The sequence below is a fragment of the Nannobrachium achirus genome (assembly GCF_963921795.1).
Source record: "Nannobrachium achirus genome assembly, chromosome: 21".
Lineage (NCBI taxonomy): Eukaryota > Metazoa > Chordata > Actinopteri > Myctophiformes > Myctophidae > Nannobrachium > Nannobrachium achirus.
Genome location: NC_137828.1, coordinates 57,347,131 through 57,475,216, shown reverse-complemented (window position 1 = coordinate 57,475,216; position 128,086 = coordinate 57,347,131). Strand labels below are relative to the sequence as shown.

Genomic DNA, 128,086 nt, shown 5'->3' with positions numbered 1-128,086 from the left:
TGTTGGTAAAGGTGTCTAGTAACATATCTAACAAAGATTGAAATTCAACATCCCTAGCAAAATGTTTGACAGCTAGGGTAATTCTGGGTCTCATTCACTTACTATACACTGTACTATAAGGGAAAAAAATCACTCCCAAAAATCTGCTTTAAGTGGGATGTGAGAGGTCTAACTAGGTGTTTCATTCTGAATCCATTTGCAAGCATTTGTTTTGCACGAAAATCATTCCTTGGGCGAATTGGGACCCCCATACCACTGTGAAAAGTGATGACTCATCACTAAAGCATAGTTTTTTTGGGTCTGTTTTTAACCCAAAGAATGTTTTTCGTGCAAAACAAATGCTTGCAATGGATTCAGAATAATTAAAATCACCTAGACCCCTCACACCCCACTTAAAGCAGATTTTTGGGAGTGATGTTTTCCCTTTTAGTACAGTGTAGGCTAGTAAGTGAATGAGACCCAGGAATTACCCTAGCTGTCAAACATTTTGCTAGGGATGTTGAATTTCAATCTGTGTTTGATATGTTACTAGACACCTTTACAAACACATTGGTGAAGAAATTGTTTGGTAAGGAATTTATTCCCAGATTTGACAGTTATTCTGCTAATTTTCCCTGACTATATGCCTGATTGTCTATACCTGATTGCCTGGCCCATGAGCTAAATGTAATTTTCTGTAAGAGGACAATTTACTCAACAGGTGTCTTGCCTCCACTGCTCGCTAAGTGCTTCTAGCCATTGTATGGCTTTGAGTGACCAATTTGACCTGCATGTTGCTTTATCTAAAATGGTGCATGGAACAGCAGGATACAATTGATTATTCATCTTTTAGCTGTCTAGGTGTGTGTGTGTGTGTGTGTGTGTGTGTGTGTGTGTGTGTGTGTGTGTGTGTGTGTGTGTGTGTGTGTGTGTGTGCGTGCGTGTGCGTGCGTGTGTGCACTTGTGTGTGTGTGAGAGAGAACCTAAGGGATGTAACTTTCTCAGAGACAAAATAAAAACAACAAAAAAATTATTTTATATATTATTTGAATGAAAAATATGAAAAAAATGAAAAGTCTATAAATAACTTGTGAGGTGTCTAACTAGGGGTTTTCAGGGGTGCTGAATCTATTCCAACCATTAGTTTTTAGTTAAAACTGTCAGCGTGTACTACTGACAGTCTCCCTCACAGTTGCAGCTGATGAATTTCAGTCTGTGGCAAGGCATTCTCACTCAATAGTGTCATGATGCTTTAACTCTCAAATAATGGTTCATGAAACACATCATGAGAGCTTGTTCTCTCTCTCTCTCTCTCTCTCTCTCTCTCTATCTCTCTCTCTCTCTCTCTCTCTCTCTCCTAACTGTCCACATCCCTCCTTCTAAGACGAAACTAGACAGAAATGGTCCAATCTTATAATGAGCATAGTGATTAGTGAGGACCAATTATATGAAGAGAGGTTGAACATCTGTGAAGAGGTCCTTTAGTTTAAGTTAAAGGACCTCTTCACAGATGTTCAGTGTGTGTTAAAGGCTTTAACACACCATCTCCATCGATCTGTAGCCATTTTCTGAGTTGTGGGGGGATTTTGACCATAATAACCCTAACCCATACTGTATATGGAGATCTCTGTATCTGTCTGTCCTTGTCCCGTTCATGCCCATATATATGGAGATCCCTGATGTTATCATTATATGCATGCTGATACTATATGCCCATATATGGAGATCTCTGTATCTGTAATTGTCGGTCCTTTTCCCTTTTATTTTGGTATCTAGTGCAGCAGTTAGTGACACACTTTGCAACACAAACATAAAATTTGGCATAAATAATGCCTAGGACCTACTATTTTGACATGATAACTTCAATGGTGCCAGCAAGATTCAACAAGGCGTTTTCAACCAGATGTAGGTCCAAGGTATAAGCAGTCTTTTGATCTACATTACAATGATCTTCTACAGACTGTAGTTACAGTATGTCCCAAATGCTATCTATAAGCCCTACCAGCTCAGGGCCGGCCACTGGCATAAGCAGACATACAGAAATGATTTTTGTCATACTAATTGAGCAACCTGTGAACATTCCCACCTCAGAAAGTCACACTTCTTGAGAAAAAGGTCTCATCTCTGGTGATGGCAGATCAGTGTTAAGCATGTCCAATGCAGATATCTGCTCTTGCACCGTCCTGGCACTGAGAGAGCGGGAAATAAATAAGTCCAAGCTTCCTTGGCAGAGGTGAGGAGATGACTCATAGGTAAGTAAATTGATGGGAGAGTGCAAAAGGGGGATGGCTTGTCAGTGGTGTAAAAAGTACTCACATTTTTTAAAAGTATCAATACTGCAATGTAGAAATACTCTGTTACAAGTAAAAGTCCAGAATTCTAAATGTACTTGAGTAAAAGTACAAAAGTATTGGCATCAAAATCTACTTAAAGTACCAAAAGTAAAAGTACAACCTTTTTTGAAAATAGCAGATCTACAAGCTCACAACAACGCATCGCATCACGATCGCGTGGAGTAGAAGTAGAAGTATAGGAAATTGGAAATACTCAAAGTTGTACTTACCAAATACAAATACCTCCAAATTGTACTTAAAGGGGCACTCCACCACTTTTCAACCTATCTTCATATAATAGGTCCTCACTAATGTTCATGATAAAATATCACAATTGTTTTCTACTCAGTTTGGGTCTCATAGGAGAGCTGTGGGTGGGTCAAATCCTTCCTACCGGTGACATCATCAATGGGAAATGCAAGCTAATAGAAACTGCAGGCTTTCTATTCCTGAAAAAGTTGCAATGTTAAAGTGGAAGCCATTGTTCTCGTGATAATAAAAATCTAAAAAAAAAAATCTTCAAAAATATTATTTAATTTTTTTTGTCAAACGATGATGTCACCGGTAGGAAGGATTTGACAGCTCTCCTATGAGACCCAGACTGAATAGAAAAAAAATTGTGCTATTTTATTATGAACATTAGTGAGGACCTATTATAATATAATAGGTCCTCACTCACCACTTTTCAACCTGTCTTCATATTATGAAGACAGGTTGAAAAGTGGTGAACTACTCCTTTAAGTACAGTACTGTACAGTAAATGTACTTTACACCACTGTAGCACTCCTGGTTGATGTGCCACAGAAAAAGTAGGGATGTACTGTAACAGTAGCTTTCACTAATTGTCTGCCTATCTCCATGTAATTGGTCCTCATTATGTTCATTATAAGATAGGACCATTTCTGTCGAGAGAGAGAGAGTGTGTGTATCATGATGCTATTGGTGATTGAAGTCCACTCGAATATAGATGTAGTGGGTTGAGCATTTTATTATGTCATGTGACTCCCTAATTAACCAATATTCAGGACAGCTGAGACACCTGGCTGGCTGGCTTGTTGTGTTCGCCTGGTGGCGTGTTGGGTTGTAGGTGCAAGATGTCTTTGACGACATCCGACAGTGGGAATCCCTTCCTGGGTTGGCTGCTTTCCCCCCATCTGTCTCTTCACAGCTTCACATCATTGTATGTGGATCTGCTGGTTTCTTAATAGCTCCAAGCTCCTGTTCCAGTTGTATGCGGCCTGTGGACCAGTTGGGAGCGCTGATTGCGTGGCCTCCCACGCCATAGCCTCATATGTTCGCATGTGGTGCTTTTCAGTTCCAGTTGGTTCAGTGCAGTGCGGCTTCATGGGATAGAGTGCTGGGCTTTTCTCAATCTGAGGAGGAACTCTGTTTTGCCTCTGCTGTTTTTGTCTTCCTTATTTCACGGGGCAAGATCATTAAGGTTGAATGGACTTTATTGACAAGAATGGAAGCATACAATATAGCAAGCAGCAGAGACATATGAGCAATATATACAAGCAATACGGTAAGCATCCTATAGCCTAAGCAGCAGCATGAATATATAGCATAAACTAGACTACATGCGGAACATTAAGATGGCCATGGATTCGGCTAACGGATCATGTGCCGCGTCCACGATAAATGATTAAGCTATAATCATCTATACGTGACTGAAGCTCTCCGCGGTCACATGATCCGAGACCCCCAGCAAGGGGATAGCCTAATCCCTGAGGTGGAGTTGGGGAAGGAGGTGGGGCGCTGAGTTTAGCAACTGAAACACTGTAGGTTTGTACCCTAGATATACTCTGAGTGGGGGGGGGCGGAATATAGTACTCCGCCCACCTGGGGGCGCGCCGCCAACCTCTTGAGATCTCACCCCCCGAACTAGCTACGTCATTCTTCCTGCGCCTAATTTGTTTTGTTTTCAAGTTTCTTTGTTAGCCTTTGTGTAAACCAGCTGTTTAGTTCATATACTGTACTGTAGCTTAAGTATTTGGGAGATATTTGGCTCCGGCCATGCTGGTGGGACAGGCAGGCCACAGTTAGTCCACAGGTGGTAGGCTACATTTGGGGTTTTAGTGCTGTAGTGCATGATATCTGTTTGCTGCATGCTTATGCCTGTTTTATTGTGAGTGTTGATAGTATTTTCTTGTCTTTGCAGAGTGACTGAAGTGTGTGCTTTGCCATGTGTGCGCTTCTTGGTGGCGGTTAGACCTTTCCCCTCTCCCCATCACTCCTTGCCAACCTCCTGTGTGTAGGACACCTCGGCACACCTGCCTACCAGTATAATATTGTGAGCTATCTTAACCCTTGGTGATATTGAAAGTCTTTAGGTAATAAAGTTTTAATTAGTCTTTTGTAATTGATGATAACTAAATATATTTCTACTCCATCTTTGCAGTTTGACATTATACTTTGAGTATGTGAATTACAAATAAAACAAATGTTCTCTTTTTAAACTGGAACCACACGTCTCTGCTCCCATTTCATTATTATCAAACCTGTTGCTGGGTATTCAATGTACATGGTCTATGGTATTCTTTGGGTGAAATTCCCAGAGTGGCGTTGTCAGGCTTCCTGTGTTTCTGGGCCTAAGTGCCCTGGTCACATTTGGCGTTTGTCTGCAGGATAATTGTAAAGCAGAGACGTGTAATTCTGGTTTGTTTTCTCAGCTGGTTTGCACTTTGTTTTGGTTTTGTTGTAAATGTACAAGTTCTTGAATTAAGTAACCATTTTTATTGTGTTGAGGACAAAAACAGCAGTTGGCCCTGGATTCCACTCAAGGCACCGTGGACATCTGCCTGTGCATCTCGTGTATGGGCAGGACCTGCAGGACTGACAGCTCCAGGTGGAAAAGGGAACACTGGTGCAAGAGCCTGTTGCATCTGAACAGAACCCTCTACCTCAGACTTTACTGACCTGGCTCTGAATCAACGGACTTGGTTTTATCGTCGGGACATTGATAGAAAGTAGGGGGTAGATTGTAGTGGGTTGAGCATTTTATTATGTCATGTGACTCCCTAATTAACCAATATTCAGGACAGCTGAGACACCTGGCTGCTGGCTGTATAAAGGGGAGCCACACCCGGCTATCAGTGCACCTGTTTTGAATGATCAGTGTGGCTGGCTGGCTTGTTGTGTTCGCCTGGTGGCGTGTTGGGTTGTAGGTGCAAGATGTCTTTGACGGCATCCGACAGTGGGAATCCCTTCCTGGGTTGGCTGCTTTCCCCCCATCTGTCTCTTCACAGCTTCACATCATTGTATGTGGATCTGCTGGTTTCTTAATAGCTCCAAGCTCCTGTTCCAGTTGTATGCGGCCCGTGGACCAGTTGGGAGCGCTGATTGCGTGGCCTCCCACGCCATAGCCTCATATGTTCGCATGTGGTGCTTTTCAGTTCCAGTTGGTTCAGTGCAGTGCGGCTTCATGGGATAGAGTGCTGGGCTTTTCTCAATCTGAGGAGGAACTCTGTTTTGCCTCTGCTGTTTTTGTCCTCCTTATTTGTTTTGTTTTCAAGTTTCTTTGTTAGCCTTTGTGTAAACCAGCTGTTTAGTTCATATACTGTACTGTAGCTTAAGTATTTGGGAGATATTTGGCTCCGGCCATGCTGGTGGGACAGGCAGGCCACAGTTAGTCCACAGGTGGTTGGTCACAGGTGGTAGGCTACATTTGGGGTTTTAGTGCTGTAGTGCATGATATCTGTTTGCTGCATGCTTATGCCTCCCGTTTTCTCTACAGAGCGTTGCCGTATGTACAGGCTATAAATGTACATTCACTTTTACTTGTGGTACTTTAAGTATAGTGTTGTAAAAAGTACTCACATTTTATACTTAAAGGGATATTCCACTTTCAACAGGTAGCAGTGGAAGGGCCTCTCCACATACAAACCCATTCTAACTTCAAACTCCATTTTAACCATGATAGATTCATTAAAAACACCCATTATTTTTTTTCTGGCAACTCATAATACTCTCCTAATACGTGAGCAGGCTGTGTTTTTTCGATAACTTTTTTCATTTATTTTTAAGAATTATTTGGGAAAATGGAAAAAATGTAATACAAAAAAAAATATTATTTTAAAAATAAATGAAAAAAGTTATCGAAAAAAACACAGCCTGCTCACATATTAGGAGGGTAGTATGAGTCACCAGAAAAAATAATGGGTGTTTTTAAAGAATTTATCATGGTTAAAGGACAACTTTGTTTTTTTACAACAAGGGTTCATATTTTAGATTGTAATTAGAGAAAATAAAAAGTGAGTGTTAAAATGTTTTCATTTGCTTTGTTCTATTGTTTTATCGCGTTTACCGTGCTAAAATGTGGGGCATGCGTACGCATGGGGGCATGCGTACAAGTGGCTAAATATGTCTTTTTAGACACAATAAGCCAGCAGTTTCTTTTTTGCTATTTACAGTAACACTTCTAGCCCCCATAAGTCACATCCAACCATGAAAGGTTGCGTTGTATCTTGGGAATGGGCTTATTCTGTGTAAAGTTATATATTTAGCCACTTGTACGCATGCCCCCAACCACTGAAATAAGAATCTCTAAAACAATAGAAAGAAAGAAATGAAATCAATTTAACACTCATCTTTTATATTCTTTAATTACAATCTAAAATATGAACCCTTGTTGTAAAAAAATGAAGTTTGAAGTTACAATGGGTGTGTGTGGGGAGAGGCCCTGTGCCTGGAGGGCCTGGTAACATTTACATCAAATATCTAAATATTCAATCAAGCTATATCCCTTTAAGTAAAAGTATCAATACAGCAATATAGAAATACTTCGTTACAAAATGTACTTGAGTAAAAGTATGAAAGTATTGGCATCAAAATGTACTTAAAGTTTTTTTTTTTTTTTTAAATAGCAGATCCACAAGCTTACAATGTGTCGCATCGCGACGCGTTGTGAGCTTGTAGATCGGCTATTTTCAAATAGCCAAGGGATAAAATAAATCTCAATTTAAGCAAGCCAATTTTATTTACATTAAAACAAATAATTACAATTTGAGAGCAAAAATAACTCACAGAAAATAAATACAAAAAATAACTAATTACAGACCCTATTAACATTGCTCTTACTCAACTGCTCCACCTGGTGGTTGATTTTGGAACTAAATCCCAGTCGTCCTTCGGCAGAGGAACATGACTTTAGGAAAAAGGACAAACTGAAACGCAACCTACTGTAGCCGTGTGTATGGTCACCATTTGACAGGTAACACCACTGTCACAGTCACTATAGAATAATAATTAAATGACAAAGGGATAATATGCAAACATGGACAGTCTGACAGCAGATTTGAGAAATGGCTCTCGGTGGTGAATAGACTCTCCTCCTCTGTGAAAATGCCAGGCGAAAGGACCAAATGTGTTAAGGCGAATATGTTTTAGGCGAATGTGCCTGACACCAGGGCATCTATGTCACTCCACAAATAACAATGGCCGTCGGTTCGAATCCCGTCTGTCTGTCGCACATCCAAAACACCAAAGGTGACAAAATCGTACAGACATCGATGGCTACAGACAGAATAGCCGTATGTTTCTTCTCTTTCTCTCTCTTTCACTGCGGGCCCCCCATGAATGTTAACTATTGAAAAATAGCAGATATACAATCTGCCGCGCTGTGAGCTTGTATATCTGCTATTTTTGAGAAATCGTGATAATGTGTGCAAGAAACCTATGTTTTCATGTCAGTGGTGCTCAAACTTTTTCATGTGAAGGACCCCCAAAATGATATGTATTTGGCCACGGACCCCCATCTCGAAATATTTAGTTCCATCCAGGGACCTCCCAGAAGCAACATTTGCATTACAAATGTTCGCTTAAAAAATACATATATTCAAAGATTTTCACACATTTTCATGACTTTTCCAAAATAGCAGATCTACAAGCTCGCAGCGCGGCACGTGAGCTTGTATATCTGCTACTTTTCAATAGCTAAAGTTACTAGCTAGGGCCCCTCCACCTGAGCCTTACCTCATTGCAGGCCGCGGCACGGGGCGGAGTGACCGCGGCAAGGGGCGGAGTGAACGCGGCGGTTATCGTGGGCTTCGGTGACGTGTGCAGTGGGGCGACGGTGAGATTCGAACTAGTGATCTCTGGCACTCAAGTCGGCGACGCTATCCATTCAGCCATCAATGCTGATGTTTATCGTGGGCTTGCCCAGGCCTTACGGCCTGGGCATAAATATAACGATTGCATTCACCACGGCTTCGTAACTCGCGCGGCCGGCCCTGGCCCGCTCTTCGCGGCCACTCGCGCCTGCGGCGCTCGGGGGCGAAGAGCAGGACCAAGGTCCGCTGGCCTTCGCGCCGCTTGCAATGTCGTGGACAATAATCAAACGCCTCCGCCCACCGCCGCGTTCACTTACGGTAGCGTTCACTCCGCCCCTTGCCGCGTTCACTCCGCCCCTTGCCGCGTTCACTCCCCTTGCCGTGTTCACTCCCCTTGCCGCGTTCACTCCGCCCCGTGCTCCGGTCTGCAATCAGGTATACTTGGGCCTTCGCGCCGCTTGCAATGTCGTGGACAATAATCAAACGCCTCCGCCCCTTGCCGCGTTCACTCCGCCCCTTGCCGCGTTCACTCCCCTTGCCGTGTTCACTCCCCTTGCCGCGTCCACTCCGCCCCGTGCTCCGGTCTGCAATCAGGTATACTTGCTCCACCTTGGGCCCTGAATGCCATCTCAACGTTTCAATAAAGCTTCATGCTTTTGAAGCTCAGCGCATGCGCACATCATCCCAGCAGACTGAGTGAGCAAAGGACCATCGGCCAGTTCACGTCGTCACGCCGAAAAAACACCGTCGATTATTTCCCTCTGTCACTGTAAACACTTACTAAACCCTATTCAGACAACCCACTAGTTTTATCAGCACGGGAAACAGTGAGCTAGAGGCCGAAAGAATATGCCCAAGAATAAAGGTAAGACATTAAAGAACCGCCATGGTCTCAATTCGGTGTGTTTTTTGACTACAGTTGGCGGAGCGCCCGAACGCCTCTCACTCGACTCACACACGCATTGAAAACGTGACACAAACCTAAGCTAATGTTAGTTAGCTTAACATATGGATCAATAATGTTAACTGTAACGTTTAACACCCGGCCGGCTAGCTGTCGTTTGAGGACATTTGTTGTTAAAAACACGTAATAATAGTAATATGTGTTTTGAAATGACCGCCTCATGGATGAGGATGAATTAAATGGAGGCTAACTGGGAGTAGCATCCATCTATTCACAGCCATTGTAATGCTGCTAGTTAGCCTGGCTGGCTAAGCTAAGTGAACTCAACCCCACCCGGGGCCGGCCTGTGTATGCCGGCTGTCGTCCGCTTCTAACATCACTTAACAACTAGTTTAATGTTACCGTAGTTAAATATTCCAAACTAGCTTCTTAACTAAGCCAGTCTACGACGACACCTCCGTTTTAGTTTAGACTCTAGATGAGTTGTATAGTTTAACCAGGCCGTTGCCACCTGCTAGGTATTCTAACATTGGGTTCTCGTTGAAGCTAACTGACATGACCTCCTCGCCACTATGAAACAAGCATAACTTTGTATTAACTGTTATATTTAACGTAATGGCTGGCTGTTGTTTACATATAAGACACAATTAATTGAGTACAAAGGAGTCAAGGACCCAATGTAAACAAGCCATAGTGCTTTCTTGGGTTTAAATCCTATTAGTAGATCTCAGGGCTTGACATTAACTGGCTTGTCCTGTTGTCCTATTAGAATATTCAATCAATCAAAAAATACCTATAGTTGTAGCAAGTAGCCTTGGATCAAGACAGTCTGATAAATTCTTATAAAATAAATATGGGACAGTTATGATCGGAAGGCTACTGCAGCATCAACTCTTAATCGCTGGTGGTAGTATCATAACATTAGATGACTTAATTTACTGATAACAACAATACCTGTGTGTGTATATAACACTCACACTTTTCTTTCTCTTGTGTGTCCCATTAGGAAAAGGAGGAAAGAACCGGCGACGTGGAAAGAACGAGAATGAGTCTGAGAAGAGGGAGCTGGTGTTCAAAGAGGACGGACAGGGTAGGTGTTAATTATCAATATTGTTTTTTGTTTTTTTTTAAGCCCTTGGATTGCTGGCATTTTTGGCCTTGGGTCAGAATGGTGCGCTAGTGGCTGGAAGGTGGCCAAGCTGATTCCCAGATTTCAGTTTGGTCAGAGGAAACCAAACGTGAGCGTCAATGTACTTTATTGCAACCATAGGTCGCAGTTAACTATGGAAACCGGCACATCTTGTCTGTGATTGTCAGTCACGCCTGTCACTGTGATTCCCCTTACACATCACTGTGACATCAAGGCTCAGAGCAGGGATAACGCCTGATACTGTGGTTCCCCTGATACATCAATGTGACATTAAAGGTGACATCACAGTCATGTCAGATACTGAGAGCAGGGATCTCCATATATGGATATAAACAGGTGACATCACAGTGGTGTGGCTGGTTCAGACGGGGATCTCCATGTGTGGGCATGGCATGGGCATAAAAGGGATTGTATGTTGTGATGTCATGGGAACTCATCAATATTAAGCCCATATCTAACAGAACTTCATATATTGGGAATGCCCATATATGTAGCAGGGGTTGACACTAAGGTCTCAGAGGCACTTGCCCATTGGGCAAGTACAGGTCATCTTCTACTTGCCCAAAGGTTATGCCCACTTGCCCAAAAAGTAAATCGTCATTATAAAATGATACCGTTCAATTTAACATTTTCTTTACTTTCTGGGCTGTGCGAAAATGTCATACCTCAATAACTTCAAATCCAAATACCTACATAGCTATGATTGAATATGTCTATGCTTTCACACTTGTTATGTTATATGTTTACGTGTAGCAACTGTAAAAACAGTACATCATAGCTAAACAGTGCTCTTATTTTACATTTCACAGACCAGAAAACAGAGCGCTCTGGCCACGTTCAGGTGTTTAGACAGATATCTGGTGTTGTGTTTATAGACGGTTGCGTCCCCTTTCAAATTAGCAACCGGTTGCTTTCAGGTCGGGCAACCTGAAAGCAAACTTCACCTGCCCGAAAGTTTGGGTGGGCAGGTGGGCAAGCCTTAGTGTCAATGCCTGTGGAGCAGGGGTGGGCAACTTTGATGATGGCGAGGGCCACTATATTTCCACCTTCACTCCAGAGGGCCACATGCATGTTGCTACGTCCTACTTTGTCATTCTAGCATCTCATACAAAAGAAGCAAAAATAGCAGATCTACAAGCTCAACTGCGATGCGTTTTGAGCTTGTAGATCGGCTATTTTAGCTTCTTTTGAATTTGAATTAGATTTTTTTTTTGTTATATTCTCATGTTAACTTTATGAACCTAAATACAAATACATTGGACATAGAACATGCATTTTAATACTACTATACTAGTCATTAAGCTAATAATATTATAGACTGATGGAATTAAAGCAGGTCATGTTTGGAATTGTAACAGCTGAAATCAATAATATATCAGTATTCCGGTATTAACCTGCGGGCCGCATTAAGTGAAGGTGGGGGCCGCATGTGGCCCCCGGGCCGCCAGTTGCCCATGTGTGCTGTGGAGGAAGCCAGCCCATATCTGTGTGGCTGGTTCAGACAGGGATCACCATGTATGTTGTCAGATGTCATAGACAGCATATATTCCATATACAGTACATGGATCTCCATATATGGGTAATTGGTCCGATATACATCACTGGACAGAAACTTTTGTCGCCCTGAGGCATCTTACTAGAGGTAGTCCACTGGTCGTTTATCTGAGACGTCGGCCTAGTGCCATGTTGTTGTTGTTGTTGTGCACAATCCACCATATCGTGAAGAAGTTCGACACCATAAGTCATAATGTTGAAATAGACAATAACACAAGTGTGAAGTGAGCAGTGCCTTTTAATGAGTTCATTTCATTAAGCTATATAAACTAGGAACAATTGTTAAACCTGGGTCAACAGCATGACATTGCTGTCCTTGGTCGTGATTGGTGTACGCACGCACATGCCAAAACGTAGCTTGGCAAGTGCAAAGCTTTGCGGAACATAGGAACAAACATATGGACATACACTCAAAGTCAGATGTTAGCACAGCTCAAAAAAATGAAGGGACAATACTTTCATAATTAATGTCATGCTCCCTGTTTTTTCTTTTTTTTTTCTCTTTCTGCCTAATCATGTGCGTCCCACAATTGAGCATATATAGGAGTATATTTTTACATAAAGTGTTTAACCCTATGTTTTAACAGCGGGCAACAGCCAGTGACTGGGCGATGTTGTCCAAAAGAGATACTATTTTCATGTTTTTGGGCGACGTCGCCTCATCGCCTGCCATCGCCAGTATTGCCGGGTCCCATTGACAAGTAACGCGCTTCCGGAAAATACTGCTGCCTGCTGTTAAATTGCACTGTAAGCCTTGAACTCAAATACTATTAGTTATGTTGATTATTTAACCAATTAAGCTTTCGCTGCAGCAGCTCTGATAAAAAATATCACATGCAGTGTTCATTTTGTTGACTAGGACAATTTCAGAAGACTGACTGAATGGTGTGTTATTCAAAAGACTAAGACTAAATCAGAATTTGCTGTCAAAATGTGGTCTAATTAATGTTTTTTCCCGGCTCCCAGAATATGCTCAGGTGATCAAAATGTTGGGGAACGGGCGTCTGGAGGCCATGTGCTTTGACGGAGTCAAGAGGCTTTGCCACATCAGAGGAAAACTCCGGAAAAAGGTAGGAATTTCCCCCATCCTATCCTATCCTATCTTTCTCCACTAACGCACAGAGAAGCCCCCTCCAACCCCTGACACATTGCTGACGTGACGCTTTCTCAGGGGTCAGTCAGCAGCCATGGCTGTGGCACCGTGGCCTCAATGGCTCTGTGACAGAGGGGTCAGAAAGTGCGTTTTAGTTTGTTTTCAGATTGAGGTACGGTATGACACATAGGGCTGTCACGATTATGACATTTTACATGACGATTAATTGTCACTCAAATAATTGCGATAAACAATTTAATTGTGTTTTTGCGATTACAGCCTGTTTGGCTTGTAGGCTTTGAAGTTGCACATGGTGGCAGATATGACACATATATGATACAAAGAAATTACTGACATATTTATACTTAAAAAATAACATTGATAGTGGAAATAGCTGATCTACAAGCTCACAGCGCGTCGCGATGTGAGCTTGAACATGTTTGAAAATATATGACAATTTTTCAACGTGGAAACGATTATGGTTTGTATGGACATGGATTATGTCATATTGTAATATTTGTGACTGGCCTAATGACACAGCCTCTTTGTGATTTAACTGACTACTGTTTGTTTGTATGTTTGTTTTTCCTCCTAGGTGTGGATTAACACGTCAGATATCATTCTGGTCGGGTTGAGAGATTACCAGGTGGGTTGGTCATTCACATAGATCACAGGTCTTATTTTTTCATACACATTGTGAGCCGGACAACGTAGCTTTGTTTCTCTGCTCACTGAGGCTGCGTATCCGTGCGCTGTGTTGAACGCTGTGTTGAATCAGTGATTCTCAACCTTTTTAACTCATTTACTGGCAAGAAAGAAAGCGACTTTCGACATAACTTTTAACGTGGGCGCATGCATCTCCATTGTGCATGATCCGTGCGCACGCCATGGTTTGTTCGGTTCATTGGGGCAGTAAATGAGTAGATTTCAAGGACCCCCAGTTTGATATGGATTAGGCCAGACTTATTCATGTTAAGGAAGGACCCCCATCTGAAAATGTTTTGTGACGGATCCCCTGAAGAGAAGATTTGTGTTTAAACATTTCAAAATGATTCAACATTTTCCTATGCCATTTTTGAGAGGTGCTCCTGGAAGGAGCTAAGCGCCAACATCTTGCTTTGTCCAGGCTCTGAAGCGTGGCCTACATCTGGCTTCCGTCTTGGCACAAAGCCTCCAAAGTTTGTTCAGGGTTACATTGGCCATGCTTTGCAGGACGCTTAATGAAATTAACTTAACAATAGCAGAGCTTGCTTTAATAGGCAATTTATAAATGTCAAAAACACATTTTGCTTCCCTTGGACCCCCCCATAACGCCACTTTGAGAACCACTGAATTAGTCCACAGACCCCTATTTGATACCATTTATTTTAAAGTTTTATCTTTTGGACCCAAATCTACGCTGTAAAGTCCCCAGTGCTTATTTAATTGTGAGTGTATACAGATTGAATCAAATTGCCCCACAAGTGTCTCCATTTGTTTATGTTTGTACACTCATTGAGTTACTCACTCTTGTGGATCCATTTACATTGTTTTTAAGAGGTGTTCTCATTTCAAACCACTAACCGATTGGACTCTTCCACAGGACAACAAAGCTGACGTCATCCTGAAATACAATGCAGATGAAGCTCGCAGTTTGAAAGCTTACGGAGAGCTGCCAGAGCATGGTTAGTTTACAGGGAACATTATTCATTGGCAACAGTAGTACAGTACCATAATTCAGACAACAAGTGCTGCAGGAGTCGTTCATTTATATTTTTATATTATATATTTATAATGGTAAAATATTTGGTGTCTGTGTACCAAACGTTTCAAAAGTGTGGGTAAGGTTGTAAGGATAAAATACGTTCCTGTTTCATAGCAGTAGCAAGGACCAATGACTATCACTGCTTCTTCAATTAACTTCTTATTTAAGTATGTTCATGTGATAAAATGTGCCAGTTTAATTATGCTATGTCTGGTTTTCTTTCTCATAACTTCTTTCCACCACTCCTGCCCCATACAGCCAAAATCAACGAGACAGACACCTTCGGTCCTGGGGACGATGACGAGATCCAGTTTGATGACATTGGCGATGACGATGAGGACATTGATGACGTAAGTGCTTGACCTGTCATTGGGCAATTTAAGCTGCCCGTTTCTACAACTGCAACACGAGGCAGAACTACGGCTGCTATGACATAATCGGCGTAGCAATCAAAATCGTTAAGCAAACAGCCATCGGCGACGGGGTCCCACCCCTTTTACCGAACTATTTGGTTCCCATTGCGACGCGTCTATGCAGCAGACGTTGTAGACGCTATGTAGAAAGGGAGCTTCTGGCGTTGTAGAGATGGCTGCAACGGCGGCAGGTTTATCTATCGAGCGCTGATCATTTCCGGTTACCGTTGTCATCTGCCATAGCCGTCCAAAGCTTAAATTGCCTTTTGTTTCCACAGTGAGTTTTGTGTCAAAACTCAAAAGCCAACAGTTTGTAATTGTTCTTTCATGTGGTGTGATTTAAATGCTAGATAGAGGGGTTGCAAATCCTTGGATACATGTTAAGCTTTAATATTATTTTTAAAGGTGAAAAATACATGATGGAGGGTTAAATATTTGTAATTGTTATTAAGAAATTTGTGGACATTAACACAAGGCTAGGGTGCCATGTAAAAATATTCCAACCGGCCATCATCAGCCCAAATATCGGCGATATTCGCAACGAGAAAAGCAATTCACGTGAGAACAGCTGGGTGCCATGTAAAAAATATTCCAACCGGCCATCGTCAGCCCAAATATATGCGATATTCGCAACGAGAAAAGCAATTCACGTGAGAACAGCTTCCCAGTCAGATGGAGATGACGCGACTGTCTTTCTCCTCTCGCACTCTCTCGCCCCCTTCTTGTTGACAGAAACAACAGAGAATTGTAAAACACATCACTTCCATTAGGATTATGTTCAGGAGCAGGCTAAGATCACAGCCATGAGAGGGAGATGAAGTGATGTCAGAGAGAGGGAACACTGTGGAAGACACTACCTGTGTAAAAACTTGGATGCTGTGTGTTTTGCAACAAGGTTGGCTTGCAGTCAGTGGTGCAAACTGCAACATTTGCTGCATCAAGCAGTATGAAGTGACTATATAGATTCTAGAGTAGGGTACACCTATGTACCATTTTGTGCAATTTTGCAACTAATGTTACAAAACACACAGCATCCAAGTTTCTGTTTTCCACAGTTCTCTCTCTCTGTCTGTCTCGGTCTGTCTGTGTGTGAAACCCAATATTTGTATTTCAAATTGTACCCTTTGCTAGACCTGTGATAAACATAACTGACGCAACTTGGAATTGTTAACCAAGAATTGAACCAAATTGATTTGCATTTCAAACACACGCACGTACGCACACACACACACACACACACACACACACACACACATACACCTTTGAGAATGTATAGAAAATTCAGTATTAAGTATTTATACATGAATATTTATATTGTGTTTTTCTTTATCTTTTCCCAGATCTAAAGACCTGCTACGGGAGGGGAAAGGTGGGATTTTACTAGCGATGCTCCCATTTGGATTTTTTTGAGGTCATTTATAATATTGTTTTTTTTTTATCAGCCTATGCCAGTCCACAATATCAGTTTAAGATACAGTATGTTCCACCATTAAGTTTGTTTACCCTGAATACTTTTTTGTGTGCAAACCTTTTAAAGTGCAGTTCAGTTAAAACAACATTGATACGTAAATTGAATTCACAGTTTGTGTGAATGGTTAATCGAGCACTTGGAATGATGGTGGATATAGAACGTCACATTTTTGCTTGCTGTCCCAACGGGGAGTTAATGTAGTTTAGGCTGTAGGGGCGACTGACCGACCGATGTGTGCGTGTCGCCCATCACACAATTGGATTGGAGACAGAAAAACAGGCTCTTTAGTGTTACCCTGTTGAGAACAAATTTCTGCTGAATGATGATGTCAGGGTGGGGGGCCTGATCAATTGGAGCATCACTAGACTTTTGACTCTTTTATTTGTTTCTAGTGTCAACGGAATGAGAAATTACCAGCCCCATCTCTCCGGCATCTTTCTTTATTGCTTGTCTGGATAAAAAAGAAAAACTCATTTTATCGAGGTTCGAGCCTTCCTCTCTTCTCCTTCCTCTTACTGATACGACTGCAAGCAACTCATGAGAAACAGTACCTAATGTGTTATCTTTTTAAGTGTATTTATATTGATTTCACACTGTTGTGGAATTTACACAAGTACAGAAGAATCTCTGGATTCGCAAATAAAAAGATAAACCATTTTGTGTTTTTGTCTGGCGATCTTTATAATTATAGATAGTCCTAACAATTTATATTCAGTAGTATAGATAGGATAAAAGATGTTTATTGAAGATTGGGGGGAGATCATTTTGAAGATGTATGTTGTGTTTTTGCATTTCTTGTTTCACGATCTTGGACTGTATTGCATTGACATAATTATTTGCTTGTTTGGTTTGATTCATGGCCAAATGAAGGCAACCCTTCCACCCCTAAAACGGGGAAGAATCTAAATGTATTTCTTTTTGTATTTCCCTAATTTGTCTGTTTGTCTGTTCTGCTTTTGTTTCCTTGTTTTTTCCTTGTTTTGTTTTTGTTAATGGCATCTGTCTTTGTGAGACAAATACAAAGTGCCCTCAGATTTGTCTGCTTCTGCTCTCTAGACCTCACAGAGAGAGCCTGTTGTGTTTATCAGAGCTATTACATGAAACATATGTTCAAATGATGTCTGAAGGTTGAGTGTAGGGGGCGGGGTGTCCAATAAAGATCTTAACTCCATTTGGAATTATACATTTTTGAACATGCCATTTTATTGTTCTGGTACTTCAGATCAATAGTAGCACCATCTTAAGATGGTCATAAGATGGTGCTATTGAGCTCCAATTCTATTGGATGGTCACTGTCACAGACCATATAGGCTACTGTACGTTTTCTGACTCTGAGACTACTTAATTAAGCCTACAGTCACCTGGTGTCTGTGTCTCAAACATTAGAAATTGTCAAATGATAAGGCAGATGCTCACCTTGAACAATAGCATGCTGATTGCTGACTAATGCCTGGGGTTCAAGCCCGGGTCTCCCGCACGAAAGTTCACGACAGATCAAGACCAGGGGAGATGTAGAGCTTGGCTGCTACACATAGGTTCCAGTTGGTCCCCAGCTAAATGATGGAGAGTTTGTAACCAAATGGACCCATATACATCTTTAACTCTTGAGAGCGTAAAATGAAACCAAATGGACCCTTATTGGTTTCATTTTACACACTCAAGACTTAAATTATTGTTAAACTGTACAGTACACAATTGGGGCATGTAGCCTATATTTATTTTGATCAACGCCTGTCATTTGCCAAATGCCGAATAAATAATGGACCTTGACATGAAAAAGGTTGAACACCGCTGGTTCCAACTAACGCTATGGACCAGAGCTATGCATCAGCAAATTAACAGAGATAGATGCGGTAACGTTAACGGTTACTTCGATAACACTGGCTTTTTGATTCTTAGACATAACATGCATATTAAACTATATTGTCAACATCATTACAGATTCCCACCGAATATTGCTTTTCTTTATAGCATTCCAACGGGAAGATTATTTTTAGAATCGCTCTCGGGAGATGAGTAATCCAGTCAGTGTGTGTGTGGTGGGGAGGGGAGAGCATCTATGCGTGTGTGGTGGTCTATGCTAAACAATGACGTAATCCTGCCTCTTGCACGTGTGCTCTTCCATGACTATGCTTTCTCCTGCACATACAAGCATGCATATATATTTATAGGTCTATAAATATAGGCTATAGCCTATGAAACGAAGCTAATTCTATTTTCATGTTACTAGGTAGCCTAGAGATAGAGAGAAGCCTGTTTGGTAGCCTGCGTACAAGTCTATGGTAGGCTATAAATCCTACTGTAAAAAGAAGGTAGCGTACAGGACTAGAGCTACAGTAAACCTAGGTGATGCTGCCTGGCTGGATCCCTAATCCGTTTTTAGGGCACTTGAAAATGTTTTGTGTGGCGCGCGCGCACACACACACACACACACCATTACGCGCATGGCGCACGCACTATTACGCACGCACCCCCACTCCCCTTCCTCTTCCTAGCCCCCCCCCCCCCCCCCCCCCCCCCTCCCTCTCTCTCTCTCTTTCTCTCTCTGCCATAAGCTCTCTACTCTTAGTGATCGCTTGCCGCAGTGGTTGTATTGAACTGTCAGAGAGAGTCTGCAGCAGTGGGGTTTCTTTTTAATCCCATCGTCAACAAGACAGGTCAATCGGGGTCCAGTCTGAGACATATCGGCTAACGACAGTAAATCGACAACCCACCGAGATGACAGCAGGTGAGGTTGCATCTGATCCATCTCGTGGTTCAGCTTGGTCGGAGGAAGACCGTGTATTTGTATTTCCATTCAATAGCCTATATGAAATAATAGTAGGTATTATTAGGCAACATCAAGAGGATATACAAGCTATGACCCGTAGGCTATACACAAATTGGTCGCGTTAGACAGATTAATTGATTGTGAATAAGATATGATTTAAAATATTTCCAATAGTGCGCATGCAAACCACTGCTGCAAATCAGCTGGTTTCTTGTAGACTGTATGCATCGCAGAATGAAGTGATGAAGGAAACAATGAAACCATATATTAGCCTATACCTGACATAAGGTGAGTTTGCATATTGTCACAGGCTACTTATAGCCTATAATGAAGTTTTGTGTCTGACTGATAATGCGGGTGCCCAACATTCAACTGTAGTTGTCTCAGATGTAGGCCTACATCAATGTTTAGAGATGACCAAAGAACAAAACTACAGAACAGGCTGCGGTGCCCTGTGTCTGGTCACCATCATCATCATCCACCCATAATGATGTCCTACTGACTTGTGACCCCAGCAGTTGGACTGACAGAACGTGCAAACACTTTAAACCCCCATATGGGTAAAACCGAGTCCCTCAGGGCTCAACACTAGTGTCTTTTCTGTTTTGGGTAATTGGGTTATTGTGTGGGGAAAAGCTTTCTGCTGAAAATAGCACATCCTCAAGCTCACAACGCTGCGATTTTCTGCGAAAGCTTTTCGACCACAATAAGGATGATGGGGTTTAAATGGTGAAAGATGGAGAAACAGTCTTTGGGGTGGGGTGATAAGTCTGCCTGTGTGTGTATGTAATGTGTCTGTGTGTGTGGTGTGCGCGTGCCTGTGTGCGTGCATGCGTGCCTGCTTCTCCAGCCAATGTTAACATGAATAATTTGTGAATTTCCCGTCCAGCCCTGACCACTCCTCCTGTGAGGGCTCTGACCAGCGGGCACAGGTCTCCTTCTGGCCACAGGTCGCCCTCTCGTTCACCCACCACTCCCAGCAGCCCAGCAGGTAAACACATTGCACTGCAGCGTATACCAGAATATGACAAGATAACAGACACCACCGTCTAATAATAGAACCCTGCATTGGGCAAATAATGTCTGTTTGTGTGCACACATTTTGCCTTATGTGCCTTGCTTGTCTCAAGTGTTAGTGAGTGTGTACACTACAGTTTGTGTCACTGAAATGTTGTTGGTGTGTGTGTGTGTGTGTGTGTGTGTGTGTGTGTGTGTGTGTGTGTGTGTGTGTGTGTGTGTGTGTGTGTGTGTGTGTGTGTGTGTGTGTGTGAGTCAGTCACTGAATGGTTGTTGTTGTTGTTGTGTGCGCATTGTGTGTATTTCAGTGCAGGGCTATGAATAAATTAAATTCTACGTTCAGCAATGCTGACAGCACGTAATGCTCCTTTCAAAATGATTCCCTACTGGTAATATTTCATACATCAAGAAAGCGTGTGTGTGTGTGTGTGTGTGTGTGTGTGTGTGTGTGTGTGTGTGTGTGTGTGTGTGTGTGTGTGTGTGTGTGTGTGTGTGTGTGTGTGTGTGTGCGTGCGTGCGTGCGTGCGTGCGTGCGTGCGTGCGTGCGCGTGCGTGCGTTAAAACAAAGGGTATTTATAAAATATGTTTTTACATAGGATCAAAGATTTTATGATCATGATTCACTGAGATCCTGGATGGCTTGGTTCTAGGCTTAACATAATTGTTATAAATATAACAATAATATAACACGGAAGAGATGCAGATTCCCTTGGGCTTCCTACAAACAGTAAAGTCGTATATCCTCTCTGTGTCCTTTGACGATGAGGGGGGAGGGTGTCGTACAATTCATTCTCTATGGAAGTCACATGGTTTCATGCCTCGCCTCTTGGCCAAGAGACAAGTTCAAGTCTCGCCTCTTGGCCAAGAGACAAGTTCAAGTCGCCTCTTGGCCAAGAGACAAGTTCATGTCTCGCCTCTTGGCCAAGAGACAAGAAGATTCAAGCCAAGAGGCTTGGAAGAGACATGAAACCATGTGACTTCCATAGAGAAGGAATTGGACAACACCCTCCCCCCTCATTCTCAAAGGACACAAGAGAGGATCACTCTTTAGTGTGAATGCGGCCTTGGTCCCCCCGATGCATATGTCCCAGAGCCGGTGGAGGCCTTTCTGTGTCCATGTCATGGCTTCTTATCATCAGCTGCCATGTAGGTTTTCTTTGGCAGTCTGTTAGATATCATTTATGATACATAAATGTATGATTCATTTATGAGGCTCATATGACCATAAAGGTTCAATTCTGTGAACTACTGTCTGAACTTACAGTATAGGTCATTGTTACCCTGAGACCATGTTTTGGTTGTACTGTAAGTTCTGGCTAGTGGAAAGTTACCAGGACTCTACGTGTCTCTGTCTTCTTGTTATGATATGGGAACCAATCAGTGAGTCCCACGATCTAACTGTCATATACTGTATTCTTTATATACTGTATGTCTTACCACCATCTTTAGAAGAGAGAATAGAACGCTGCCCCTAGGATCGTATGCTCACTGTTTTGTCTTCTTTGTCTGACTCTCTTCAAATACAACAATTAAGATATAGTCCTTTGGCTGTCTCTGAGTCTTATTTTGGTTATGGATTTATCCGGTTACACCCCGCCACTCCGACATGTCTCCTTTCCGACATGTCTCCATTCCGACACTAACCCTATCTCTAACCCTAACCCTAAACTTAACCTCTATGGAAGTGTCGGCACTCCGACATGTCGGAATGGAGAGCGACACCCGATTTATCCATATCCATATTTATTTAATAATTATTTAATCTAACACAGTCATAGACTGACACCGCTTTCCGCTGACTGAAAACATTTGTGTTTAGTTTAAAACGAGTTCCGCCAGATAGTAGTGACCACCGATGCTCCTTGCGAGCGCAAGGACTTGTGTTTGAATCTAACCCTTGTCTCTCGCCTTGCTTGTCTCTTCTCCTTCTCTCTCTGCCCTTGGTTTCCTGACTCTCTATGCCAGTGGTTCTCAAAGTGGGGTCCGGGGACCCCCAGGGGTCCTTGGAGGGGTTCCAGCAAACTGTCGCAGCGCGGCACTTGTACATCTGCTATTTTTGAACTTTCTTTTTTACACAAATGTTCTCTTCTGGAGATCCCTGGCACAATAAATACATATCCAATATGTGCATACAATCCCATGCAGTGAACTGATATATGGCACTAAACATTTTCAGATGGTGGTCCACGGCCAAATAGATATCAATTTGGGGATCCTTGGCACAAAGAAGTTTGAGAACCAATAACTGCCCTTTGCTAATCTATTGGAATAACACATACAAATGCAGAAAATATATTAAAACAAAACAAACAAAAAAAACTATAATAATCCAAATCTACAAAGTAACTTGTAAATACATTTTGTTAATAAGTGTAGTGGAGTAAAAGTACAATATTTGCCTCTAAGATGTAGTGGAGTAGGAGTAAAAGTACAATATTTGCCTCTGAGATGTAGTGGAGTAGAAGTACAAGTACTTACTTTACTCCAGTAAAGTAAAATTACGTCAAAATTGTACTTAAGTACAGTACTTCCACCACTGCTTACCCTACCTTTAAAAGACCTCCTGTTCAGTCAGGTCAGTGATTCTTACATAACATGTTCTATTGTACTTTTCTACCATGGAGGTCAGTCAGCCAGAGAGAAGATACACACACACACACACACACACACACACACACACACACACACACACACACACACACACACACACACACACACACACACACACACACACACACACACACACACACACACACACACAGGGCATGACTAATACTGACCAGCTGGAGGCGCTGTGTACTGTCCGTCTCTCAGCTGTCACACACACACTCAGGCAGGCAGTGTGCGTGTGCGTGTGAGAGAGAGAGAGCATAATATTACATACGTGTTATTAAGAGTGTGCACTTTGTCATAATATGACGATCATAGACTGTAAAACAAATATGGACAAAGGCAGCTGTGACATCAACGGTCACCCATTGGTTTATACAGGCTCGTTTCGAAGCCACGATTTCAGCTGATTCAAATCCACCAGCTTGGTACTTCCTGACTGGAAGGGTAGGGTCTTCACTCAGTAGAACCAGTAGAAGCCCTAGAAACATACCCTACTTTATCATCCATTCACTTTAAATTTGCAACTGAAAACATAAACATAAATTCATGAATGTGTGTGGGAATGGATGAATGTAATGCACAATCTATGTTGAGCGCCTTGGATAAAAGCACTATATAAACGCACCAATTACCAGTGGTGTAAAGTAACATTTACTCAAGTACTGTACTTAAGTACAATTTTGAGGTATTTGTACTTTACTTGAGTATTTCCAATTTCCAATACTTTTACTTCTACTCCGCTACATCTCGGATCTTTGCTTGTAACGGAGTAGTTCCACATTGCAGTATTGACACTTTTACTTAAATCCCATTTAGAACGGGTACACATTATTGAGTATCATTAAACCCATTTAGGCCTAACCTATAGAATAGGGCTAAATCAGAAATTAGCCTACAAAACAAATATGTTGCTACATACTGTACATGTACTGTAAGCCCCTCCCAAACAGCAAAATGTGTTCCCGGCCTGAATGGGTTAACTAATGGTGCCGCGCTGTGAGCTTGTATAACTGCTATTTTTGAAAAATCGTGAAAATTTGAATTTGGACCCGATTCTATAAGTGTCTTTTGAATCCTTCTAAGACTTTTTGAAAAAAACTGTTTCTATGTCAGCAATCTGGCTATAGCCATCGTCAAAGAAAAGGTCCATTTCACTTAAATGGAGCTCAGTTAGCCTGTTCTTGAGAGATTACTATGTCAGTGGTTCTCAAACCTTTTCATGTGAGGGACCCCCAAAATGATATGTATTTGGCCACAGACCCCCATCTCAAAATATTTAGTTCCGGGGACCAACAGAAGCTAAATTTGAGTTACAAACGTTCGCTTAAAAATGTATATTATATTCAAAGATTTGCACACATTTTCACGACTTTTTCAAAAATAGCAGATCTACAAGCTCGCAGCGCGGCACTCGGTGCTACGCTGTGAGCTTGTATATCTGCTATTTTTCAATAGTTAAAGCATTCAATAATCCTAGGCCTAAATGGCTTTAAAGGGATATTACACTTTCAAAGTCATTTTATCGTCTAATCAGGCTTTTATGAACACCCTGAACAGTTTTTAATTTGCTTGATTCAATATTTAGATATTCGATGTAAATGTTACCAGGCCTGACACGCAGGGCCGGACTTACCATTGGGCTAGGGTGGGCACGCGCCCAGGGGCCTCAGGGGAGGGGGGCCTCAAAAAAAAAAAAAAAAAAAAAAAAAAACTTTTTTTTTTCAAAAAAAAAAAAAAAATGTTTTTGGACCCCAAAAAATGTAGTAGGCATGATCGCAATCGCGAAATTCCATGTTCAACCCCCATACCAACCCCATCTTTCAAGCATGGCAGCCATGTTTGTTTACATTTCAAGAAAACATAATGGCTGCTAGCTCATGAATGCCTGAACGGATTTCCATTCGGATTTTTTTGTTTGAAAGCTGTGAACAGTGTGCACACACGTGGTGCATGATCTAGGCATGGGCGTGCATGATCCGTGCACTATGAATTAAATGGAAGTCTATGGAGAGGGAGGCGGTGTGGAACTTGGAAGCCATTTTTGTGCGGCCAGCCTCTACTGCATGTAGCTGCTCTGAAAGCTTAGTGCAGTCTAAAGCCCGCCCACTCTATGTATCCGGTACTTTCCACACACATAGGCTACACACATGCACGCAAACTCCAATTCTGTATCCGCGTGTGTGTGTGTGTGTGTGTGTGTGTTTCGCTGCATGCTAAATAAATAGTAACGCTATCTGCAGCTCCTTGTTAGACTGTTGTGTGGGGAATAAACACCCGAAATTGATATAAAAAGCACCCAAAAACGGGTAAAACCCCCCAAAAATCGCACCCGCCCTACGGGCGAGTATTTCCCCTTGCCCAGGGGCCTCATGTCATATAAATCCGGGCCTGCTGACACGCCCAGGCCCTCTCCACATACACACCCATTGTAACTTCAAACTCCATTTTAACCGTGATAAATTCATTAAAAACAACCATTATTTTTTCTGGTGACTCAAACTACCCTCCTAATACGTGAGCAGGCCGTGTTTTTTCGATAACTTTTTTTCATTTATTTTTAATAATCCATTTTTGTATTAAATATTTTTCATTTTCCCAAATAATTATTAAAAATTAATGAAAAAAGTTATCGAAAAAACACGGCCTGCTCACGTATTAGGAGGGTAGTATGAGTCAACAGAAAAAACAACGGGTGTTTTTAATGAATCTATCATGGTTAAAATGGAGTTTGAAGTTACAATGGGTGTGTATGTGGAGAGGGCCTGGGCGTGTCGGGCCTGGTAACATTGACATCAAATATCTAAATATTGAATCAAGCAAATTAAAAACTGTTCAGGGTGTTCATAAAAGCCTGATTAGACGATAAAATGACTTTGAAAGTGTAATATCCCTTTAAGTAACAAATGTGAGTACATTTTCCACCACTGTATAAATGAACCAATGACCGTTTACCTTTCACCATGCAGAGCTGCTGCGTGACAAGGAGCGCCGTGCGCAGCAGCAGCTGGAGCGTGCAACCGAGGAGCGCGGGAGGAAGATGTCAGAGCAGAGGAAGAAGGAGGCGCTCCGCCAGCAGAGAGCCGAGGAGAAGAGGAGGCTCGCGCAGGAGGAGGAGAAGGTCAGGGGTCAACGCTGCTAGCTGCTCCCACTCCCACTCCCATCCTCTGTCTGCGTGATATCTAAATGTAACGGCAATGTGGCAAGTCCCGGAAAAGACGCGCTGTGATTGGCCAGGCGTCATTTGAGTGGCAGCCTTGCGAGGCCCCTCCCCTATGGTCGTGCCACTTTTTCTGGCTACACCCCACGGAGGTTAGGTTTAGGGTTAGGGGTAGAGTTGGGCCGTCTAAAAGATAACATGTAGACATAGCGACAATGCGACTCAAAGGGACTGTAGTGCCTTGGACTGCAGCAGGCCAATCACACGCTGCCAGGGTGGGGCTTGCCAGATAGCCGTTACGAAAAAAAATCATGCCCTCTGTCTCACTGCCGTTTCTGTCACTTCCTGTTAAAGTCAGTATTATCATTTCACCCCCCCCCCCCCTCTCTCTCTCTCTCTCTCTCTCTCTCTCTCTCTGTACTTTTACTTACTACTCCACTACATCTCAGAGGCAAATATTGTACTTTTTACTCCACTACTTGTTTGAAAACCTCCGTTGCTAGTTACTTTTTAGATTTAGATTTGTATTACTAAACATACATTAACCACTTAAACAGGGCATGACACGCAAAAGGCTCATTGGTGAGATCACCACCTATTCTGGCACAATGCCATCGTAACGTCACAGCATGACGTCGCAGCTCCATTTATATACTGACCTGACATACCATAGAAGGCAGAGAGATAGAAGCAGATAGAGCTACAACTATAGAAATAGTGAAAGTTGCTAAGATTATTCTCATATAGGCCTAGTCGTATAAAGAACCTTAGTAGCAAAGAGATCCTAGAAGCATATATCTGTAGCTAGAAGACAACTTTCTCTTATCATCATTATTCTGCATGTTCTGCATGCTATTTTTGAGCAGTGCTAACCGCTCCTACATCTGGCTTTGTCTGTATGTACGTATGTCCCGCTCCATCCCACATTGGCCAAGCTTTGCGGGACACTTAGGCATAATGAAACTAAAGATACAGTTCCTAGAGAAACTGTGTGGGCTCGCTGAAAATCCACACACAGTATATTATGGGCAGTACAAAAAGTACACATGAAAATTATGTGGCAACATGCACAGGTGTAGAATATACAGTATAGCATTATACCATTTATATTACAAATGTAAGACAGAATTCATTGATCCATACATCATCGACATAATGTGTAGCTCATGTGGACTAGTTTTAAGTGCCAAACAATGTGGATGGCAGTAATATGAATGGTAAGACAAAATTAATTTCCCATAGTAGGAATTCACTGGGAGACTTTTTCTTTTTTCAAAAATCTCAAAAAGTATAAACATTTGTAACAAAGGAAAACAAAGGAAAGAAAAACAATCAATGATAATGTGTAAAGCTGAACAAGATGAAGTTTGAAAGAAATGTGTAGTTCAAAAACAAAAGACTAGTTTTAGGTGCCAAAAGTGTAATTTGTTTCATGTTAACCATCTGAAATTGAGGATTAAGTGACTATTCACCCCCAGCACCCAAGGCAAGCTTCAGCTTATTCATTATGATGAGCGAGATCACGGCCGAGATCGCGGCCGTACCGGGCGATCGCCGTGTCGCGCACTGCGGACAGTTTTGAAAGCCACATTTAACATTCTCCACTGCACAAACTCCACCCCCGATAGCAAAAAGTGAATGTTTTTTTCTGGTTGGCCAGTCAGGGAGTCTCAGGGACCAATCAGAAGGCTGACAAACGGTCTATTCCCTAATGCTTGCAGTTGTACATGTTGTGTTGTATCTTGTCTGCATTGGATACAGACTTGGTTCAGTTCTGTTCCCGGTTCTGGTTGGTTTCTGTCAGTGGTGGAAAAAAGTACTCAAATGTTTTACTTAAGTAAATGTATCAATACTGCATTGTAGAAATACTCTGTTATAGAAGTCTGGAATTGAAAATGTACTTTAGTAAAAGTACAAAAGTAGTGGCATCAAAATACACTTAAAGTACCATTTCACAAGTTCAAAATGTATAAAAAATGTTTTGAACTTGTTGTATATTTTGAGACGAATTAGACTGAAGATGAGTGCGCGGAGCCATGTATATTTCTAAGTCTTTTCTGGAGAAGAAGTGGTCGAGAAAGACAGGCAAATGGAGGTTCTTCCGTAGATTTATTGAAGAATATGAGTTCCCAGTGTGGAGCCCTCTGGCTCAAGCAGCCTTTCGGCTCGCAAGAGTCGCTCATAATGACAACATTTTAAGACAGCTTTTATACATGTAAAACAGGGTGGTCAGTCTGGTCACCATTTGCTCACTGGAGGTGGGAAACCTCCCAGAGTCAACCTGAATAGATCAAACGTCTTCTTCATCAACATACTACATTGTCTTCAAGCAAGCCTAGTAAGTAAGTTTACCAAACAGTAGGCACTGTTAAACAAAAGAGGTGTATCTCACTGTCTCCATACATTCATTAGCCTACAGTGACATAAGAAATATGAGGTTATTAACAGAGACAGATTCACATCAAAATGCAAGCGTGTAGATCGGCTAGATCTTCAAATGGCCGAATTGTATATAGGGTTGAAGTGGGTAATGTATGTTTTGTAATAATAGGCCTAATCAAAATCCACAAAGTAACTAAAGTTCTCAAATCATTGTAGCGGAGTAAAAGTACAATATTTGCCTCTGATATGTAGTGCAGTAGAAGTAAAAGTATTGCATTTTGGAAATACTCCAGCAAAGTAAAAATACCACAACACTGGACTTAAGTACAGTACTTGAGTAAATGTACTCGGTTACTTTACACCACCGCCGTCTCTGGTCGTTTTCTGTACGGCGCGGCTCATGTGAGGTTTCCTCACCTCAGATGACTCTGCCCACTGCTACCCTCCTCCATCAATCTCTCTCTCTCTCTCTCTCTCTCTCTCTCTCTCTCTCTCTCTCTCTCTCTCTCTCTCTCTCACTCAGAAGATTAGTACATCTCCAGTACATCACATCCCACAAGGCATATATATATATACTATTCTGTTTTCCCTGATGGAACAAAATGATATCTTGAATTAAGATGGCTATGGTTATGCTGCAGTGCAGCAGTAGGCAGGTGTTGAAATTATAAAACTAAAACAGGGTTAGACCTTTAATGTTTGCTCCCCCACATGGTGACGCTGTGGTGTCCCTTTTAATTGTGAATTACTGTGTTGCATATCATTCAGTCTAGGGTTCATATGGGACAATATGAAAATTGCATGTCACGATTATTGTGGCAAAAATAATGGCGATTAGCGATATTATCACGATAATCTAAAATAATGAGTTCACACTCAGGATGCCAGAGGTTTCCATCAATAATGTCGGTTAAATGCCATAATCAAATCCTATGTTATTTACCAGATTTTGGATCTCTCCGTGCACGCTGTTCGCGCCCATCAATCCCGTTCACGTCTTAGACACTCCATGTGTTAATTATTCTTAGAACTTCAAATGCCACTTTTGTTAACACCCAGTATCCCTATTCTGGGGGAGAATGTTCAAGCTCCCCCAGCGCCCCCCAGGCTCACAACGTGTTGCTATTCTGCTATTTATGGCGAAATGATTTGTGTAGATTGAAATAAGAGCGTTACCAAATGTGCTCTTTACCGGTCAGTTTTATCAAGAGGGTTTAAAGGAGTAGTTCACCCCAAAAATGTTTGTTTCCCTATTGATTACTCACGCCAAGGAGACTTGAGTTAATGGATATTTTTAGTTTTTTGTCGCATTCCTAAGACAAAAATGTGATTATAGTCATTTATTTACCCCCATTGATTCCGGATGGGGACCCAAATGCATTCGGGTCCCCATCCGGAAGCAATGCGGGTGCATTTATTGTAATACATTTTTTGTATGTGACAAAAAACTATTGTCTAACTGAAGTCTCCATGGCGTGGGTAATCAATAGACAAAAAGTCATTTTGGGGGTGAACTGCTCCTTTAAGTGGGACTGAATTTGCAACTAAACAAACGCTAATTCATCCTAGTAGTGTCTGATGGAGGAACATTTTACCATAAATTAAAAATCTCTGCGATACGATTATCGTGAGCGTTTCTTTATTATATATTTTTTATCCCATCCCTAACATTCAGCCCCTGTTTGTAATGCTACGTGTTACGCAGTAGATCGAGGGTTAACAAGCCCTCCTTGTAGGGTGACAGGTTGGTGGTCCACTGAGACCCATCTTCGCTCCTGGCTCGCCCATGTGTGTGTTTATTGATGTCCCCCCCCCCCCCTCATACACACACATGCTAATATGCATATCCTGATGACATAATGATTGGTTGGTCTCAAGGGGGCTGTTAGCTGTGCCGGGATGACATCACAGCAAGTGAATCATGTGCCGTTTACTGGAACGGATGCTGCATGAGCGCTGGGTTGGTTTGGAACTCATCTGGTTGTTCTGTTCCGCTGTTTCCCAAACAGTGGGTCGGAACCCATTTGCGGGTCGCAGACGCATTTTTATGAGTCCCTTTTGTTTTTGGCAAAAAAAGGTGAAAAGAAGCAACTTGGACTCCTCATGCATAGAAGGAAGCATGAGGTCAGTCCGTTGTCTCCCCAGGCGCGGCAGAGGGAGAGCAGAGCCCAGGATTACATAGGCAATTGGCACTGGGTGAAAAAATGGGTTACAAAATTGTGGAATAAAAATTATAAAAAAAAAAAAAAAAACTACTTTCATGGTATGGAGAGGGCACTTTTTATAGACGGATAAAAGGGCAGAGGCTCAAGCCCCCTTTGATGTCTACTGTATGTGTGCACGTACCTGCAACGGAAGACAAAGCAAGCCAATACTCTGTGATCAGCCTTCCCTGTTCTGAATCTGGTCCATTGACAATCAATAGATGACTGACTCTGTTGACCACCACTGTAATCAAGCTGTTTTTTTCTTCTTCTGGAGAAATGTATTCCGCATTCTGGCTCATAAATATACCCTTAAAAAGAGAATTGAATGTAAAAGCTAAAATAACGATTTTATGAAGTCCATGAAGTTGCCCAACATTATTATCTCAATGGAATTCAGTGAGGTTTGGGCGAACGTTACACTGGTTTTATTACCTTAGTAATCCTTCTCATAAACCCTTTATGTTTTCAATCACTAGTTTAAAGTCTTTATTAAATCATCATGATATGCGTTCAGTAAATGATGGTCCCATTCATTTTAAAATTAACGATAAAGTAGGGTATGTTTCCAGGCGTTGTACTGGTTCTACTAAGTGAAATAGGCAGGATATTGAAATCGCTGCAAAACTAGGCTTGATTTGCGGTGTGTAGGAACCAATGGCGTCACGCTGTCCATATTTTTAGGGTCTGGTTCTGTTTTTGGCTCCTGGCTGTTGTTAGGGTTCTGTTCTGTGTGCCTCGCGCTGCTGATGTAGGTCTGGCTCACCTTAAGTGACTCTGCTAGTGCTGTTTCAGACTATATCCCTTCTCTCTCTCCCTCTCTCTCTCTCTCTCTCGCCATCGTTTTCCTATTCTCCTCCTCCCCTCCCTGTCTCTCTCATCCTTATTAATTCCACCCCCCCCTCCCATATTGATTCTTCTCAGCCTTCGCCCCTCATCCATCCGTCGGTCCTGCAGTTTCTTTTTTTGCTTCTGCATAGTGCACACCCTCAGTCTCCCCCTACGGCAGTGGTTCTCAAAGTGGGGGACCCCCAGGGATCCTTGTGTGTGTGTGTGTGTGTGTGTGTGTGTGTGTGTGTGTGTGGGGGGGGGGGGGTCCCCAGCTAAAGAAGTAAATATCGCATCGCAATCATTTTAACCACTTTATTCATTCATATGTTTGTTCTGCTATATGCTATTCAAAAATAGCAGCTCTACAAGCTCACATCTTTTTTATTTTTATTTTTTGAACACTCTTACACATGGTCTATCACTGCAAGCTTCTACATCTGCTAAACCTTTTCAGATGGGGGTCCGCGGCCAAATACATATCAATTTGGGGGTCCCTGACATGAAAAAGAACCACTGCTGTACTGTACCTCTCCTCCCCCTTCCCATCGTCAGGGGTATGAGGGGATGGTAATTTGCAACACTTCTCATTTAATCATAAATGTTGTTATTTTATGTCTATTGTTATTGTCTCCAAATCTGAATTATTTTACTGTAGCTGATTAGTCTGATTTCATTATCATCTACATGTGATATGTGTCATAATTTAGACAAGGCTTTTATTGTTATTCAACCATTTATTAACCACTTTCAATGTGGCATCCCTATTTTGGGAACGTCATTATAGACAAACATTTTCAAACATCTTCTCTTTTTGCCACCAAACAAATAGTGAAAATAGTGGATCTACAAGCTCTCAACGCGTCACGCGCTTAAGTGGTAACTTGTATTTTTTTGCCACCCGCTATTTCTTCCTGGGTCAGTGGTGGTCAGTGCAGCCATGCAGGGACAGGAAGTTACAGGAAGGTTAACGCCATCATCACAGGAATACTGTTACACAGAGGAGACAGACAGACAGACAGAAAGACAGACAGACAGACAGACAGACAGACAGACAGACAGACAGACAGACAGACAGACAGACAGACAGGGAGACAGACAGACAGTCAGACAGACAGACAGACAGACAGACAGACAGACAGACAGACAGACAGACAGACAGACAGACAGACAGACAGACAGACAGACAGGGAGACAGGGAGACAGGGAGACAGGTAGAGAACAGATGACAGAACAGAAGGGGGGGGGGGATAGAGAGAGGGACAGGAGATAAACGGGAAGAGAAAATGGCATTTGAGATGAAATCCAATGAAACCCCAGTATCCATGATGCCCCAGCCAGTCAGTCCACCCACCCACACACACACACACACACACACACACACACACACACACACACACACACACACACACACACACACACACACACAGCAAGGATGACGTGTGTGTGTGTGTGTGTGTGTGTGTGTGTGTGTGTGTGTGTGTGTGTGTGTGTGTGTGTGTTACATGTGTGCACCCCCGCACCCCTGCCCCACCTCCCCCCACCTTTCCCCCCATGGTCTGGCTGAGGGCCATTTCAAATAGACTCGGTCATCATCAGAGAGGGAGAGAGAGAGAGAGAGAGAGAGAGAGAGAGAGAGAGAGAGAGAGGAAGAGAGAGAGGGCATGAGGCAGGCAGGGAGATAGACAGCCAGAGGGCGGGGGGAACAATTCAGAGGTAGAAGGAGAGTGAACGAGAAAGAGAGAGAGAGAGAGAGAGACACAGCGAATCAGTGCTATCTAGAGGGAGTGGCAGAGAGAGAGAGCAGAAACCCCTTGTTTTATTCATCATCAGTGAACGAGAGAGAGACAGCAGCGGAGCTCCTGTTAAGCTAAAGGAGAGAGAGAGAGAGAGAGAGAGAGAGAGAGAGAGAGAGAGAGAGAGAGAGAGAGAGAGTATACCAGGCAGACAGAGAGCCAGGGGAGTGGAGCAGAGAGAGAGGAGTGGAGCAGACACCAAGAGAAAGGAAGGAGCAGGGGAGTGGAGCAGACACCAAGAGAAAGGAAGGAGCAGGGGAGTGGTGGAGCAGACACCAAGAGAAAGGAAGGAGCAGGGGAGTGGTGGAGCAGACACCAAGAGAAAGGAAGGGCAAGGACGAGAGAGAGCTGGGCGAGGCAGCATTAGCATTACTGCGGTAGGTCGGTCGGTACGGTCGGTCGGTCGTCACGGTAACCATGCTGCAGCATCAGCAGCAGCATCCGTCGCCGGGTGCGTCGCCGGGCACCCGGCGCCGCAGCGACGGCTCGGTGAGAGAGTGCCTCTTCTTCCCGGTGCTGGAACGCAACGAGCAGGAGAGACTGGAGGCCATGGTGCGCCGGAGAACGGGTGCAACCGGAGGAGGAGCACAGGAGAACATGAGGCGCACCGCGGGAGGAGGAGGAGTGGGGGCAGGGGGGGACCCCCAGGACCCACTGGAGAACAGGCCCAAGCGCTGGACGTGGGGAGGACCCCCCGACGGGATGGAGGGTGAGTACCGCACCGTATATCGGAACCGCTACGCTGTGGATGCGGAGGATGGATTCTTTCTTGTTCTTTTTTGGGCATGTTGTTGTTTGGGTGTTGATGATGATGATGATGATGATGTATGATGATGACGACGATCTGGCTCGTTGATGGTTGAATACGCAACACACCTCTGGTGGGAGATGTGTGTACGTGTGTGTGCGTGTGTGTGTGTGTGTGTGTGTGTGTGTGTGTGTGTGAGCGTGCGTGTGCTGGGGGTTAAGTGTGTTTCTTTCAGGGGCAGGTGGGGGTTGTTGAATGATCACACGGATTGGAGGAGGCGAGGGAGAGAGCAGAGGACATGGGAATTGAAGTGTGTGCGTGTGTGTGTGTGTGTGTGTGCGTGCGTGTGTGTAGGGGGGGAGAGGTGGTAGAGTGGGTAGGTGGGTGTATTATTGGGGCAGCTATAGGGCTGTCACGATTATGACATTTTACATGACGATTAATTGTCACTCAAATAATCGCGATTAACGATTTAATTGTGTTTTTGTCGTTGATAATTACATTTCTGTTTGGCTTTTAGGCTTTGGAGTTACACATGGCAGATATGACACATAACCTAAATATACAAAGAAATTACTGACATATTTGACAACTTTATACTTAAAAAATAACTTTGATAGTGGAAATAGCCGATCTACAAGCTCACAACGCGTCGCATCGGTGACGATTATGAAAAAGAATCGTGATTATGTCAAATAATTGTGACAGCCCTAGGCAGCTAGGAGGGCAGGTGGGCTGGTGGATACATACATACAGCACAGAGGAGATGATCCGTTTTGGGTGGGTGTTGATAGGGGAGATACAGTATTAGAACACGGCTGTGTGTGTGTGTGTGTGTGTGTGTGTGTGTGTGTGTGTGTGTGTGTGTGTGTGTGTGTGTGTGTGTGTGCGTGTGCGTGGGTGTGTGTGCGTCCGTGCGTCCGTCCGTGCGTGCGCGAGAGAGAGGATGACATCGGAGGGATAAGGGTGTGGAGGCTGCATTGCGGGGGGAGAGGGGGGGGGGGGTGACTGGTGTTTTTGTCTTGAAACCCCAACAGACTGGGAGTGGCTGTGTGTCTCCATTAGGCCTATGTATAAATAAATATATGTGTGGACAGTATGTGTGTTTGTGTGTGTGTATATCTTCATGTTTACGTGCAGACGTGCCTCTCTCTAATATACGACATGACACTGCTACTAAGCTAACAACGGCACATACCGTACTGCCATGTACACCGTCGTGTCATGTCATTATATTGTCCTGGTTGAGACTAGAATGAGATAATATACACCGTGTGAGAGTTATATAACGCGACGTGTATTATAAATGTATGTACTGTATATGCCGAAGGCAGCGGCGTTAGCAAAACAGCGTAGCTAGCTCGTCGACGCGCCACAGGTGTGTGCTTGTTGTGTTTGTGTACCGTCTTGTCTGTTCTGGAGGAGGTTGGGGCCGAGGTGATTTGCGTGTGTGTGTGTGTGTTTGTGTGTGTGTGTGTGTGTGTGTGCGTGCGTGCGTGCGTGCGTGCGTGTGTGTGCACTTAGTGAGCAGACGCACGCCTGTTGTTTATTTCAGACAGGGTCCTTTGGGGGTGTTTCCCTTCGGAGCGTGACATAAATAAAGTGTTAACCTTGAAACCAACAGAGAGGCCATGATGCATGTAGGGGATGTTTACTGCGCAGAGAGACACCTACTGGCACTGTGTTTTTTATTTATTATCCATCTTTGCAAAATAGCATAATAAAAACACTACAGGCCTATGTATGGTGTATAGGGGAAAAAAGTGGGGGTGGGGGTAAGGTAAGGTGGGGTGCTCACTTCTCGCCTGTCTATGGGAGAAGTGATAACTACATCCGCCTCTGGCCTCCTGAAAGGTGAATTTTCAGGGCAGTTTTCTCTGTGGTCTGTCTCTGTCTCTCTCTCTCTCTTTCCTCTCATCTCATTCAATTCAATTATGCTTTATTGGCATGACAGGCATTCTTATATTGCCAACACGTTAAAGGACGACTTCACCCATTTTTTCCAACCTATCTTCATATAACTGGTCCTTACTAATGTTCTTGTTTTTTATTCGATTTTTATTAACGTGAGAACAATGGCTTCTATTATAGCAGGCTAACTGTCCAGGAATAGAAAGTCTGCAGTTTCTATTAGCTTGGATTCCCCTTCGGTGGATGATGTCACTGGTGGTGGGTGGGTTTCTGAACTGTCCACAGCCCTCCTCATGAGACACAGACCCATTAGACAGAAATGGAACCATATTATAATGAGCATTAGTGAGGAGCAGTTAGATTAAGATAGGTTGAAAATGGCTGAAAGTGTTAACATTTGTTGTATTATTTTGTTAACACACAGGTGACTAACAGGTCATTTTGACCGATTTTGAGATCGCAAAGTGCAATAACTCTCCCTGTGAAGGTCTCAGAAATTTCCCCTTCCATGACTTTTCCTATAAATGCTCAAGACATATGTTCTCGTTTTTTCCCCCTTCTGAAACGTTTCCTAAGTATGAAATAATATACCATTATACCACTCTGACTGTTAGTTGCGACCGTAGGTCGCATTTACTATCAAAACCTACACCGGCTGTCCGTCCGTCTGTCTGTCACACGTCACACTTTTGCCCTGCTCATATCTCCACAACCATTGCCCCCATCCATGCCAAATTTTGCACACACACTCCTTACCTGCCAAACTACAACCTCCAAGGACCCCCGGAGTTCCAGGGACCCCCAGGTCCCTGGGGGACCCCCAGGTGTAAAAAATGACCAAATGTGCAAAAATGACCACCCCAACGGGGCTGCTCACGGGGAATTCCTGGGGACCACCCACTCCTGGTGCTCCAGAACGGATGCAAAAGTGGTGGCGCCCCCAGTGGAGGACCCCCTCCACTGCAGCTCACATAAAATGCCGTAACTCGGGCTAGGAGCGTCCGGGAGAGCCGGGGCCGGTACCTATTCGTCCACCAAGGCAACGCAGAGACCCCACCCCTCATTTCTCACATGGCCTTCTTCTAGCGCCACCTTCAGGCCGATTTTTAAAACACATTTTTGGACACTGCTCCTACAGTTTTTGCCCTAAAATCACGCAAATCGTTACACAGTATGTCTACACTCATCCCATCAACATGAATCTGTCCCATATAGCGCCACCTTCAGGCCGATTTTGAAAAACACATTTTTGGACACTGCTCCTACAGATTTTGCCCTAAAATCACGAAAATCACCACACAGTATGTCTACACTCATGTCATCAACATGGATCAGGAAGATTTTGGAAAAACACATTTTTGCCCTATTTGTACGGTCGCTTATCTCCCGATTAGGGAGTCTTACTGGTTATTGGTCATAAAGACAGGTCTCACCCATTCCTCCCCCTCCCAGAAGCAAGGAGAGAATTTCACACCTTTTGCGCTCCCCATTTGAGAGGTCAATTGAAATGCTAATTCGCATTTGGAAGATAATAGAACCCCCGCTGGCAGCAGGGGAGGAGGTGTTGCTCTCCTGGGCCAAAAGGGAGAGAATTTACCTGTCAATTTGACTGATAAATGCAGTCAGAGTGGAAGTGATTTCCAGTCACCCGTGTGTTAACAAGAATGCTTGTTACATTCAAAAAATGACTTTGCAGATAAACATGACTTAGGTAAAATTACTGTTTTTCCTTTTTGGCTACAGTAAGTCAAATTTATTATAAGTACATTTACAAAAATCTATGTACAAACCCGCACCTTGACATGAACACAGAGAATACACACATTTATCGATAAACCAAATAATGACCCCCTCTTCTTTCTTCTTAAAATTGGTAAATACAACACACAAGTACTTAGTATTGATACAATTGATTATTTGCATTGCAAAAGGATTCGATACGATTATTTGCAAAATGATACAGAGTCAAACGATACGATATTTTGCTGTTTGCATAACGATATTGTAGATCGTTGCGAATTCAAATCGATTCTTCAATGCAGTTAATGTATCGTTCCACCTCATCGTCAGCCAGCAGGGCCTGCCATGGAACACTGGCTGAACGCCGTGGCTGTGTAGCTCCGTGGAGCATTCATAACGCCATCAATTATTCACAGCGCCACACACACCTCGAAGCCATAGATGTAATTTCTAGCCTGGGTACCAGCTATGCTCAGTGGACTGGTTTTGTCACTTTGCTTCTCAGTCTAGCAAGCCTCCATTTGACTTGTATTTCCGAAACGTCACCTGTTATGTAGGCCAGGTCAGGGCACCCCATAAATATGTTTTTAATCCGAGGCACCCCTACATTATAATTTTCACTCCCAGCACCGTCGTTGTCGTTGTCGGGTGGAAACCTTGTATGTCCAAAACCGTTTGTTTTGTATTTATCATCTATAAAATGTACTAAACTAGTGAAAACAGCAGATCTACAAGCACACAAATGCGAGGCGTTGTGTGCTTGTAGATCGGCTGTTTTCACTAGTTTTGTGCGACGGTCTCGTATGATGAAGCAGGGCTTTGCTTTACCAAAAGACGTACACATTTGAAACTAGGAGATACAAGGTTTCTGCCCGACAGTGACGATATTTTAGTGATTATGTTGCGAGGAAAATGTTGAGATAATAGCCATTTTGGTTAGAACTGACTGAAAATAACTTTGTACTTCAAGTTTAAAATGATACTAAATATTTTCCAAATAAATTCCAAATAAATTCCAAATATTATCAATTTATCTCGCAGCACTCCTGGACTGCCGTCTCGGCGCCCCGTCACCCACTTTGAAAACCCCTGATGTAGGCGACGTTGTTGCTGATTGGTTCCAACAGGAGCCTTGTATTAGAGAGTTCTGACAATGCGGGGTCAGAAACAGCGCCGGTCACGTGGTTCATGTAACTCGAAATGTCACTTTTCGCTCATAGACTCCGATGCATTCTGTAAACTTCCGGTTCGTGCTTTGTCACAATTCGCCAATTAGATGTGTGTGTAGAAGACCTGGCCCCATGAAGTGGACGGAGTTGGCGCGACTCTCCAGTAGAGGGCTCTGGTTCCAACGAATCAGAGTAGTGTTAATGTAGCTGCGTCATCAGCCAGCCAAAACACACTGGTGTGTTGGTCCCGCCCCGCACCACAGACCAATCAGAAGCCGCGAGTGGTTTCCACTCGTTTTATGAGACAGGAGCCTGGCCAGACTGAGAATCGAAGTGACAAAACCAATTCACTGAACGTAGCAGGCTGGTACCCAGGCTATAGAATTTCAGAAAGAAATAGGGGGTCACCATATAGCCCCATTTCTAAAACAGCTAAAATAGTCGATTTACAAGCTCTCAACGCGTGGCCGGGTGAAGCGTTGAGAGCTTGTAGATCAACTATTTTCACCTTGTGTTTTGGGGCGAAAAGAGAGACACATTGAGAAGAGAAAATGTTTGAAAATGTTCGCCCTATATTGACATTCCCAAAATTGGAATGCCACGTTGGTCAGTAAATGAATGGTTGCATTACAATAAAAGGCTTGTCTAAATTATAACTGATGAAATCAGATGAATCTGCTAAAACAATTCAGAGTTGTTGGGGACAATATGCATAAAATAACTGAATTTAAGGTTGAATGGGTTGCAATTCCGGGGGAAAAAAATACTTTCATATATTCTAGATACACCAGAGACCAGACAGAAAATACATAAAAAGTACAAAATACTTGGTCAGTACTTGGTTAAATACTAACCTGGTGACAGTATCCTGGTAAGTATTTCACAGTATTTTACATGACGATTAATTGTCACTCAAATAATTGTGATTAACGATTTAATTGTGTTTTCATCATTGATAATTACATTTCTGTTTGGGCCTTTAGGCTTTGTAGTTGCACATGGCAGATATGACACATATAGGCCTAACCTAAATATACAAAGAAATGACTGACATATTTGACAACTTTATACTTAAAAAAAAGAGCATTGATAGTGGAAATAGCCGATCTACAAGCTCATAACGTATGTTGTGAGCTTGTAGCTCTACTATTTTCACTACTTTTGAAAGTGTTTGAAAATATATGAACATTTTCCAACATGGAAACGGTTATGATGATTACGTCAAAATAATTGACGATTATACGATTATGTGATCATTGTGACAGGCCTACTGCCCTGGGTTACTGTAGCTGCTGAGTGTCCCTGGCCCTTCCAGGCCCGGGTCGTGGGGGGGGGGGGGGGGGGGGGGGGGATCTGGAGGTTGGACATGAACCGCTGGTCTGAGATCAGTGTCAGAGATAATGCTCACTGCAGCAGAAACCCAGCCAGAGCAGCAGCTCAACTTACAGTGTTGTTGCGATGGAGGGGACAGTGTTGCATTAAACTAAAGGACAGAGGGTGGCTGTGTGTGTGTGTGTGTGTGTGTGTGTGTGTGTGTGTGTGTGTGTGTGTGTGTGTGTGTGTGTGTGTGTGTGTGTGTGTGTGTGTGTGTGCGTGTGTGTGCGTGTGCGTGTGTGTGACTGTTAATTTTGACAGCAATTTTGTACTTAGTTTTAGTCATAGTATTTTGAATAACATTTCATTTAGTTTTATTCAAATTTTAGTCACCTGAAAAGTATCAGTTTAAGCCGATCTACAAGCTCACAACGCGCCGCGTTGTTATATTGTGTTATACTGCTCAATATATGAAGTGCTACCATTTAGTCTTTTAGTCATCAAGCTTAGTTTTTATGTCGTTTTCATCAGTGAAAAACAGGCAGTTGACGATCCTTTTTCTTCATAGTTTTAGTCGACGAAACCCATTCAGAACGGGTACACATTATTGTGTATCATTATTTTATGCTTTAACTATTGAAAATCGTGAATAGTTTCAATAGTTAAAGCATTCAATAATTCTAGGGCCTAAATGGGCCTAAAATGGGTTAACACTGGCGCGTGAGTGAGTCTGTATGTGTGTGTGTGTGTGTGTGTGTGTGTGTGTGTGTGTGTGTGTGTGTGTGTGTGTGTGTGTGTGTGTGTGTTCGCATGCACACGAGTGGTGTAACGCTTTGCTTTCTCCTCCCACTCTGCTGCGCCCGCTTCTCAGGTCACCCTAAGAAACCTCCCTGCCACGCTGCCATTGGTTCAGCCCAGGCGGCCAATGAGCTTCCTCCCGCTTCAAGTCCCAGCAGCAAATCCCGGAACGGTACAGCCAGACCATGTGACTCTCTGTGTGCCACGCCCATATAACGAGCCGGCTGCATGATGTGTGTGAACTTGGGGTGTAAGGATACATTTCAACAGCCATACAATACGCATCACCATACATGGTTGATGATACGATACATGGACGATATTGGTTCATTGATGGCGATACAATATGATTCAATGATTCAAAATCGATATAGTAACTATTTAGCAAAGAAATGTAATCTGTGTGAAACGTGTGGAGGGTGCAGGTTTTTTAAGGGAAACATTCATTATTATGGATATAAATTAGTAAACAGTGATTCTCTGGCAAATACATGGACATTGTGTTTGAACACGTATGGACAAACCCGCACCTCATAGGCGGACTTTGCCAGCAACATGACTTGAGCAGCAACATGCCAATTGTCAACCCCTTAACACTAACTTATCACACTGTCCAACTACTGTTATTCATTGTGTCCACCAGACCACTAGTGTACCAAATAAAACACAAGTACAATTATGTGTGGTTAGAGCAGTGTCATTTTACAAATTGTGTTCATTATTAAAGGAGTAGTTCACATCCAAAATGACTTTTTTTCTATTGAGTAGTCACGCCATGGAGAGTAGAGTTCAATAATATTTTTTGGTTTTTGTCACATTCCTAAGACAAAAATTTGATTCGAGTAAATTTACCCCCATTGATGAACGAATGGGGTATGGGGGTAAATTTATTGTTATCACATTTTTGTCTTAGGAATGCGACAAAAACCTAAAAATATTATTGAACTCTAGTCTCCATGGCGTGACTACTCAATAGAAAAAAAGTCATTTTGGGGGTGAACTACTCCCAACCCAAGTAAAATAGCTACTTTCATTATTGGTAACACAGTTGCAGCTTACAAGATATGCCAATAAGAATATACCATTTGATAATCTCAGCTATAATTTCTAAATAGCTACAAAACATTTTGTTTGATGCAGGACAATAATTATTGTAAATAATTTATTTTAAGTAATGAACAATAAGGGAATATCAGTGAATAATAACAAAAAAATTGATATTTTTACATTTTAAACCCCTTTTTAATTATTTTTCAAGCCTAATATGTGTAATCTTTGTGTACAGTTCGGATATTGCAGGTATGTTCAGGTATATTCATAGTCTGACAACCCCCATTCTTAGCAATGCTATCTTCAGAGAGAGAGAGAGGAACTGATCACTTAACATTCCAATCAATCAACTTATTGTCGCCAGCTGGTCTCTGTGTGAGGGGGAGAAACCAGTGACTATTAGTTGGTTAATTCTTTAAAAAAATCATAACTCTTGACAGGAATGGGCTAGAGACTTACTTTTTTTCCCTAAATGCTCAGAAATGCCTGGGGGGTGCAGTGCACTCTCTGCACCCCCATAAAGTCCGCCTATGCCGCACCTTGACATGAATACAGAGAATACACACATTTATCGATAGACCAAGTGCACCTATATAGAATGGAAAACGTAATTTAACCCTTCTTTTTCTTTTTTCTTCTTAAAATGGCTAAATACAACGCACAAGTACTTGGTAAAATGATACGATACAATACGAAACAAAGTCAAACGTGCTGTTTACATAACGATATACTTCGAATCTTGAAATTAAAATCGATTATTTGATGCAGTTACGATATCGTTACACCCCTAGTGTGAACATCTTTGAACATCTGTCTGCCCTCACAGTGCTCGTTAAGTCCAGTGTTGCCATTTCTGCTTATTATAAGCTTTCTTACTTACTTGGCTTATTTTTTCTATAAAGTCGCTTGTAAATATTGGTGGTTAGGGGTTCCGTTTTTTCGGGGGCTTGTTTTTAAAGTATCGTTGCTTAGCCTATTTGCGTTTGCTGCCAATTATTTTTATTATTGATTTAAACCAGTGGTTCACAAAACATTTTCATTGTTGCTTATTTCTCTCGCAAAAATCTGGCAACACTGGATAAATCATACTCCATGTGTGTGTGTGTGTGTGTGTGTGTGTGTGTGTGTGTGTGTGTGTGTGTGTGTGTGTGTGTGTGTTGATTGTGCAGTGCAAATAATCCTACTGATGTTGCGTGTGCATTATCATTCTCCTCTGTTTGTGGACACATACCTTATTGAGCAGTGCTAACCGCTCCTCCCTATGTCCTTCCGTATGTCCTTCCGTATGTCCCGCAAAGCTTGGCATCGGCCAAGCTTTGCAGAATGTTTTTAAAAGGCACCATTCACTTCACACTGGGTGTGAAGTTTTGTTTTAAGTCTGTGCGTGTGTGTGTGTGTTTGTGTGAATTTATGTATGACAGTGACTGGAAGTCAGGTGTATCATATATTGTTGATAAATTAATACCCACTATCTGTTTTCATGTTAAAGCATCTACGGTTTGATCATGCATGCTTCCATTTGTGTTCTCTTTTTTGGATCAAAGTGTTCATTAAAGAGGCATGGTACCGCAGGCAGCTTTTTAGAGCGGTGAAAACCAGCTCCGAATCGACAGGTATGTCTGTGGCGGCTATGTATGTGGCTTTCCGTGTCTGTAGCCTGGCAATACCTCTAGTTGCCACACACAACACACACGTTAAAGGAGGGGCGCTGTTGAGCAGGCCAGGCACACTCAACACTCGCACGCACGCACGCACGCACACACGCACGCACGCACGCACACACACACACACACACACACACACACACACACACACACACACACACACACACACACACACACACACACACACACACACACAGATCTAGAACACAGATCTAGAACACATAGAATGTAAAAATATAGATCTAGAACACAAAAACATAGATCTAGAACACGCTTCTTAAACAATTTACTTGTACAGTAAGGTACAGTAAGGTACGGTACAGTATGGTACAGTACAGTAAGGTACAGTTAGGTACAGTGCAGTAAGGTACAGTACAGTAAGGTACAGTACAGTACGGTACATTAAGGTACCGTACAGTAAATTACAGTACATTAAGGTACAGTACAGTAAGGTACAGTACAGTAAAGCATAGTACAGTACAGTAAGATACAGTACAGTAGAGTAAGGTACATTATGGTACAGTAAGGTACAGTACAGTAAGGTACAGAAAGGTACAGTACAGTACATTAAGGTACAGTACAGTACAGTAGGTACTGTACTATACTGACAGACAGGAACAGATTGAGAAGGGCACTGCTGTGCAGACTACACGCACGCACGCACGCACGCACACACACACACACACACACACACACACACACACACACACACACACACACACACACACACACACACACACACACACACAGGGTATAGCTGCTCAGATTCACCGCTCCACTTCGAACCAAGGTTTGATTTTTTTAGTTTGTTTTCCACTAATGTGTAAAAACTACAGAAACATGGCAGTCTACATAACACTGACCTTATAGTACACAGTGATGTAAGCAACACAGCTGCAGCTAATCAAATGAATAACAGGTGTGGTTAGATTGCCTTGGCTCCGGACACACCTATGGAAATCTATTTTTTTTGTTTTGTATTATAATAAATGTACAGTGGAGATGTGAAATTTTAATCTGCCTCTTGGCCAGTTCCCACTTGAAAAACAGACTTTGTCTCAATGTGTTTTACTGGTTAAATAAATACAAATAAAAATTAAAATAAGTGGGGCCTTCCTCCAATCATGGTTGAGTGGGCGGGGCGGCGGGCGTAGGCCTTACGCGTACCAAGGCCTGCCCTCACTTGATCATGATTGGAGGAAGCTCCCCGCCTGTCACCTACATGAAAACTGAAACTTAAATGAAATCACTTTATAGGTCTAATGACATCAATCAATTACACCCCCAAAAAACGGAACTTTGAACATTCAGTGGAGTTTCTGTGGTCTGTGGTTTTCTGAATAATTAAGCTCAGAAAAGTGATGTGATTTGCCCATGGACTTTGATGTCACAGTCCTTTAATCCCGCCCCTCTCCTCCCAGCCCCTCCCCTCCCCTCTCTTTCTCCCCCCCGGGGGAGGGCGGAGCAGAGCCGATGATTGACAGGCAAAATCCCTCAACAGCGACACCCGCAGGCAATTGTTTTTCCCATTGCAACTCAATAGGACTCTGAACACAGAGAGAAAAAAACCCTTCCAACCTTATAATACACTTTTGAAGGACCGTGATACATTTTGTTTTGTAAAAACAGCCTTTTCATTGGTTTGGTGCAGCTGTGAGCTGTGTTGCTATTACTACTAGTCTGCCATGGGGGGGGGGGGGGGGGGGGGGGGAGGGGGGGTTAGGATTGGACACATCGTTTAGTCATGTCGAGGAGGTTCCGTGGTTCTCATTACATCGTTGTCGGGTGGAAACCTTGTATGTCCAAAAGCGTTTGTTTTGTATTTATCATTTTTAAAATGATTTAAACTAGTGAAAACAGCCGATCTACAAGCACACAACGCCTCGCACCGCAAGGCGTTGTGTGCTTGTAGATCAGCTGTTTTCACTACTTTTGTGCGATGGCCTTGTGTGACGAAGCAGTGCTTTACTTTGCGAAACAATTGACACATTTGAAACTTGGAGATACGAGGTTTCTGTCCAACAGTGACGATTAGAAAGATGATACAGGAGCCGGGCTCTGCTTCCAACGTCCTCATCGCTCAAGTCCTGTTCCTCTCCACCCCCCCCGCCCACCGCCCTATCACAACAAAGGGCTGGTGCACTTCCCGTCATCCTGGGCCCATGGCGGTGTTTAGCGATGCATACACACACTGCTCTCACCAGGGAGCCAGTCCTTCCTCCCAGCACACTGACACACACACTGACACGCACGCACACACACACACACACACACACACACACACACACACACACACACACACACACACACACACACCATGCATCATAGCAGACATCCGCTATAGCTTCCAGGGAAATTGTACAATAACAGTCCCCATCTAACATTCATGCATTGCTCACACACAGGCGCAGGCGCACACACACACACACACACACACACACACACACACACACACACACACACACACACACACACACACACACACACACACACACACACGGTCACACACGGTCACACAGACACATACATGGATGCATGCATAAATGTGCAAACAGACACACATACAGTACATACACACACACACACACACACCACAGGCCATTTCCTTCCCTCTCTACCCTACCATACCAGACCCCAGTTATTGAATCTCCTCCTAGACTGATCACTGGCAGTAGACACGCCTATTCTCTCCTCACACACGCACACACACACACGCACACACGCACGCAGTCACGCACGCACGCACACGCACACAGGGATGGGACGATATGAAAACTACACATCACGATTATTGCGGAATTTTTTTTTGTGATTAACACTATTATCGTGATAATCAAAACATGCCCAAAAAAGCCGATCTACAAGCTCACAATGTGTTTGTGTAGAGTGATATAAGAGCATTACTAAATCTTTACAGATCAGTTTTATCAAGTACAGAAGGTTTAAGTGGTGCTGAATTCACAACTAAACAAAAGCTAATGTATGATGGAGGACGATTTCACAATAAACTAAAAATAGTTTGTCACGATAAACTATTATAACGATTATCGTCCCATGACTCCCATCCCTAGTTTGGATGCATTCTGTTACAGCCACATCAATGTTCTGCTGCCTGTGTGTGCGTGTGCGTGCGTGCGTGCGTGCGTGCGTGCGTGCGTGCGTGCGTGCGTGCGTGCGTGCGTGCGTGTGTGTGTGTGTGTGTGTGTGTGTGTGTGCGTGCGTGTGTGTGTGTGTGTGCGTGCGCACGTGTTTGTGCGCTCTCTTACATCACCAAGGTTAATGAATTCTCTGCCAGCCTGCATGACTGTGTGTCCCATTGATCTGTGGACTTATCTTTCTGTGTGAAGAGGCAGATTTTGTCTTGGTCACGTGACGTCACGTGGCAAAAAGCCTTTTTGTTTTGAGTTGAATGTGGATACTGTGCGTCTTCTTTGAACCTCATCGTCGGTCAATACAGAAGCATCTCGTTGTGTTGTTGTGTTATTGTCCCTCTGTCACAAAAGGTGAAATGAAACACAAACATATGGATGTCTGTGTGTACGGTGTTCAGCATTGTGTCTGTGTGTGTGCGCGCGTGCGTGTGTGTGTGTGCGCGCGTGTGTGTGCGTGTGTGCGTGTGTGTGTGTGTGTGTGTGTGTGTGTGTGTGTGTGTGTGTGTGCGCGTGCGTGCGTGTGTGTGTGTGTGTGTGTGTGTGTGTGTGTGTGTGTGTGTGTGTGCATTTGGTGTGTGTGTGAGTTTATGTAGCCTGGAATAGACTGATTGCTACTTTTACGTTCAGACGTTTTTTTCTTTCTTCTCACTTCGCTTCTCAGTCATGGTCAGCCTAATATTTCCAAGGGGCGGGACGTGCACAACTTGTAATTGGTGACATTTGGAAATGCAACTCAAATAGGACCCTGACCAGACTGAATAGAAGTGAAAAGAAGTGGAGAAAAAAAAGGAAAAAAACAAAACAAAAAACATAGCAAATCAGTCTGGATTCCAGGCGAGTGTTTATGCGCAACAACACTGACTTGTGTGTGTTTTCCCCCCCGGTCAGTCAGTGACTTCCTGACTCATCCTAGCTCGGATCAACCAGTCAACAAACGTCTTTCTAACTCCTCGGCCACTCTGCACTCCCCAGAGAGAGGTGAGGACTGCTGGCATTCAGATGTAGCCTCGCATTGCATGGATATTATATCTGGTTCTTCTCAGTGGTATTCTTTTCCCCAAGGGGCGGTTACAAAAAGATTCAAACAGAGTTAGACCAGGGGTGGGCAACTTTGATGATGGCGAGGGCCACTATATTTCCACCTTCACTCCAGAGGGCCACATTGCAACCTTAACTCTAACCCATTTTTGAGCGGTGGTTACACCGTCTCCTATACGTGGCCGTGTGTGTATGCGTGTGTGTGTGCGTGTGTGTGTGTCTGTATGTAGCCTGCAGGCCTGCAGTACCTTTTATGACCACACATGTTAAGGGAGGGGCGCTGTTGTTCAGGCCAGGCCAGACCAGGCACACACACACACACGCACACACACACACACACACACACACACACACACACACAGGGGGGAAGGGGGGGGGGGGGTAAACCACCGCTCAGTTCACACGGGTGTGATTTTTTAATTGGAATCCTGAAATGTAACATTTTGATTACATTTCAAACGCATTTAGTTATACTCATGTTAACTTCATGAACCTAAATACAAATACATTGGACCTAAAAAATATATACATTTTAATACTACTATACTAGTCATTAAGCTACTAACATAGACTGATGGAATTAAAGCAGGTCATGTTTGGAATTGTAACAGCTGAAATCAATAATATATTCGTATTCCAGTATTAACCTGAAGGTGGGGAAGGTGGAGGTGGGGGCCACATGTGGCTCCCGGGCCGCCAGTTGCCCATGTATGGGTTAGACCTACAACCAGTCAGAGTAGCGCAAAGGTGATACACCCGCTCCACATTTGCATACTGAGCCCTGGTTGGACTTTGGCAGTGTTATTCTTTTTCTCAAGGGGCGGTTACAAAAAGAAAAGGTGATGCGCCTGCCTTACATTTGCATACTGGTCCCTGGTTGGTTTCTCGCGACTTGTGAGATGTGAAATGATGTGATATGATATGATATGATATGATATGATATGATATGATATAGTACTTTATTGTCAGTTCACACTAGGGTTGATATGTGACGTAGGTCCAATGGTCCATACTAGGGCATTCACGAATAGTGATTTTTAGTATTTGAATTATTCGACCTCAAAGTATTCGAATAGTCGAATATTCGACAGGACTGGCCGAACTGTCAAATATTAAGCAAGCAAGTGGCGAACATTGTGAAAATAGCCTCGCAACGCGAGGCGTTGTGAGCAGCGCCGGCGGCCCGTAAACGCATACTACGCAGTCTGCGTGAGGCCCCGCCGACCAAAAAGTCCCCCACCGCCCCCTCCTCTGCAAAAAGGAACTAGTGCTGCACGGTTAATCGTTTTCAAACCGAAATCGCAATATGAAATCTAGCGAATCGCAAAGTAGACTTCCCAAGCAATATGGAGACGTTTTAATTTTAGGAATCCCTTCATAATTGACTTAGCAATGATCAAATCAAACTGTGGTGACTTTTTTTGCTTCCGAGCATCCCACACCGGTGAAAGTGAAAGTGAATGTGATGTTTTGGCACAGACGGTGGCTCCGGCCATAGCCGTGGGAACTAGGGGTGCTGCAGGTGCTCCAGCACCTCTATGGGGAAGTTTTCATTTTTTTATTTAAATAAGAAAAGAACAAATCAAATATAGCAAAAATACGTTGCCTGTTGTTGTGGTTTTTTATTTATTCATTTATATATATTTTCTGGGGGGGAGGTGGAGGATTTAGTGCTATATGTATATTTACAAATTATATAGCCTACTATAATATGTTTCAGATCATCGCCTTGGCATAGCCTACATCTATGCTTATTTGGGGGTATTTGTCCAGTCCTTAGTTAAGTTAGGCTATTTGATGCTATATTGCATGACAATTCTGCAATTTGGCCTATTTATATTTTTGAAAAACAGAATTAAACCCATTATAAAATGGATTAAAAACGATAAAAAAATATTATTATTTTTTCAAAAAACAGAATTAAACCCATTATAAAATGGATTAAAAAACGGAAAAACATATTATTTTTTCCCATAGCAGAATCATGCTTAGGGCCCCCGTGGGCCCAGAACCGACTCTGGTTGTGAGCGTGTAAATCTGCTATTTTCACAATATTTATCTGTGGAACCGAGTCACATTAAATGTAATACATACAATTCGAAGTGCTTGTCTGGGGGGGGTCCCCACTTCAAATATGTTTATTTTGGGGGTCAGGGCCTAAAAAGGTTTGAGAACTCCTGGTATAGAGCGTTATTCATTCTTATGACTTCCTATCTAGCCAAAATGTATAAACTATATATTTTTTAAAGACAAAACAATAAAAAAATAAAAATAAGCGAATATTCGACTTCGGTGAACAACGTCGAATAGTGACTTTGATATTCGAATATTCGAATATTCGAATATTTGGTGAATGCCCTAGTTCACACTGAAATCTGTCTTACGACACAGCAGCCATGTATTCAAAACATAATAAAACATTTGCAACACATCAAGGCATACCGTACATGACACGCTGAGTCGCGGTGCAGCCCCTGTACCAGCGCACCGAAATTTCACTTGCTTGAAAAGAAAAGCGTTGTGGGGGTAGGGTGGAGGGGGGATGCTTCAAATATTTGAATAACTGAGCGGAGCCAGACCTAATCTGTCAAGGGCAATTTTTCTTTGCAAAGGCGACACAAGGCTAATTCAGATACACACGCTCCCATGGACCATATTCACATGGTGGCCATTTTGTTCTCTTATGTCATACTCGGATGCAAAACATAGTCTGGCGGAGATAAAAAATTGTCTGCCTTTAGTTCTTCGTAGCAGGTAAAAAGTGGGGGTCAATTCGAGGAGTTCTGTGTTGCATGAATATGGGAAGAGGTTTTCATGTTATGTCCCACGTTATGTCCCAACAATGGGACTGGGAGATTCTGTGTATGAAGACTTTCTGTTATAAATGTCGTATCACTCATTCTGGGATGGAATGGGAACTAAAACAAACTCATTGCCTTACTTGCTTTGCTATTACTGATAGAGGATCCTGTCTGTGGATGTGGCAGAACTGAAGTGAAATAATTTACTGTACAAAAGTAGCACAATCTGTATCAATATTGTATTATGGATGGATATATATCTAAGCGTTTTTGACAAGAGTGTGTTTACTGATAAATACAGTAGGCTATATCTTATATTATAAGGGGGAATGACTTTGTGAATTTGCGAATGTGCTTCATTGACTTGTCTCGTGTGTGTGTGTGTGTGTGTGTGTGTGTGTGTGTGTGTGTGTGTGTGTGTGTGCGTGCGTGCGTGCGTGCGTGCGTGCGTGCGTGCGTGCGTGCGTGCGTGCGTGCGTGCTTGCGTGCGTGTGTGCGTGTGTGTATTGGGGGGAATCTTCTGTCTTGTGTCTGTGTGTGACCTGTCAGTCTCTGATGTGTTCCATCGTTTAGCGTCCTCCAGTGCACCGAAGCCGCACAGAAGTTCCTCCAACAGAAGGAGCGTCGCTGCGTTCCCTGAGGAGAATCCAGGAGGAGCCTGGACTCCCACAGTCAGTACTATCTCTCTCTCTCTCTCTCTCGCACACACACACACGCACGCATGCACCCCACTCCTTTAACTACATTATAATTAATGTTGTTAAATCAGTGGTTCTCAAACTTTTTTCATGTCAAGGACCCCCAAAGTTGACAACGATGGCCAAAACGCAAAACCTCCTATCTGAAAAATTCATTTTGTTGGGAAAATGAAAAAGAAAATGTGTGTTCAACATTAAAACAATTCAACTATTTCAATCAACTCAATCAACTATTTCTAGTCACATGACATTTTTGGCAAAATGAGGGGCAGAACGATCTTGCAGACAGACTGACCATGCGCAGCATAAACTATTGTCCTCATTTCAAGTGAAATCCAAAAATCATGAAATTTGCGTTTTGGTCATCGACATGTATTTGGCGGGCAGACCCCCCATGTGAAATTGTTTGGTGCCTTTTCACCTTTTCAGACTCCACCTAAACCCTTAGCACTACAGTAAAATCAATGACCATACATGAAGCTAGTTAACATTTGTTTGTTAGGTTTCTTTAGAACTTGATTATATTGTGTTTTTCTCTAGATAGATATCCATTTACATTGTTATATTGCTGTTAATGTACTGACCTATTATCTTGTTTATTATTGCGATGTTGTATCTGCTTATTGTAAGTCGCTTTGGATTAAAAGCGTCTGCTAAATGCCTAAACTGTAAACTGTAAACTGTGCCAAGGGGACCCACAGAAGAGAAGCTGTACAAGCTTGTATATCTACTATTTTTTCAATAGCCAACCTTGGTTAGAATGATTGTGATGCCGTATTTACACATTTTCCTGGGAGACCCCCAAATCATGTCGAAAGCTACCCATCCAGCCAAGCTTTTATTCCTCAGAAGTATTAAGCACATTATGTTTAGATTAGACAGAAGTTCGCTATCAGCAGGGATGGACTGCCGGTGGTGGAGAACGCACACTCGCACATGCACGGACATGAGCATGCGTACCCGCATGCATCTATATCGTGCAAAAACAGCCTTTCGCAGTTTTTGCACATGGCTTACAAAAGCAGCCGATGCCAAGTTCAACAGTATGAACTAGAAGCAGTGCTCTTTCGAGCACAGGTCTCCACCAGGCCAGGTGTCCCGGTGGCGCTATAATCTTAGACCTTTCATGGCAGTCGGACTGCATGCATGATTTGAGGCATTGTGTTCCAAAAATGTGTTTTGCTAAAGTCTACCTGCTGGTGGCGCTATAACAGGCCAATGTGAAAAGGCAAAAGGGTAGCATTTGTTCCTTGACGTAGTGGTAATATGTGTGGCAAATGTCACGGTAATCGCAAGCTGTGTTGATGATTTGAGGCATTTTGTTCAAAAACGGAGCAATCCTGCAAACTTTGGAAGCCAATATTAGCCAATTAGGATGGAATATGAAATATCAGACAGATCGGACTTGATCACATGACTATAGAGATACTGTGTACTGATTTGCATGATTGTTGGAGAAAATCTGATGGAGTAATAGCAGAGAATGTGTTTTACATAAGTTGTCCTCCTGGTGGCGCTATAAAAGGCTGATGTGAAAAATGCAGGGAAAGGGTTTTTCCTTGGCCTCTAGGGAGTGCGCTTACAAAGTTTGAAACTGATCGGTGGAGTTATAGGTAAAACCACAAATCGGCCTGTTATAGCGCCACCATGAGGCTGATTTAAAAAAATTAAGTGGCATTTCTTCCTCGGCCTAGTGGGAATGTGTGTGTGCGCAATTTCATGATAATTGCACTTTGCTTTTGTGATTTGAGGCATTTTGTTCAAAACGACTCAATCCTACAAACTTTGGAAGCCAATCTTAGCCAATCAGGATGAAATATGGAAAATTGGACAGATCCATGTCGATCACATGACTGTCGAGATACTGCCTACCGATTTGTAGGATTTTTGGACAAAATCTGTAAGAGTAGTGTACAGAAATGTGTTTTGCAAACATCTGCCTCATGGTGGCACTAGAACAGGCCCATTTGAAAAATGTGGGTCAGAGTTTGAATTGGCATCCAGGGAGTGTGTGTGCTCATTTTGGCAGCGACCGGGCAACCGGGCGCCTGAGATTAGGTGGTAACAAACTGCGAGGACGCACGGACGCACAGACGGACGGACGGAAGGACGGACGGAAGGACGGACGGAGACGAAAACATACTTTCCCCCATGCCTTCGGCTGGTGGAGACAATTAACTGTCCTACTGCCGGATGTTATTATTTATTTATTGGGGCTGGTGCCAGCAAAAAGCAGCTTACCTTTGCGATGTTATAGAAAATTATCTATTGATAATTTTCAAACTAATTCGTTTTACAATGGAAGCTCATATGTGTACTTTAGCCGAGCTGGCGGCAGAGGGCAGCCTTATGCAAATAATTACTGTGAATTGGGCCGCTTCGCTTGCCATCCATTCAGAGCATAGAAATGCATTTTCTAGAACAGATCCACAGAAAACAACCAGGAAGTGATTTGGGACTCCATTATTGTTGACGTGCAGTGGATTTTTGAGAGCAGCGTTACGGGAGATGTTTTTACTGTACACGGCGGCACGGCCTATCATCAGTTTACAGTCATCAGACAAGGTAAACGAGCCGTATTGGCAACGAGCTGGGTTGAAAATTGGGGCGAACGGGAACGTCCGAAGCAGTAAAAGAGTTAACAGGAATGACCGACCTGGCTGGATGCATAGCAATGGTCCATTGTGTGTAGGGGACTAGGGGTCAGATTAAATTATTTCAATTGGCACACTGACGTGCGCGTGACGTTGCGCTCCACTAGCTAAAAAACCACAGCCTCATGGCTCGGCAAGGCTTACTTATTTACACCCCTGGCTCTCACTGTTCCACTCCTCCACACAGACACCAGGTGTGTGCTATTTTCCCCAAATAGCGTTCCCTGGCTCTCCTCAGCCAACCTGTGCTGGTTAATTCTAACAAGACACTCAACTAGATTTTCTCCCTGTCACGTCACAGGCACTCTCCTTTTCCCTGTTAGGTTGTGCACATTTTGAGCTATATTTTCAGCCTTACCCTGCTGAAAATATACTGCTTTGCCTTTTTTTTCTATTTTGAAAAACATATAAAAAAAAACTTCAAATAGCCGATCTACATCAACACGTTGTGAGCTTGTAGATCAGCTATTTGAAATATAAAAAAAAAAATCTAAATAGTAAAAAATAACAAGAGTTTAGGGATAAGGGGGTAAGGCATGGACGGAAAGAGGGCCCTTTGTCTCCTTGGCAAGAAAAAGTTTGAGAACCACTGATATAGAAGATATTTGAATCTTCCTTAGGTCTTAATGGGTTAACCTGAAAGTGCTGAATGATGTATAGCTGTGAATAGACAACGGCGATAAGGTCCTTTAATGTACTGATTTATAAACATAAACGTTCTGTTATTTTATGTGATTTCCAGACAGAATCTCCGACCACGCCTGTCCGCAGTGCTTCATTCAGGTCCCAGAGCAAAGGACCTGGCACACCTAAACGGTACACACACACACACACACACACACACACACACACACACACACACACACACACACACAACGCACGCACGTATACACAATTTACAATTTAGGCATTTAGCTGTAAGCAAGGTAATACATCAACACCAATACATCAAATGCATAGAAATAGTAATCTTAGAAAAATAACGTGGGTAGACCAATCACCTATTCAGTTTTTGTCCTGGGGTTTTTAGCGAGGGTTCTGTCAGCATCCCTGTGTTAGCTGATCTGAGTGCACGGGTGGAGTCTTAGGAATCGATCAGGCTTTGGAAGTATGGAGGTGCCATACCAGTGGCTGCTTTGAAGGCCAGCATCAGTGTTTTGTACTCTGTGCGGGCAGAAACTGGGAGGGAGCGGAGAAGGGGGGAATTACCTTTCCATTCTATATACAGTAGCTACTCTTGGTCTATCGATAAATGTGTGTAATATCGTCCGTCGTATCATCAACCATGTATCGTTGCGCTATAAAAATGTATTGTTACACCCCTACTAAACTCTAGTCTTGACAATGCATTGGGAGCACTGGAGCATGTTTTCTATCTGTGATGTTTGTGGGGTTATTTTTCAGGGTGAGGTCGGCCAGGAACCGGCCCCAGTCTCCGTGCTCCCCGGGACAGTACCCCCCCTCCCCTCTCCGCCAGCGGGCCGGGACCCCCGGGACCCCCGGGACCCCCGACGACAGGGGCCTGGAACGGAAGATCTCCAAGACGGAGACGTCGGAGAACAAGAAGATCCCCAAGTCCACCAGTAGAGACCTGGGCGCAGGTGTGTGTGTGTGCGTGTGTGTGTGTGCAGTGTTGTATTGCTAAATTTGGAAGTGTGGGCACGCACCGACGCACGCGCGTACGCGCGTCAATGTGCACGCGCATCGCGTGACGTTTTCGGTGGGTACTTCGGTAGGTACTTGCGCGGTGGCAGAAATAGCCTTCTTTAGACCAGTGGCTCTCATTCTCAACCATTAATTTGATGACCGGATCATCAGCTAAACCATGCAAAATAGCTGCACAACTGATATTTCCAATTCATTAATCCATTCTCAAATCTTCTATTACCATCTGCTCATTTCAGCACTGCCTGGCGAGCCTATTTCAACCAATTTTGCTGGGTCAGAACGACGAGACTTTTCACAAGAGATATTTCACACGTTTAATGCACGGCGGCATAACAGAACCATTTTAGGCTTAATATAATAGTTTTAATATAGGCATTATGTCTTACCTAACCAGCCCTCCAATAAGAATAAGACATGTTTATTTACTCACGTTTAGCAGCTGATGAGAATGCACCACGTTGCCGTTGTACAGACAGTGCTGGTGGTGTCTGCATGTTTGACTGGAATAATACTCGGGTAGATAATCCAAGGTAACAAAAATTCAAAACAAACAAACTGCTGCAGGCTACGAACCGCTTAAAGTTTGAAGAAGTAAACACAGACTGTGTACTAGTTGGTTGGTCAGTGAGTCTTATCCCTTAGCCCGAAGGGGCAGTCAGCTTGCTGGTTGGTTGGTTGTTGTCATGGCGATATTACAACCAATCGGTGGACGGTCTGTTCTGTGCTTCTGCACTCTGTCTGCGGTACAGTAGGTACTTGATGACACGGACCAGCAGCCAGCCTGCCGGCCCGCGCATCACTTGTGCACGCGCGTCAAGGCACGTGTGCGCGACGTGAGAGAAGTGTGGGCACGATGTGCCTTCGCGTGTACCCCCCACTACATCCCTGTGTGTGTGTGTGTGTGTGTGTGTGTGTGTGTGTGTGTGTGTGTGTGTGTGTGTGTGTGTGTGTGTGTGTTCAAAAATAGCAGATCTACAAGCTCGCAGCACGGCACTCTTGTATATCTGCTTTTTCTTTTTATAGTTAAAGCATAAAATAATTGTTAAAGTGGTTAAAATCTAACATAACAAAGATGCATTCCCGGTCTTAATGGGTTAAGTCTGAGCCCACTTTTTTAATATATATTTAAAAATATATATTATATAAGATATTTTTGGGTGGAGATGGACAGGAAACAGGGAACAGGGGAGAGAGAAATGGGGAGAGACATGCAGTAAAGATAGTCGGGAACAGGACTCGAACCCATCAGGCTACTATGGTAGAGCCTAGGTGCCCAACATCAGCTAAATGGACGGAGCACTGGCACCATGGAGCTATACTGTTTCATCTCAAAGAGTCCAATAAGATGAATTATGACCCGCCGCCTCAGAGTGATGTACTGTCCTTGAAGAGAGAGAGAGAGAGAGAGAGAGAGAGAGAGAGAGAGAGAGAGAGAGAGAGAGAAGAGGCAGTGTAATTTGAACTACCCTGTGGGATAGAACATCTTCCCCTGTTTGGCTGCAGTCTCTATCTCTATTTCTCTCTCCCCCTCCTCCATTTCCGGTCTGCATTAAATCTACCGTATATTATACTGTATGTAGGCCTACAAAAAGTAGATATACACAGCGTGGCACAGAGTGCTGCGATGCAAGCTTGTAGCTCTGCTATTTTTTTTTAATCGTTAATTATTTAGCAAATCTTTGAATATATATATATATATATATACAGTATTTATATACATATATAGATTTGCAACTCAAATATTTGCTTCTGGGGCGTCCCTGATACATAATATTTCGAGATGGGGGTCGGCGGCCAAATACACATAATTCCAGGGGTCTTTGACATGAAAAAGGTTTGAGAACCACTGATCGTAGAAACAGGTTTTTCAAAAATCTTAGAAGGATTTAGAGTACATTTGTAGAATCGGTCGTTAAAAATATGAAAATACTTAAAAAAATAGCAGATCTACAAGCTCGCCAATCAATCTACCGTATGGTGTTGGTATATCTATGTATCTACCTTGACAGACTGTGCTATACAGCACTGTTCTTTGTCTGTTTATCGTTGGGTATTGAAAATTGTCACCCCCCCCCCCCCCCCCCCTACCTACTGATCGGTTTTGTATGTTGCTGACCTCTGTCTCGATTTCTCAATGTCCGCTCACATCTTAATCAGAATCAGCTTCATTTTTCACGTGTTTGTGTGTGTGTGTGTGTCTGCGTGCGTGTGTGTGTGTGTGTGTGCGTGTGCGTGCGTTTGTCCCAACCACCCAAGGAGAGTTTGAAAACATGACCAATGCTAAAAAGAAAAAAAATCCATATCTGCTGGGTGAAGTACAACAATGTGCAAACACAGCAGCAAGATTCTTAAGCTGCTGTGATAGAAGGATATCAAATGGAACACAACCACCTTAAAGACTATTGATCATTGTATATATCCCTGCACTGTCTGCAAGTAACCTTGATACATGCAAACTGTTTCACTCACTTCACTTGTACATATTTTGTATTGTATTGTATTGTATTGCATTGTACTGTGTACACTTCAGCTTTGGCAATGTAAACATATGTTTTTTCATGCCAACAAAGCCCTTTGAATTGAAGTGAAATTGCGTCCCACCTCCCAGAGTCTCCAGGCACGCCTACAGGAGGCAGGAGTTTCGGGGGAACGACAGATGCAGAGGAGGCCGGACGGCTGCTGGCCGAGAGACGGCGTCTGGCCAGAGTCCAGAAGGAGCAGGAGGAGAGACAGAGGCAGGAGGAGGAGAGGTGTGTGTGTGTGTGTGTGTGTGTGTGTGTGTGTGTGTGTGTGTGTGTGTGTGTGTGTGTGTGTGTCTGTGTGTGTGTCTGTGTGTGTGTCTGTGTGCGTATGCGTGCATGCGTGCGTGTGTGTGTGCGCGCGCGCACCCGAGTGCTGCGCTGCAAGCTTGTAGATCTGCAGTTTTTGAAGAATCGTGACTTTTTTGTAAATCGTTCAATATATCTTTTTAAAAGCAAACATTTTTAACTCAAATATTTGCTTCTGGGGAGGGGGGGGGGGGGTCCCTGGAACAACATATTTTGAGATGGGGGTCCGTGGCCAAATACATGTCATTTTGGGGGTCCTTGACATGAAAAGGTTTGAGAACCACTCATTTAGAAGAAGGATTTAGAAGACGTTTTAGGGTCGAAAATATTCAAAGACAATATTCAAAAATAGCAGATCTACAAGCAGAGACCTCTTATCTCCATATTCTAACTTTTGGTGTTTTATTGAAGCGGTGACTAGCCGCTTCCAATGTATGGTCATGTCTGTCCCATGCCTTGTCCTCACTCACTCACTCACTCACCGTCCAGTATGAACAGGATCTGCGCATGCGCGCGCGAGAGAGAGAGAGAGAGCCGAGAGAGCCAGACAGAGCAAGCGATGCTGATTTCTAAACCGAAAGTGAAACTTACAAACCCCACGGAGAAAACAGAGAGAGAGAGAGAGAGAGAGAGAGAGAGAGCACGTTGCGGTAAAAAAAAAGAAAAGAAAAAACACACACACACACACACACACACACACACACACACACAAACACACCAGTAAAAACGGGACTCATAAAATGTCCCTGGGACCCATCTGAATCAAAAACATAGCTCTGGAACTGCTCTAATTCACCGCTTCAGTTCGAACCGAGGTTTGATTTTTTTGTAAATGAACGCCCAACTTGATCATACTACAGCGTCGCACAAAAAGTAGCAGATCCACAAACTCGGAACTTGGCGCGAAAAGGTGCGTTTCGAGCTTGTAGATCTGCTGCATTTGCTGTTTTTGTATTTGAATCCTGAAAAGGAACAGTTTTGGACATGTGAGGTTTCCACCCGACAGAGACGACATGGTTGACGACGCTATGAATCGTGCGACTTGAAAAGCAAACCAAACCAATCTTGATTAGAAAGCACTAGTTCTATTTTCAATTTGCAAGGAGCTGCAGTTTGGTAATAAGTGGGAAAGGAGTTTCCTTTTGTGCCACTTTGTTGATTGATTGATTGATTGATTGATTGATTGATTGATTGAAGTATTTATTAGAAGTTTGCATAGGAAAAGGTACAGTGTCATGACAGTACAGTTCACTGGTACAAGGTCAACTAAAAGGATACGCTCAGGAAAGCCGAGGCTTATTTACATAGAGATCCTTTTTTTTTTTTACTCACTCAACATTGAATGACAGACAGATAGAGCACAGTACCATGCAGGAAGAAAAACAGTTAACAAAAATAAATGGTATTTACAATTTAAAATAGAATAGAAGGGTACGGTGGAGGGTAAGGTTAGGCTAGGTTTAGTGTTACCAGTTTTGATTAGCAGTCGCCTATAAGTGGTTTCTCAGAGCAGTTTTAACTCATTTCTAGCCGATCCCGAGTATACTTAAAATACTCAAGTATTTAGAGTGCCGATCTCGAGTATACTCGCGTAAAATACTGTACAAAGAGTAACGCCGGTTCTCCTACCCTATAGCCCGGCGGAAGGTCCTGGCACGATCGGCCTCGGCGATTCATCATCATCACGGATCCACGTGCACAAAATAGTAATCCCATAACATGGAGGCCGACGGGGAATCTCATCTTTAATGTCCATTATCTCCAAACAACACTTTTAAAGCCAAGGATGGCATTAGATTCTCGCTACTATAACATAATAACAAAGGCATCGATCGGCCATTTTAGACACGGCATGGGGTGACGACCGCTTCGGTTGAATGACGTCATGACGTCAACCCGGAAGTGTTTACGCAATGGACTTCTGACCTTCAAAATAAGATACTGGCCGCGTATGGAGCCCTGCGAGAGGCACGCTGGACATTTAACCCGTTCATGTCTGGAGCACTAAATGGGTTAAAGGAAGTTAGGGATTTACACTCCTTTAAGGCCTTCGTTAGGGCGTTCCACATTTTAGCAGGAGAACAAATTTGACCCCTTTTTTTTGCACAAACATTACAGGAATACTATTTTGTAGCCTATTCATTAGAGATTACATTCTTCATTTCACTCCCCATTTCTGGTGCTGAAAACAAAGAGACAAGAGACAGTGTAATTTGAACTACCCTGTAAAAATAGAACTTCCTCCCTATTTGGCTGCACTGCAGTCGCTATCTCTATCGATTAGCAATTGATCAGCAAAAAGTATTGTGAATCATATGGTAATCTGAATATTCTGCATACGATTTTGACAACACAGCCCTCTCCTGTAGTGTGTGTTAGAGTTCTCAACAGGCCCGAGGCTCGGCCCGACCCGACCCAAAGAATTACCATACTTTTAGAGCAGAAAACCCAGAAAACCTGAACATGTGTCATTATGCACTTAATGTCCTCAAAGTCATGCATCCAACAAGCTTTGAACAGAGCAGATTCTCGATTGAGTTTTGGCCATTGTCGCCCGTTTTTCTTTAACTAGACCTTACCCGTTTGAAGATATGTGCTCCAATATATGTGCAGAGTGTGGGTTATGGAGAAAGTAACTGTAACTGGTGCGTGCGTGAGAATATGTGGGGGCATCATAATGTAAGGAGCAGCCCATGGAGGAGTGTATATTTTTTGATGGATACAAATAATTTAACAGCTAAATTAGGTGAATAGAAGTATGAGGATGTATGCGCTTGCTCTACATAATTTTGCCATACCCGTCGGAAGATAAGACACACATCAAATGCACCCGGTGCATGAGTGACCCGTGCATGCAGGCAAACCACATGAGAGAGAGAGAGAGAGAGATAATTAATTGTCAATTAATTGTCTAATTATGCTAATTACACATGCTAAACCCCAAAAGAAAAATTGGAGACATGTTTTTTTGGCATTCTGAGAACCCCAAGAATCAAGATGTACATGTCTCCAAAAATTAACATTCCAAAATTACGGAAATACATAGGCTCCTCTACTAAGAGACACTGCAACATTCCTAACTGTGAGATTGGTGGGTGTGGGGTTACAGATCCCATGGCCTGGAGGAACGGACCGTTGCCCTGACAACAGGCTGAAGTTGAGTTGAACAGAAGTGGTATAAAAACGCTAAGAAATAGCTTGAATTTGGTGAAAATGGAAATCGGGCTCCGTCAGCCTCTGTATAATGCTAATGGCCAATGCCATGTGAAAATTGGGATCAGTTGCTGAAGAGATAAAGGTGGGAATGCATTTGTGACTGACCTACTGACTGACTGACTGACTGACTGACCTCTCTCTAAAATTATATAATGGATAACACGGGCTAGGAAGCTCACCTCGGACAGCGACAAACTAGATGCCTCAGCCTCAGTAATGTTCACATTGAGCTGCATCCAACACATCCACTGTCATTTCCGGCAGCCTTACCGCTAGGCCACTAGGGGCAGTTGAATTTTTGGGGGGTAAATGATTTCTTTCATTCTTTTTCGGGTTCGGGCAGAATTTGAGAACTCTAATGTGTCATGTACCGATGTTTCTGGTTCACATTGGCACATTTCACTCAGGTTTTTTTCATCTCACTCATGTCACTTTGTCTGCTGACCTCACTCAGCAACAAAATAAAAATAAAATAAACAAAAATAAAAATAAAACATTTCACAGGAGGCAAGCAGTGATCACCCCGTGATGTGCACTGCAATGTAGTTTCAAATGCACTACATTGCAGATGCTTTTTTTAGAGTAAAAAAATTAAAAAGAAGAAGACACGTGTGACATGCATGATCTGGACAGACTGCCCCAGGAAATGTGCCAATCTCAATTCTCAACCCAAAACAACGGTATATCTTACTGCATTTGAGTTGTTTTCATTGTTGGGTTTTGCGTCTCTCTCTCTCTCCCCGCTAAGGCTGAGGGCGGAGGAGGAGCAGAGGAGACAGCAGGAGGAGCGGGAGCGCCAGGAGAGAGCCGCCCTGCTGGCGGAGGAGGAGAAGGGGAGGCGCGAGGAGGAGAGGAAGAGCAGGGAGGAGGAGGAGAGGAGAATGAAGGAGAGGAGGTGGAAGGACATGCAGGACCAGCTGGACAGAGAGGTCAGAGGTCACATGTTGAATTTAACCCATTAAGACCTGATGAGGCCGTTTCTATAAAATTTTGTGTTCTAAAATGTTGTTCCAGATTATGTGGTGCATAAAAACTACTGTAAAAGCTGCTTCCCCACCCAACAGTAGTATTTTTTAAATACATTATTTGACACCTTTTATTTGAGCCTCGAGCCTGCGTACTACTGTTACTACTGTGATATCAGTATTTTACCTTTACATTATCTCTCTATCTGTTTCTATCTGGACGGTCATTTCTCTTACAAGGCTAGATGGATTATCACTTGACAGAAACGGTATTGGGTTTGTCCGAGCGTAGCTTAGCTCACTGGTTCCCAAATATAAGAAATTCCAAAAAATTATAATAATTAACTAGTTGTGAAAATAACTGATCTACAAGCTTGCACCACAGCACAAAGCGACGCGTTGTGAGCTTTTTTCACTAGTTTGGGTCCCGGGCAAACGGCTAATTTCTCTTTTGGGTGTTGAGCAAAAAAAGTTTGGGAACCACAGTCTTGGCTAATGTTGGCTTATCCTCAATATAAACATTTAATCAGGCTGTTGTTGCCCTCGCTTCTGGGGCACTCAGCAAATGAGCCAGCAGCCCAGTAGCAAACCAATGAATGGAGTCATCAGTAATTCATAACCCTCTCATAACGATTGAATGGACTGCACTGCTTTCAGAGAGAGGAGGCGTTTCTGCGCGCTCAGCGGGAGGCCGAGAGGAAGAGGCAGGAGAGAGAGCTGCTGCACATCCAGGAGGAACAGGAGAGACTACAGAGGAAGAAGGTATACACCAGGGTTTCTCAAAGTGGGTGCCGTGATACCAGTCCAGGGGTGCCTCAGAATAATCTGATATGATACTCTGCTCTCTTACTTTTCTTCTTTCTTCTTTCTGTACTAATTTTTATTAAAATCTTTGTTTTACTGAAACCTGGTGTGCAACCGTCCTGGGGATTGAGGGTGGGGGGAGGGGGGATAGGGGATGGGTTTTGTTCATTCTCATAATAATGTACTTAGATATCCATATGTGATGATGTATTTATTGAGATTGTCTACCCGCCTCTGGGCTATTTCCATTTGAAAATTCAATAAAAAGATTTGAAAATAATTCTTTATTAATGTGCAAACCAATGAATGGCTCCTAACTCTGGCATATAATAATAGTTTTGAAAAATGTATTGAGAGCATTACAGCCTGTGATAAAAATCAGTCTATCTGTACAGAATGAGGACACATTTCTGTTGATAACTTATAGTCTTTACATCTACCTGAAATAGTAAAAATAAGTTTGTTTTGTTTGTCATTTTTCTTTTTTTTCCAACCCTGCAGAGAATTGAGGAGATTATGAAGAGGACACGGAAGAGTGTAGAAATAGACATGCCTCCTGCTCCTGGTACTGATGCGTATACCCTCCTGAACACACACACACACACACACACACACACACACACACACACACACACACACACACACACACACACACACACACACCTTTAGCTCCTCTCACTGTGGACTCAAAAGAAAGACTGATGCCACTAGGCAGGCAGCAGGCACTGATCAAACAGCAGGTACTAATTGACCACCTGGCTTGTGGGTCATGGTGACATGAGTGGACAGCCAATTAACTATGGTACTGCTGACATTTACACTGAATATGATATGCACATAAATAAAATAATGAACAAATATTATTTGAGGGCAATATTCATTGGCCTTTTGGACAGCTTCCTTGTGCTACCCGGGGATGTGCGCTCTCTCTCTCTCTCTCTCTCTCTCTCTCTCTCTCTCTCTCCCCCCGAGCTAAGCTATGTGTGCCAATAACACAACCTGGAATGGAACATTTCACATGTGAATGTGCGTGCTAGACAGTGCTATGGAGATGATATCCAAAGTGCCTTCCCTCTCATAAAACTCAGTGTGTGACTTTAGTTTGCCGGGGTCAGGGTGGTTTACAGTCACATAGATGGTTGCCTTCTTCTCTCTCTCGCTCCTTCTCTCTCTCCTCGGCCATACCTCACCTTCTTGGTCAGATCTGGCTTGGCGTACACGTCCTGATGGGATAGCTTCGCTGTTACTACGTGTCATTTTTTCTACACCCATTCTAACCCTTACCCTAAACCTAACCTCCGTTAAAGTCACAAAAAGCGGAAGGTGAAAATGAACGCTTTAAGAGAATAGTGAAGTAATTAATTCCTCCTTCGGTCCTGGAAACTTCCCTTTCGGTAAATACAAAGGTTATTTATGAAACACTAGCTTTATGTACTATTCTCTGACAATGAGTACTTATCATTGTATTAACGCACTGAGACCTGTGGCTGATTCTACAATATGTCTTTGAAATCCTAATTTTTTTTTTCTCGGAAAAACGTATGTTTCTATAATATATGTCAGTTGTTCTCAAACCTTTTCATGTCAAGGTAATTTATTCTGGCCTCCGACCCCATCTCAAAAATCACACCTAGTGTGAAGTGAGCTGTGTTATTTATGAGTTCATTTTGTGAAGCTTGGCCAATGTGACCCTGGGCGTAAAACAAACTTTGAGCGCTTTGTGTGTAGGCCAGATGTAGGCCATGCTTCAGAGCCCGGAATCTTTTTGGAGCCCTTACAATGTCAGATGTTGGAGCAAAAAACATTCCTTGGGCTAAATATGGTCCCCACAGAACTGTGAAAAGTTATGACTCATCAGTGATGAGTCATCACTAAACCATCATTTTGTGGGGTCCATATTTAGCCCAAGGAATGTTTTTCATGCAAAACAAATGCTTGCAATGGATTCAGAACAATTAAAAACACCTAGTTAGACCCCTCACATCCCACTTAAAGCCGATTTTTTGGGAGTCATTTTTGGAGCTGTGTGGAACACAAGCTCCCTATACATGGCCGTGTGTGTGGGTCTGTCTGTCTGCGTGTCTGTAGCCTACAGGACCTTTTGTGACCACACGAGGGCGCTGTTGTTCAGGCCAGACACACACACACACACACACACACACACACACACACACACACACACACACACACACACACACACACACACACACACACACAGCTCCACTTCGAACAGAGGTTTGATTTTTTCCTTTATAGTATAGTGTATATAGTAAGTGAATAGGACTCAAAGTTACCCTAGCAATCAAAGATTAGGGATTTTAAGTTTCAAACTTTGTTAGATATGTTACTAGACACCTTTATGAGCACATTACTAATTAGTGAGGAAATTGTTTGATAAGGAATTTATTCCCAGGTTTTATTAATATCCCCTGACTATTAATCCGATTCGAAAAATGTCTTCTAAAACGGGTTTCCCAAAAATGTACTGTATGTTGTAGGGCATTAACCAAAAAAATCAACAAATCGATTCAATTGACTTGATTACATAAGTCGACTCCCATCAGGGAAAGTTGAATGTTGAAAGAAAAAGAAAAAGAAAGGAATATACATTATTACATTATTATTTATTTTATAGACGAACAGATTTCTAGTTTAGCCAACCAACATTAGAGACTGCATGCCTAGGTGCCTGTTTCATGTAATCAATTCCCCAAATGTGTTATTTTGGGGATGGCTCAGCCTCAGCGCATGTTTCAGTTAATTCGTAGTGGTAGCCTACCTCTTCTTTGTGGCAGGTGAGATATGTGGTACGCTCCTATTCATGGGTTGCATTTGTAGTCCTAAACCGGCCATATTGATCTTTAGGGTTACCTGTGTAACACAGGTGTTCAATTTGTCTGATTGGCATAGAACCAATGTACTACGTTAATCAAAACACCTGTGTTGGTCCTCAAAATGGCTGGTGTAGGACTACAAATGCAACCCATGAATAGAGACATTTAACTTCACCCCGCCGCAACAGCATTGCACGCTGAGAACATGAGCTTGGAGGTCTGCTATTCTCTGCACGCAGCACCGTCGCGGGACGGACAATAAATGAATTAGGCTTGATCATGGGCCGCAGCTGCTGTGATCATATAGATGCGTCGCAGCGCGACACGCTGTGAGCTTGTAGATCGTCTATTTTCAAATAGCCTGGCTATAGGGTTAAAGGTAGGCCTTCTACTGTATGTTTTAATATAATAATTGATATAGAATGTCAGATGTCAAGACACAGATCTTTAATACAAGTTGCTGAAGTTGAACAGCAGTGTGTCAGTATGGTTTCTCCCTAGGAGGCAGTGACGCGCTAATCTGGCAGTGTGTGACATCATGTCCGCTCTCCTTCCTGTCAAACCATTTGTTTACATTTGAATACAAACAAGGAGATTTCATTGTACAACTGCGTGCGTGCGGACGTGCGGTGCGAATACAAACAAGGAGATTTAATTGTACAACTGCGTGCGTGTGTGCGTGCAGACGTGCGGTGCGAATACAAACAAGGAGATTTCATTGTACAACTGCGTACGTGCGTACGTGTGGCAGCATTAACATTGGAGTGGGGATTGGGGACGTGAACAGTCGGGTTGTATGCAAACTGTGATGCGCGACGCTATTGTTGAAACGTGACTGTGAACTGAACTGTGAATACGTGAACTGAACTTTCAATATAACTTACCTTTGAACTGCAAGTTACTGTGTTGTGTCCGTTATTGCGTGTTATTTAATGAACGAACCCCTGTATTCCCAGAGGTTGTGTATATGCGAGAGTGCCTACTACCCTCTATATAGCAGCCTTGTGTAATGGTTTTGGCCATTTTTTCAGGTTAACTCCCTGGCTGGCACCCCAAACATTTTACTATTCGGCCTAAACCGTTACAACATAATCACCATGGCAGCGTACAGGCTCCATTGTGCTCCGCTGCTGTCGGCTTTGCAGCGTCAGTCATTACATCACACATTTTTGGGTTTCCCTGTAACTCGCCAGCACTGATCAAACAGCAGGTAGCCTACTAATTTACCACCTGGCTTGTGGGTCATGGTGACATGAGTGGACAGCCAATTAACTATGGTACTGCTGACATTTACACTGAATATGATATGCACATAAATAAAATAATGAACAAATATTATTTGAGGGCAATATTCATTGGCCTTTTGGACAGCTTCCTTGTGCTACCCGGGGATGTGCGCTCTCTCTCTCTCTCTCTCTCTCTCTCTCTCTCTCTCTCTCTCTCTCTCTCGATCGAAACAATAGTGCTTCGAAACATTAGTGAAGAACTATTTCTCTCGGCTGTGCAAACTTCCCATTTGGTAAATGGAAAGCAGCCGTCCTTGAAATGGGACAATGTTAGCAGAGATATGAACTTCAACTTCTGGCACTCTGCTAAGTCATGTGAAGACTGATGTCACTTTTGACGGCTCCCTCCTTTTAGTAGTCCCAAATCTTTGAAAAATACCCAAACACCCCATCAAGGGTACAAATAACAGCGTCCTCTCCATGGGTTTGGCAGCTACCAATGATAAAAGAGAGTGCACTAAATTGTGCAAGGCGTTAAGCTGATTTCTTTGGCATCCCAAGTTGTTGAAAGCCTCTTTCAGCCCAACCTATGAACCATGTCCTATAGGCTGCCAAAGATAAACACAAGTATAATTACAATACACCTACAATAACCTAGCTCTGTGATGGTATGGAGGAGTGGCTGGCATTTAGTGACTTTATGAAGAGAAGCAACCCGCACTCACGTTATAAGAGTCTTTTTTAATAAATAAACAGCAGCAGCAGTAGTCAGGACATGCAGACGCGTTTCGGCCGTTAGGCCATCATCAGTGTAACTGAATTACTAGTTCAGGAAGTGACGTACATATAGATTACTATGCTTTGTCATACAATCAATACAACAAAGAAAGAAAAGAAAAAGACCATTACTGTATCAAAAGTAATCAACAAATTATTCTTTAAGAACTGGTCAGACATTGGCCAAATTGTTAAAATACTATACGAAAGAGGCAAATATTTAGAGAAGTAACTCTTTCAGAGAAGTAACTCTCTGAAACCATCTGCAGTATTTATCTGTGGAACCGATTCAAACTAAATGTAATGCCTCAACCCTACACTTCTTGAGTGAGTGGGTTGATTATTATTAATATCTTACTATAAATGCGAGAAATCTCTGTGAGCGTGTGTGCGTAGATGTGATCCGCGTATCTCGAGAACCGTTTGTCCCACCAGCTTCAGATTCGGCACGCGCGTTCCCCGCCGCGGCGCGGAGTGCAGTGCCGGGCCTCGGCCCGACCCGATGCGCGGTTTTCCCGAACCGGCGCGAAACGTTCTGAATCTCCATATGCGGAGATGATTGTTGACATCAGGCTGTTTCTGAGGAAACCGGCGCAATCGCTGACTCATTGTGACATCACATCATAAAAGGCTCTGACATCACGTACGCCACATGAGTCAACAAAAAATGCCATGGTTACGTATTGAATGTCATCAGTATGACGTGTTCTGATGTTCATATATGGGCTTAAATGGACACAGGCAAACATATGGCCTGTGTCCATATATGACGACAGGTATAATGGGGTTTGCATTAAAGGGGGAACAGTCGGAGGCACAGACAGATAGAGATCTCCATAATGGGAATAAAGGGACACAGACAGATACAGATATGTCCATATATGAGCATACATGGACACAGGCAAACAGATGGTCAATACGGGTCCTACAGAGATCTCCATATATGGGCATAAAATGGACGCTTAGAGACAGATAACTCCATTATGGGCATAAATGGACACAGGCAAACAGATGGTCAAAACGGGTCCTACAGAGATCTCCATATTATATTATTAATTGATTTTGGTGGGTTGAGAACCACTGCTCTAAGCTACAGTCAAAGGTGCTGTCAGGCCACTTCAAGAATCAAAACTGATTTGGGCCTTTATTGACAACCAAAACAACCTATTGGCAGAAAGATGTGCAAAGATGTGCAAAGATTTTAGTTAAAGGAATTGTTTTCATTGAATGCACCCTTATACATTACACACATTGTGTGTGTGTGTGTGTGTGTGTGTGTGTGTGTGTGTGTGTGTGTGTGTGTGTGTGTGTGTGTGTGTGTGTGTGTGTGTGAGTCAGCTGCAGTGTGACTCAGCAGTGTCCAATAAAGCTGGACTGCAGCACCCCCCATTGGTCAGAAAGAGCATGACATTTTACCCAAAAGTCTAAAACAGCAGTGGTTCTCAAGCTTTTTCATGTCAAGTATGATATGTATGTGGCTACAGAAACCCCCCGTCTGAAATATATTTTGTGCCAGGGAAGCCCAGAAGAGAAGATTTATGTTAGAGAAATTCAAAATTAAAGACGTGAGAACAGTTTCCATATACTGTATTTATTTATTACAAACCCTGTGTGTTCATCCTCCAGTGCCTGAGCTGAGGAGTGAAGCCGACGTGGTCTTAGAGGAGGAGGCCCTCCTGGTTCCCGAGCCCCCCGTCATCTCCCTGGGACCCCTGGAGGCCAAGAGCTGTGTGGACGAACTCTCTGACGGAGTCCAGTCCATGGATGTCAGGTACTGTAAGATGTCTGTGCTACTACCACTCCAGGCAAGTGCACACAGAGGCATCAAAGGGGGCTTGAGCCCTTTTACCCCTATGTCTCTCCATACCATTGATGCAGCTTTTACTATAGTAAAAGAAATGCCAAATGCCTCCTTTCCATGCTGTACCCAAAGGCAGCACTCAACAGAATTGTCTTTTTCTCACTCTCCTGCACTTGAATGCAAGGGTTTTATTTCAAAATAAGTGCCCTCTCTATGTAAAGAAAGACATGTCCAGTAAATTATACTTAACCAAAAATAGTCTGAACAAAATATATCTTGTATGGGCAAGAGAGAAAGAGAGTGAGAGTGGGAGATTTGCGACCAGAGTTCAGTCAGGACAAACTCATGAATGCATAACATATTTTTATTGAATATTTAAAGTGAACAATATATTTATATTGGTGATGAATTGGATCTTCTTTGAGGTACTCTGAGAAAGCACATCACATCACATTTCCCTACCAACAGGGACTCTGAATCCCCCATGGGACATAAAAGTAGATCCAAAAGGACAGGTGGTGGCTGGGGTGGTAGAGGGTAGTGAACAGCATTGTTTTCAAAATGAAGCAGCACAGACAGCATGTAGGTAGCAGCAAACAGCAAGCAAGGAATGAGCAATGTAACTCCCCCAGTTAAACAGGATGCTTCTTACCCTGCGCGTTAAGAGGAACTTCAACGGTCTTCCAGTGTGCAGATGTACAGTATATATTCATTGTTTATGTTCGTCCCAATTACATATTTTATCATCTCCAAATGCCTAGCATGCCTCTCACATGCTTATAGACAGCTCTTGTGTGAGTATGTAGTACAGTACTGTACCGGAAACATTCATCTCTAGTGAGAGTCATCACATGGCGGTAAGGAGCAGGAACCACTCTGAGAAAAATATCCAAAGGTGTGTTTTCACTTACTGTAAACAAAACACTGTTTTTTTCCCACCCTGTTCTAACGAAAAGAGACCTTGAACCATGAAAGAGCTCTTGTTGGAAAAGGACTATGAAGGAGTATTCCTTTTGAATGACATTCAGAGAGCCATTTCAACTGTTATTGTCTGTTCCACAGACAGTGAAATACACATTGGTAAATTAGCATATTGCTCAGGCGGATCTTAACCTTGACAGCAGTACTCAACAGAATGCAAAGAATCTAGATGGAAAGGAGATTCACTCAGTAGATTAAAATAGAACTATACAACGTCTAGAACAGGGGTATTCAACTAGATCAGGCAGTGGGCCACAATTGTAAAATCAATTGAAGTCGGGGGCCACAAGACTGTGACAACAGAACAGAAACGAAAATGTTCATGGTTAACTGTTTCACCGTTTGCTATATTTCCGATACGACACAACAATGGACATGTATGTCCATTAGGCAGAGATGGGCACAAAATACAAAAAAGTACTTAAAAATAAGAAAAAATATAAATACTTGGTCAGAAGTTTGTCTAATAATACTGACAATGATACTGTCACCAATGCACTATCCTGGTAACAGTATCCTGGTAAGTATTTCACATATTATTTTTTATTTGTATTTCAAATTTTTGGATTTTGTGCCCATCTCTGCATATTAGGCTACTGCATTCATGCATTTTGATGTTTTCTGTGCCAGATACAGTATTTCAGTGTGATCTTCATGGGTCATTGTCATGGAAGCGTCTTTGCGGCAAGAGTATTTGAGGCAGGCTGGCAAGGTGAAGTGTTTACACCGACTGATAAAAGCACAAGATGTGCTTGAAGTTAATGATGATGGAGAATATGAAGATGGATACAATCCAGGTGAATTATTTATTTGGGTACATCCACTCAAGACCCAGAAATGGACACAACAATGGACATGTACTGTATGTACAAAAAGGCCCTTAACTGTGAACTAAACATGATCTGCACCTGGCTCAATGACAACAGACTCTCAATTCACCTAGGTAAAACTGAATGTATCCTCTTTGGATCTAGTCAGAAACTTAGCCTAGTTGAGAACTTCACAATTAAAGTAGGTGACACTGTGATTGAAAGAAAAAAACACATCTGCTACCTGGGTTGCATCCTGGAGGCTAACCTATCCAGTGAAAAAATGACTACCAAGGTAATCAAAAAAGTCAACCAACGAATTCGTTTCTTGCAAAGGGTTGCCCCGCTGATCAATATTAAATCTCGAAAGACACTAGGAGGTGCTCTTATTGGGCCCCTCATTGATTATGGAGTCCTTGTCTGGTATCGCGATGTCCCAGCTGCCTTAAAGTTAAAGCTCCAAACAGCCCAGAACAAACTAATTAGGGTTGTGCGTGGTCTTCCATCTCAGACCCACCTTACCGATCATCACCACGAAAGCGTGGGGTGGCTCAAAGTAGCTGACAGAGTACAGCATCTTGCAATGGGCCTGGTGTACAAGATTCACTACACCTCCAAGATACCCATGTACCTGGCAAACTACTTCTTAAAGGTCAAGGATGTTCACGATCACAACACCAGAGGCAGCTCCACTAATCATCATCAACGTAGATTTAACACTAAACAAGGCGCTAACTCGTTCTCCTGCTATACCATCAACATGTGGAACGCCCTTCCACAAGCCTTTCACTAGTAAAGACCACACCATCAAACAATAGCAGTTGGGTTGTATTTATTGAATGGATACGGTGTGTATGAATGGAGACTGATTGAGGGATGGAGTGATGGAGTGGTGTACTGAGGATGGTGTGGTGTAGATGAGTTGTGTGGTGTAGATGAGTTGTGTGGTGGAGATGGGCTGAAGAGGTATGGGTGCTTGTTGATCTGGGTGCTAGCAGGTGGCAGTTAATGGTTCCAGGGGGCGATGAACCCTGGGTGTTTGGCTTTGGGGTCCTTGGATCTGGGGTGGCGCCGAGGTCCATGGATCTGGAGTGGCGCCGATTTACGCTTTAAGGCCCCATCTGGAACCTGAAGGAAAGGATAAGGAAATGTTAGTGGAGCGCATGAGAAAAGTGTGGAGATTGGGGTGGTGGAGGGATGCGAGAAACGGATCAGAGGATGGCAGGTGGAGGTGGTCGTGTATAAATACAACCCTTGATTGGTTTCAGGGAGGAGATAAGGGAGGAGTTGTTATCAATGGGATCACGAGCAGGTGAGCTTGGGAGGAGTAGAAGTCAGCCAGATTGGAGGCAATAACATGGTGGGGAGATAGTTCTCCGATGTGGTCTTTCCTCCTGAACTTATGTTGTACCAACAGCATTTCACTAGTAAAGACCACACCATCAAACAATAGCAGTTGGGTTGTATTTATTGAATGGATACGGTGTGTATGAATGGAGACTGATTGAGGGATGGAGTGATGGAGTGGTGTACTGAGGATGGTGTGGTGTAGATGAGTTGTGTGGTGTAGATGAGTTGTGTGGTGGAGATGGGCTGAAGAGGTATGGTTGCTTGTTGATCTGGGTGCTAGCAGGTGGCAGTTAATGGTTCCAGGGGGCGATGAACCCTGGGTGTTTGGCTTTGGGGTCCTTGGATCTGGGGTGGCGCCGAGGTCCATGGATCTGGAGTGGCGCCGATTTACGCTTTAAGGCCCCAAAAAGTGGTGCTTTGTTTGTCACGAACACATGGCATGGGCAGGGTTGGACCGCTGGAACGGATGTAGACAGACTTTGCAGGTAGAGGATCGAGGCATTTGATTATGGGATGGTGGGAGGTATGGAGAGAACATCTGTGGAGAGAGTCAGGACAGGGTAAGAAGTGGACAGGTAGTTGGGCCATGCTAGAAATTCAGAGGGATAGCATCGTTGATGTAAATTAGTTGTAAGTTAAGTCGTAAGTTAAGTCGGATGGAATGTTGATCCATGCGTTAGTTAGAGGCAAACACCCTTGAGGTCTTGTCCTGGGAACAACCCGGGAGGGTAAAGGAAGGTTAGTTTAGTTCGATCAGTGCGAACGATATGGGGTGTAGATAGGAGTGACAATTGGTTGTACGGGTGTATGAGGAAGGAGCGGCTGGACAGTACGGGGGCCCAAAAGAAGCCGCGACAAGATCTGGTGGATCTCAGATGGCACGGGTGGACAGGAGGAATGGGTTAAGGTAATCATAGCAGTAGTTTGATTTAGTCTTTAAGTGTAAATTAATAGGATGCACTAGATCAGAACAAAATGGAGTAGGCTGAAGTTTGCTTTTTGCTTTTTGCTTTTGTGCCTGCTTTAACCTTTAAATGGACTTTGTACCTGGAAATTGTATGACAAAACAGACAAGGGAAACGTGAACAGATGCAAAACAGACAACGACAAAACGAAGACGTTTGTGACATGGAAATGCATTTGGTATGGTGGAGGCTGAAGTGGGGAATAGAGAAGAATAATGGAATGAATAATGGAATGAATACTGGAATGAAAACTGGAGTGAATACTGGAATGAAAACTGGAGTGAATACTGGAATGAAAACTGGAATGAAAACTGGAGTGAATACTGGAGTGAATACTGGACCTGGAATGAATACTGGACCTGGAATGAATACTGGACCTGGAATGGATACTGGACCTGGAATGGATACTGGACCTGGAATGAATACTGGAATGAATACTGGACCTGGAATGAATACTGGACCTGAAATGGATACTGGACCTGGAATGAATACTGGACCTGGAATGGATACTGGACCTGGAATGGATACTGGACCTGGAATGGATACTGGACCTGGAATGAATACTGGACCTGAAATGAATACTGGAATGAATACTGGACCTGGGATGAATACTGGACCTGGAATGGATACTGGACCTGGAATGAATACTGGACCTGGAATGAATACTGGACCTGGAATGGATACTGGACCTGGAATGGATACTGGACCTGGAATGGATACTGGACCTGGAATGGATACTGGACCTGAAATGAATACTGGAATGAATACTGGACCTGGAATGAATACTGGACCTGGAATGGATACTGGACCTGGAATGGATACTGGACCTGGAATGAATACTGGACCTGGAATGAATAATGGAATGAGTAATGGAATTAACCGGCGTGGGTTAACGGGGGGAATGGGGATGGTGGGAGACGGACCGGGTACAGAGAACCTGTTGAGTTGCATTTATTGAACATTTGTGACATGGAAACATTTGTGACATAGAAATGCATTTGGTATGGTGGAGGCTGAAGTGGGGAATAGAGAAGAATAATGGAATGAATAATGGAATGAATAATGGAATTAACCGGCGTGGGTTAACGGGGGGAATGGAGGTTAGAAATGGAGGCGGTTAGCGGGGACGGACGTTGAGTTGCATTTATTGAACATTTGTGACATGGAAACATTTGTGACATGGAAATGCATTTGGTATGGTGGAGGCTGAAGTGGGGAATAGGGAAGAATCTGGTTGGTGGCAGAGAGGGAAAAGGCGCCTTTGGGGCTGAAGGCTGGTGAAGTGCCTTCGGGACAGAAAGGCGGGCCAAAACGCCTTGGTGACTGAAGGAGGAGGAGGCACGCTGTGCCGGTCAGAGGGAGGAGGAGGCACGCTGTGCTGGTCAGAGGGAGGACTGGTCGGAGGGAGGAGGAGGCACGCTGTGCCGGTTGGAGGAGGCACGCTGTGCCGGTTGGAGGAGGCACGCTGTGCCGGTCGGAGGGAGGAGGAGGTATTCATCATGGGCTGCTTTGAGGGAGCCTGGAGGTGGTGGGTATGGGTGGGCATGCGACATGGGCTGTGGAACTTCGTACCTGGAAATTGCATGACAAAACAAACAAGGGAACAGTTGTGAACGTGGTTAGCACTGGAAGCCAAGTAGGCTGTCACTGGCTATATCGCTGCTGGACTGAAGGCAGCTGTGGGTGGGAGGGGATGTTGTAATGGTTTAGCACTAGAAGCCAGGTAGGCAGTCGCAGGCTATGGCTGCTAGGCTTAAAGGCAGCCGTGATAGTAATGGCTAGGAGGGGATGTTGTAGTGGTATAGCACTGGAAGCCGGGTAGGCAGTCGCTGGCTATGGCTGCTGCCTGGGCTGAAGGCAGCCGTAATTGAAATGGCTAGAGGGGGAAGTTGTAATGGTTTAGCACTGGAAGCCAAGTAGGCAGTCGCTGGCTATGGTTACTGGGCTGAAGGCAGACGTGAAGGAATGGCTAGAGGGGGATGTTGTAATGGTTAGCACTGGAAGCCAGGCAGGCAATCGCTGGCTGTGGCTAGAGGCCTAGACCAGCTATGGATGCAATGTTGGTAGGTGTAGTTTGGAATAAATGCTGAGCCTGCCTTAAATGGTGCAATGGTTACTGTGGAATTCTGCCTGGGCATACGAGGATAGGGACAGAATGTAATGCGACGATGTGATGTCACGACAATGTGTTGTCATGGGTCAGCTATAGACATACAGCATAGCATTCAATGGGCATACGAGGGACATTAGCAGAATAAATTCCACGATGATGTGATGTCGCAACAATGTGATGTCGTGGGTCAGCTCTAGACATGCGGTATAGCATACAAAGGCATACAAGGGACACAGGCAGAATATGATGTCACGATGAGATGTCACGACAATAGATGTCATAACGGGTTAGCAGCTATAGACATAGAGGCATTACTCACTCACAGACATACGTATGGACAAGGTGTGACAGTTTTCATAGTTAACTGTGACCTACGTTTGCAAGACAATTAACACATGGAGGTGGCAGAGAGCACGTGCGTAAAAATGTATGCATGAAGATTAGGTGGTGGAGAATGTGGGGAGGTGAGTGTTTGTTTTGCAAATGGATGATGTTCCATGCATTGTGAAGGTAAAATGTCACGTTTTAATCAATAGAGCAATGGGACGCTGATGAGAGAAATAGTGTGGGGAGTGGTTAATAACCCGAAGGGATGGGTGGATGTATGGATGATTAGATAAGCTGTTTAGGATCATACGGTGTTAGCCTTTAGACACCGTTTATTAGATATAGAAGTTCTCAGATGATACCGTGATGGTCAGCAAGATCTCGGGTGACAACACGGCTGAGCACGATGGTGTGGTTAGGGACTTTGTGCAGTGGAGCGAGGCTAACCATCTCAGGCTCAACTCAAGCAAGACCAAGGAGATGGTGGTGGACTTCCGTACTTCCAAGAGAGTCCCCCCGGTGCCAAGCACCATTAACGGAGAGGTGGTTGAGTTCGTGGATAACTACAAACTCCTCGGAGTACACCTGAATAGTTCACTGGACTGGTCGGACAACGCGCAGGCGATTCACAGCAAGGGGAAAAGCAGGCTGTTCCTCCTGAGAAGACTGAGATCGTTTGGTGTGTGCAAAAGGATGTTACAGATGTTCTACCAGTCTGTCATGGCAAGTGTCCTCTTCTTTGGTATAACATGCTGGGGTGGCAACAACAGAGCAGGTGACACGTTAAACCTTAACAGACTGGTGAGGAAAGCAGGCTCTGTCGTTGGGTCCTCTCTGCAGGGGTGGAGGAAGTAACCAGGGTGCGATCAGCGAGGAAGCTGGACTCCATCTTGGAGAACTCCTCCAACCCCCTCCAACTTGAGATCACCAGCTACTGGAGTAAGAGAGGAAACGACCGCTTTGCCTACCCAGGACGGAGATGCGAGAGATTAGGAAAATCTTTCGTACCGGCTGCCCTTAAGCTGTACAACGAGACACATAACGGACGAATGAAAAGGACTTCCTTCCTAACTTAGACTGACGGAACTATTGCTGTATTGACTTTGACCTCTAAGGACCTTCCAGGGAAAGTGCTCATGTGCGTCTTGCGGTGACATGCTTCCTAGTTTCTTCTTCTCTGAGCTGTTATTGTTTTGTTTTTTTCGCACTGTTTTTTTGACTTTGCACTATTAAGTTGGAACTATTGCTGTATTGACTTTGACCTCTAAGGACCTTCCAGGGAGAGTGCTCATGTGCGTCTTGCGGTGACACGCTGCCTAGTTTTTCTGTTTTTTTCGCACTGTTTTTCGACATTGCACTATTGGGTTGTGTTGGTAGTTTCTGAGTATGTGTCTTGTTTAACAATGACAGTGAGATACTTGTTGCACTAACTAGCATTGACTGCTTTGGTCTCTTTTTGTAAGACACTTTATGTATATATACTTATATTTAATTCGCCCCCTCTATTTGATGCACCCTCTCTTTTTTGGTACTGTACTGCTCTTGTTTTTACTCTTATCTATTTTTTCCTACTTCTCTGTAACTTTGTAAATAACTGTATACTGCTGTGCTACAACTGGACAACTAAATTTCCCCCTTGGGATAATAAAGGTATCTATCTATCTATCTATCTATCTATCTATATAGAACAAGATGGTGAGCTGGTGAGGACGATGGGGGGAGGAGTGGTGACTATGGACAGATAGATGTATGGATGAATATGATTCAGAGCTTTGTTGGATTACAGTGAATGTAGGGCTGCAATGGAAATGATCATTGTAAAATACCATTGCTCTAGCCTGTATTGTTGTTGGGACTGATAGTATTCAGTGAATCAATGTAGAATGGTGGAGGTTGACGAATGAGTAGGTGAGGATGTGCTGTGGGTATAGGAGTCGGGTGTGTGAAAAGATACTTAGCTTTGAGTGTTGGACAGGAAATCATGGGCACGGCTGAGCAACTCTGGATCTGGGAGTGACGTCATCGCTGTGGGTTGTAGCGGAGTCCCGTGGAGCGAGCCGGCTTTGAATGGCGGCGTGGGAGAAATAGGCTATTTCGCTAGCCGCGGAGGTGTCTTGAACACCGTGGCGGTCGGGACTGGACTGACTGGTTGTGTGAGGATAGGACTGGGGTGGTGTTGTGATGTGCCGAACCGGGACTGCCTCGAGACGGCGTGTGGAGCCGGGCCGCTGGCGAAACATGTTAAAGTTAGTGGCCACGGAATGAAAACAGGACTGTAAGGTTGGTGTTTGATCTCGCTTGCTGGTGCTGGATAGAAGTGATGGCATCGCTGGAGTACGAGCTGGCATCTGTTGTGGGTTGTAGGAGGAGGAATTGTAGCCTACATTGTGTCATTAATATTATATTTAATCGGTTCGGTTGACCCAGGGACACGTTGGTGAGCCTGAGCTTGTGTGTGTCCGTGCGAGAAACGGATCAGAGGATGGCAGGTGGAGGTGGTCGTGTATAAATACAACCCTTGATTGGTTTCAGGGAGGAGATAAGGGAGGAGTTGTTATCAATGGGATCACGAGCAGGTGAGCTTGGGAGGAGTAGAAGTCAGCCAGATTGGAGGCAATAACATGGTGGGGAGATAGTTCTCCGATGTGGTCTTTCCTCCTGAACTTATGTTGTACCAACAGCATTAAAGGAGAGCAAATCCCTAGCCTCCTTCAAAATTGGTATGAAAAGTCACCTTCAGACAGCTGCTACCCGTGACTTGTAAATAGACTAAGCCCCCATGCTCCCCCCCCTTTTTTTCTTTTTTTTTCCTGCCTTTGTATTTGATGTTATGCTTTTGAAACTGATATTATCCTAGATAAAGTATGTTCTATCCGTCTGTCTTTCAATGTTATATGAGATACTTAAAGTGTGGTTCCTGTGGAAATAAGCCTCGGCTTTCTAGGATCTCCTTTTAGTTGACCTTGTACCAGTGATTTGTACTGTCATGAAACTGTACTTTTTTCTATTGCAAACTTCTAATAAATTCTTCAATCAATCAATCAATCAATATGTCCATTAGGCTATGGTAAATTATTCGGCCCTGCTTCATACTGCATTCATGCATTTTGATGTTTTCTGTGCCAGTCCTTTATAGATCACAGGCTTGTATTTTGATGATTATGGAGAATATGGACACAATCCAGGTGAATTATTTCTTTGGGGTAAAAGGACAACATCCACTCAAGACACATAAATGGTTTCAAGTGGATGGTTGAAGTGCACTCAGAACTCATCTGTTGAGCTCTTGTTTTGTTGTTGCCGAGCTGCCTAGCAACATGGTGAAACAATAAATTGCTGAACATTCAAAATGGTCATCCTGTACAACCAACCATCCAATAATAATTTGTTACATTTATTTTTACATTGGAATATGGAATGTTCTCCAGGGGCCATAAGAAAGTTCTGCTGGGGCTGCATTTGGCCCGCGAGCCGCCAGTTGAATATCACTGGTCTAGAAGGTTTAAGGCTCACAGATGATGGCCTCCAACACAAACGTGTTCTTAAAATGACAAAATCTTGTGGCAATTGAGGGCGGCCCGCCATCTAGAACAGTGGTTCTCAACCTTTTCAGGCCGTGACCCCCAAAATAATCATATTTTAACTGGGGACCCCCCCACCCTGACGAGCACTAAGAGTTGAGGCATTACAATTTGTATAACACGGTTCTATTGTGAAAATAGCAGATCTACATGCGTTGTGAGCATGTAGATCGGCTATTTTCACAATATTTGACAATTTGGCCTATGTTTAATTTAACATTTTAGAGGTATTAAAAAGTCCTTAAATTGTCACTTTAAAAATTTGCAGATACCCTCTATCTATACACTTAAACTTTATGTTGGTTTGTTTACTGTTGAGTGAGAAAACAATGTTTCACATTAAGCTAATCATCTGGGGACCCCAACCCAAATAATTTGGGGACCCCCCTGGGGGTCCGACCCACAGGCTGAGAACCACTGATCTAGAAAACGTACCTGCCGACCACAGTTATTTTTTTAGCGTAAACACAGATCTGTGTCTCCATCCATCGCAGCCCGGTGTCCAGGGACGAGCAGGCCAGCGCTCAGGACTTCTCGCCGGTCACCGAGGGAGGAATAACTGAGGGCGACGACACGAGCAACGACGCCCGCACCCTGGAGCACCTGCTGGACCTGGCTGCTGCCCAGGGGCGGGTGGGCGGCCAAGGCCCGGGGCAGCAGGGTGAGGAAATGACGCCTCCTTCCTACCCCAAGCTGGGAGACCTGAACAAGAACCTGCTCATACAGGCCTGCAACGCCGCCGCCTCCGAGTCCTCCTCCCAGCTCATCCACAGCAACAGCCCTGGCAAACTGGACGTCCAGTAAGCCAGGTTAGAGCAATCCTACACACACACACATAGACAGAGTTCTCAACGGGTCTGAAAATGAAGGCCCGGCCCTAACTGGGCCCCCCGAAAAAACCCGAAAAGGTGTCATTATGCGCTCAAAGTCACACTTCCAACAAGCTTTGAACTGAGCAAATTGGACCTTTCCATATCCAGAGATGATGTCCAACGCAACTTGAAAACGGACACTTTTGCTGATTTTTAACATTGTCGTCCGTTTTTCCTCAATAACACAGGCAAGGAAGTTCGTACGGCGACAAACTAGATTCACCAACACATCCACCGTTAGGCCGCTAGGAGCAGTTGAAATATTTTTTGGAGAAGGGTAATAGAGTTTATTTTATTTTTTACGGAACCCGAGGCTCGGCACAACTAATTAGCATACATTTTGGGCCCTGCCCGAAAACGTTGCGTAGGTTCGGGTTCGGGAAGAATTTGAGAACTCTACCCAGCACCAATATCATGGTATAGCACAACCGTGAGGGTATTATTGTGATTATACCGCAGTTTAATTATTGATATTTACTCAAATATTTTAAAAGAAATACAGCTGGCGGCGGCCGTTGCTAGGATACAGGTAAGGTATACAAAGGTGGCGTTTGGGAGAGCTTGTTGTCGAGATATTATTGGCACTAAATGCAATAACTCTCAGCCAATCACAATGAGAGTTTGAAGCAAACTGTGATATAATACCAAAACACTAGAAAAAGTAAATTTCATGCTGTCCTCTTATGTCTTGTTATGTCAGTATTGTTTAGTGTTTATTAATGTCTGGGGACTACAAATGAAAAGGCTTATGCTAACTCCGGCTAGTTTACACTTGTACTCATGTGTTTTATACTCATGTTTTTTATTCATCAACTGGCACTGTCCTAGCCTCGCAAGCCATTCCGAGCTACGTCATCACCAATGAGAGGCTGGCTGTTGCGAGGCTAGCACTGTCCCGTCATAAACAAATAAAGTAAAGTAGGCTAAAGTCAATTTGTTAAAGGTTGTGAACCCGACGAGTTCGGCTCATAAACAAAGTCTCGACTCAAAACAGGTTCAGGATGATGTCGATGTTTGCACAGACAGTAGTTAGTTACTTAGTTCGTTTATTTATCTCAGGCATTTAACTCTATAAGTGCCTATCCCGAACAAGTTCGGCTTTATTTCAATCCAATACAATATTTTATTTGCTATTTTACTTACCCCGAGCTGCTTGGAGCAACGTGGGTGGTCCTTGCTCGTCCAGCGCTAGCCAACGAGAGACGCTAGATGGTCCGACGATTTATTCCATTGAAAATGGTTTAAAATAAAGTTTAGAGCCCCCCAAAAAACCCTCAATATATACTGTCGGCGGCGCGACGTATTCCAGGGTGCCTATCCCGAACTAGTTCGGGATATTTAATAAAATGAATTATTTAATCGGAGGCCTCAACGAAGCCCCGGTCTAAACGTCCATCCAAGGTCCAGGCCAACACTCGGCCATACATGGATCGCATCGCGCCGCCCACTCCAATAATAAATCACATCTTTAGACAGGATTTTCTCCGGATTGTGTTCCCAGACCCAAAGAGAACGTTTTTTGCGACTGAAATAGCTTTAGATCGGGCTTCTAAATGGGTTAGCATTTTGGTTACGTGTCAGCTAGCTTCCTCCTCTCGTCACCCATAGCATTGGCTGGAGTGAAATCCCAAGGCACTTGGGACAGTGTCGACGGAAGCTAGAGCGAAGGTCTATAGAGAAATTTGAATGTCACTCCCCACCTCTCTCCCTATTTCCTGTCTAACTACTGTTCTATGAATAAAGCCAGAAAAGCCCCCCAAAATATTTACAAAATAGCATAATTAGATGACAAAAACTAGTTAACATTGCTATATGTCACACATAAAACTAAACAAACGGAAAGAAACATATTTGGCTTTTCACCAATTACAAAAAACAAAACAAAAAAATAAAATAAATAAACAATTGCTAGATGCCATATTCTAAATGTAGTAAAATACATATTTTTTTGTATTGTGTAGTTCGCATTTATACAGTAGGCTACAAAAGTATATTATGTTTTTATGTGATACGTGACTTTGTGTGTGTATGTCCCATTGTTTTTCCATTGTATCAAATACTGATTATATCGTATGTCCCTTTCCTGTGACATCATGTGGGTCTATCATCAGCATCAGCACTGCTCATCTCACACCGGTGTGGTTTTTATTACATATTGTCTCTGTTGGGTGGAAACCTCATACATCCAAAACTGTTACTTTTCAGGGTTCAAATCAGGATATAGAATCAGGAATAGAAAAAAAGCAGAAGATCGTCAAGCTCAAAACTCATCGCTTTGTGTCGTGTTTCGAGCTTGCAGATCTGCTACTTTTTAGGTTTTTGTGTGACGCTGTACTAGTGATCAAGTATGGCAGTGGTTTTCAACCTTTTTCATATCAAGATCCATTATTGGATTCTGACCACAATTCCAGGAGAGATATTAATGGGAAAAAATGTTGATCAAAATAAAATGTATTCTACATTCTCTAATTGTATAGACTTCTTGTAAATTAAGTAGACCTAATGCAGATGTTTAACAATAGTTTTACTCTTGAGAGAGTAATATGAAACCAAATGGACCCGATCTTAGAGCAGTGGTTTTCAACATATTTCATATCAGGGTCCATTATTTATTCGGCATTTGAGCCACAGACCACCAGATTTGATGAGATACAGTATAAGGTCCATAATAAAAATCTCTTTCTCCAGATATTTTTCCATTCAAAGTGGATGGTAGATACAGATAAAAAGAAATCTGCCACAGATAAAAGAAATATCTGTGGCAGATATTTTTTTTAATCTGTATCTACCATCCACTTTGAATGGAAAAATATATCTGTAATATCTGTTATCTATCTGGCCCAGTGGGAATGGGGCCTTTAGCCTCTCAGGCCCAATACTTAGAATATTCTGTTGTTGTCCACAATTCCACATTGTATTGATGTGTGTAACCTAAACCTACCATAGAAGAGACAACAGGCAAAACATTGATCAAAATAACAATTCTTCTACAATCTCTAATTGTGTGTAGACTTGTATGTTTGATGTTTAACAATAATATTACTCTTGAGAGCGTAAAATAAAACCAAATAGGCCCATAAGGGTCCATTTGGTTTCATTTTACACTCTCAAGAGTTAAAGATCTATAAGGGTCCATTTGGTTACCAACTCTCCATCATTTGGCTGGCGACCACCTGGAACCCCCTCATAGACCACTGGTGGTCCCCGGGTCACTGTTTGAGAACCACTGAAGTAGGGCATTAATTTACGGGGAAAAAACCCCACAAAAAGTTAAACTATTGAGATAAGACAGCAACGTAAGCTATTATTATTATTCTTGTACTGCATTTTCTTTATCGAATAATCCGTCATCTCCTCTTTCCTCCAGGATCACAGCGTTGCTGGGACTTTTAGGTTGAGAGTGCAGGGAAACAAGAAGATGGCGAGAGACCATCATCTTCTGCCCTTCTGTCTCTCTCTCTCTCTGCCCCTCCTCCAAGCAATCTAAAGAAAAGACAAAACTGCTGCTGATACGTTCGGTTCTTCATCTATATATTACTCACACTTCTGCGCAATACCCTGGAGAGACAGACACGTCACAAACACACGCACACAGCCGCACACACACACACACACACACACACACACACACACACACACACACACACACACACACACACACACACACACACACACACACACACACACACACAAACATTCACAGTGATACTCTCTTAAATGTAAAGCTTTCACTCTGGTCTCTGCCTATGTAACACTAACTGTATATATATAGATCTGTCTCAATGTGTCGGAACCTAATGGTGACGATATGAACGTGGGGTTCGTTAGGTTAGGGTGACGTCAGTGTGACTGTAGCATTTTGTCCAGTGGCAAGAATTTAAAAAACGGTGGGGAGACGTTATTCTGTGATTCCTGTGTGTAGCATCTTTAGTTGGCGAACTACTAGATTACATATCCTGTTTATACCATTATTATATACACACACACTGAAATTGGGTTATCGGTCTGTTTTAGGCTGTAGTTGTGGCTGAGTTGTAGCTAAAAACTATGTCTGGGGGGATTTCTCTCTGACTTGGGTCTTTGTCAGTGTTTCTGGGGGCTGCTGACTGTGTGGTCGTTGCCAGCACAGACCTGCTGCTCCATTGACACTTAATAGAGCAGTGGTTTTCAACCTTTTTCGTATCAGGGTTCATCATTTATTCAGACACCATAGGGAACCACTGCTGGTCATCACATTATTGGCTTAGGAATGCGAAAAAAACTAAAAGGTATCCATTAATTCAAGTATCCATGGGGTGAGTAATCGATTGAAAGAAAAGTGATTTTTTGTCTGAACTATCCCTTTAAGTAATGCAGATTCTTAACAATAATTGAACTGTTGAGAGCGTAAAACGAAGCGTAAAATGAAACCCCTTCCGGGTCCATTTGGTTTCATTTCACGCTCTCAAGAGTCAAAGATCTATGAAGGTCCATTTGGTTACCAACTCTCCCTTCATTTAGCTGGGGACCACCTGGAACCCCCTCAAGGACCACTGGTTGAGAACCACTGCTGTAGAGGTCTACAGGACCACTGTATCACGATGACCGTATAATCCAATATTCCAATCCAGCTTAAACCAGTTGTACTACTGTAGATAATGCTTTCACCCTGAAGACTTGGAGAAAACACTATTGACCAACTGATATTATAACAATCCTGCTGTTCATCCTTAAAAGAACGTAAGCCTATAGCTTTGGGTTTCTCTGCTGCTGCTCATTCCCTTGATCTAGTGGAACCGAAGCAAGGGTAGAGGAGATAGGAATAAACATTCCATTGTTAAAAAAACAATCACTGGGTGCGGGGGGACAGATAACACAACAACGACTTTAAATGTCCTGTATCTTTACGTGCAGGGTGGGAGGTACTGACACTGTGCATTCTGTTTGTTTATTTAATGTCCGATTTATACCAGAGTGCGTCATTGTCGTGCAACGAAGACACGCCGTCACGCAACTACGAGTATGAACCAAGCTTAAGAATCACCGCAACTGTGCTACTGTATGTGTAGCTTAGCTCTTTGATGATGTGTGTCACTGCTCTGAAGATGCTTACTCTGCTCCAGTCCACACATGGTCAAGGATTTCTCATCCTGTAAACATATACCGGTACTATACTTGACCATGATTAAAAAACCCAGACTGCAACGTTGGTTTATCAATAGCCATCGTCACATACATACATACATGTAAGTCGTTACCATGAGGCCTTAAACCTCTCAAAGATCTCTTCTTGGCGGGACTTTTGCTCTCGTGCTGCCTGTGACTTTCGGACGAGTCACTCCCGTTTTGCTTTCTGTTGCTGCACACGTTTTCCGTATAACTCCCGTTGTTTGACTTTGCTTTGCTGCTCTCAGGGTCTGCGTCGCACAGCATGCGTGAGTGCTCGCTATTTTTAGTAATGCTGTAAAAGGTGTCGCGTTTTCTTTGTAAGATTTATTTTTGGGGCTTTTATGCCTTTAATGACAGAACAGTAGACTGACAGTGGAAATGGGGAAGAGAGATGCGGAGAGTGACACGCAGCAAAGGTCGTCGGCAACGGGATTCAAACCCGTGGCGCGCTGTCAGGCTGGCATTGCAGCCTAGGGTGGCCCAGACCACTACGATGGTGGATCAGGCCAGGGACGGTCATTACTGAAGAAGAATTAGGTGTTTATCACACTAATCCTAAATCTATTTGTTTTTTGTTACCGTGTGTGTGTCAGTAATCCTTCCATATTTGATCGTTATTTTCCAGATTATATCGATGTTCACGGTATAAAAGGTTTCCTGGGTCATTTTGGTTGTAAAGGGTTCCCTTGTATACAAATTAAAAATAATTGAGGAACAGAATGTTTAAACAAAACAATATTACATAATTCTATGTCACTGCAGCTTGGTGGAATATAATATTGTAGATGTGGTGCATGGATAAACTGCTGAAAAAGAACAATAAAAACTTCATCAAGCCTTTTTGTGTCTGTGAAATGGATGAATTCACACAACACCACGACCAACACCTGAAATAGTCGGGTCACAAAGTCTAGCATAAAGGATGTTTTGCTTTTACACCATTTTGTGACAGTAATGCCTGAAATAATACTCAACACTGGGGCCTAAATAAGCATTACACTTACGTTTGCTTTTACCTATTACTTATATATCATGCATGTTGGTGATATCCTGACTGCAAGCGTCCGACTCAACACACCACACTACGTGGGGGGAGAGAGTCTGAGATTTCGAGCAGACATTCTATTTCAGCGGGGGCGGGCTAAAGCCTATTGACGTCACACACTCACACACATACACACACACACACACACACACACACGCGACGGCGACGTGGCGTGACATTGCAAAAATATGTTATTTCTCATAACATATTATATGACTGCATGTTTACGTTAGTGCAAAATTGTATTAAAACGTGATGAAACGGCACTATTGTATAGTTTATTAACTCATTGTGTGCCATTCACGAGTATTCTCGTGATATATTAGCGCATCCCACAGTGCCAATCACGAGAATACTCGTGATTTAAAAAAAAAAAAAAAAAAAAAAAAACTTTTTTTTTAAAAATTTTTTTAAAAATTTTTTTTTTTGGACCCCATCAAATCTAGTGAACATGATTTCAATCGCGATTTTGCATGTTCCACCCCCATACAACCCCCATACAACTCAGGTAGCAGACCTCCAAGCTCACAACAGTGTAAAACACAACGGCTATTATCTCAAGAATGCCTGAACGGATTTCCAATCGGTTTTTTTTGTTTGAAAGCTGTGAACAAACTGCACAAATCCACCCCAATGCAATCCAGGATTGCATTGGATTTTTTAGAGCTCATTCTTCTCTGTTTTTTTCCCATGCATGAGGTGTGCAAGGGTTAATCATGGCTAAGTTGACGAAAATAAGGCTTTTAAAATGCTTGGTAGCCAATAGCTAACTTCAAGCTAACTTCATCCTCTTCCTGTACATGCACAAAGGAAAGTGTTCAGGCAAGTCATGGCTGCAGGGCTTCTGCATATACCAGCATATCTCTATGGGAAAGTCTCTAGCACTCTGGACACCCTCTAGTGGTGAAAGGGTGGCATTAAATGAGTTAAAATAATACGAGTCGAGTCTGACTCCGCCATGACAGTTTTCACGGACCAGTCAGAGTCCACTAGACTCTCACGTGGGCAGAGGACACCAATCAGAGTCCACGAGTGAGTCTCACGTGGGCCTACACTGCTCTGACGTGGGCAGAAGAGCTCTGTTTGGAGGGGGCTGGGACCGGAGCAGCCAAACCATGTGCCCCAAGCATACAACCCTGATTGGCCCATTCAATGCGCCCGCTCTTTGGGCGTGCTTGAAATAAAATAAAATATCTCCGGGTTCAGTCCACACTACACACCACCCACCAGCAGGGGGTGGTGATGTGCGGACTGAAGTATCAGGCTATGTTGGTGATATTCCAATGTATAAAACTATGTGAATCATTTAGTTAAAGATCAGCCTGAAGTATTAAGCTAGCCAGGTTTTGTCAAAATGGTGGCCGTGGGGCAAGATGAACCAAATGCCTTGGGCTAAATTGAAATAAGACTATTTGCAATAGTCAATGAGGGACCAGCATTCCCTCATTGACTATTAAAAGCCAATGAGGGACCAGCATTCCATGGCGCACTCTGTTGGCGCACAATTAGTCCATGTATGGCCTACTGGTGCACACGGTGCAAGCTGGCACCTCGACAGAGTGCAGTTTTAGTTTGGTCTTTCCCTCCCAAAAAATATTATTATTTAAACCAGTGGTTCTCAAATATTTTCATATACGTGGAGGATGGACCCCCAAATTAAATATGTAAAAATTAGAGCTGGGATGCGATTAAAAATTTTAATCTAATTAATTACAGGCTCTGTGATTAATTAATCGCAATTAATCGCATTTTAATCGCACATCGATATTTGATCTGAGAAGCTTTTTCTTTTCAAGTAAAACACATTTTGTTGTAGAGTGCATCAATGAGTGAGTTTTTTAAATCTATATTTCGCATCCACTGGGCCAAGCAAAGCGCTCTGATCGGCTACTTCTTCCTTTGCGTTTGTTGTCTCCTCTTGGTTGGTGCATCGCTATGATCGGTATGCCCGAAACTGAAGGTTCTTTGGTGCAAAAACTAAGTGCGATTAAAATGAGTTAATTTTTTTAATCGCGTTAATTTTCTGTAATTAATCGCAATTAATCAGTTTAGTTAAAGTCCCAGCCTTAGTAAAAATCCCTATCCCTATATGTGTTGTGCCTGAGAGCCTCGCCCTCTTACACCAGATTTGTAATTAGAATGTTTTAAAACTCTTCCAAATGTTCTAGGCAACATTTTATTTCAATATTATTTGAAAATATGTAAATATGAAAATGTGTATGTATGTATGTATGTATGTATAATGTATGTATGTATGTATGTATGTATGTATGTATGAATATATGTAATTGTAATGTATACGGCAGGGCATTGGTTCTCAAAGTGGGGTCCGGGGACCCCCAGGGGTCATTGAAGGAGTTCTAGGGGGTCCCCAGCTAAATTATATTTAGTCTGACGGGTCCATTTGGCTCTCTGAGTTAAATTAACGTTGATTTTACAGTATAAATGGAGGTCCCAGAGATAGAAATGCCATTAAATGGGGTCAAACCGGGGGTCCTGAATCATGTTGAGAATCACTTCTAGCCTAGAGCTGAAGGGGTCCTTGGCATATCTTTTCCAATGGGGGTCCAGTGTCAATTTGGCGGTCGTCCTTGACCAGTTTGAGAACAAGAACCAGTGACCACTGAGCTCTGTGAAGTTGGCACCCCATATGATGAAAACATATATAAAAATGGTGTCATTCTTTATTGCTGAATTTGTGCTGAATTGTGCCGTAAATGTTATAATTTGTGCTGGTATCACTGTTTAGTTATTCTACAAAACACCACTGTTCTGCTCCTATGTTCTACCATTATCTCTATCGCCCTCTGCTGGCCATACCACTGTAATGCTGCTAAATCTGCTAATTCATAACCATATAAATATTTATATATATAAATATATATAAAAACACAATTGATTATTTCAACGGCACAAATTAGAGCACATCCAGCACTAAAGAATGAGACCCTTTTTTCCCGATTTGGAGCCAAAAAATTGGGGGTGCAATTTGCAAGGCTCAGCAAAATTATAACTTGATTATCTCAAAAATGATACCAGCACAAATTATAAAATTTACGGCACAATTCAGCACAAATTCAGCACTAAATAATTACACCATTTTTATATATGTTTTCATCATGGGGTGCCAACTTCACGCAGGTTGACCACTGTAGTCTGGTATGTAGCCTAGGACAGGTTTAAAGTGCTCGATTTATTTTGGCTCCTTTCGGGCTTGTTTGCCTTAAGAGGCCCCCCAGACGAGATAGAAAGCCTGGTGACGCGAGGTTAGTTTTCCTAGACCTGGTTGCTTAATTATCTCGCAGTCTGGCAACTCTCCCCGCCATCGTTGCAAGCACCCGTGGGAAGCCTGGTTTCTATTGCGAATTGACCGGAATTGACCAGTGTGATTCGGTCTAGAGCCCGCCTACTGTATCCGGTTGTTTTACACGCACACATACATGCCAGAAACGTTTCCCTATTCGGTAATAGACCCAGACCGGATCAGCAACTTGCAAAGCAACTTGATCCCAGTCCACAAGAGGAGAGAGGAAAGGAAACGTACATACATCTATATAGCCCCTTTCCCACTGGCCCAACACCACACCACTCCACACCACACCGCCCACTTGTGCCAGGTTTTCCACTACAAGGACCTAGGTAGAGTGGTGTGAAAGTGGTACTAAACGTGGTACTAAAATGTATACAATCCAGAAGAGTAGGTCTGGATTGTCCAAACAGGGCCAAACACTTCATAATGACTGATCATCACTCACTGACTTTTCATTTAGACCACCAGGATAAAGTTGTAATACATGATAATAGATTATATTGTGTTATAATCTATTATAGTGTATTATAATTATCATAGTAATACATTAATACTTCATAGTGTGTTATAATCACAGTTACAATCCATTATAGTGAGTGTATTATAATTTAGGATAGTTGTAATACAAGTATATATTGTATTATAATCACAGTAAAGGTTCAATTTGTTTCTTACCGATAGGGGTACTTTTGTGTAATGGAAAATGTAGACATTTTTATGTGGTGCGGTGTGGTGCAGTGTGGTGTGGTGCTAAAGTTGCAGTCGAAAAGGGGCTTATCTGGAGGGTTGCTGGCTTGCTGCAAAGAAGGCGGAAAAGGACGACAACACTGCGTTATATGATGTTTAAAGACTACTTAACACTATTATAGCACGATATTTACCATTATCCTTACATTCTATTTCTGTTGCTAGTTAGTGGTTGTTTCCATGTGTTGGTGTTGTAGTACATTATCCTCTAGATACAGATAGATAGATAGATATTTAGTTTATAGTTAGTAGTTATTCACTGCGACCCGCCGGGGGACGTGCACTGAGGTAAGATAAACACGGTGTAAATAACTGATAATATCAACGTTATTAAGTAATTATATCGACAACGATTGAAAGTATTGACAACAAGTGAACATGTGTCGGCCTATTTACGAGACTTCAGCATAAACGAGTCTTTAGCAGTCGGCTAACATCGGCTAACGCCACACGATTAGCTTCGTGTGGCACATGTGTGTCGCAGCTGCATATTGCCATTTATAATAACTTTCACCTCATTAAAACGGCTTGGTAAATAGTTGTACAACAGTTTGTTTGAAGCCATTGGCTTCTTGATTGTTAAACTACATGCTATGTTGATGCTGGTGTGTTGCTGTAGCCTACTATATTATGCTAATGTTGTTCAGCCTCGTTTATACGAGGTAACGAGGAAGTACGGCGGTGTCACAAGTTGGCTTGCAGAGAATAACTGATATACAAGGAAAGCCATCAGTGCCTTGCAGCATGGTGATGGTGATCTGTTCCTTTTTCTCCTTTATTGTTTATTTTTTGCACTGTGACACACACCCTCGTGCTAAATACCTCTATGTAAAATTGTCTATTTTGTCCAAAATGTGAAATGTATTTGTATTTGTATGGTCTTAGTAATGTAAGGAATGATGTGAACATGTTCAGTACATCATTATTATAAGACTTAAATTTGAATGGATATTGGATATACAACTAGTTTTGTAGAAAGTGTAGAAATATTAGATGTTAATTGTCGAATGTTTAATGATCATGCATACTTACTTTTATTTAAGATAGATAGATGGGTAGATAGATAGATAGATAGATACCTTTATTATCCCAAGGGGGAAATTTAGTTGTCCAGTTGTAGCACAGCAGTATACAGTTATTTACAAAGTTACAGACCATTTTTCACATATGTTATTGTTTTTTTTTTTCACCTTAATAAATAAATAAAATTAGACAATTTTACATCGAGGTGCCCAGATGTCCCTAGTGTCCACCTTACCAAATACTTTCAGCACTACATCATTCTTGGATCAAGTTACTTTTACTTTTGTATCCATAGATGCAAAGATACATAAACCTGCCACAAAGTTCGGAAATCTAACTTTGGTCGATTATACCTCCCCTTTAATAAACCCAAATGGTATTGTATTTTTATATCATTATTATCGTAAGGATCTGGCATTAGTGGAATGAGCAGCACAGCCAAACGTGTGGGTAGGGTAGGGCCCCTCCAAAAATGGTCAAAAAGGCCTGGCAGGCCTGCAATACTGTTCTTTTGGTGTTCACCTTTGTTACTTGGGGCATTGAATGATTGCACTCTCTCACAGTAATAAGGAAAAGAAAAAACAACACATATTGTTTTTTACACTTTGTTAATTTTAAGCTCAGTGTCAGGGAAGCCCAAAACGAGAGTAAAATAAAGCTGGTTGCACATTGCTGCGTTTTTCGTTGCGAAATGCGTTTTTCAGGGCAAGGAGAGAGAGAGAGATAGAGAGAGCAAGGGACCGAGTGGTGCGCGAAACGGGCGGCAGTGTGCAAACATGACTGACATAACGTGAGGTTGATTTTTTTATTTGCGTGCTCCGAAAAATTCACTCCGTTATTCGGCCCGAAAAACGCAGCAGTGTGCAACCACCTTATATGCCAGCAGAACAGTATATTGCAAGCCATTTTGGCAAAATTCTAGTCGGCGCTACCCACACGTTTGGCTGTGTAGCTCATACCTCGAATGCCCAATGCTTACATGCTGTACCTCGGTGTAAAGGGGACAAATCAACGATAAAAATGATATAAAAATACAATACCATTTGGGTCAAAGGGGAGATATAATCGACCCAAGTTAGATTTACGAACTTTTTGTGGCAGGTTTTAGATCAAATACATCTATGAGAGTCTTGATCCAAGGCTGGCACAGCCTGGCACTACATACAGTATATTGCAGCTGGGCCGCAATGCTATAAATTAACTGTTTTCCTGCTCGGTTTGAGAAGGTTTAGACCTTGAGGTCACAAGTGTTTATGCCATTGCCTGGGCACTATAAACAAGGTTTTCTGCTTAAACTAGTGTTCCTGCTTAATACTTAGCCCTCTTTTGCACTTGTTCAGCTGCTTGGTTTGTTTTGCTTCATACAACGACACATTTTCTGTGTTTTTCCTTATACTATTGTTTGTTTCCCTCCAAGGTGGATAAAATGTCAAGACAAAGGTCGCGATCGCCACGCTACAGGTGAACGCATTTTCATCCTGCTACCGATTTCTCAGACAATTTCAGAACTGTGACGAGCATGCTTGGACTATAATAAATGTATATATTTTCTTAATAATAAAAAGATGGTTTTATTAATTTCCTTGTCAAATGTTTCCCTGTGCAGAACGAGTCCTCCGAACCCAGGCCCAGGAAGCTATCCACGGAGGCCCCCTTGGGACCCGGAAGACATGGACGGGATGCCTTTCGAGCGCAACAGACACCCTAGGGACGATTCCGGAGAACGTTGGAACTCTTTCGGAGAGGAGACCCGCCATTATCATATCCGCCAAGCGGCGAAGAGGCGACCGCCTCCCTTCAGAGGGGGTACTGCCCAGGCTGCAAAGAGACGAATGCCTCCCTTCCGGGACCCGCGTCAGCCCGGGCAACAACAACATCACCACCACCCCCACCCGGAGGAGTTCTGCCCGAGGACGCCGTCGCCCTCCCAGTCTCGTGAGTCGGGTTACGCCGAGCGTAGGAGGCTGTCTCCGAAGCGGCCTTTCCACAAACATGATGGCGACAGAGGAAGGGGAGACTTGGGGGTCTTTGAAGATGAGGAGAGGCAGCACCAGTCGCCTCAGAGGCTGCCTAGGGAGAGGTTCTTGCCCAACCCCACGGCTCCGTCACACCCCAACAACAACAACCACCACCGCCAACAACAACAGAGAGAGCAGCCTGTGATGAACTGGGCCAGAGAGGATCGCGGGAGGTCAAGGGACAGCAGAGGTTCCCGGTCGAGATCGCATGACCATCACGGTCAGAGAGAGGGAAGGAAAGCTGACCCACAGGGTCCGTACAAGGAACGCCAAAGAGCGGAACCACACCATGAAAGAAGCCCCCCCGCCGCCTTCAGGCACAGGAGGGAGATGGATGATGCTTTGAACCACGGGTAAAAGTTTAAAATAACAGTGGTTCATTCATGCTGATATCGAGGGGAGAAAACCGTAAAGAAGAATGCTGAGGAGCTGCCATCTTTCCTGCTTTTCAGGGAGACGGGGAAACCTGACCACCTTCGTCGTTTCACTATCGTCACTTTCTTTAGAAGCATTATGTCTTGCTTTTTATATTCTAACCCTTGTAAATTTGTCTCTGTGGTGAACATAAATGTTAATTAACTGTCCACCTTGTTGCTAATTTTAACCTTAAAGGTAATTTTTTGGAAAAGATTAACTGAGTAGATATTTTGAATTAGAATAAATCTCCTCGCAGATGTGAGTGAGGCAAATAACATCACTGTTCTTATGTACCGGTATATTGTTGTTGAACAGTTTCACCTGCTCTTATGTCAACACAGGTACGGGAAAGAAGAGGAGTTTGGTTCACCAGAGAAGCCTAGAGATGGCTTTGGAGGAGGCGATCGAGGAATCAGGGGTCTCCCCCAGAAAGGCTTCTCCCACAGGGAGGATCGGGGCCCGCAACCGGTTATCGTTGAACATGATCACGGCATTGCGAACAGCACATGGGAGTCACACGACCCGGACTCTGACGGAGAGAGCCGCCCCCTGCAAAAAGGCTCCTTGCACGAGCAGTTCAGGAGGCTGAACAGATCCAATGCCAGGGAAGAACTGAGGCATCAGCCCCTCCTTCACGACGTCGACCCCGGAGACCCCGGTCGCGATCGCGACCCGAGTAGGAGCCCCGCACGGCCCCGAGACAGAACCAGCCCCGTGGAATTTCCCGACAGAGGCGGTTTGTCGAACTACGGAGACGGAAGCCCCCCTAATCCAGGAAGAGGGAGGATGAACCCCGGCTGGGGCCGAGGAAGGATGGGAAACGGTCCTCCTAGGAACCAGCCTCCCTTACAGCAACATCCTCGGGGGCAGCGGCAGGCTCCTCCACAGCATCCCCAGAGGCGGGAGGACCTCTCCGCTGGCGCAGGAGACTTTTACGACGACTCCATGGAAGAGGAACCCGGCTGGGCAGAGGAGGAGATGGTGCCTAGGATGCCGCCCCGCGGGAGGGAGCACAACAAGTGGAACAGCCAGCAAAGCACCAACGAAGAGGACATGATGGATCCCAGGATGCCCCGGGGGCGGGAGCACAACAAATGGAACAGCCAGCGAAACACCAACGATGTGACCGTCGTGACGGAGGAGACACTGACCATCAAAGTGGACATGAGTCGGCCCGTGAATCAACACAGGTAGAGTATATTGTTTAGAAAAGAAATACTGAGGAGATGGGTGGAAGTTCATGCTTTTTTCCCTAGAGCTCACTGACTGAACAATGCTGTGAGAAGAGTTTAGAGAAAACCCCAGGAAGATACCATGCTACAGTCGGAAAAAATGCTTATGATAATAGATGCCTTTCATGAGACGGTACAGCTATAGACATCACCAGTGCCTCTGAATTGTAAACCACTCATCTTATTTGAAAGGGAAATCTCATACATTTCAAAAGCTTTTGGAAGTATCTCAGTCCCTGGCCCTTTTTTCCTCACGGGGGAAAGAATATGAAGAAACAAGTCCCTAAAGACACTTTACAATAACGCCTTGCTAAGGAGTGTCTGACCATGGTTTGCCACATACTTCCATTTGCCACCCATCGGCAAAGGACACATGGATCACTCCTGTTGCGTCACTTCACTTTTCTACATACATTTTCCAGGACATGTGGAAACTCACACATTTGTCAGAAGATTTACTTTACTTTAATGGCAATGGTTCTCAAAGACATTCCTCTCGAATACAAGAAGAAAATGGTGGAGGAATAAAAAGGAATTTGAATTGCTGATTTGTGCCTGCCTGCCTGTTATCAACCACAAACCTGGAAACATCATCATCACATCATTGAAGTTGATGTGAGACATGCCACCAGACCAGACTGCTGGTGTTAAGATGACGAAGGGATGGATTCGCAACTCAAGAACATAGACGAGACCTGAAAAAAGGACACTGCAGTGCAGAGAAGCCTTGCATTCTTACAATTGATCCCAGGACAGACCAGTCGGCCAGAAATGAAGGGAGTCGAATAACAAAACGACTGAAGCTACATGAGCTTCCCTACATGCTACAGAAGATCACAGGGAGAAAGAGAAATCACAGAGGAATGAGGAGGGAGTCTCGTATTCAGAAGCAGTCTATGCAAGGAGGGAACGAGAAGAAATACCCCCACCCCCCCAATAAAACACCAAACGAACAAACAAAAAAACTCCAAGCTAGAAGTGCCCACGAGGACAACTGGGCAACGGCACATGATGCATGACAAAATGCACCTGATGGTATTGTTTTCACAGAGGGAAACCGCAGCGCTGATGTTTTGATGAAGATGCCATCAATAACTACCAGGAAGAAAAAAAACAATGCTGAATTACTGGTACTGTGTGTTTTTTGTCCCAAGAACATTCTTGTTCCTCTGAAGCTTTATTTTAGGATACATTTTTACTTTACCTCTTCCCACCACCAAAGAAGAATATGGAAATTAACATTCTCATGTAGAGGAATCTGTGTAATGTTTTAACATCCATTTTTTTGACCACATCACCTGTCTATAGCCATCTTCTGCTTTTGGAGGACAAAACAATGGGACCTAAATATCTTCATCTCGCACCATAATATGGATGAACCTCAGTGGTGCAAAGCGTCTAGAACAGGAGTGATCCTTCAACATCATCACACTGGACATCATCACATTGGATAGACGGTGTGTATAAAACATCACTAACTTTGATGGCTAATGTGTGAGTCCCAGCGGCTTTGGAACTGATTGATGCTACACCTGAGGCTCAACTGACTTGAACCATGAATCAGGTATGCTTCCCCTGCCATTTGGAAAATTGAGACCTCCGCCATTGTTCAGTATGCCTGAACAAACAGAGGAATTTGATATGCCAGCAATTATCCACATGGGGAAAAATGATCTGGATCGACCGACCTCCTTTAATTGCATAAAAGAAGACATGGCATTGGCTGAGAACTTTTCCCCATTCATGAAGATGACACATTACAGATCACGACCCAAACAGCAAGTGTTGTTATCTTAAAATGTTATGGCTCTTGTCACCAAATATCTGTGTGCGTCCAGGGCCAGTCGACGGTGCTGTACAGCAATATCACTTTATCAAGGTAAGTCCATCTGTGGTCCACAACAATGGATTGACAAGACTCACAAGTGCCATCCATTGTCCTTTCTCAGACTGAGGGAAAACATAGTGATGATGTTATCCATGAAAGAACATGCACATCAAGAACATTCTCATGGAAACTAAGGAGGGGATGAAGTGGACATTTTGGAAGATTTATTTTTTGTATGAGCATAAACCACAACAGCCCACAATGATGAAGCAGATGCAAGATCTTTCTGAAGGATACCTGACAGAACAAAACTCATGGCTGTTCATGTTGAACCTGTTGTGGAGATGGAGCTGATCTTCAAGTCACTGATTGCTTCTCGAACCATCGGCCACATGGAGGAGGAGAATGAAGATGAGATGATTGGAAGCTGTGAAGACCAGGGATCAAAAGTGAGCATGCTTGAAGATCAACAAATCATTGGATTGTGTAATTGGTCGTACATTTCTGTTAATTCTGAAGACTACACTTACTACCACTCTGAAGATGTAGAACACATCAGGCTGGAGAAATACCTTGAATGAACCATGAAACAAACAAGACAAGATGGCTCCTGCAAAGCCTAAAAAAAATGGTATAACTGGTGGTATGAATAAATGGCATTCCAGTGGGTCTTGATGGATGAAGATATTTGATGTGCCGTGAACAGGATGAAGTGAAGCTTAAGAGGTGATTATATTCTGTCCATTTGAAACATCATCCAGCTCCAAGAAATTTCAAGGAGGACATGGAGACTGAGCAATGAAAGGGAAAGAAGTGTGAACTTTCACCCCAGCCCCCCTTAAAACTGACCTGCCACAGAAAGGGATATTTTCAGTATCCGTCAAACCTTTTCCCTGAAAGAGAACCATATTCAGATTTGTTTTAGTTTCCCTCTTTTATTTGCTTCCTTCAGAAGCTAGCATATACTTTTTTGTTCTAGGATTTTAATATAGAATGTAGTTGGGGGGACAGGCAGGCTGTTCTACCCATGAGGTTGTGTGACAGGTAAGTTTCTCCGGTAAGGTAATCAAGTCACTTCTGTTTCAAATTCATTCAGATATGATAGCCAGAGAATTCAAATCATGCATTTGAGCAATTGGACAAAAACATTACGTTGCTCGCCTTAAATCAGAGCATGTTTATAATCTTAATCCAGAGAGAGTGTTGTTCACTTCCCTTATACCAGGGGTTATTGAAAGTATTTCAGGCCAAGGACCCCTTAACTGAGAGCGAGATGAAGCAGGGACCCCCACTGCATGTTATTGTGTAAAATTGTGTGCAGATTAAACTTTTAGCTTTAGCTTGATAGACTTGTTTGACAGCACTATCATCAGTGTATGTAAACTGTGTAATTTCAGACATTTTAACCACTTAAACTGTCAATTATGTAGTCAACTTGACCTTTCACTTTGTACTGGGTCTGCTCTTTTTTTCCCCTTACACCAAACTTCTTTGCCGAAAATAGCGGCCTATCTACAAGCTCACGACAACTCGCAGCACAAGGCGCGGTAGGCTTGTAGATCTGCAATTTCCGGCAAACGTTCTCCTTAGAATGTGGTGGCTAGGGTTCAAGTTATTATCCCATCACACAACGATTTGGCGGGCCCCCCTGTAGTAGTTCTGAGACCCTTAATTCCATTTTTATTAAAGGATCAAATCGCAACAAGTTGTCTCAAGACACTTTACATGTAGAGCAGAGACCTGACAGTCCCATCCTGAGCAAGCAGTTTTGCGACGGTGGCAACAAAAAACTTCCCCCTTGCTGAAATAAATGTCAGGCAGACCCAGGCTCTAGTGCGGGCAGCCATCTGCCTGGGCGGACAGTAGTAGAGACGGAGAGTGTGATACAAGCAAATACAAGTAGTTGCAATAACAATAGTGAAACCCCTGCTTTCTACCATTTGGGTTCGATGTCAACCCAGCGGTCACTTTGATCAGTGGTTCTGACTCCCTTCTCTCTCCTCCCTGCAGTCCTCTGTGCTACTCCTCAGACAGACAGCTGTCTCTGGACCTGGTCAACGTGGGCCGCCAGCGCCTGGACTTCCTGCCCATGCTGGAGCACTCTGGGACCTACCGTGAGAACTCCATGCACACTGGCACCTTCGCTCAGGAGATCATCACACTGGTGCACCAGGTTAAAGGTACAGTATGTGTGTGTGTGTGTGTGTGTGACGTGTGTGTAAACATTCACTTAGTTGGCAGACTCGCAGGACAATGGTCAAAGATCGATTGCTTGGATTAAAGTTCTTAAACATACAAAGTATAACATATTTAATAATTGTAATAAAAGTTTACAATATCCATGAGTTGATTACCAAGGACTTCCGACGTAAAAAAAGACCGTAGAATGACTTATTTGGGATGCTCCTTTTAGGCAGGGTGTTTACCTGTACTTGTACTGTTCTACATTCTTTTAATGTATTGACTATACTTGTTCCACTTTTGTTTAATAAAAATAATCAATCAATCAGATGTACATGCTTAAAACATGTCACAGAGTGATGTGTTGTAAGCTTGAAGATATGCTGTTTTTGGCAAATGTTTTCATGTTGAAACGTTTTTCAACTCGGAAACGATAATGACGATTATGCAAAGTAATTGCGATGATCTCAAATAATTTAAATTAGGCATTTATGTGATAATTGTGACGGGCCTAGTTGAATGTACCCATTTATCTTGTGGACCTCAAATTTTGCCCATACATTTGTTGTCTTCGTCTCTCCACAGAGGTGTATTTTGGAGGTTATGGGACCACTCTGACAGAGCGTTTTGCAGCTCTAAAGGACGCTGTCTCCCCCCAGAAGGAGCAGGTGGTAGAGGAGCAGCTAACCCTGAACAGGTACACTATGTCCCCCACCAAGCAGAAATGTATTTAGTTTTAGTCATAGTCTTTCGAATACATTTCTATTTCGTTTTAGTCGTATTTTAGTCATCTGAAATGTTATAGTTAGATTTTAGTTTTAGTTTCCTAAATACCATGAGATTTTAGTCGACTGACTCTTCAGTTGATTCAGCTGAAAAACATTGTATATGTTTTCAGAGATAACTATGATGGCAGATCGGATATCATTATCAAAGTGATCGCTGTTGGTTTTGAATGACTCAAATTCCAAATCCGATCCACTCTGAACTCTTGGTCCCACGATCAGAGAGATCTGCCTAATTATACTCTGTCAAACAATAACTGCAATGCCGAACCAATGCAAAGAATTAAGGGAGTTAAGCTGCTCCTTCACTTGGAAAGGAGTCAGCTTAGGTGGTTCGGGCATCTAGTACGGATGCCCCCCGAGCGCCTTCCTAGGAAGGTCCTCGATGCACGTCCCCATGGGAGGAGACCCAGTGGCAGACCAAAGACCAGATGGAGGGATTATATCTCCAAACTGGCCTGGGAATGCCTCGGTATACTCCCAGAGGGAGTGGAGGAAGTTGCGCAGGATAAGGAAATCTGGAAGTCTCAGTTGGAACTGTTACCCCCGCGACCCGATTCCGGATAAGCGGTTGAGGATGGATGGATGGATGGATGGAAGCACGTTTTACCCTGTTGAACAAACACACTGGTGACTTACATTGCGTTTGGCAACTGATTTATTTCTGGGTCTGGTGTGAATGCAATGCAATAAATATTATAATATACAATGCAAAATAAAAACAATACAGACAATGGCAATCTAAAAGTGCTTCTGTGTGCAATTCCTTTTGTTCCCTTCCTCAGACGCTTCAATATGAACATGATGTCCTCACCTGAAGACGAACCCTTGTTCTCAGGACTAGGAGATGTGCACGATGATTCTCTGTTCTCCAGACTGGGAGACATGCAGGTATAACAACAGCTCTATCTGTTTGACACACATGCCTGGGATCATTTTGGGCTTTCTGATCCGGTCCAGTAGTACAACAGTTTGCTGTAGTCAGTGTTGGGTAACTTGTTAGTTTACTTTTCCGTTACGGACAATTAAAAGCCGGTTTGGCAGGTTTGGTAAACATAAAATCCAGAGTGCAGCCTACCTACTAGTGTTGTGGAGCGGTTCATCTCCTCCTTTCACCAATAAATAAAGAATAGTGTGAATACTTCCACAGCCTTACTATAGACTGTCTTCTCTCAATCTCGTTAGTTTACAAAAAAAAAGTTAAAATATGTATACTTTTTTTTCTGACTGGGCAGTTTAAAACTTCCGTATTGGATCCAGCTTGTAATGTAGAATGAATTAAGCCGGTGTGTGTGTGGACAGCCCCCCAGATATCAGGAGCAGCAGACAGCCAGGGACCCTGGGGATCTCCGGTACGACCTGGAGCGCAGGAGGCAGGAGAGGCTGGAGGGGGTGAAGGTCACCATACCTGGAGGGAGCCTCAAGCAACAGCTCCCCCTGCTGGGGGCCGCCAGGTGAGACTAACATGAATATGATTTTTTTGAGCGGTGGTCACACCGTCTCCATAGCGTGGCCGTGTGTGTAGGTATGTATGTTTGTTTGTATGTGGGTCTGTATGTAGCCTCAAGCCTGTGGTGTAGTACCTTTTCTGACCACACATGTTAAGGGAGGGGCGCTGTTGTTCAGGCCAGGCCAGAACAGGCAAGGCACACTCACACACACGCACGCACGCACACACACACACACACACACACACACACACACACGTGCGCACAGACTCCACCGCTCAGTTCACACGGGTGTGATTTTTTCTTTCTTTTTGTTTCGGTCCATTTTATTTTGTATTTTTTTTTTTAGACCAAAGGGTGTTCTAGACACAGACATCACAAACAAAAAAGCCTCTTTATTTTATTTTTATTTTATGTATTTTTATTGTGTTATGTAGGTGGTGGGTTTTTGCATGTGTTAAAAAAAGATGTAAATTTATAGAAAAAAAAGAAAATAATTGCAACTATGGATATAAAATGTGAAATATGAAATGTAAGAATTGAAATCATTGCAATAAAAAGTATATAAAAAAAAATAAAAAAAACATGAATATGATTAGTAGTAGGTCGGTTGTTTGCTTGGTTACCGGAAGGCTCACCCATTTGCGGACTGCTCGTCCCAGCGGTTCTTGTATTCGTTTACTGAGGTTGAGATTAGGAATAAGTTTAGGTTTAGGCATAGATTTTTTTGAAGTTGCGTTTAGGAATAAGGTTAGGTTTATGCATAATTTTACTGAGGTTAAGGTTAGGAATAAGGTTGGGTTCAACCATTGTTTTACTGAGGTTACGTTTAGGAATAAGCTTAGGTTTAGGCATAGCTTTACTAAGATTAGGTTTAGGAATAAGGATAGTTTCAGGCATACTATTACTGAGCTTGTACTTCTTAAACATTTGTTTACGGAATTTCTTAGATTTTATTTATGAATTAAATAACTTTCATTCATGAAAATGTTAGCTTTGTGGGAATGTTTTTTGAAAATGTTGAAAACCAAACATTAAGGGACCCATAGAAATGTGTCTGCGACCCACAAACTGTTCCCGACCCAGTGCTGTGTGTGTCCTTGGTTCTAACTCTACCAACTCTGCTCGGTGTGTCTTGCCAGTGATCAGAATGACGTCCAGTATGATGACCAGGAACCCAGTGGTCATCAGGGGCAGAGAGGTGGATTCTCCAGCTGGACAGGAGAGGAGCACCAAGGGAGGAGATGGAGAGGAAACATGGTTAGTAGCACAAACACCTCTGGCTCTGGCTCATAATACAATAATTATGTTTCCCCGGTATAGTTGATCATCATAAGACCAGTGTGATCAGGATTACAATATTGCAGACAATTATTCAAATGTGTATTTTGTACGTTAACGTAATAATTGGTTGCTAAGGCTTTGAACCTTTATTCTTGTCCAGAGTGATATGCATGCGCACACAAACAAATGCACGCGCACGTTTGTATTACTATCCTATTACTGTATTGTGAGCACATCAACATTTTAAGACGTCAGGAGCACGCAATTAAGAGTAAATTAGGCATAACTCTTAACTCTTATCCTGAGACCAAACATCTACATGTCTAATCTTAAACCCAGAGCCATCTATTTGAGAGTTAGTCCACCTCCGTTCACTTCATCAGACCAGGTCTTCTACATAGACTTCTATTGCCGAATAGTGACAAAGTGCTGAACCGGAAGTTCACAGAATGCATTGGAGTCTATGAGCCTTTGTCACTATTTCAAATGACATGAACCACGTGACTGTGTTGTTTTCAGATGCCACGTTTCACAATTCCAAAAGTCATACGATGCAGTTATTGCTCTACATAAACTGGGGGCGGGGGAAAAGGGTCGATCTACTTGCAGCAACGTGCAAAAGATAGGCAAGCTACTCTGATGTGAGTAAAGGTGGGAGGTGTCTATAGTTAACTGTGGTCTCTCCCTCCTCCCCCCAGGGACCGAGAAGAGGGGGTCCTGCTAACAGACACAACTCTGGACCCCAGAGGAGGAACCATCGCCCTGGCAACCGTCCCGGTGGGCCTATGAGATGGCAGAACAACCGCAACAATGTAGACGGTAGGTCTCTTGCTGGTAAATATATTTAATAAAAAAAGAGTATTACCAACATTGCAGATAGAACTAGAAATGCACGCTGTCGAGGTTCCAACTTGCGTCTTGCGCAGAAGTAGGCCATACATGGCCTAATTGTGCGCAAGCAGAGCCCACCATGAGGTGCACTCACCACTGGCATCACTGCTTCCAAAAAATAAACGTATACCGGTACTTTATGACTAATGTCTAGTACAACTGCTGTTCTAGATGCTGAGACTACCTGGTACAACTGCCAGTCTAAATCCTCTTTGGGATTGAAGTAGAGACGTCATGTGGTGCGCTCACCACTGGCGATGCCAGTGACATCACCAGGAATACTGGTCCCTCATTGCCTGTTAATCACAGATATAAAAAGCTAGATACCTCATCCGCTGCATTTCATTGGCGCGACTGGTAAAACAGGACTGGCGGAAGTGCGTAACTGTAGAAGGCACTCTGCCCCCTGCAGTGGGAAAGAGGTAGTCTTGCATCTGATTGGCCTACCGAGCACCCCATTCTGTGACGCACAAGGAAGCGTTCTTCAGAATTCCGGAAGCTTGCCAGTCCTCTTTTACCAACGCCCCAGAGCTGGAGGAGGCGTCTACCTTTTTATGTCTATGCTGTTAATGATGACGTTGCCAGAGATGCTAGTCCCTAATTGGGCGGTCTTAAACAAGAGAGGACACCGACATGCATACATAAATACAAACCAGCCGATCACAGTACTTGCACGCTCTGCTTAAAGAGGATAATTCAAGCTTTCCCATATAGCCACAAAGTGTTTGTTTCATGAAAATCAGTCGTAGACATGTTATGAGCTTCTTTCTGTCAAGAACTTCCGTGCAGGTGATTATTACCAGTAAGACTCCCTAATCGGGAGATAAGCGACCGTTGGTCGCTTATCTCCACAAATAGGCCAAAAGTTTGTTTTACCAATTATTACACTCTATGTGAACATTTACATCAACAAATCCCAAGTACTATGCAGAACGACCCATTTCAAGTTTTTAATGTACAACAATATTTAGAAAATAGGTCTACAAGCTGACAGTCCTCGTCCCTTATATTCCCATAGGTTATATGGAGATCTCAGTGTTTGTCAGTCCTTGTTCATTTATGCCCATATATGGACATCTCTATATCTACTGTAACAGTCCTTGTCCCTTTATGCCCATATATGGAGATCTCTTAACTGTAATCCCTTGTCCCTTTTATGCCCATATATGGATATTCCTGATGTCATCAGTATATGAACATATATGGGCTTTCTGATATGCCCATATATGGAGATCTCTTAACTGTAAGCCCTTGTCCCTTTTATGCCCATATATGGATATCCCTGATGTCATCCGTATATGCCCATATATGGGCTTTCTAATATGCCCATATATGGAGATCTCTGTATCTCCATATATGGGTATAAAAGGATACTTCAGGTCTGACATCAGGTTTGTTTATATTGGGTTGCTAGGTTTGACATCACAAACTCTATGGGCCATCTGACCTAGAAATCTATATTTGGGCATAGATGACTCATCGTGACCTCATCACACGTCGACCGCACGTGTGACGTGCGGTCGACCGCACGTGTGACCGACGGACGGCCGGTGGAGGTTTTCATACTAAACTGCGACCTTACGGTCGCAATAAGTGTTGCAGTTTGGAAGCGCTCGTGAGAAATCACTCAACGGTCCTGTGTACAACCTGGTTCTAAATTGCACATAATGCAGGAGGCAGTGGGGTGTTGCGTTATAGAAAACGAGCGCTTCCAAACTGCAACACGATTTTTATTAAACACTTTGCAGATAGAAAGAGGATAATTCTAGCTTTCCATACAGCCAAAATGTTGGTGAGTTTGATATTCTTTAATACAATTAGATAGCAAAACTGTTTAGATGCATTGGCTGCCAATAGGTTATTTGTTATTTTCCATTGAGAGCCTTAATATCCTTATAAACCTCTGTAAACTATGCCTAAATGGTTAAACCTAACCTTATTTCTAACCTTAACCTCAGTAAAACGGTGCCAAAACCTAACCCTATCACTAATCTTAACCTCAGAAAGATATGCGTAATCCTAAAGTTATTTCTAACCTTATTCTCAATAAAACAAATACAAGAATAAAAATCTCTGCGAGTTTCTTTCCGGCGACTCTACCGGTTGCCCTGTTGACTCCTCAGTTTTTTTTACTCCTGTCTTTTACCACTCAGTAGGCGTTCCTGCATAACTTCCAGGTACGATGTCACATGCATACCCTCTATACTATCACTTAAATCTCTCTCTTTTTTCTCATCTTGTTCTCTCCCTCACCTCACAAACCACCTCTCCTTTCTCCTCGATTAACTCTTTGTCCGCCTTTCTGTCTGTCTTGTAGGTGCAAACTGGTGATTGGACAACATGAAGAAAAATCAACTCTCAGATCTCCGACTCTGATGCTTCTGACCTGTTGAGATCAAAATCCATTTTTTAGACTGACCAAATTAGGAGACAGAATGACTACTAATGGCTCTCTGAGGTGAGCTGACTCGAGCACACGGTTGACATGACAAAGCACTGGGAAGAACGTGTCCAGGGAGAGAATTGGGCTGCTGAGGGAAAATGATGTTCAAATGTGAAGTGTCAATTTCACTGCTTTGAAATCCACTTAGTTTCAGCAGAATTTATTGTACACGTATATCTTGAGATTTTTTTTTTTAAATTTGCTATACGGTTAATGTGTTAATCCTAAAATCCATTGAAATCATTTTGTTGATCTTCAAAACAAGATCTGATTTTAGTAACCTTAATCACAACATGTATCACACTAATTTACATTATCTTTTTATGATTTAATTGCTTTTTTATTCATCAATTTATTTTCTCCGCTCTTAATTTGTTATGCCAATTCCCCTCAAAATACTTAACATCTCCCACCGTCGGTCGTTAATCTATCCCTCCATCTGCAAAATCGAGGAAACTACGAATCCCTGATGAACGTAACTTTTTTTTAAAAATTGCATTTAAATCTACCAATTATGGTATCGTTATTTCCATGTTGAAGAAAGTTTATGTATGCTTTTGTTTGCAGCTATATTTGGAGCTGTCTCTCTTCACGCCTACTGCCCTTGACACTTTTTGTTATGATCTTTTATTTTCTGTATTTTATTTTCTGTATTGTTTTATCGCTGACTTTCGTCTTTTCTGAAGTAGATCTCGCTTGGAGTACTTGTGCCCTACAGAGCTGTATGTATATATGATTGTCCAAAATAAAACAAATATTTGTCAACCTGGATCTCTGTGTGCTTTGGGTGAGTGGTTGATTGATTGAATACTTTTAACAGTATGCAAAAGGTACAGAGGTACGGATATGATCAGTGGTGTTTTGATTATTTGTTTTGGTTATATGAGTGTGTGGGTGTCATGATTATCCATGAGGGGTTGATTGAATACTTTTTATTACGTTTTCAAAAGATTTCAGAGGTACAGTTATACAATAATGCTTAAAAGATAACACAAAAAGCCCTGATGACTAGGTTCCATTGTGTTCCTCTTTCAAATCGGATCCAGGAAAGGTCTGCACTAGGGACATCTGGGCACCTCGATGTACAATTAGCTATTTGCCCAAAATGTTAAAGATATATGAAAAATGGTCTTAAATAATAAGTATAGATGATATCTTGAAAAATAACATGCAAAATGATAGCCAACTCAACAAAACAACTTACATTTTTAATACATATTTTACATTTCAAGTAAACATTTAAATCAGCATTTCAACCTCATGTTCACTCACCAATTCAGCAATCTGATTTCAGTCGGTGTTATGGAGAAACCGGGGTTAAACATAATCTGACTCCGCCAGATGGGGGCAGCAGTGAAACATGGAGCTCAGTCCTGTGAGCGCTGTCCAGGTGGAGCCTGCCCAGGTGCTGGTGAAAAAGGGTTGGGCTGCTGGATGCAGGGGGTCGGGCTTTGTTTGGCCGGATATTTCTGCAAGAGGACGTTGAGGGCTGATTTCTCCCTCCTGCTGGTTGCTTAGTGTGGGAAGCTATACATTCCTGGCTGCTCCATAATTTACCACAATTTAAGATCAAAAACATTTTGAAAGACATTTTATTTACCATGTAAAGTAATGCGTGAAACACATGCAGTTATATTTTACAATAAGTGAAAGATACCATATGTAGCCCTATTTCAGATTTGTTAGAATTAAATAATTGTTTTTAAATTTAAAATGGTTTTAAAATATAACCGGTGTTTACCTTGCTTCCAGCTGGGTCCCCATTATGGTTAATGCTGTGTCACAATCATTTTAACCAACTCGCGCTGTGTGCTTGTAGCCCTACATCTGCTATTTTTGACAGTTCTGAAAAATATCGAAACTTAGACTGATTGATTGAAGAAATTAGAAGTTTGCAATAGGAAAAAGTACAGTTTCATGACAGCACAAATCACTGGTACAAGGTCAACTAAAAGGAGATCCTAGTATAAGCGTTATGGTTTATTTACACAGGAATCTGACTATAACATTTAAAGACAGACGGATAGAACAGAGTACTAGACAATATTAAATGTTCTCTTCTGGGGGTCCCTGGCACAAAAAAAACATATTTTGAAACTAGGGGTGCAACATATCGAACCGAATATCGAAAATCGAACCGAACCGAAAAATATCGAACCGAATGACCCTGTACCGAACAAAACAATACCATACCACTCCACATACACATTCCCCTGGAACCCCCTCAAGGACCCCTAGGGGTCTGCAGAGCCACTTAGAGAACCACTACCCTATAGGTTGGGTACGGTATTGTTCAAATTAAAACAAATGATACATATTTATAAAAATACATTTATAAATCAATGACATTTCTGTTTATTTTTTGTATCGAAAAAGTATCGAACTGTGTCACCAAAATATCGAACCGAACCGTGAATTTTGAACCGTTGCATCCCTAATATATATATATAATATATATATATATATACATATATATAGTGTAAAAAAAAACATCACAAGGATGCAACTGGGACGTATCATCAGTGATGTAGCCTGGGGTCGACGGGTGTTTCGGGTCTCGCAACATCATACACCCTCGCCCAGGTGACCCAGCCGGGGTTGATCAAGTCCCGACTTACGTCCCAGTAGCTATCCACGATCAGTCCTATTAGGGAAAGACAGGGTCACTCAATATGCTGCACCGGAACTACTCTGCCGGGATTGGGGGTACTATTCTGGCGCGTGGAAGAACTAGGCTCTATGGGTTGACTCCTGGCCAGGCTCCTCCTACGTCTCACCAGGTCCACTCCTGCTCTCACCAGGTTCAGAACCTGTGCGTTGCACCAGACCCCAATCCAAACATTCCATTCAGCTGCTGCAGTTGAATGGCCCTCCTAAAGGCCTCACCGTTAGGGTTGCCAACTCCCAGAGTTTCAAATACGGGACACTTTCTAAGGAAACATGCGCCGCCAAAGGCGGCGCCGAAAAATCGCATATTTTGGTTATAAAGTTGGCTAAAACGGGCATTTTCCTATATTAAATCATATTTTTCCTTTCACAATATTAATTCGGGTGTCTTTGGGCCGAAAAATCTGATATTTTCGGTTATAAAGTTGGCTAAAATGGGTATTTTCCTCTATTAAATCATATGTTTCCTTTCACAATATTAATTCGGGTGTCTCTCAATTTTCCAAAACATATCGCCTAGGTCTACCTGGTCCTTATGTGCCCACTCTCTGGTACCCAACACTAGTTTAATCATATTGGCATACAGCAATAACCATTAGGTTTTAAAAACAAAATCAACGCATGCTTATGTTATTTCACATACCAGCCTGTCTGGGGTCGCTTTAGTTGGCAGACAAGATTATAGTGTTCCCAGGAATACCAATATCCATCCATGGCTTATTTTCTGTTGCTTGCCTGCTTTTTCACCTTTTTGTTTAGCCTATCACCTATCATGGATTCATGTCTAATATGTTTGTACATAATCTTCTGTCACACGTTTTTTTAAGACATTAAACAATGTTCTGAGCCGAGCACTGTCGTATGCTCGCTCGCACGCACTCGTTTCGTCTCTCGCAGGCAACTTGTGGAGTGAACCTACAGCCCATGCTTGGGAAGGGAGTGTGTAGGGGGCGGAGACTGTGTCTTAGCAACACTCAGAGCCGTATGTTAATAAGCCAATCAGCTGCTTACAAACAGTGCAGCGCCTCTCACAGCAATGGGATGCAGCACTTATCGTCTCAGAGGAGAGCAGAGTGGAAGTGGAAGCTCTCTGACAGGCAGAATCGCTGTCATTTCTCAATTAAATCATCCCGTCATTCATATTTATCCCCCAACCTTAAAATACGGGACAAAGAGCGTCCCGTTTCAGTTCAATACGGGACACGTCTTTTAGTTTCCAAAAAAGGGACGATCCCGTATTTTACGGGACGGTTGGTAACCCTACTCACCGTGGATTTGTTGGACTTCTTCCTCACGGAAGACACAGGCTGGGGCGCTAACCCAACCTGCTCCCGGGTGCCGTCTAAATTCCGGCCCTCAACCGAGTTTCCGGTGGTCACCAAACTATTCCTGGTTGTCACATAGTCTATTCCTATGAGCCACTATAAATAGAACTATAGTGTAAAAAAACATCACAAGGATGCAACTGGGACGTATCATCAGTGATGTAGCCTGGGGTCGACGGGTGTTTCGGGTCTCGCAACATCATATATATATAATTTTAAATGTAGGAAAAAAAGGGATTTGTACTCGAGTTGTGAGTGTGACCCATAAAAATTGGTCTGTGACTGTGACCCACTGTTTGCGAGAGTGGTTTGGGCATTAAAAAAATAACAGCTAGATGGCGCTCTTTCCACTGTGTGTAGCCGCATCTCAAAACACCGTGAAGTAAAAGCACAGACCCGCCGCTAGATGGCGCTCGTTGCACTGTAAGCACAGCACAGCTCAGAGAGCACAGAAACAAGCCCACCACAGCTAGGCTGAAATAACTGACGATCTGAGCCTCTGCTGCTGCATCAACTAGAAAAGCCAGTAATAGCGCTGTCTAGTCTTTAATTCACACCCCCCACTCCACACACACTAACACGGCATTGATGGTAATGTATGCGAGGAAACAACCGAGACTCGGCGATGGGTAAACACCTCTTTGTAACGTTTTATTTACTCTTTGACATTTTTTCCTCCTTCCTCTCCTATTAGTCTTCTCTGGCTGCGCTCTGACAGCAGGGCCGCCATTTTTATTGAAAACAAAATAAGTGTCTGTAGTAGAAAACTTGCACCGTTCAGCTGTTGCGGACTGCGTCTCGCAACGTTGACATTTTCAGTAAAAACATTCTAATTCACTTGCTGTTTCTTCTGTTTATGTCTTCCAGGTGTGACCGAAGAGACTCTCAGCCCTACCAGGTACTACTTGTTAGCTTAGCTTTAGCTTCGCTAGCGACGGGCTAGCGACAAAATAAGATTAAAATGGACACTCCGGTTCAAGGCTTCCACAGAGCACAACAGGCCGCATTCAGTGCGCAAAATTAAACCAAAAGTATGGGGGCTGGCGTCGGAATTTCACTGCAAAACTCTGCGAATGTTGGGTTTCTGAAAGCGTGTAGTCAGGAAATACGCTGAGAAATCAACTTTGGCGTCGAATCCAGTGTTTGTTTTTTTAGGATTCTGCACTGGCCACTTTTTTTTATATCAGCAGACAGCTCCTCTGGCTAATGGTAGCCTTACTCGGTTAGCCACTTGTCTGATAAGGCCTGTCCGCAATGTAACAACGTTGTGTTTATACACAAAAGCTCCCTAAAAAGATAACAACTCCACAACCATGTTTCATTTTTAATGCACACGAGACTTAATAGTTAAATGCTATTTCAGCGCCACAAATCCACTAATAACGAATAGATTTTCTGACTGCTAAAATGAGCGAAAACAACAATTTGACGTTTTGCTCGTACAGATTATGTGTAATAACTAAGGTGGAGCAGCATTGACTTGCCCCACATCTGATGATCAGTAATAATGGCTCTTTAACAACAATGTACACCTACGTTGCAGTATTGTAGATTTGATAGGCTTTATCATAGTTTCACCAAACAAGACATTTATGAGTATGAGTTGTGAAAAAGGGACCCCAATTTAAACAAGCCCAAAAGCCCATTTCCATCAATTAACTACACTGTTTTGTACCCTTTCCTATGCTAACCTCTATCAAAGTCTTCAATCACATATAACGCTTTACACACAAGGATCACTGCTCCAAAACCCATAGTTAAAATTGAGCATTGATTGAGCAACTTTGACACGGAGCAGAGTTACATACTTACAATGTACGTGACAAGACAGCCATAACATTGTCTTGATCAGAACAATATTGTAATGGTAGTTCAAATGTGTAATTCAGCATCATTGATATTGTTGTTGTCTTTTTTACAGACTCTCAAATACTCATCCAAAAGCCATCCAGGAGGGGACCACCGCCATGAGAAGACGCGAGACTTGGATGCCACTCCACCCTGCAAAGTGCTCAGGCGGTCTGACAGCCCCGAAAACAAACACATTGACAGCACGGGCCACAGTAGAGCGAAGGCTGTCCACACACACCGGGCCAGGGACAGGGAAGGAGGTGAGTTACCGAACATATTTTCAGAAAATATCTTCAAGCACAATCGTGAGGCGTTGAGTGATGATAGGGTTCAAATGGTTAATGTTAAAAGAAATATCCTATCACACAAAGATTTGGCACCCCCCTGTTGAAACTCTGAGGAGTCCCAGACCCCCGTTGAAGACTTAAACTCTTGCTTTTATTTGCATTTCATATGTAGGAAAAAGTAAGGAAATCAAGGTAAAAAAAACATAATTTTATTGAATCACCTCAATGACTTTGCTCCATTGATCTTTCCCAAGTCTGCTTGCCTATCTGAAATTAATGATGCTGAATGTTTTTCCCAGAAATGGTTTGCTTTTTTGGCTACAACAATGGAATAAGGTCCCTACATAATTTAATGTTTGAACAGCTACACATAGATAGCATGTCTTCTGTCAGGGGTGGAGGAGGCCAGGAGGGAATCCACTGTTTTGATTTTGGCAGTCAGCTTATCTGGGTTTATTGACACTATGCATGCATATCGTTTCATACCAGTGCTAGAATGTATTAATTTTATCAAGTAGAGGGTATTATTATTCTCGGATAACGCAAAATAATCCAATATTTCTTGTAAAATCTGTCAAGTCAGATACCTGTTTGTTTGGTGCATTAAGTTGTTTAAAATGCTAAAATTCTGAAATACTGCTGTGGAAAGATAGATTGTTGTCTTGCTGTAGTTGTACAATTGTAATAAGTACAATTTAAATGCACAGAATTCAGTGATCCTATATAAGGCTATATTTCATGCACACCCATGGATTTACGTTCTCTGTCGCTACGACTGATTTCAGTCATTTGGATCCCATAGAAGACAATATATTCAAAAGCATCTTCCATAAAAGCTCAATAGTCTTGGATATGTCATATAAAAGCAAAGGCTTAAAGCCTCTATCTGTGACTTATTCACCTGGTTGGCTGTATGTAGAACAGTACTAGGAACGATATTACTAAAACATCCTAATTAATTTAACATAATTGTTTAGGAATCATCATGTGGGGGCTCCTCGGCTTGGATAATGTTTCACAAATCGCACATTAGGACGCTCATACAAACATTTTCACGTGTGAGATTTAATTTTGCTTGAATCCATCCATGCACACCACTGACTGACCCAAAGGGACTCAACTGTCCACTGCAAAGAATGCATTGAATGCTTAATATCAGCCACTCCCAAAGAAAGTGTTGTATTGATGCTAAAGTTCTTAGCTAATGTTGAAAATATAGATTTTCAGGCTGAAAAACCTAATCTGTAATTGTTTAAACAGTTGGCCTTCATCAGGCATGTGTGCTTGGTTAAACCTATTCAGTTGACAACTGACAAGTTGTCATTCCAGAATATCTTGTAAAGCAGGTTAAACACATTCATTTTAGAATTTTAGGCTGTTTTCTGGAAGGTTTCACCCAACTATCAAAACACTGGCGCGTTTTGTTGTATTTCCCAATACAACTCTATATTGGCAATAGCAGAAGATCATATTAGAAAGGTGAGACCTACTTTGAAACCACAAATGCAAATTGGAATGTATCACTTGATTCAGCCTGTTGTCCATCTCGTTTCGAGCCATACACAGACTGAATGCATGTTGTCACCACAAATAGGATGGAACCAATTCCGGTTCCTCAATGTTGGATCCGGTTCCTTCGGATCCCAGCCCTATTCGGAGCAGATATGATCATGTGTAGGTAAAACATGATATGGGGCAAGACAAAGTTAAAACGGCACAGCAGCAACGCTCACCAGTGTCCAGTTTAGAACAACCGATCACTCACAACAGAGAAGGATTGGGACCATTATTTCAGTTGCTGAGTCTGGAAATGTCTGTGAAAATGTAGTCATAATGCACTTGCAACTCTTAGGATATGACAAGTTATGACAAGTCTCAAGTTAGACCAGGTGAAAGGGTGGGGGGGGGTGTGTGTGTGTGTGTGTGTGTGTGTGTGTGTGTGTGTGTGTGTGTGTGTGTGTGTGTGTGTGTGTGTGTGTGTGTGTGTGTGTGTGTGTGTGTGTGTGTGTGTGTGTGTGTGTGTGTGTGTGTGTGTGTGTGTGTGTGTGTGTGTGTGTGTGTGTGTGTGTCAGTCACATTAATTAGAAAGCAGTGATGGAAGGAGGTGATTTGTCAGGTTAAATGACTGGTATTTAGACTCTCGCTAGCTTATGTCACAAGACTGATGGCATTAGGAGACAGACTTCAGAATGTATAACTTTTTAAAACATGGTAAATGCCTCAGAATTCGAGTCACCATATTCTCTGCAAGAGCATTTACTATTTGAGTGGCTGCTCAATGTAGTAATTTCATCCCTACAGTCTATAATATTTATGTATCAACCCTTGAGTCTAGCATCTTCCATCAAATTTGGTAATGTAACTTTCATGGCCTTTTCAAGTGCCTTTGAAGGACTAAAGAGTAGGAGTTTTCACAAAGTTAGAACCACGATTGCAGAGACTGATGTTGCCCAGAGAGATAGAAGTAGTTTTACTGATTTGGTCAACTGCACACTGGTGGAAACTCTAAAACTGGGTAGAAACAATTAGAGATTGCATTGATTCTGTGTTGCAGAGCCAATGCAAAGCCTTTTGGGTGGACTTTCATATTGTTACTGTGATATTATTTGTTTTCAAAGCAATATGTGTAGGTTCCTCGCCGCTTCTATAGCAACTACATTTTAGATGCCACTTTTTGGTACTCTGATGCTACTAGTTATAGCTAGGGATGTTAATCGACGCATTATTGGCGAATCGACGCGTCGCGGCCGAAAATCGACGCGTCGATCGACTTTTATCACTTTTTTTTTCGCTAAGCAGCAGCTGAGAGGAGAGCAGCACAACGGCGCATTACTTTAAACAACACAACGTATGCTGCACCCATCAGAACTTGCATCAAAGCCCTAATAATAATGAAAATACATAATTGCTCTTCCTTGTTAGCATGGAGTCTGTTCTCTAGAGACTAGAAGCGGAGTGACAATAAGTCCATGGAACGTGCGGGAGCGCTGACCGCTCGCTCTCATATATCCCCGGTGTGTCGCATTAACGTTAACGACGAGTAGTGTGGTTTGTGATCATCGCACACAACGGCGACGCTGCCATTAACAAGCGAGCTTTCGTGTCAAGCGTGCATGCAGAGGCAGGAGGTAAACAAAAGCATCCAGTCCATAGAGATACAGTCAGGCAAGTCAGCGCGCACTGCTATGACGCGCACATCAGCACGGTCCAGCAGTGTTTCTCAACCAGTAGTCCGCGGACCTGACTAGCGCCGCATGCATGCGAATGCACAACACATGCAGGCGGCATGCACTCGTCTCCGACACAGACAGACACACACACACACACACACACACACACACACACACACACACACACACACACACGGTCCTCTCACATATGGAAAACATTAACGCTTATAACGTTTTTGAACGATTAAAACCTTTTTTGGGGGAAAAACTTTTGAAAAATAAAAAAATATATATATTTTTCGACTTTTCGACTCGTACTTTTTGAGTCGCGGTGAGCGTGAGTCGATCGACGCGTCGATTTCCGATTTTTTTTTCACATCCCTAGTTATAGCAACAACAATCTTCAGTGCGTTGTCAATGTTGCTAATTGTAATGGACGTTGGTATCGGCCATCTTGTACTACAATAGAAAAGGGTGGATTTTGATTCTGTGTTGGTGCCACTATCAACATAGCAGTTGTCCAATTCGCTCCAAACGTGGTACAAATATTGGTCATGTCGTCTGCTCCTTAACCAAGTACTTTTCTTGGAAATTGAATAGTTTACAATACATTAATATTGTTTTAATTAGGGCTACTACACCCGTAATTTGTACTATTTTCAAGTAGTTCCCACAGTGGATGGTTTCCTGACATGTCAACGTCGTTTGCAAATGGTAAATGGTGGATTTATATAGCGCCTTTATCCAAGGCGCTTTAAAAACAGGGATTGTGCATTACATTCACCCATTCACACACACTTTCATACACTGATGCAACCAAACCATGCAATGCACCAACCTGCACACCGGGAGTTCAGAGTCTTGCTCAAGGACTCTTCGACACCAACTCTCGGGGAGCCCGGGATCGAACTGGGAACCCTCAGTGTTCTAATGACGGTTTCTCTACCCCTGACCCACTGCCCCTGCCGTTTGTAATGTGGACTAATTTATCATGCAAAATTTGCTTTCATCTAGTTTGCATACATGTTGGTCAGTGGTCGGTACTATAATGAATGAAATTTCACATTCCCAAGTGCAACAAGTTGGCACATTTTTCTAGTTTAATTATCAGTATCACCGTCGTTGTTTGTGTTTTTGTGAAAGTTTCCTGTGAGTATCGGTCTATAGAGACGCCACAGCTGTCTATTTTGCTGCAAATGAATGTCTGAATTAGGGGTGGGGCGGTATCGACATTTTGTTATCGCGGTAACCGTCTTCCCATTTACCGCCGGTATTGCGGTAATTACCGCACCCCCGTATCTATCAATTAAGGTTCGGCGATAAGCCAAAATATTCCAATCATCTGCCCAGAATTTGCCGCTCCACAACCCGAGTTATACATCCCCGTACAGCACAGCGGGTCTGGCTTTGAAAGGAGCAGATCTACAAGCTCACAACACGTCGCATCCGCGACACGTTCTGAGCTTGTAGATCTGTGCACTGTCGAGTTACTATAGTAACGTAGGCTACAGGAGCTTTTCAGACACAGTACGCTGTGTGTGAACCAGAAGAGAGACAGGTAGTCAGATCGTGTACAGTGATTATTTAACTCACGTCTCAAATCGCAGTGATTGAGTGCTGATATATACAGGTTTTAGTTACAAGACTTGACAGAAAAGGTTATAAAATCGCAGACGGGGCATAACGCGCGACGCGGTGGAAAACGTAAATGCTAGTTTCATTTTCGGTTTTAGTCCACGCGGACCGCGTTCCCCCCGTAATCCGTATGAATAAAAGAAACTGCCACAAGCCCACAACACAAGGTATGTATTAACATACTTGTGTTGTGTGTAGGGCTGTCACGATTAGGACTTCCTCCAGACGATTAATTGTCATACAAATAATCAGCGATTGACGAATATATCGTCTTTTTTCCCCCCTTCATTTTATGCCACTATGATAATAGGCTTTGAGCTCATACTCATACTGTAACTTAATGAAGAGCAATTTAATTGCTTTTTAAACATCAGTTGTTGGTGTAAACTGTAAAGTAACTATTAGTAAATTTACTTGCTAACTTTAGCCCTATTTTATACCGTAGCTATTTGAAAATAGCCGATCTACAAGCTCACAACGCGGTGCGTTGTGAAAATAGCCGATCTACAAGCTCACAGCGCGTTGCGGTGTGTTGTGAAAATAGACGATCTACAAGCTCACAACGCGTTGCGTTGTGTTGTGAAAATAGCCGATCTACAAGCTCACAACGCGTCGCGGTGCGTTGTGAAAATAGCCGATCTACATGCTCACAAGGCATCGCGTTGCGTTGTGAAAATAGCAGACAACTGCAAAAATAGCCGACAGCTGAAAATAGCGACAGTAGCCTATAATGTTTATCACGACACGATCCAACATCTATAGCTCGTCGCCGTCTGTGTGTAATCATCATCATCATCATCCCCTCCATAGCAGAGCAGCAGTGCTAAGCTAAGCTGCAGTAAAGGCATTGACTCCAGTCCTCTGTGTTGAAACGAAAGTGAACGCCTTTTTCTGTATCGTATCAAAAGGAATATAGTCCCGGGATGTGTATGGTACATGTGTCTGTTCCGACCGTCTGGAAAAAGTAATTGATCGAATCGGTTGAAACAAACTTTTTAAGCATTTTTAGTTCGCCAGCCAGCCTGCCTGTGCTGTCTGTTGTGTGACGGCAGTGCGTGCCGTGCTGTTGTTGTGTTGACTGACTGAGGAGGACCAGCATATGAGCGTTCACGGGTCCCTGTGGCAACAAGGAGGAGGCGCATTCAAGAATGCAAGTGTTGACGTGAAGTTTAACTTGTTTAAGAATGGCTTTATTGTCAAAACTCACTACCCTTTTTAATTAAATTAGATAATTGATGATAATCGCGAATATGAAAAAATATTCGCGATCGCGGCTCCGACCACATTCAACCATGTATCCCTGCGGTTGCACGTGACCGTTGGCAGCCAATAGCATCTCTGATGCCTTTACAATTCTATTATGGCGACACCCATTCCAAGGGGTAGAAAAGGGCCATTTGCGCTGCATAGAAACCAATGGCTTCGCATCGTCCATATTTTTCTACAGTCTATGCCCAGAGCAGAGCGGCATGGAGCCTAGTCTGAATGTGTAATGGGAGCATTTACGATCTCCTGTATGGTGCATAATTGAGAATATGAAACATCATTATATTTTTGAGCGGTGGTCACAACGCTCCTATACGTGGCCGTGTGTGTGGGTCTGTCTGTCTGTCTGTCTGTCTGTCTGCGTGTCTGTCTGTCTGTCTGTAGCCTGCAGTAACCTTTTCTGACCACACATGTTAAGGGAGGGGCGCTGTTGTTCAGGCCAGGCCAGACCAGGCACACACACACACACGCACACACACACACACACACACACACACACACACACACACACACACACACACACACAGGGGGGAAGGGGGGAGGAACCACCGCTCAGTTCACACGGGTGTGATTTTTTTACTGTGATGTACTTGAATATGATGGTCATGCTGTCGGCTGAAAATAATAGCTCCATTTTGCTTTTTGTGCTCTCTTGCAGGGACCAGTATTTCTCCACAAGAACACTCTCACAACCACAGTTCCCTTCATCATAGCTCCAACTCGCATTCTAACCCCAGCAAGACATCTGACACAGTAAGTCAAGTCATGATATTAGATTCAGCTCCATAGCTATGAATGACATTGTGGGCTTGGCTGATCTGTGTGTGTACTGAGCTATGAATGACATTGTGGGCTTGGCTGATCTGTGTGTGTACTGTATTCACTCAATGTATTTATGATTTGCAAACTCCTAGTTAGGAAGTTGAAGAAAAGCTGATGCTGACACCAGGAGTTTGGGAGCTTGTATAGATCTGCCATTTTCAACAAATGTTAGGGTCCCTATCCCAGATTAGGGATGCTAGGGTTTACAGTACATGGTTAATTACAACCTAAACCTTACCCCAACCCTAACGTTAACCCTAACCTGTTCTGGTTGATTAATTACTATAAAAAGGCATCGGCTTCCCTGAATGGTGAATGGCCATCGTCTTCACGGATTGGTCGATCTTTACGCTACGTTTCCGCCGGTGCTCCGATATAAGTGGTTACACACACAATAGAACTCATTTGCGTATGTCCATTTATGTCATCAACATGACGTCTGCAGTTCGTTTGGGCCTTGGGTATTATGTTAGTTTTACTGCTGCACAGGGTATTCTGGGGAACCGGTTCAGAGGGTACTCTGATAGCAAGTACAAGTACATGGGTATTGCATAAACCGGTGGAACTTGGCATGCATTTAAACTTGCATCTTTCCCAACTTGCATCATTCATGTGGGTTTGGGCACTGGTCTATTTTTTAAGATGATGTCTTAACACATCGGATGCCCACGTGGTGTCTACAAGTCAATTTCTTTGATGTCGCTGGAGGCCCACGACGCGTTTGACGCGTTGTACAGTAAACTATACTGTACTGTAGCTACTGCACTTGGCTACCGCGGTGATGAAACAAACTCCATTTCCCAACATGCAGCGCGCAATTACGTCACCCGGACGTGCTGTGTGTCTCGTTGACTTCCTGTTTAGCGGCTGCACAAAAATGCTGTTTTCTCCGGATTCTCTTCCTTTTTTCATTTTTTTCTCAAAACGGCAGCCTCTTCTACATGCCGTAACACAAACACTGTGGCTTAGAAATGATAAAAAACGGTCCTGACTGAAAGAAAAGATTTTCGCGAAATAAACAGGACATACTCGGATTACATTTACTCGGATTACTTTTCTCGCCAGTACTCTCGCCGGTAGGTAAAATGACGCGTTGCCATGGGCACCAGCAAATTAAGACGTCAAAACCACGTGGGCATCCGATGTGTTAAAGGACAACTCTGTCGCTTATCTCCCGATTAGAGAGTCTTACTGTTTTTTTAGAGATTTTGATTTCAGTGTGGTGGCAAGCTATACAGTGTGTAGTAACTCATTGTTTGCCTCCCATTCCCAAGATGCACCGCAATCTTTCATGGGCAGAAGTGACTTATGGGGGCTAGTTGTGTTACTGTAAATAGTAATAAAGAAATCGCCGGCTTATTGTGTCTAAAAAGACACATTTAACCACATGCCCCCACCCACTGAAATCTAAATCGCTAAAAGGATAGAAAGCAGTAAACTTTAACTCGTCTTTTCTTTTCTCTAATTACAATCTAAAACATGAACCCTTTTTGTAAAAAAAAAAAAACCTTAAGTTGTCCTTTAACACTTTGACCGCCACGGAGGTCATATGCCACATACGTTTTTACCCCCCCTTCACCGCCACGAACGGCATATGCCACATAAATGTCTTTTTTTTATTAAACACAAGATTAGGAGCATATGTATCACTGACGCTTGGATTCAGCCGTCCTGGGCCCTGGAATGACTAAAATCACCATGGTTACCATTGTGTGGCCAATCAGCTTGTGTTACCTTGTGTTACCATGGTGATTTGGTACATGACCGTCCTCCCCAGGCCTGGGATTGCTGGATGGACGGCATTCACGGAAGGAGCAGCAGCCAGCATGTGTTTGGGGGGGGGGGTTTAGTTTAGTGCTTTACTATACTACTGAGGACTACTTCTACAGCCGTTACATGTTATCTGAAAAGTTTTACTGGATCGTCATGGTTCATCGACCAGGCCACCAGGGACCACCGAGCCGCGGCGTCGCAGCGAAAATAACTGCTATATAAAGTAAGTGGTTGTTGCTAGATTGATTGATTGATATACAGTGGTGTATTGGCGTGTTTGGGCCGACGTCGCTCCGAGAGCAAGCATGAGATGAGAGATGATTATGCTCATCTCGGATCACAACAGGTGGTCCGCGCGCGGACCACCGATCGAGCAGGGCGTTTAGCTCAGCGGCGTCAGTTCAGAAAAAGCTAAGTTATGGCAACATGACTGGTGTCTTTCACGCGCGCGAGGCTCGCGTGCAAGACACCAGTCATGTTACCATAACTTTACAACAGGCACGATTACAGTACATTTTATTATATTCCCCCTGTAGCCAAGGTATGGCAGCTGCCATAGCTTGCCATACCCAATTGACGCCTCTTTAGCTTAGCTTGGTGAGAAAGGAGGACAGATGCTCCATTTAGTGCAAAACAAACACATCCCAGCAAAACAACCACTATAAGTCACTCGCAAACGTCGCAGTCTGACCAATCCAGCGAGATGGAGATCGAAAAAGAATCCCAGTGGTAATCCTCATTGTATGTTTATAGTTTTATCGTGTTTTATTCTAAAGGTAACCCATCGAAGCGGTGCCAACGTTGTTTGCTAAGCCTGCTCAGATTTCCTCTCTCTCTCCCTCTCTCTCTCTCTCTCTCTCTCTCTCTCTCTCTCTCTTTTTTTTCGCTAGAGAACCAACTGCGTTAGAATAAACCTTACAGCCATGATACAAGAGAGAAAGTTGGGGAGAGAGAGATTGATTGATTGATTGATTGATTGATTGATTGAAGACTTTATTAGAAGTTTGCATAGGAAAAGGTACAGTTTCATGACGGTACAGTTCACTGGTACAAGGTCTACTAAAAGGAGATCATGAGATCCATGAAAAGACTATGCTTATTTCCATAGTAAACCATTGCAGTATCTCATATAACATTGAATGACAGACGGATAGAACACAGTACTATGCAGTAGATATAGTCAGGAAAAAAGAGGGAAATAAAAAACAGTATAAAAACATACAGTAGGTAAATACAAAGAAGGGATTGATTGATTGATTGATTGATTGATTGAAGACTTTATTAGAAGTTTGCATAGGAAAAGGTACAGTTTCATGACGGTACAGTTCACTGGTACAAGGTCTACTAAAAGGAGAGCCATGAAAATACTAAGCTCATAGTGCCTTGCTGGGCTATGAGCTTGTAGATCGGCTATTAGGCATCATATGTAAATGGCAGATCTACAAGCTCATAGCGCGGTGCCGGGCTATGAGCTTGTAGATCTGCTATTTTGGAAATATATGTACCTGTGTATATAAAATGTATAGCAAATAATTATATATACCTTATGGTAATTATGTTTTTTTTTTCATAATTACTCTTACTTGCAGTTGCCTGGTCTGGATTCTAACATGGTGAAGTTTGTCGCAGTTGGCTTGAATTTGTCAATACAAACATTTCCATATGAATGTACATACATTTTTATTTAATTTTATGTATTATGACTTTGAATTGCTCAGGGTAGTTTGACCGTTTTAGTTTGAAGTGACTAAAATGATGATTGCAATGGAACACATCTACAACTATACTGAAGTGAAACAGCAATGTAAAGTTTTTTTTTAATCTTTATCAGAGTTTTTATCTTTATTTTTGAGATGTCTGATGTCTAACTGAAGGCTTGAATAAAAAATCCCAGGTCAAAACACAGTGGATTCTACTCTGTCTCTCCTTCATCCTGGGAAGATGAAAAAAGAGCCTCTGTCAGTCTCCTGGCTTCTTCCACTTTCCTGCCTTATAACTAGACCACGGTACAACTTTTTTTTACTTTTTTTTTACAGCATTATGGCCGGCACCCTGTTCGTCATTTAGAGGTACTGTGTGTTCTTGTACCATTTACCAATTTGTTTCTAGGGCTTCTGAAAGTTTTTTTCCTTTGACCTCAATTATCTCAGAAAGTAAATTTCTGATGCTCCTTTTTCATCTGTACAGCTTTCGCTCTCCCTCAGGTTTCTCCACAGCAGAACACCACAGCAGGACGAAATTTTTATGGTGAAAGCTAAGGTTCCGACTCTATATTCTCTGAAATTTTTGTCAATTTTCGTACATCCTACCATTTTCAATTTATTCCGTCAAAAATGAATGGCCGTCTATGGTGGCAAGGGTTATACCCTTAAAACCCTTAACATTGTGGCAGTCAAAGTGTTAACAGTGCTTTTAACATGTTATCAGGTCCATATTATCATAGCATAAGAATATGAACACAGATACAGCTGGAGTATTGAGGTTTTATCAATTAAACTGATCTCAAGGATACATTATTATACTATCAATCTATTGATGTTGGTGTGCACTGTTCGTCGTCAAAGTCACATTTCCTTTGCTGTGTTGTTGACAAAATACATTGACGAGTCCTGCTGCATGTTCCCTCAAACCAAACACATTTCTCTGTGATGCCTCCTTGACTTGTCATATTTCATCCAATGTAATCATCGAGCTAGCATACATTTTGGTAACCTTGAAAAGCCATTCCAGACACCGGTCGATAGGGCTATTCCTCTCCTCCACAGAAAGCTTCTCTGATAACAGCCCAGCATCAGGAGGAGCAGATGTATAGCTAGCTTCCCTGACACAGATATTGTCTGTACGTCTTACATTGCAGACTGTTGCATCAGAAATAATACCTCATGCATTCTTTTTCTCTGCAGCCCCCCCTTTTCATACTCACCTTGACTGTTGCAAACAGTTGCTCATTTTCCCCGACTGTAGGGCTGCAAAATTCTATTTCAACATGTTTTCTGCAACATGTATCTGCTATTAACATGAACAGAGATGTTTTTTTTTCTTTACAAAAGAAAATGAATGTGCAAACAGGTTTTGTTTTTTTGTTTTTTTTCTTTCTTTTTGTTTTTTAGAGAAAATGTGTCACCTTTGGAGAATTTTCAGAAGTGAAATTCTCCATGAATTTTCAGAAGTGAAATTCTCCAGAAGTCGGATAAATTATTTGAGCTTATGCCTTTTTATTATGGATAGGACAGTAGTCTGATAGGAGATGGGGAGTGACATGAAGAAAAGGCCGTCGGGATCGGCACTGGAACCCGCAATGCACTGTCAAGCTACATTGTAGCCTAGGTGCCTGGACCGCTACACCAGCGGTTCAGGCCAGTTAAGTTTATTTATTTTTTTATTTTATTTTAAGATATTTTGGTGGCTTTTTGCCTTTATTGATAGTACTCTAGGTAGACAGGATAATGGGGGAGAGAGATGGGAGTGACATGCAGCAAAGCCCAGCGGGCACCCCTGGACCGCTAGGCCAGCGGGTCCCCCCCCAGTGCTTTCATTTTAATCTCCATGTGGTTCATTTCTAAGCATTTGCTCCTTTTCTCCTCAGGCCCATGAGCCAGGTGATGACTGGTCAGAACACATCAGCTCTTCTGGGAAGAAGTACTATTACAATTGCAGGACAGAGGTCTCCCAGTGGGAGAAACCCAAAGAGTGGCTGGAACGGTAACCACATTTACTTTTACTCAAAGCCTCGATGGATGTGTGTAAACCAAATGGCATATGTATACTATTAATTGGTGTTGAATTGATTTACAAACGCAGGGCAGAAATGATTCCCCAATTTGATGTGCTTTTATCCCACAGAGAGCACAGACAGAAAGAGACGCCTAAGACCGCCATCGTGAACAGTTTTCCCAAAGACAGGGACTACAGAAGGGAAGCCATGCAAACATCTTCAGCCACTGGCTTTACTGCTGCTAGTAAGTGTACTGTAACATACTAAATAACAAAAACAAACAATCTCAGATACTCCTTGTCTGCGTCTGCACTATAGATGTTTGGCTCTGTTCTGTAGATGTTTAGCTAAGGCCAGACCTTGTTAACAATTGTGAATGGGGATTCAGCATGTTAAGCCTTGGTCAGAACTACAAATTTGCTTGAATATCTGTTATCTGAAGCCTTGTGGTCACTGGTTGGTCTGTGATGACTCTTGTTACGCTGATCTGTTGCTGATGCATGCTAAAGAGCTGCTTACCAAAAGACTGAGACTGAAACTGTGTGGATGAAACCTGGTGTTGTGTTGTGCTGTGCAAGAGAAGTGCTGTGAATTTGCCATCCAGCGAGCACTACAACCATTTTGTTTTCACATGTTGCCATAAATTTATAATGTGCAACTAAACTTTTTGGTGTGAATGTAATACTGAACCAAACCGGTAATGTCAACCGCTGTGACACTGTTACACCAAAAGTAACACATCTCACACACACGCACGCACGCACGCGCGCGCAAGACAGGAGGAATGAATGAAGGTGACAGCAACATCTTGCTCCCCACTTGTTGGCTCTGGCTAGTAGCTGGCTGGCACTGTGCATTTGCTGCATATTGTGTGTGACGTGTCTGTCACTGCATGTCTCCTCTTAACGCTCTGAGGAGGAGAGAAGGGCCATTGTGCAGCTGAAAATCATTGCTGCAAATTGAATAACAGATTCTAGATTCTTATCCTTAAAACAAAAGGAAAATGTATTCGTCGATTTTCGACTCATATTCATCACGACACAAGACTTTTCTTTTTTACTTTTTTTTATTACTTGCTTGCGAAGGCTAGTGCATGTCTGCAGGGCTGATCATGTGCGCGTGCCATAGGGGTGCGCGCCGACTGGATTTGTTTACCTCCTGCCTTGTGCGTGCTTGAAATGAAAGCTTGCTTGTTAATGGCAGCGTCGTCGTCGTTTGCGATGATTTTGGCAAGATTGACAATGAAACACAACACAAAGTATGTGTATTACTCGTCACCCGTTGACTCAGTCAGAGAGCCGAGTGGCACACCAAACCTCCACTTTGTGATACACGGCAGAAAGGATCACTGATTTGACAGCCAAGATGATAGCCAAAGATATTATGCCTTGGTACTATAGTGTCGAGATGAAAGGCCTTGTTTTGGGATGAGCAGTGCATTTTGCCCTCATCTCAACTGCGCAGAAAAAAAAAAGATTTGATTTTTGGCCACGACACGTCGACTCGCAAATTATGAGTCGCTTAACATCCCTAAAATGTATCTATCCCCCTAACAATACTTAGTCAGCAGTTGGCCATAATATATTTTTAAAGACACCACGACCAACATGCTTCAGTGTTGTCACTCTTATGCTGAATATGCTCATGGGCTGTGTTTGTACCCGCAGGCTATGGGATTAAGCTGTGACACCCGTAGCACAGGCTGAGGCAGACCTGGCTCATAGCTACAAAGTTGTAAGGAAGTCGAGGACTTTCATTTTGGCCGGATTTACACTGCAGTCAAATCCAGCCCATATCCGATTTGGTTCTCAAATCTGATCTTTTGGCTCGACTTTTCACACTGCATTTGCAGTGACCAGATCCGATCTGTGCGTTCAGACTGATTTTAACAGCGTCAGCCCAAAGCTGCCCTGCGGCGATATATCTGCTTTGGTTACCGTGGTAACGACGTAGGCGTCATGACCATGTCTAGAATTGCGTCGTTTTAGGGGCAAGGCCAATTGGCCTTTGTTGTTGTCAATTTTGGGAGGGCACAAAGGCCAAATGCTAAGGCAGGAAGGCCATCAAATAAAACAAGGTTTAGTCCATTTAAATAATTACCGTAATTCAATTTAAGGGTTAGGATGATTTTGAAATGTAGACTATCTTCAGTGAAATCTCAGCCCTGCACAAATCAAACTTACTGCATTGGTCATGGGCCATCAACCCCTGGGCTTGTGATGGACATTTTCCTCAATATATATTTTTGCCACGGACATACAAAATGAGTGGTCAATAATATTACCATGAATAAAATACTAAATGTAGTCCAGTAGACATGATGGAGAACACATGCTGTGTTTTTAAAGAGGGAGAGTGGTTAGTCATCCCTTTGAACTTTATTAATTATTTTTAAGTAGGAAAGCTGAGAGGGAAGGTGTAGATGGAGCAATTTATAATCCATTTTCAAAAATTGCTTTAAAA

At 43.0% G+C, this 128,086-nt stretch overlaps 4 protein-coding genes across 5 annotated transcripts in view; all 4 read left to right on the top strand.

The window, feature by feature from the left end:
- The first annotated feature begins 9,059 nt into the window (after positions 1-9,059).
- eif1axb (eukaryotic translation initiation factor 1A X-linked b) lies at positions 9,060-17,347 on the top strand. Of its 2 annotated transcripts, XM_080752314.1 has the most exons (8): positions 9,060-9,227; positions 10,273-10,356; positions 12,937-13,040; positions 13,659-13,709; positions 14,646-14,727; positions 15,066-15,157; positions 16,561-16,589; positions 17,084-17,347. In XM_080752314.1, the coding sequence occupies exons 1-7, from the start codon at positions 9,212-9,214 to the stop codon at positions 16,564-16,566; spliced, it is 435 nt and encodes a 144-aa protein (XP_080608440.1). In that variant the 5' UTR covers positions 9,060-9,211; the 3' UTR covers positions 16,567-16,589; positions 17,084-17,347. The 2 variants fall into 2 exon arrangements, with proteins under 2 accessions (XP_080608440.1, XP_080608439.1); XM_080752313.1 differs by having other exon boundaries at positions 16,561-17,347.
- A 2,062-nt stretch (positions 17,348-19,409) lies between these two features.
- On the top strand, positions 19,410-81,244 carry map7d2b (MAP7 domain containing 2b; the record flags this gene model as incomplete). The annotated part of the gene is given in 15 exon segments (XM_080751843.1): positions 19,410-19,419; positions 20,351-20,452; positions 26,058-26,209; positions 33,993-34,167; positions 47,893-47,982; positions 51,417-51,518; positions 54,942-55,011; positions 55,600-55,796; positions 58,472-58,613; positions 62,656-62,836; positions 63,530-63,634; positions 64,178-64,241; positions 70,140-70,284; positions 80,912-80,930; positions 80,933-81,244. Coding segments are annotated over 15 exon segments (1,866 nt in total).
- A 10,369-nt stretch (positions 81,245-91,613) lies between these two features.
- Positions 91,614-107,877, top strand: LOC308306936 (uncharacterized protein). The gene is made up of 11 exons (XM_080751992.1): positions 91,614-91,850; positions 94,003-94,046; positions 94,192-94,956; positions 95,362-96,210; positions 100,091-100,260; positions 100,847-100,958; positions 101,832-101,937; positions 102,349-102,500; positions 103,637-103,754; positions 104,477-104,597; positions 106,987-107,877. The coding sequence occupies exons 2-11, from the start codon at positions 94,012-94,014 to the stop codon at positions 106,998-107,000; spliced, it is 2,442 nt and encodes an 813-aa protein (XP_080608118.1). The 5' UTR covers positions 91,614-91,850; positions 94,003-94,011; the 3' UTR covers positions 107,001-107,877.
- Positions 107,878-111,583: 3,706 nt separating this feature from the next.
- The window catches only part of LOC308307180 (WW domain-containing adapter protein with coiled-coil-like), a 55,433-nt gene continuing 38,930 nt past the window's right edge, over positions 111,584-128,086 (top strand). The window contains exons 1-6 of the mRNA XM_080752351.1: positions 111,584-111,733; positions 111,972-112,002; positions 113,026-113,215; positions 119,972-120,066; positions 125,495-125,610; positions 125,752-125,867. Of these exons, the coding sequence (XP_080608477.1) occupies positions 111,693-111,733; positions 111,972-112,002; positions 113,026-113,215; positions 119,972-120,066; positions 125,495-125,610; positions 125,752-125,867 (589 nt within the window). The 5' untranslated portion in view covers positions 111,584-111,692. The remainder of the gene's footprint in view (positions 111,734-111,971; positions 112,003-113,025; positions 113,216-119,971; positions 120,067-125,494; positions 125,611-125,751; positions 125,868-128,086) is intronic.

Bases quoted from the DNA above. Each gene is read 5' to 3' on its own strand.
- eif1axb (XM_080752314.1), top strand. The intron at 10,357-12,936 runs GTAGGTGTTAAT...CCCGGCTCCCAG, and splicing joins GTTCAAAGAGGACGGACAGG to AATATGCTCAGGTGATCAAA. The intron at 13,710-14,645 runs GTGGGTTGGTCA...ACTCTTCCACAG, and splicing joins TCGGGTTGAGAGATTACCAG to GACAACAAAGCTGACGTCAT.
- LOC308306936 (XM_080751992.1), top strand. From the start codon at position 94,012: ATGTCAAGACAAAGGTCGCGATCGCCACGCTACAG. The intron at 96,211-100,090 runs GTAGAGTATATT...TCCTCCCTGCAG, and splicing joins CGGCCCGTGAATCAACACAG to TCCTCTGTGCTACTCCTCAG. The intron at 102,501-103,636 runs GTGAGACTAACA...GTGTCTTGCCAG, and splicing joins CCCCTGCTGGGGGCCGCCAG to TGATCAGAATGACGTCCAGT.